At 40.3% G+C, this 144,179-nt stretch overlaps 1 protein-coding gene across 4 annotated transcripts; it reads left to right on the top strand.

Moving 5' to 3' along the window:
• Positions 1–51,003: 51,003 nt before the first annotated feature.
• Akap200 (A kinase anchor protein 200) lies at positions 51,004–143,721 on the top strand. 4 transcript variants are annotated; one of them, XR_010949541.1, is made up of 5 exons: positions 51,004–51,426; positions 125,990–126,161; positions 130,461–130,829; positions 130,899–132,965; positions 143,486–143,721. XR_010949541.1 is itself a non-coding variant. In XM_067765711.1 (4 exons), the coding sequence occupies exons 2-4, from the start codon at positions 126,006–126,008 to the stop codon at positions 132,837–132,839; spliced, it is 2,466 nt and encodes an 821-aa protein (XP_067621812.1). In that variant the 5' UTR covers positions 51,004–51,426; positions 125,990–126,005; the 3' UTR covers positions 132,840–133,353. The 4 variants fall into 4 exon arrangements, 1 of the variants encoding a protein (XP_067621812.1); XR_010949543.1 differs by lacking the exon at positions 51,004–51,426 and adding an exon at positions 54,429–54,591; XR_010949542.1 differs by lacking the exon at positions 51,004–51,426 and adding an exon at positions 125,801–125,936.
• The last annotated feature ends 458 nt before the right edge of the window (positions 143,722–144,179 follow it).

The following is a 144,179-nucleotide window of genomic DNA, read 5'->3' as shown; positions in this document are numbered from 1 at the left end:
CAATTGGGTTTTGGTTTACCGTCGTAACGATAAATAGCTGATTACGTTAGGGATACGGATACAGCGATACGACATACGGCACCAATGACTCCCGCTTAACGTGTTTCCTACGACAAACGTCCGTACCTACGGCACACGTCGGTGGGTAATTTCCGCTTTAGATTGCCCCAGGCGTGGCATATTGCGCCAATGTTCTTCCCTCTTTTCCCTTTCTTCTACTAGTAGATTCCTTCTGATTTCCTGCGGGCCTACTGGCAGGAACCACTCAGGACCAATAGGTCTTGTCGTTGCTACCTCTCTTGCCAGGCTGTCCGCCTGCTCATTACCCTCAACTCCCCTGCGGCCAGAATCCCAGGCCAATAGCAATTCGTTGTGTGCTCCTAGTTGATTTAGATTTTCAAAGCACTCAAGGACTAGTGCTGATTTCATTTCAGATGCCGAGATCGCCTTGAGGGCGGCCTGACTGTCACTGAGTATGGCAATTGTTTCATTGGAGTATTCGCGCTGAAGGTTCAGGTCAGCACACTGGCTTATAGCGAATACTTCCGCTTGAAAAATGCTCGGGTATGCTCCCAGAGGCATTGATATCTTGGCTCTGGGTCCAACGACTCCAGATCCAATCCTCTCTGGCGTCTTGGAGCCATCGGTATATCATACTATTCTATTTAGCTGATGAATGTATTCAATTCTGTTTTCCTCCCACGTACCCTTGTCTTCCAGTTCTACTTTATAGCTTTTCTCATAGACTATCTGTCTGAGGATATCATCCCTGGGGAGTTGAGAGATTGGAATCTTCTCTCTCAATTCCTCCATGTTTCGGGACTATATGCCTTTACCTATGCCCGAGCCCTCCTTACCGAAATTCAGGAGGGTTCGCTTGGCTGCCTGCTCTATTGATATATGCAGCGGGGTCAGATCGAGGATAGCCTCCAGCGCTGCTGTGGGGCATGTGCGCATAGCTCCCGTGATGCGTACACATGCCAGTCGCTGAAGTTTTGACAGTGCTTGCCTCGTCGTCGCCCGAGTTGTTCTCGATACCCAGGCTATCGAGCCGTATGCTATCATAGGTTTTACTATCATGGTATACATCCATCTTAGGACATGCGGCCTACAGCCCCATGATTTGCCTGCTAAATATTTGCATACCATGATGGACCTTGTGGCCCTAGCTCTCATGGAGTCGAAGTGCTGTTTCCATAGGAGCTTGGTGTCAAAAATTACCTCCAAGTATTTCACCGCGGTTCCATATTCTAGTGCCCGCCATCTATTGTTATTTCTCTCAGGGCTGGTAGAGCCCTTCTTCTGGTAAAAGGGATGATGGTCGCTTTATATGGGTTGATATACTCTCGAATTTGTCCCTTGCAATTATGACGATATCATCAGCCTGTCAGATAGCTTTTGCAGGAGTTCATCCACTACTAGGCTCCACAGAAGGGGTGATAGAACACCTCCTTGAGGGCACCCCCTCGTGGTATTAACTTTAACTGCGCTTTTGCCTACATGGACTTCATCGATTCTTGTGCGGAGTCGATTGTCAATCCATCTGTGGATAGTCATCTGAATTTCTCTTCTCTGCAGTGCTATGTTTACGCTTTCGTGAGATGTGTTGTCAAAGGCACCCTCGATGTCAAGGAAAACGCAAATCACTGTTTCCTCTGTTTCGAACGCCCTCTGTATTTCAGATGTTAATTGGTACAGAGCTGTGTCCGTGGACCTACCTGCTCTGTACGCATGCTGGCTATGATGTAGGGGCCAGCTCTTGAGGGCGTTCGACCTAATTTCTTGGTCTATTATCTTTTTCATTGCCTTCAAGACAAAAGAAGTTAGACTTATTGTCTGAAGGACTTTGCTTGTGAATAGTACTTTTTACCTACTTTTGGTATGAAAACCACTTTTGCTCTTCTCCACATCATGGGTATGTATCCCAATGCCAGGCTATCTCTCATGATCCTGGCCAGATGTTGGATAATCTGTGTCTCTTGCTGCATTAGCGCCGGGTAGTGCCATCCACCCCCGCATATTTGTATTTCTCAAAGGATTCCACTGCCCATCTGATTCTGGCCTCACTGAAAAGGGAGTTGTCCAATTGCCAGTCTGATGGTGTTGGTTTAACTCTGGGGAATACAGGTTCTGGTACTTGCTAGGCTGAGCTCAGGCTAAGGGGGTCACTGCTGGCGGACAGTGAACGGCCTATTAATTAGGTTAGCTGTGAATAACAAATAAGCAGCCCTCGACCAAGAGCGGCTGGTGAGGAGGGTTTGGCTTAAAAGGCCTAAAGCACCCTGAGAACCTCCAGTGGCAGGGCGAGTAGATGCCGCCCTGAATTCAGCATCCACAGCCTAGTACGGGGTTGCTTCGAGGGAATACCTACCCAAGATAGGTAGGCAACTATACGACGTGGGATACACACTCAGGGAGGTAAAGAGGTAAATTATTTGTAAATTTAATGTGATTGTCACATTAACACTGAGCCCAGTAAGGTCTTAATTAAGGTATACTGGAATCAATGACTCGGATATGTTTGTTAAGGGCTGGCGAATGTGGCATTCGGAAATCTCAGTACACGGCTTGATACACTGTCGAAATGACTTTCCGGTTAATGTCCCATTCGTCTCCGTCCCGTTAAAACATTGGCAGGCCTTGGGGTACGTTCAAAGTCCGTCATCATTTAGCTGTTGGTGCAGGTTCGGTTGAGATCCTCCCGATTAATACTGATCTGGCTCTGAACGCCGTCTTCATGAGGGACTGCGTCAACCTTCACATGGCCTCCCTGCCTTCGCATAGACAACCACGGGATCTATATAGGTAACTGCACACTCGGACCAAGATAGCGGCCTCAAGTGGGGACCAAATTAAATAAATGATGAGCAACAACAATACAAAAATAAAAAACCAAACACAGGAGAATGAAATGGCGTTCAATCCATTCGTAGGAAGGAAGCTAGCTCGCTCTCCAGAAGGGCGTGGCCCATCGGCTGGGGGCCTTAACAATTCGTCGCAAGTGGTAACGAAACCCAAAGGAGCGGAGGCCGAAAGCAAGCAAGGAGCGTTGTCGCCGGGTGCTACACCGAAGCTTTGCAAAAAGAACTCCGACAGCAAGGCTCAAACGGGCACACCATTTTTAAGTGAGCTAATTAAGCAGGCGTCAGCTGCGTTAAATCAGCAAAACCCCCCTGGAGAAAAAAAGATGACCAAGCTAGGAAAGGCGATTGAGGACTTTATGCAGTTCTTCATAGGGCGTAATAATATACACGCGGAAATCAAGCGCTTGGCCTCCGTAATAAAAGTGCTGTACATCGAGTCGGCCCTAGAGGTAAAGAATTTAGAACATAAATTGCGAGCAAGTGAATGTGCCAAGGATAGAAGTCCATCACCCCCAGGAAAGCGACCGAGGAATAATTCGTACTCGACCAAGGAGAACAACGTGGTAAAATTCACTACTACACTAAAAGACGTCTTGCCAGGGCACGTGGGTGGTCATAAACGACGGCAAGAAACGCAAGAGAAGACGGAGCGGAAAGAGGAAACTGCAGCCCAAAAGACGGGAGAGTGGCAGTTAGCTAAAAAAAATAGCAAGAAAAAAGCACTTAAGGCTAGGCCGGATGCAATCATCATTTCCAAGGCGGGGGATGCGACGTACGCCGACATATTGCGTAAAGTGAGAAGATGCGACGAATTAAAATCCCTGGGTGATGACGTCAAAACGATTAGAAGAACGGCGAAAGGAGAGCTGTTACTAGAGCTGAAAAAATCGCAAGATGGGAAAACAAGCGCGTACCAAGCAGAAATTGAAGCGGTACTAAAGGACTCGGCTAAAGTTATAACAAAGTCCCAAATGGTCACACTGCAGTGCAGAGGTCTCGATGAGATTACTACGCCCGGGGAGATTTGCAACGCCCTCCACCAGCAATGCAACATCAAACTTCCAGATGTGGCTGCCATAAAAAGCATACGCACAGGGTACAGTGGCACGAAGTCGGCACTTATAAGACTTACAGCGGATGATGAAAAATCGGTTATTAATACGCAAAGAATCCGGGTAGGATGGGTTTCCTGCCGAATTAAAGAGCTCAAGCAAGAGAAACGCTGTTATAGGTGCTGGTGCTACGGGCATATAGCTCAGAAATGTAAGGAGACTGTAGATAGGTCTAGCCTATGCAGGAAATGGGGCCAGGAAGGTCATAAGGCTGAAAGTTGCGAAAACGCACTGAAATGCGCGCTATGTGGGGGACAACATTCAGCAGGCAGTTTTAAATACCCACAACAAGAGGGCAGCAAAATGGCTGTCTCATGAGGGTATTGCAGCTCAATTTAAACCATTGCGAGGCAGCCCAAGAGCTATTATCCCAAACAGTGTATGAAGGAGGATATGACATAGTGGTACTCTCTGAACAATACAAAAATCGCCAGGAGCAGGGTTGGCACTCAGATTCAGCAGGGAAAGCCTCAATTTGGGCACCAGGGAAATTTCTCTCACAGGAAAATATGACGCCAACGGTAGCAGGATTCACGTGGGCAAAAATCAATGGTATATACGTCTTCAGTTGCTATGCCCCTCCGAGCATGACCATCGCCGAGTTCACCATTGAAGCACGAGGTAAACACTCGCTTTTAGTGTGTGGAGACTTCAATGCATGGTCATCTGTGTGGGGAAGTAGACGACCCAACGAAAGAGGGAGAGTTCTTCTCGAAAGCCTTACTTCTTTCAGGCTAGGACTTAGAACTCCTAAATGAACCAGGGATATATACCTTCGATACAGGTACCAGACAATCCATTATAGATCTCACCTTCACCTGCAGCGAAATATCAAGACGAGCAAAATGGTCCATAAGCAACGTCTACACACACAGCGACTATAAAGCTATTAGCGTAGAGCTGCTCGAAACTCCACGAACGGTAGCAGCAAGATATCGACAAAGTAGGAAATAGAAACAGCACCTTTTCGACCCACAAATATTTGACATTATCTGGAAGGACGCCATAGTACGAGAATCGCATGCGGAAGACCAGTCGGTTCAAATCACTAAGTTGCTATGTATGGCATGTGATGCTGCCATGCCCAGAAGTCGCGGAAAAGCACAGCGCACTCCGGTATATTGGTGGAATGACGAAATTGCGGAAGAGCGTAGAAAATGTCACAAAGCACGAAGAATAGCGCAGAGGGCACGCTCATCACCACGATATGCGGAGTTACACAGCACCTATGTCGCACAAAGAAAGGCACTTAAAAATGCCATAAAAAAGGGCAAGAAGTGTTGCTTTAGGGAACTGCTGGATAATGTCGACCTAGATCCTAGGGGATCAGCCTACAGAACTTTGATGGCCAAAGTTAAAGGACCGATATCACAGCAACCTGCGTTCCCGATACTGATGAATATTATTGTTGTTGGGGGTAGTTATTCGCCTACCCTCCAAGGAGGAGCGCGATAAAGTCCTCGCTAATAAGAAGTTTTCCGAGGTGGGTTTAGAAGTGTGCGAAAACCGAAAGCAAGGCACTAGTGTGGTCATTCGGGGGGTTTACGCGCAAATCTCCCCTGATGAATTCATGGAGGAGGTCTTTCGTCTGAACCTCACGAAGGTTGACCCTGAGTGTCAGAAGTCAGAGGTTAGGCTGATCAGTCGACCTTGGAAGGCAGACGTCGAGGGAGCAACGGTGACCGTCACCCTGGAGGGACCGGACAAGTTAATGTCCCCCCTCTTGGATGCGGGCCGTTGCTATGTCAAATGGGTTTCCTTCCCGGTTCGGCCGGAGAGTCAAACCTATAGCTGCTTCCGTTGCCTGAGTTTTGACCACCAGGTGAGGGACTGTGGGTTGAAGGCTGCCGTCTGTCGGAGGTGCGGACAGGAAGGGCATATTGAGGCAAAGTGCCCTAATGGGGTTCATTGCCGAAATTGTGCATTCAGGGGCAGACCTGCCGCACATCTTATGATGTCGGCGGAATGCCCGACATATGCTGCCGTTGTTGCCCGTGCACTCGCCAGACATTAATGGGGTTGGTCCTTCAACTCAATTGTCAGGGAGCGTACTCCGTTGTGTGTGACTTGGGGCGCGTATGGCTGAGGAGGGTTGCAGTATTGCCCTGCTCCAGGAACCCTACACTACCAATGGTGTGGTGAGAGGGCTTCCTGGAGGGTTTAGGTCCTTTTGTGACCTTCGGGGCAATGCTGCGGTTGTGGTGAATGAGCCAAATTATGAATGCTTGTTGTTGAATGCGTCTGAATGGGGAATATTTGTGAGCATTGAGGGCTCCTTCGGGAGAGCCGTCTTTGCAAGCATATATTGTAAGTTTGGGGAACCCATGGAACCATATATCCGATACCTCGATACGGTGCTACTACTGGGGAGTAGCACGCCAGTTATCATTGGTGTGGATGCCAATGCCGTATCCCCTATATGGCATAGCAAAATATCCAGGACTTCTCCTGGATATGCTAGTCATGGACGGGGCGAGGCGTTGGGCGAGTGGGTACTCACCTCTCAAGCAATCAATACAAGAGAATGATTGTAGAGATTAAAGAAGAACAATGGCGCAACTTCGTGTCAGAAAACTCGAACGACCCCTGGGGACAGGTCTATAAGATCTGTAGGGGTCGCCGCCAGACCGAGGTTAATTCCCTCCGTGTAGGCGAGAGAACAATATCAACATGGAGGGAATGTTCAGAGCTGCTTATTGAAGGGTTCTTTCCTAGGGCGGATGTTCAGGTAGCTCCCCTTGCACAGGATGTGCTTGTGCCTCCACTAGAAGTTGAAGAGTTGGATTATGCATTTGGCCTGGTTAGGTCTAAACGGTCTCCGGGTTTGGATGGAATAAACGGAGAAATGTGCAAGTGTTTGTGGAAGTTTATTCCGGAATACTTGGAAGCCGTTTATGATAAATGCATGTGGGAGGGTTACTTCCCACGTGAGTGGAAAGCTGCTAGGGTTGTCGTCTCTTGAAGTCGCCTGACAAAATAATATCTGATCCTCGGTCTTACCGAGGTATCAGCCTTCTTCCAGTGCTTGGTAAAGTGCTGGAGAGGGTTATGGTTATGCGGCTTCAGGAGCTAGTTGGGGGTAACCAGTCGGATAGACAGTTTGGGTTCAGGAAAGGACGTAGCATTGAAGACGCCTGGATGCATGTCCAAGACTGTGTAGAGAGAAGCTCCAATAAATATGCCCTTGGCATATTTATTGACTTCAAGGGGGCGTTTGACTTCCTGCGCTGGGACAGGGTTATCGAGCGGTTAGTGGAGCTCGGCTGCCCGGAAATTGCTTTGTGGCAGAGCTATTTCTCGGACAGACGAGCTACTATCGTTGGTGCCTGCGAGAGTGTGGAAAGGGAGGTGGCTCGTGGCTGTCCGCAGGAATCCATCTGTGGTCCATATATATGGAACATGATGATGGACTCCTTGTTAAGGCAACTCGAGCATCTTTGCAAATTCAGCGCCTATGCGGATGACCTCCGCCTATGCGGATGACCTCAGTGCGAGTTTAAACTCCAGTTAAAGTTTACTAGAATTTAAGGGCCCATTACTGATACTATAGACTTGACTTGACTTGGCGTAAACTTGGCAACTTAACCCCGATTATACTCCACTTAGATCAATTAATCTGGCATCATAATCAATACATGTCAATTTGTATGACAAAATGTCAAAATGAAATGGAAACAAACAAATGGCATCTAAACGTCACTTAGAACTTACGAAGAAAATCAAAATTCAATAGACTTCTAAGTTGCTAATAGACTTAAAAGTTGCTAAGTTTTGAGTAATTAGTAACATGCAATGTTCATTTAACAGAACTGTAAGTGGCAGTTCTCAAGTCAAGTCAAGTCTATACTAAGTATCAGTAATGGGCCCCTAACCTTGCCATTTTATTCGATAACAACAAATTTTGCTGCTCATCTCAGCTAAAGCAACCGAAGTGGTAGGGTTAAACTCTAGTTAACTAAAACTGGAGTTTAAACTCGCCTTAAAAAAACTAGCGTTAATCTTACTATACTTCACAATTATACTTCACAACCAATAGTGTGTTTAAATCAAAACTGCTTCCTTATTACTCAGCTTGCGCTGCTTTTATACTCTCGGTTTCCTCGTTCACCCATTTCTCTTAAGGTCTAGTAATTTCGCGAACAGTTGTAGCTCATGCTTGGTTAGTTACCAGCTTTATACATACGTGTATATCTCTACTCCACGCCTCTCCTATAGCCATGCGCGTGTGTATGCGTGAGTAACTACTTCGGCTGATGACCACATATGTGTGCGTGAGATATCTCTTCGTTGCCTTGTATGTATGTGTGCAAATGATGACTGATGTCTTCATGTACACAAGTGTGGCTACTTCATGTTTTTGTTGTTGGGTGTTTAGTTACTAACAGCCTAGTGATGTCAACATTCGCCACAATATTGAAAAAATTATAAAGTGGGACTACATCATACATGTTAAATTCCAATTAGAATTAGCAATTGATGCAATTGGTTTATATTCTCTAATTCATTAAACAATTAGAAATAGTTCAACTTATTCCCATTAGATAATTGAAATTTTTTTTCTAATGGTAAATCTAGCAAAAAAATTGGTTTACCTTTACAATTAGATATGTAATTGACTTCTGCTAATGCAATTAGATATTCAATTAGCTAGAATTAGAATCAATTATTTATATTTATTTGCCACTAAAAATTAAAAATTTTTAATTTCCAGAAATTAATATTTTATGCCTAAGGCCCAAAACATACACATATGGACAAAGTGGTTATCTTTAAAAATACGCCACACCAATAAGTTTATTGAAATATTTTTAATTCAAATCTTATTCGTTATTACAATGTATTAGCTTTGTTATAGTCCTCAAAAGCTTTTAATCAACGCTTCACTGTTTTAAATAAATACGATTAATATAAAATAGGTACTAAACTATGTGGACAAAAGTGTTCGTCACATCGAATGTATTTAATTATTTATATAAATACTAGCCTTTACCCGCGGCCCCGTCCGCAAGGAGAAAATGAGATATATGGGCTATTCACGTTAGCCTGCTTATCAAGTTATCTGCTTAAAAATTTTTTTCTGTCTAATGCATTTTATTTTTGTAATTGAGTAAAAAAAAGAACTAAATGAGCTGATAACCTGATATGTTCCCCAAATGATCCCGAAATTATCCAGAAAAAGCTTCGAAATGATCCCGACGCTATCGCGGACAGATCCCGAAAACCATCCAGAAACGCCCCGGAAGGGTCTCCAAAAGTTCCCGTAATAGTCCCAAAAAAACCCGAAATGACAACGACACGATTCCAGACTTAACCAGAGAACCACACAGAAATTATCCCTGAAGGGTAGCAAAGTGATCCCGAAAAAGTTCCGAAATTACCTTGACGGGCTTCCGGAAGGATCTCAAAAACCATCCAGGAAGGGTTCCTAAATTATCCAAAAAAAGTTCCGAAATGACCCCGACGGATCCAGCTGTAATCCCGGAAGGGTTCCATAACTATCCCGAAACAGTAACAAAAAAAAAATCTCAAAATGACTCCTACGGCATTCTGTACGGATCCAGAAATGACCTCGGAAGAGTCCCCAAATGATCCCAACATGGTCCCGAAATGAACCTGACGGATCCGGAAAACGATCAAGAATTAATGCCGGAAGGGCCCCCAAATGATCCCGAAATAATACAGAAAAAGTCATGGAATGATCCCTAAAGGGTCCCCAAATGATCCCGAAATAGTCCCGAAAAAGTCCCGAAATGACCGTGATGGGTTCCCGTACAGATCCCAAAATCCATCCAGAAGTGATAAAGAAGTGAAAAAGTCCCGAAATGACCCCGACGGGATCCCGGACGGTACCCGAAAACCATCCAGAAATGATCCCGAAATAGTCCCTAAGAATTCCCGAAATGTCCCTGACGGGACCTAAAACGGATCCCTAACTGACCCCACAGGATCCCGGATAGATCCCGAAATCCATCCAGGAATGATCTTGGCCCAAAATGATCCCGAAATAGTTTCGGAAAAGTCCACAAATTACCCTGACGGGATCCCGAACGAATCCTGAAAACCATGCTTAAATGATCCCGATAAAGTCCCGAAATGATGAAGGAAGGTACCCAAAATGATTCCGAAAAAGCTCTGAAATGACCCCGACGGGATTCCGGACGGATCCCGAAAACCATCCAGAAATGATGCCGAAAGGGTCCCCAAATGATTCCGTATCAGCTGAGAAAAAGTCCCGAAATGACCCCGAAGGGATTCCGGACGGATCCCGGAAATCATCTAGAAATGATGCCGGAAGGTACACCAAATGATCCCGAAATAGTCACGAAATTACACCGACGGGATCCCTTACGGATCCCGAAAACCATGCAGAAATGATGCCGAAAGGGACCCAAATAATCCCGAAAGAGTTCTGAAATGACCCTGACGGGATGCCGTACGAATCCCGAAAATCATCCAGAAATTATGCCGATAGGTACCCCAAATTATCCCGAAATGACCCCGTCGCGATCTCGGACGGATCCCGAAAACTATTCAGAAATGATCCCGGAAGGGTCCCAAAACGATCCCGAAATAGTCCCGAAAAAGTCCCGAAATGACCCTGACGGGATCCCGGACGGACCCCGAGAACCATCCAGAAATGATGCCGAAAAGGTCTTCAAATGATCTCATATTAGTCGAGAAAAAGTCCCGAAATGGCCCTGACGGGATCACGGACGGACCCCGAAAACCATCCAGAAATGATGCCGAAAGGGTCTCCAAATGATCCCGTATTAGTCGAGAAAAAGTCCCGAAATGACTTCGACGGGATCCCGGACGGATCCCGAAAACCATCCAGAAATGATAACGGAACGGACTCAAAATGACCCCGAAAGGTTCCGTAGTGATCCCGGAAACCATCAAGAATTTATATCTCTAAGGTACGCAAATGATCGCGAATTAGTCCCGTAATTATCCCGAAATAGTCCCGAAAATGTCCCAAAATAACCCGACGGGATCCCGGACGGATCCCGAAAACTATACAGAAATGATCCCATACAGAAATTATGCCGAAAGGGTCTCCAAATGATCTCATATTAGTCGAGAAAAAGTTCCGAAATGACCACGACGGGATCCCGAAAACCATCCAGAAATGATTACGGGACGGACCCAAAATGACCCCGAAAGGTCCCGTAGTGATCCCGGAAACCATCAAGAATTTATATCTCTAAGGTACGGAAATGATCCCGAAAATACCCCGACGGGATTCCGGACGGATCCCGAAACCCATCCAGAAATGATGCCGGAAGGGTCCCCAAATGATCGCGAATTAGTCCCGTAATTATCCCGGAATAGTCCCGAAAATGTCCCAAAATAACCCGACGGGATCCCGGACGGATCCCGAAAACTATACAGAAATGATCCCGGAAGGGTCCCAAAACGATCCCGAAATAGTCCCGAAAAAGTCCCGTAATGACCCTGACGGGATCCCGGACGGACCCCGAGAACCATCCAGAAATGATGCCGAAAAGGTCTTCAAATGATCTCATATTAGTCGAGAAAAAGTCCCGAAATGGCCCTGACGGGATCACGGACGGACCCCGAAAACCATCCAGAAATGATGCCGAAAGGGTCTCCAAATGATCCCGTATTAGTCGAGAAAAAGTCCCGAAATGACTTCGACGGGATCCCGGACGGATCCCGAAAACCATCCAGAAATGATTACGGAAGGGACTAAAAATGATCCCCGAAAGGTCCCTTAGTGATCCCGGAAACCATCAAGAATTTATATCTCTAAGGTACGCAAATGATCTCGAAATAACCACGACGGGATGCCGGACGGATCCCGAAACCCATCCAGAAATGATGCCGGAAGCGTCCCCAAATGATCGCGAATTGGTCCCGTAATTATCCCGGAATAGTCCCGAAAATGTCCAAAATAACCCGACGGGATCCCGGACGGATCCCGAAAACTATACAGAAATGATCCCGGAAGGGTCCCAAAACGATCCCGAAATAGCCTCGAAATAGTCCTAAAAAAAGTCCCGAAATGACCCCGGCGGGATCCCGAAAAGCATCCAGAAATTATCCCGGAAGGGTTTCGATATGACCCTAACCATGTTAATAAGGCAGCAGGCGCGTTGGAGCGAATGGAGAGTTACATAGAAACATACAGGTAAAGCTAATAAAAACGTGCTAATAAAAACAATTAAAGGACGGCGGATGGCGGGAGGAGAAGGAGAGGACCACTGATCGTTTTTCCAAAATTGTTTAGATCTCGATCTGTTTGTGCCAGATACCAAAAACTATTGATTTTGGAGAAAATTTATATTGAGTTATAACAATTTATAGATTTTACACCAGAGGTGGAGAGAATTGGTGGAGGGGAGGGGTAGGACGGATGGTGTCACTGCTCATTTTGTAATCCCTCGACCTATTTCACCTATTGAGTTGTAATATTGGTTAAGGTCAGTAAAGGTAAAATTATAATATGTAAAAATTATTAAAAAGTAATTGTACGAAGGGGTCGTGGGATCCCCACCCTCCTTTCTATGCTCGAAAAAAATTTCGCTAGTAGACTATTGTCTGTGTCCCAAATTTCATCAAAATCCGTGTAGCAGTTTTGGCGTGATTCAGTCACAAAGACGAAAAAATACAATAATTAAATTATAACTGTTCCTAGGGGGCGGGGACCTCCCCCTTTTCAAAAAAATATAGCTAGTAGATCCTTCTAGACTATTGGCTATATGTGTGCAAAATTTCATCCAAATCGGTCCAGCCGTTCTTGCGTGATTGAGTCACAAAGACAAACGTCTGGACAAACATCCAAACATCCAAACTTTCCCATTTATAATATATACTAGCCTTTACCCGCGGCCCCGTCCGCAAGGAGAAATTTAAATATATGGGCTATTCGCGTCAGCCTGCTTATCAAGTTATCTGTTTAAAATTTTGTTTTCTGTCTAATGCTTTTTATTTTTGTAATTGAGTAAAAAAAAGAACTAAATGAGCTGATAACCTGATAGGATCCCAAATGATCCCGAAATTATCCAGAAAAAGCTACGAAATGACCCCCACGCTATCGCGGATGGATCCCGAAAACCATCAAGAAATGCCCCGGAAGGGTCTCCAAAAGTTCCCAGAATACTCCCAAAAAAACCCGAAATGACAACGACACGATTCTAGACGTATCCAGAGAACCACACAGAAATGATCCCTGAAGGTGTTCCAAAATGATCCCGAAAAGTTCCGAAATGACTCTGACGGGCTCCCGGGCGGATCTCAAAAAACATCCAGAAAATATCCAGGAAGGGTCCCTAAATTATCCCGACATACTCCAGAAAAAGTTCCGAAATGGCTCCGAGGAGATCCACGACGGATCGCGAAAACCATACAGAAATGATTCCGGAAGGATGCCAAAATGATCCCGAAATAGTCCGGAAATGACCCAGACGGGATCCCGCACAGATCCAGAAATGATCCCGGAAGGGTCCAAAAACTATCCCGGAAAAGTAACGAAAAATCCCGAAATGGCTCCTACGGCATCCCGGACGGATACAGAAATGATCTCGGAAGGGTCCCCAAATGATCCCAAAATGGTCCCGAAATGACCCTGATGGATCCGGCAAACCATCAAGAAATTATGCCGGAAGGGTCCCCAAATGATCCAAAAATAATACAGAAAAAGTTACGAAATGACCCCTAGAGGATCCTCAAATGATCCCGTATTAGTCAAGAAAAAGTCCCGAAATGACCCCGACGGGATGCCGGACGAATCCCAAAAACCATTCAGAAATGATGCCGGAAGGAACCCCAAATGATCCCGAAAAAGTCCCGCAATTATTCCGACGGGATCCTGAACGGATACCGAAAACCATCCAGAAGTGATGCCGGAAAGGTCCTCAAATGATCACCTAATTGGCCCAAAATGAACCTGACGACAGGATTCCGAAAACTATCCAGAAATGATGCCGGAAAGGTCCTCAAATGATCCCCTAATAGTCCCGAAATGACCGTGACGGGATCCCGAACGGATCCCGACAACTATCCAGAAATTATGCCGAAAGGGTCCGCAAATGATCCCGTATTAGTCGAGAAAAAGTCCCGAAATGACCCCGACGGGATCCCGGACGAATCCCAAAAACCATCCAGAAATGATGCCGGTAGGTATCCCAAATGCTCCCGAAATAGTCCCGAAATGACCTCGTCGGCATCCCGGACGGATTCCGAAAATTATCCAGAAATGATGCCGGAAAGGTCCGCTAATAGTCCCGAAATTACCCTGATGGGATCCCGGACGGATCCCGAAAACCATCCAGAAATGATGCCGAAAGGGTTCCCAAATGATCCCGTATTAGTCGCGAGAAAGTCCCGAAATGACCCCGACGGGGTCCCGGACGGATCCGAAAAACCATCCAGAAATGATGCCAGAAGAGCCCCCAAATAATCCCGAAAAGGTCCCCAAATGACGCCGACGAGATCCCGGACGGATACCGAAAACCATCCAGAAATGATGCCGGTAGGTACCCCAAATGATCCCGAAATAGTCCCGAAATGACCCCGGACGGATCCGGAAAACCATCCAGAAATGATGCCGGAAGAGCCCCCAAATAATCCCGAAAAGGTCCCCAAATGACCCCGACGAGATCCCGGACGAATCCCAAAAACCATCCAGAAATGATGCCGGTAGGTATCCCAAATGATCCCGAAATAGTCCCGAAATAACCTCGTCGGCATCCCGGACGGATCCCGAAAATTATCCAGAAATGATGCCGGAAAGGTCCCCAGATGATCCCCTAATAGTCCCGAAATTACCCTGATGGGATCCCGAACGAATCCCGAAAACCATCCAGAAATGATGCCGAAAGGGTTCCCAAATGATCCCGTATTAGTGGCGAAAAAGTCCCGAAATGACCCCGACGGGATCCCGGACGGATCCCGAAAACCATCCAGAAATGATGCCGAAAGGGTTCCCAAATGATCTCGTATTAGTCGCGAAAAAGTCCCGAAATGACCCCGACGGGATCCCGAAAACCATCCAGAAATTATGCCGGAAGAGCCCCCAAATGATCCCGAAAAAGTCCCCAAATGACCCCGACGAAATCCCGGACGGATCCCGAAAACCATCCAGAAATGATGGCGAAAGGGTTCCCAAATGATCCCGTATTAGTCGCGAAAAAGTCCCGAAATGACCCCGACGGGATCCCAGACGGATCCCGAAAACCATCCAGAAATGATGCCGGAAGAGCCCCCAAATGATCCCGAAAAAGTCCCCAAATGACCCCGACGAGATCCCGGACGGATCCCGAAAACCATCCAGAAATGATGCCGGAAGAGCCCCCAAATGCTCCCGAAAAAGTCTCCAAATTACCCCGACGAGATCCCGGACGGATCCTGAAAACCATCCAGAAATGATGCCGAAAGGGTACCCAAATGGTCCCGTATTAGTCGCGAAAAGTCCCGAAATGACCCCGACGGGATGCCGGACGAATCCCGAAGACCATCCAGAAATGATGCCTAAAGAGACCCAAAATAACCCCGAACAAGTCCCGTAATGATCCCGGAAACCATCAAGAATTTATCTCTCGAAGGTACGCAAATGATCCCGAAAAAGTTCCCAAATTACCCCGACGAGATCCCGGACGGATCCCGAAAACCATACAGAAATGATGCCGGAAGGGTCCCCAAATGATCGCGAAATAGTCCCGAAATGATTCCGGAATAGTCCCGAAAAAGTTCCGAAATTACCCCGACGAGATCCCGAAAACTATACAGAAATGATCCCGGAAGGATCCCAAAATGATCCCGAAATAGTCCCGAAAAAGTCCCGAAATTACACCGGCGGGATCCCGGACCGATCCCGAAAACCATCCAGAAAGGATCCCGGAAGGGTCTCGATATGACCCTTACGGGATTACAAATAAGGTGAAGCTAATTATAAAACCATGTTAATAAGGCAGTAGGCGCGTTGGAGCGAATGAAGAGTTACATTGAAACATACAGGTAAAGCTAATAAAAGCGTGCTAATAAAAACAACTGAAGGAGGGTGGATGGCGGGAGGAGAAGGAGAGGACCACTGATCGTTTTTCCAAAATTGTTTAGATCTCGATCTGTATGTGCCAAATACCAAAAACTCTTGATTTTGGACAAAATTTATTTTGAGTTATAACAATTTATAGATTTTACACCAGAGGTGGAGAGAAGGGGGGAGGGAGACGGAGGGTGTCACTGCTCACTTTGTAAGCCCTCGACTTATTTGACCCCTTGAGTCTGTGATATTGGTGAAGACCAGTATACGTAAAGTTGTAATGTGTAAAAATTATTAAAAAGTAATTGCTCGAAGGGGTCGTGGGACCCCCACCCCTCTTTCATGTTCGAAAAAAATTTCGCTAGTAGACTGCTGTCTGTGTCCCAAATTTCATCAAAATCCGTGTAGCCGTTCTGGCGTGATTCAGTCGCAAAGACTAAAAAATATAATAATTAAATTATAACTGTTCCTAGGGGGCGGAGACCTCCCCCCTTTTGAAAAATATATAGCTAGTAGATCCTTCTAGACTATTGGCTATATGTGTGCAAAATTTCATACAAATCGGTACAGCCGTTCTTGCGTGATTGAGTCACAAAGACAAACGTCTGGACAAACATCTTCACATCCAAACTTTGCCATTTGTAATATATATTAGACTAGCCTTTACCCGCGGCCCCGTCCGCAAGGAGAAAATGAAATATGTGGGCTATTCACGTTAGCCTGCTTATAAAGTTATCTGTTTAAAATTTTTTTTCTGTCTAATGCATTTTATTTTTGTAATTGAGTAAAAAAAAGAACTTTATGAGCTGATAACCTGATAGGATCCCAAAATGATAACGAAATTATCCAGAAAAAGCCACGAAATGACCCCGACGCTATCGCGGACGGATCCCGAAAACCATCCAGAAACGCCCCGGGAGTGTCTCCAAAAGTTCCCGAAGTAGTCCCAAAAAAATCCGAAATGACAACGACACGATTCTAGACTTATACAGAGAACCACACAGAAATGATCCCTGAAGGGTACCAAATTGATCCCGAAATAGTCCCGAAAAAGTTCCGAAATTACCCTGACGGGCTCCCGGACGGATCTCAAAAACCATCCAAGAAGGGTTCCTAAATTATCCCGACATAGTTCAGAAAAAGCTCCGAAAAAGTTGCGAAATTACCCCGAGGGATCCACAACGGATAGCGAAAACCATAAAGAAATGATTCCGGAAGGGTCCCAAATGATTCCGAAATAGGCCGAAAATTGCCCCGATGGAATCCCGCACGGATCCAAATGTGATTCCGCAAGGGTTTCAAAACTATCCCGAAAAAGTAACAAAAAAATCTCAAAATTAATCTTACGGCATCCTGGACGGATCCAGAAATGATCCCAACATGGTCCCGAAATGACCCTGATGGATCCGGCAAACGATCAAGAATTGATGCCGGCATGGTCCTAAAATGATCCCGAAATAATACAGACAAAGTCATGGAATGACCCCTAAATGGTCCCCAAATGATCCCGAAATAGTCCCGAAAAAGTCCCGAAATTACCCTGATGGGTTCCCGTACAGATCCCGAAATCCATCCAGAAGTGATGCCGGAAGGGTCCAAAAATGATCCCGTATTGTCCCCGAAAAAGTTCCTAAATGACCCCGAAATCCATCCAGAAGTGATGCCGGAAGGGTCCAAAAATGATCCCGTATTGTCCCCGAAAAAGTCCCTAAATGACCCCGACGGGATCCCGGACGGATCCCCAAAACTATCTAGAAATGATGAAGGAAGGTACCCAAAATGATTCCGAAAAAGTCGTGAAATAACCCCGACGGAATTCCGGACGGACGAAAACCATCCAAAAATGATCCCGAAATAGTCCGGAAGAAGTCCCGAAATGTCCCTGACGGGGTCCCTTACGGATCCCAAAAACCATCCAGAAATGATGCCGAAAGGTACACCAAATGATCCCGAAATGACCCCGACGGGATGCCGGATTGATCCCGAAAATTATCCAGAAATTATGCCAGAAAGGTCCTCAAATGATCCCTTAATAGTTCCGAAATCACCCTGAAGGGATCCCCGACGGATCCGGGAAATTATCCAGAAATGACGCCGGAAAGGTTCCCAAATGATCCCCAAATAGTGCCGAAATTACCCTGACGGGATCCCGGACGGATCCCGAAAACCATCCAGAAATGAAGGCGAAAGGGTCCCCAAATTATCCCGTATTAGTGGCGAAAAAGTCTCGAAATGACCTCGACGGGATCCCGGACTGATACAGAAAACCATCTAGAAATGATGCCGGAAGGTACCCCAAATGATCCCGAAAAAGTCCTGAAATGAATCCGAGGGGATCCCGGACGGATCCCGAAAACCATCCAGAAATGATGCCGAAAAGTCCCCAAATCATCCCGTATTAGTCGAGAAAAAGTCCCGAAATGACCCCGACCGGATCCCGGACGGATCCCAAAAACCATCTAGAAATGATCCCGGAAAGTTCCTCAAATGATCCCGTATTGGTCGAGAAAAAGTCCCGGAATGACCCCGACGGGATCCCGGACTGATCCCGAAAGCTATCCAGAAATGATGCCGGAAAGTTCCTCAAATGATCTCTTAATAGTCCCGAAATGACCCTGAAGGGATCCCCGACGGATCCCGGAAACTATCCAGAAATTATGCCGGAAAGGTTCCCAAATGATCCCCAAATAGTGCCGAAATGACCATGACGGGATCCCGGACGGATCCCGAAAACCATCCAGAAATGATGCCGAAAAGTCCCCAAATCATCCCGTATTAGTCGAGAAAAAGTCCCGAAATGACCCCGACCGGATCCCGGACGGATCCCAAAAACCATCTAGAAATGATCCCGGAAAGTTCCTCAAATGATCCCGTATTGGTCGAGAAAAAGTCCCGGAATGACCCCGACGGGATCCCGGACTGATCCCGAAAGCTATCCAGAAATGATGCCGGAAAGTTCCTCAAATGATCCCCAAATAGTGCCGAAATGACCATGACGAGATCCCGGACGGATCCCGAAAACCATCCAGAAATGATGGCGAAGGGCCCCCAAATGATCCCGTATTAGTGGCGAAAAAGTCCTGAAATGACCCCGACGGGATCCCGGACGAATCTCGAAAACCGTCCAGAAATGATGCCGGAAGGGAACCCAAATTATCCCGAAAAAGTCCCGAAATGACGCCGACGGGATCCCGAACGGATCCCGAAAACCATCCAGAAATGATGCCGGAAGGGTTCCCAAATGATCCCGTATTAGTCCAGAAAAAGTCCCGAAATGACCCCGACCGGATCCCGGACGGATTCCGAAAACCATCCAGAAATGATGCCGAAAGGGTCCCCAAATGATCCCGTATTAGTCGAGAAAAAGTCCCGAAATGACCCCGACCGGATCCCGGACTGATCCAGAAAACCATCTAGAAATGATGCCGGAGGGTACCCTAAATGATCCCGAAAAAGTTCTGAAATGACCCCGACGGGATCCCGGACGAATCCCGAAAACCATCCACCAATGATGCCGGTAGGTACCCCAAATGATCCCGAAATAGTCCCGAAATGACCCCGTCCGGATCCTGGACGTATCCCGAAAACTATCCAGAAATGATGCCGAAAGGGTCCCCAAATTATCCTATTAGTCGAGAAAAAGTCCCGGAATGACCCCGACGGGATCCCGGACGGATCCCGAAAACCATCCAGAAATTATGCCGGAAGAGCCCCCAAATGATCCCGTATTAGTAGAGAAAAAGTCCCGAAATGACCCCGACGTGATCCCGGACGAATCCCAAAAACCATCCAGAAATGATGCCGGTGGGTACCCCAAATGATCCCGAAATAGTCCCGAAATGTCCTCGTCGGCATCCCGGACGGATCCCGAAAATTATCCAGAAATGATGCCGGAAAGGTCCCCAAATGATCCCCTAATTGTCCCGCAATTACCCTGATGGGATCCCGGACGGATCCCGAAAACCATCCGGAAATGATGCCGAGAAGATTCCCAAATGATCCCGTATTAGTCCCGAAAAAGTCCCGAAATTACTCCGACGGGATCCCGGACGAATCCCGAAAACCATCCAGAAATGATGCCGGTGGGTACCCCAAATGATCCCGAAATAGTCCCGAAATAACCCCGTCCGGATCCCGGACGGATCTCGAAAATTATCCAGAAAGGGTCCCCAAATGATCCCGTATTAGTCGAGAAAAAGTCCCGGAATGACCCCGACGGGATCCTGGACGGATCCCGAAAACCATCCAGAAATTATGCCGGAAGAGCCCCCAAATGATCCCGAAAAAGTCCCCAAATGACCCCGACATACTCCAGGAAAGTTCCGAAATTGCTCCGAGGGGATCCACGACGGATCGCGAAAACCATACAGAAATGATTCCGGAATGATCCCAAAATGATCCCGAAAAAGTCCGGAAATTACCCAGATGGGTTCCAGCACAGATCCAGAAATGATCCCGGAAGGGTCCAAAAACTATCCCGGAAAAGTAACAAAAAATCCCGAAATGGCTTCTACGGCATCCCGGACGGATCCAGAAATGATCTCGGAAGGGTCCCCAAATGATTCCGAAAAAGTCCCGAAATGACCCTGACGGAACCCCGAAAGGATCCAGAAAACTATCCAGAAATGATGCCGGAAAGGTCCTCAAATGATCTCCAAATAGTTCCGAAAAGGCCCTGACGGGATCTCGAACGGATCCCGACAATTATCTAGAAATGGTGCCGAAAGGGCCCGCAAATGATCCCGTATTAGTCGAGAAAAAGTCCCGAAATGACCCCGACGGGAAGCCGGACGAATCCCAAAAACCATCCAGAAATGATGCCGGTGGGTACCCCAAATGATCCCGAAATAGTCCCGAAATGTCCTCGTCGGCATCCCGGACGGATCCCGAAAATTATCCAGAAATGATGCCGGAAAGTTCCTCAAATGATCACGTAATAGTCCCAAAATTACCCTGACGGCATCCCGGACAGATCCCGAAATCCATCCAGAAATGAGCTTGGGAAGGTCCTAAAATGATCCCGAAATAGTCTCGGAAAAGTCCAGAAATTACCCTGACGGGTTCCCGGACGAATCCTGGAAGCCATCCTTAAATGATCCCGAAGAAGTCCCGAAGTGACCCTGACGGGATCCCGAAAGGATTCCGAAAACTATCCAGAAATGATGCCGGAAAGGTCCTCAAATAATCCCCTAATAGTCCAGAAATGACCGTGACGGAATCCCGAACGGATCCCAACAACTATGCAGAAATGATGCCGAAAGGGTCCGCAAATGATCCCGTATTAGTCGAGAAAAAGTCCCGAAATGACCCCGACGGGATCTCGGACGAATCCCAAAAACCATCCAGAAATGATGCCGGTAGGTATCCAAAATGATCCCGAAATTGTCCCGAAATGACCTCGTTGGCATCCCGGACGGATCCCGAAAATTATCCAGAAATGATGCCTGAAAGCTCCACAAATGATCCCGAAAAAGTCCCCAAAATTACCCTGACGAGATCCCGGACGGATCCCGAAAACCATCCAGAAATGATGCCGAAAGGGCCCCCAAATAATCCCGTATTAGTCGCGAAAAAGTCCCGAAATGACCCCGACGGGATGCCGGACGAATCCCGAAGACCATCCAGAAATGATGCCGGAAGAGCCCCCAAATGATTCCGGAAAAGTCCCCAAATTACTCCGACGAGATCCGGGACGGATCCCGAAAACCATTCAGAAATGATGCCGGAAGAGCCCCCAAATGATCCCGAAAAAGTCCCCAAATGACCCCGACGGGATGCCGGACGAATCCCAAAGACCATCCAGAAATGATGCCTGAAGGGACTCAAAATAACCCCGAGAAAGTCCCGTAATGATCCCGGAAACCATCAAGAATTTATCTCTCGAAGGTACGCAAATGATCCCGAAAGTACCCCGACGGGATCCCGGACGGATCCCGAAAACTATACAGAAATGATCCCGGAAGGGTCCCAAAATGATCCCGAAATAGTCCCGAAAAGTCCCGAAATTACCCCGGCGTAATCCCGGACCGATCCCGAAAACCATCCAGAAATGATCCCGGAGGGTCTCGATATGACCCTTACGGGATTACAAATAAGGTGAAGCTAATTATAAAACCATGTTAATAAGGCAGCAGGCGCATTGGAGCGAATAAAAAGTTACATAGAAACATACAGGTAAAGCTAACAAAAGCGTGCTAATAAAAACAATTGATGGAGGGCGGATGGCGGGAGTAGAGGAGAGGACCACTGATCGTTCCTCCAAAATTGTCTAGATCTCGTTCTGTATGTACCAGATACCAAAAACTATAGATTTAGGAGAAAATTTATATTGAGTTATAACAATTTATAGATTTTACACCAGAGGGTGGATAAAGGGGGTGGGAGGGCGGAGGGTGTCACTGCTTACTTTGTAAGCCCTCGACTTATCTGACCCCTTGAGTCTGTGATATTGGTGAAGGCCAGTATACGTAAAGTTATAATGTGTAAAAATTATTGAAAAATAATTTCTCGAAGGGGTCGTGGGACCCCCACCCCTCTTTCCATGTTCGAAAAAAATTTCGCTAGTAGACTACTGTCTGTGTCCCAAATTTCATCAAAATCCGTGTAGCCATTCTGGCGTGATTCAGTCGCAAAGACGGAAAAATATAATAATTAAATTATAACTGTTCCTAGGGGGCGGGGACCACGCCCCTTTTCAAAAATATATAGTTAGTAGATCCTTCTAGACTATTGGCTATATGTGTGCAAAATTTCATCCAAATCGGTCCAGCCGTTCTTGCGTGATTGAGTCACAAAGACAAACGTCTGGACAAACATCCAAACATCCAAACATCTTCACATCCAAACTTTGCCATTTATAATATACTAGCCTTTACCCGCGGCCCCGTCCGCAAGGAAAATTTTAAATATATGGGCTATTCGCGTTAGCCTGCTTATTATCTGTTTAAAATTTTGTTTTCTGTCTAATGCATTTTATTTTTGTAATTGAGTAAAAAAAAGAACTAAATGAGCTGATAACCTGATAGGATCCCAAATGATCCCGAAATTATCCAGAAAAAGCTACGAAATGACGCCAACGCTATCGCGGACGGATCCCGAAAACCATCCAGAAATGCCCCGAAAGGGTCTCCAAAAGTTCCCCGAATAGTCCCAAAAAACCCGAAATGAGAGCGACACGATTCTAGACGTATCCAGAGAACCACACAGAAAGGATCCCTGAAGGTGTTCCAAAATGATCCCGAAAAGGTTCCGAAATGACCCTGACGGGCTCGGGCGGATCTCAAAAACCATCCAGAAAATATCCAGGAAGAGTCCCTAAATTATCCCGACTAACTCCAGAAAAAGTTCCGAAATGGCTCCAAGGGGATCCACGATGGATCGCGAAAACCATACAGAAATGATTCCGGAAGGATTCCAAAATGATCCCGAGATAGTCCGGAATTGATCCAGATGGGATCCCGCACAGATCCAGAAATGATCCCGGAAGGGTGCAAAAACTATCCCGGAAAAGTAACAAAAAATACCGAAATGGCTCCTACGGCATCCCGGACGGATCCAGAAATGATCTCGGAAGGGTCCCCAAATGATCCCAAAATGGTCCCGAAATGACCCTGATGGATCCGGCAAACCATCAAGAAATTATGCCGAAAGGGTCCCAAAATGATCCCGAAATAATACAGAAAAAGTCACGAAACGACCCCTAGAGGATCCCCAAATTATCCCGTATTAGCCCCTAAAAGGTCCCGAAATAACCCCGACGGGATCCCGGACAAATCCCGGAAACCATCCAGAAATGATGCCGGAAGGAGTCCCAAATGATTCCGTAAAAGTCCCGCATTGATTCCGACGGGATCCCGAACGGATACCGAAAATCATCCAGAAGTGATGCCGGAAAGGTCCTCAAATGATCACCTAATAGTCCCGAAATGACCCTTAAGGGGTCATGGACGGATCCCATAAACCATCCAGAAATGATCCCGATATAGTCCCGAAGAAGTCCCGAAATGACCCTGACGGGATCTCGAACGCACCCCTAAATGACCCTGACGGGATCCCGGACAGATCCCGAAATCCATCCAGAAATGATCTTGGGAGGGACCCCAAATGATCCCGAAAAAGTCCCGCAATGATTCCGAGGGGATCCTGATCGGATACCGAAAACCATCCAGAAGTGATGCCGGAAAGGTCCTCAAATGATCACCTAATAGCAAAATGACCCTGACGGCATCCCGGACTGATCCCAAAATCCATCCAGAAATGATCTTGGGAAGGTCCCAAAATTATCCCGAAATAGTCTCGGAAAAGTTCAGAAATTACCCTGACGGGTTCCCGGACGAATCCTGAAAGCCATCTCTAAATGATGCCGAAAAAGTCCCGAAATGACCCTGACTGGACACCGAAAGGATCCCGAAAACTATCCAGAAATGATGCCGGAAATGTCCTCAAATGATCACCTAATAGTTCCGAAAAGGCCCTGACGGGATCCCGAACGGATCCCGACAACTATCTAGAAATGATGCCGAAAGGGCCCGCAAATGATCCCGTATTAGTCGAGAAAAAGTCCCGAAATGAACCCGACGGGATGCCGGACGAATCCCAAAAACCATCCAGAAATGATGCCGGAAGGGACACCAAATGATCCCGAAAAAGTCCCGCAATAATTCCGACGGGATCCTGAGCGGATACCGAAAACCATCCAGAAGTGATGCCGAAAAGGTCCTCAAATGATCACCTAATAGTCCCAAAATGACCCTGACGGCATCCCGGACAGATCCCGAAATCCATCCAGAATTGATCTTGGGAGGGTCCCAAAATTATTCCGAAATAGTCTGGGAAAAGTCCAGAAATTACCCTGACGGATCCCGGACGAATCCTGAAAACCAATCTTAAATGATGCCGAAAGTCCCGAAATGACCCTGATGGGACCCGGAAAGGATCCCGAAAACTAACCAGAAATGATGCCGGAAAGGTCCTCAAATGATCTCCCAATAGTTCCGAAAAGACCCTGACGGGATCCCGAACGGATCCCGACAACTATCCAGAAATGATACCGAAAGGGCCCGCAAATGATCCCGTATTAGTTGAGAAAAAGTCCCGAAATGACCCCGAAGGGATGCCGGACGAATCCCAAAAACCATCCAGAAATGATGTCGGAAGGGACCCCAATGATCCCGAAAAAGTCCCGCAATTATTCCGACGGGAATCTGAATGGATACCGAAAACCATCCAGAAGTGATGCCGGAACGGTCCTCAAATGCTCAACTAATAGTCCCAAAATGACCCTGAGGGCATCCCGGACAAATCCCGAAATCCATCCAGAAATGATCTTGGGAAGGTCCCAAAATGATCCCGAAATAGTCTCGGAAAAGTCCAGAAATTACCCTGACGGGTTCCCGGACGAATCCTGAAAGCCATCCTTAAATGATACCGAAAAAGCCCCGAAATGACCCTGACGGGATCCCGAAAGGATTCCAAAAACAATCCAGAAATGATGCCGGAAAGGTCCTCAAATGATCCCCTAATAGTTCCGAAATGACCGTGACGGGATCCCGAACGGATCCCGACAACTATCCAGAAATTATGCCGGAAGGGTCCGCAAATGATCCCGTATTAGTCGAGAAAAAGTCCCGAAATGACCCCGACGGGATCCCGGACGAATCCCAAAAACCATCCCGAAATGATGCCGGTAGGTATCCCAAATGATCCCGAAATAATCCCGAAATGACCTCGTCGGCATCCCGGACGGATACCGAAAATTATCCAGAAATGATGCCGAAAAGGTCCACAAATGATCCCCTAATAGTCCCGAAATTACCCTGATGGGATCCCGGACGGATCCCGAAAACCATCCAGAAATGATGCCGGAAGAGCCCCCAAATGATCCCGAAAAAGTCCCCAAATGACCCCGACGATATCCCGGACGGATCCCGAAAACCATCCAGAAATGATGCCGGAAGAGCCCCTAAATGATCCCGAAAAAGTCCCCAAATGACCCCGACGAGATCCCGCACGCCGGTATCCCAAATGATCCCGAAATAATCCCGAAATGACCTCGTCGGCATCCCGGACGGATACCGAAAATTATCCAGAAATGATGCCGAAAAGGTCCACAAATGATCCCCTAATAGTTCCGAAATTACCCTGATGGGATCCCGGACGGATCCCGAAAACCATCCAGAAATGATGCCGGAAGAGCCCCCAAATGATCCCGAAAAAGTCCCCAAATGACCCCGACGATATCCCGGACGGATCCCGAAAACCATCCAGAAATGATGCCGGAAGAGCCCCCAAATGATCCCGAAAAAGTCCCCAAATGACCCCGACGATATCCCGGACGGATCCCGAAAACCATCCAGAAATGATGCCGGAAGAGCCCCAAATGATCCCGAAAAAGTCCCCAAATGACCCCGACATACTCCAGAAAAGGTTCCGAAATGGCTCCGAGGGAATCAACGACGGATCGCGAAAACCATACAGAAATGATTCCGGAAGGATCCCAAAATGATCCCGAAATAGTCCGGAAATTACCCAGATGGGATCCCGCACAGATCCAGAAATGATCCCGGAAAAGTAACAAAAAATCCCGAAATGGCTCCTACGGCATCCCGGACGGATCCAGAAATGATCTCGGAAGGGTCCCCAAATGATCCCAAAATGGTCCCGAAATGACCCTGATGGATCCGGCAAACCATCAAGAAATTATGCCGGAAGGGTCCCCAAATGATCCCGAAATAAAACAGAAAAAGTCACGAAACGACCCCTGGCGGATCCCCAAATGATCCCATATTAGCCCCGAAAAAGTCCCAAAATGACCCTGACGGGATCCCGAAAGGATTCCGAAAACAATACAGAAATATGCCGGAAAGGTCCTCAAATGATCCGCTAATAGTCCCGAAATGGCCGTGACGGGAGCCCGACAGAAATGATGCCGAAAGGGTCCGCAAATGATCCCGTATTAGTCGAAAAAAAAGTCCCGAAAGGACCACGACGGGATCCCGGACGAATCCCAAAAACCATCCAGAAATGATGCCGGTAGGTATCCCAAATGATCCCGAAATAGTCCCGGAATGACCTCGTCGGCATCCCGGACGGATCCCGAAAATTATCCAGAAATGATGCCGGAAAGGTTCCCAAATGATCCCCTAATAGTCCCGAAATTATCCTAATGGGATCCCGGACGGATCCCGAAAACCATCCAGAAATGATGCCGAAAGGGTTGCCAAATGATCCCGTATTAGTCGCGAAAAAGTCCCGAAATGACCCCGACGGGATCCCGGACGGATCCCGAAAACCATCCAGAAATGATGCCGAAAGGGTTCCCAAATGATCCCGTATTAGTCGCGAAAAAGTCCCGAAATGACCCCGACGGGATCCCGGACGGATCCCGAAAACCATCCAGAAATGATGCCGGATGAGCCCCAAAATGATCCCGAAAAAGTCCCCAAATGACCCCGACGAGATCCCGGACGGATCCCGAAAACCATCCAGAAATGATGCCGGAAGAGCCCCCAAATGATCCCGAAAAAGTCCCCAAATGACCCCGACGATATCCCGGACGGATCCCGAAAACCATCCAGAAATGATGCCGGAAGAGCCCCCAAATGATCCCGTAAAAGTCCCCATATGACCCCGACGAGATCCCGCACGGATCCCCAAAACCATCCAGAAATGATGCCGGAAGGGTCCCCAAATGATCGCGAAATAGTCCCGAAATGATTCCGGAATAGTCCCGAAAATGTTCCAAAATAACCCCGACGGGATCCCGGACGGATCCCGTAAACTATACAGAAATGATCCCGGAAGGGTCCCAAAATGATCCCGAAATAGTCCCGAAAAAGTGCCGAAATTACCCCGGCGTAATCCCGGACCGATCCCGAAAACCATCCAGAAATGATACCGGAAGGGTCTCGATATGACCCTTACGGGATTACAAATAAGGTGAAGCTAATTATAAAACCATGTTAATAAGGCAGCAGGCGCATTGGAGCGAATAAAAAGTTAGATAGAAACATACAGGTAAAGCTAATAAAAGCGTGCTAATAAAAACCATTGATGGAGGGCGGATGGCGGAAGTAGAGGAGAGGACCACTGATCGTTCCTCCAAAATTGTCTAGATCTCGTTCTGTATGTACCAGATACCAAAAACTATTGATTTAGGAGAAAATTTAGATTGAGTTATAACAATTTATGAATTTTACACCAGAGGGGGAGATAAAGGGGGGCGGGCGGAAGGTGTCACTGCTTACTTTGTAAGCCCTCGACTTATTTGACACCTTGAGTCTGTAATATTGGTGAAGGCCAGTATACGTAAAGTTATAATGTGTAAAAATTATGAAAAATAATTTCTAGAAGGGGTCGTGGGACCCCCACCCCTCTTTCCATGTTCGAAAAAAATTTCGCTAGTAGACTATTGTCTGTGTCCCAAATTTCATCAAAATCCGTGTAGCCATTCTGGCGTGATTCAGTCGCAAAGACGAAAAAATATAATAATTAAATTATAACTGTTCCTGGGGGGCGGGGACCACGCCCCTTTTGAAAAATATATAGCTAGTAGATCCTTCTAGACTATTGGCTATATGTGTGCAAAATTTCATCCAAATCGGTCCAGCCGTTCTTGCGTTATTGAGTCACAAAGACAAACGTCTGGACAAACATCCAAACATCCAAACATCCAAACATCCAAACATCTTAACATCCAAACTTTCCCATTTATAATATACTAGCCTTTACCCGCGGCCCCGTCCGCAAGGAAAATTTTAAATATATGGGCTATTCGCGTTAGCCTGCACTTAAATTATCTGTTTAAAATTTTGTTTTCTGTCTAATGCATTTTATTTTTGTAATTGAGTAAAAAAAAGAACTAAATGAGCTGATAACCTGATAGGATCCCAAATGATCCCGAAATTATCCAGAAAAAGCTACGAAATGACGCCAACGCTATCGCGGACGGATCCCGAAAACCATCCAGAAATGCCCCGAAAGGGTCTCCAAAAGTTCCCCGAATAGTCCCAAAAAACCCGAAATGAGAGCGACACGATTCTAGACGTATCCAGAGAACCACACAGAAATGATCCCTGAAGGTGTTCCAAAATGATCCCGAAAAGGTTCCGAAATGACCCTGACGGGCTCGGGCGGATCTCAAAAACCATCCAGAAAATATCCAGGAAGGGTCCCTAAATTATCCCGACTAACTCCAGAAAAAGTTCCGAAATGGCTCCAAGGGGATCCACGATGGATCGCGAAAACCATACAGAAATGATTCCGGAAGGATTCCAAAATGATCCCGAGATAGTCCGGAATTGACCCAGATGGGATCCCGCACAGATCCAGAAATGATCCCGGAAGGGTGCAAAAACTATCCCGGAAAAGTAACAAAAAATACCGAAATGGCTCCTACGGCATCCCGGACGGATCCAGAAATGATCTCGGAAGGGTCCCCAAATGATCCCAAAATGGTCCCGAAATGACCCTGATGGATCCGGCAAACCATCAAGAAATTATGCCGAAAGGGTCCCAAAATGATCCCGAAATAATACAGAAAAAGTCACGAAACGACCCCTAGAGGATCCCCAAATTATCCCGTATTAGCCCCTAAAAGGTCCCGAAATAACCCCGACGGGATCCCGGACAAATCCCGAAAACCATCCAGAAATGATGCCGGAAGGAGTCCCAAATGATTCCGTAAAAGTCCCGCATTGATTCCGACGGGATCCCGAACGGATACCGAAAATCATCCAGAAGTGATGCCGGAAAGGTCCTCAAATGATCACCTAATAGTCCCGAAATGACCCTTAAGGGGTCATGGACGGATCCCATAAACCATCCAGAAATGATCCCGATATAGTCCCGAAGAAGTCCCGAAATGACCCTGACGGGATCTCGAACGCACCCCTAAATGACCCTGACGGGATCCCGGACAGATCCCGAAATCCATCCAGAAATGATCTTGGGAGGGACCCCAAATGATCCCGAAAAAGTCCCGCAATGATTCCGAGGGGATCCTGATCGGATACCGAAAACCATCCAGAAGTGATGCCGGAAAGGTCCTCAAATGATCACCTAATAGCAAAATGACCCTGACGGCATCCCGGACTGATCCCAAAATCCATCCAGAAATGATCTTGGGAAGGTCCCAAAATTATCCCGAAATAGTCTCGGAAAAGTTCAGAAATTACCCTGACGGGTTCCCGGACGAATCCTGAAAGCCATCTCTAAATGATGCCGAAAAAGTCCCGAAATGACCCTGACTGGACACCGAAAGGATCCCGAAAACTATCCAGAAATGATGCCGGAAATGTCCTCAAATGATCACCTAATAGTTCCGAAAAGGCCCTGACGGGATCCCGAAGGGATCCCGACAACTATCTAGAAATGATGCCGAAAGGGCCCGAAAATGATCCCGTATTAGTCGAGAAAAAGTCCCGAAATGAACCCGACGGGATGCCGGACGAATCCCAAAAACCATCCAGAAATGATGCCGGAAGGGACACCAAATGATCCCGAAAAAGTCCCGCAATAATTCCGACGGGATCCTGACCGGATACCGAAAACCATCCAGAAGTGATGCCGAAAAGGTCCTCAAATGATCACCTAATAGTCCCAAAATGACCCTGACGGCATCCCGGACAGATCCCGAAATCCATCCAGAATTGATCTTGGGAGGGTCCCAAAATTATTCCGAAATAGTCTGGGAAAAGTCCAGAAATTACCCTGACGGATCCCGGACGAATCCTGAAAACCAATCTTAAATGATGCCGAAAGTCCCGAAATGACCCTGATGGGACCCGGAAAGGATCCCGAAAACTAACCAGAAATGATGCCGGAAAGGTCCTCAAATGATCTCCCAATAGTTCCGAAAAGACCCTGACGGGATCCCGAACGGATCCCGACAACTATCCAGAAATGATACCGAAAGGGCCCGCAAATGATCCCGTATTAGTTGAGAAAAAGTCCCGAAATGACCCCGAAGGGATGCCGGACGAATCCCAAAAACCATCCAGAAATGATGTCGGAAGGGACCCCAATGATCCCGAAAAGGTCCCGCAATTATTCCGACGGGAATCTGAATGGATACCGAAAACCATCCAGAAGTGATGCCGGAACGGTCCTCAAATGCTCAACTAATAGTCCCAAAATGACCCTGAGGGCATCCCGGACAAATCCCGAAATCCATCCAGAAATGATCTTGGGAAGGTCCCAAAATGATCCCGAAATAGTCTCGGAAAAGTCCAGAAATTACCCTGACGGGTTCCCGGACGAATCCTGAAAGCCATCCTTAAATGATACCGAAAAAGCCCCGAAATGACCCTGACGGGATCCCGAAAGGATTCCAAAAACAATCCAGAAATGATGCCGGAAAGGTCCTCAAATGATCCCCTAATAGTTCCGAAATGACCGTGACGGGATCCCGAACGGATCCCGACAACTATCCAGAAATTATGCCGGAAGGGTCCGCAAATGATCCCGTATTAGTCGAGAAAAAGTCCCGAAATGACCCCGACGGGATCCCGGACGAATCCCAAAAACCATCCAGAAATGATGCCGGTAGGTATCCCAAATGATCCCGAAATAATCCCGAAATGACCTCGTCGGCATCCCGGACGGATACCGAAAATTATCCAGAAATGATGCCGAAAAGGTCCACAAATGATCCCCTAATAGTCCCGAAATTACCCTGATGGGATCCCGGACGGATCCCGAAAACCATCCAGAAATGATGCCGGAAGAGCCCCCAAATGATCCCGAAAAAGTCCCCAAATGACCCCGACGATATCCCGGACGGATCCCGAAAACCATCCAGAAATGATGCCGGAAGAGCCCCTAAATGATCCCGAAAAAGTCCCCAAATAACCCCGACGAGATCCCGCACGCCGGTATCCCAAATGATCCCGAAATAATCCCGAAATGACCTCGTCGGCATCCCGGACGGATACCGAAAATTATCCAGAAATGATGCCGAAAAGGTCCACAAATGATCCCCTAATAGTCCCGAAATTACCCTGATGGGATCCCGGACGGATCCCGAAAACCATCCAGAAATGATGCCGGAAGAGCCCCCAAATGATCCCGAAAAAGTCCCCAAATGACCCCGACGATATCCCGGACGGATCCCGAAAACCATCCAGAAATGATGCCGGAAGAGCCCCCAAATGATCCCGAAAAAGTCCCCAAATGACCCCGACGATATCCCGGACGGATCCCGAAAACCATCCAGAAATGATGCCGGAAGAGCCCCAAATGATCCCGAAAAAGTCCCCAAATGACCCCGACATACTCCAGAAAAGGTTCCGAAATGGCTCCGAGGGAATCAACGACGGATCGCGAAAACCATACAGAAATGATTCCGGAAGGATCCCAAAATGATCCCGAAATAGTCCGGAAATGACCCAGATGGGATCCCGCACAGATCCAGAAATGATCCCGGAAAAGTAACAAAAAATCCCGAAATGGCTCCTACGGCATCCCGGACGGATCCAGAAATGATCTCGGAAGGGTCCCCAAATGATCCCAAAATGGTCCCGAAATGACCCTGATGGATCCGGCAAACCATCAAGAAATTATGCCGGAAGGGTCCCCAAATGATCCCGAAATAAAACAGAAAAAGTCACGAAACGACCCCTGGCGGATCCCCAAATGATCCCATATTAGCCCCGAAAAAGTCCCAAAATGACCCTGACGGGATCCCGAAAGGATTCCGAAAACAATACAGAAATATGCCGGAAAGGTCCTCAAATGATCCGCTAATAGTCCCGAAATGGCCGTGACGGGATCCCGACAGAAATGATGCCGAAAGGGTCCGCAAATGATCCCGTATTAGTCGAAAAAAAAGTCCCGAAAGGACCACGACGGGATCCCGGACGAATCCCAAAAACCATCCAGAAATGATGCCGGTAGGTATCCCAAATGATCCCGAAATAGTCCCGGAATGACCTCGTCGGCATCCCGGACGGATCCCGAAAATTATCCAGAAATGATGCCGGAAAGGTTCCCAAATGATCCCCTAATAGTCCCGAAATTATCCTAATGGGATCCCGGACGGATCCCGAAAACCATCCAGAAATGATGCCGAAAGGGTTGCCAAATGATCCCGTATTAGTCGCGAAAAAGTCCCGAAATGACCCCGACGGGATCCCGGACGGATCCCGAAAACCATCCAGAAATGATGCCGAAAGGGTTCCCAAATGATCCCGTATTAGTCGCGAAAAAGTCCCGAAATGACCCCGACGGGATCCCGGACGGATCCCGAAAACCATCCAGAAATGATGCCGGATGAGCCCCAAAATGATCCCGAAAAAGTCCCCAAATGACCCCGACGAGATCCCGGACGGATCCCGAAAACCATCCAGAAATGATGCCGGAAGAGCCCCCAAATGATCCCGAAAAAGTCCCCAAATGACCCCGACGATATCCCGGACGGATCCCGAAAACCATCCAGAAATGATGCCGGAAGAGCCCCTAAATGATCCCGAAAAAGTCCCCATATGACCCCGACGAGATCCCGCACGGATCCCGAAAACCATCCAGAAATGATGCCGGAAGGGTCCCCAAATGATCGCGAAATAGTCCCGAAATGATTCCGGAATAGTCCCGAAAATGTTCCAAAATAACCCCGACGGGATCCCGGACGGATCCCGTAAACTATACAGAAATGATCCCGGAAGGGTCCCAAAATGATCCCGAAATAGTCCCGAAAAAGTCCCGAAATTACCCCGGCGTAATCCCGGACCGATCCCGAAAACCATCCAGAAATGATACCGGAAGGGTCTCGATATGACCCTTACGGGATTACAAATAAGGTGAAGCTAATTATAAAACCATGTTAATAAGGCAGCAGGCGCATTGGAGCGAATAAAAAGTTAGATAGAAACATACAGGTAAAGCTAATAAAAGCGTGCTAATAAAAACCATTGATGGAGGGCGGATGGCGGAAGTAGAGGAGAGGACCACTGATCGTTCCTCCAAAATTGTCTAGATCTCGTTCTGTATGTACCAGATACCAAAAACTATTGATTTAGGAGAAAATTTAGATTGAGTTATAACAATTTATGAATTTTACACCAGAGGGGGGATAAAGGGGGGCGGGCGGAAGGTGTCACTGCTTACTTTGTAAGCCCTCGACTTATTTGACACCTTGAGTCTGTAATATTGGTGAAGGCCAGTATACGTAAAGTTATAGAAGGGGTCGTGGGACCCCCACCCCTCTTTCCATGTTCGAAAAAAATTTCGCTAGTAGACTATTGTCTGTGTCCCAAATTTCATCAAAATCCGTGTAGCCATTCTGGCGTGATTCAGTCGCAAAGACGAAAAAATATAATAATTAAATTATAACTGTTCCTGGGGGGCGGGGACCACGCCCCTTTTGAAAAATATATAGCTAGTAGATCCTTCTAGACTATTGGCTATATGTGTGCAAAATTTCATCCAAATCGGTCCAGCCGTTCTTGCGTTATTGAGTCACAAAGACAAACGTCTGGACAAACATCCAAACATCCAAACATCTTCACATCCAAACTTTGCCATTTATAATATATATTAGATTAGATTTTTCCTAGCACAACAATTTGGTAAATTATTTTACAGTGCTACTCAGGAATCGTAAATAGTTAAATTCAAGATGAATTAATTTGGCAATAGAATTAACAACAAGTAAATAAAACAATAACACAATAATATTATTAAAAATAGAAATGATACTTATACAAATATGATTGTTAGATTAAGCAAGTAGAAATCAGCATTTAGACAATAGGTGAAAAGGAAACAAGATGAGATAATACAATTTCATTAGCAAGAAATACAAAATAGTTTCGGCTTACAAATCATTATAAAATGTGGTTAACTCATTTTTGAAGTGCCGAGCATTTCTTATTTGTCTAAGTCTTGCGGGAAGAGCATTCCAATGGAGTATGGAAGCAACGAAGAACTGCCCTCCAGAGGTCAGCAAATGGTATTAATTAATTAATAAAAATAAGGAAATATATGAGTTTCTATTATTTGGTTTGTCTACCTTTGGATTCTACGACTTCTTGAAGCCGATTAGGCATTGAGTCTAGCAATTTTTTTGTAACATCAGGACCGATTTTAGTTAAGTGACTTTCACTTTCTCAAGAGCATGTGGACCACATTGTTGTTGCATTTGCATGTTAAATCCCTATCCATATCTGGATATCGCTTCATTGGAACGCTATAATTGATCCACTTGGATCACATTGTTTTTGCATTTGCATTTTAACTTTCTATCGGTGCCATGTAGCACTATGTCACCCTGTACTTTCCACCTTCCAAACTCCCTCATTGCTCCTAAAACCTTAAGGTGTTTACTTTTCCTTAACTTTTTTATTTTATTTTAAAAACGTATTTAAGTTTTACTCTTAGAAAAACAGTACAAGTTGGGTACATTTAAATACTTTTGATAGTTTATTTGGTAACATCCGTTAAAAAATAGTATATTTTGCTGCAAATATGCGGTAAGTTATAGACTAAAATGCAGGTGGGATTCACAGTATACGAGCATATCCATATATATATTTTACGGAACTTTGTAGGTACTATTGGCCTTTCCTGCCGACGAACTCATCAGAAAAATAAGTAGAATAGAAAATGATGTAAAAATTAAGTAAATATGTCTTCTGTTTTGCTATCTATATTTTCAGGACTTTGTATCAACTAGTGGCTTTGATTATACCATCCGTTTTTTTAAGTATGTTTTTATACAATGCAAATAAATATATTTGAATTTGTGACGTAGCCAATTTGGAAGTCCTTCAAGGACGAGAGACAGATAAACCCTGTTGACAGCTCCCCTCAGTGAGTTTTGGCGGGATCATAGGGTTCAGTGTAGACCGTTAAAAGGCAGCTTTAGTGGACTTAACAAACTGCCCTAGGCACTAAACCATTGGGACCTTCCGATGGACGGAAATCGTATACATCCCATCCAATCACATTTGAAAGATGGTCCTTAGTAAACCCTAGTAATATCATTGAGAGGTTGTTATCAACTGTTAACGGGTGGTGGCATCCAAGAGCTAACCAGACCCACCTTTCAAGAAGCACTCTACCTGTTGCGGAATTCGCGCATGCCGACGAAAACCTACGCGTTCTTTTACTCTAACGACCCTCAGCTTGCAGTACTGCAGTCAGCCAGATTCAATCGGCTGAGAGGGAGATTTCCACTTCCAGAGTAGTTCCTGCCTGATCCGCCATTCGGATTTGATAAAGACCTTGCATATGTTCCTGGTTGTCAAGGAAGGGATATCGGATCAAGAGAGGTGACAAAATATGCGTATTGATCTCGATAACAACAATCCGAAGGCTGAAAAGAAAAACTTTTTCTATGTCCGGATATATTTGCAGTTGAAGTTGGCAGTTTCCATGTGGTTGTTGTAATTTTGTTATGCACTGATAAAAATTGTGTGTACAAAAGGACTTTGTATGCATTTAATTTTGATCCCACCCTATTGGTGGACCGGTCAGTGTAATTTTTTATAAGCGCAGCATAAGGCCACCAACGCAGAAAGGTGATCTGCGCAATAATACTATGGATTTTTCGTGGCGAATATTAGCATCACTATGCTGTAGAACGCAACGAAGACTATTTCACACACATAACCAGCAGCTTGAAGCACAGAGAATATATCACATACACATATGTAGTCAGATAAGAACGAAGAAGAAAGAGAAACAATCACACATCACGTTATCACCAGCTAATAGCAGATACTGTTACTCACACATAGACGCATATAGCTAGAAGAAAAACATAAACCGCAGATATATGTACATACATGTATATAGCTAAATAAGCAAGTATGATACACAACTGTCCCAGAAGGCATGTTCGTCAAAAGTCTAGACCTTAAGAGAAATGGGTGAACGAGGCTAACTGAGAGTATAAAAGCAGCACGGTACAGGCTATGATCAATCAGTTAGATTTTATCAAGCTTTAGTAAAGTGCGCGATAATTGTAACTGTAGAGTACTGCTCCCAAAGTAGTTTAAATAAAGACCGTTTTGTTATACTTAATATTTGAGCTATTTATTCGACAGTTCATAGAGTCGAACGTTAACAGAAGCTGCAAAATAATAAGGAAGTTCCCAAAACTCGTTACAATATCTTCTTTTTATTTTCCGGCTTTAGATTATTGTTATCGAGGCGAAAACGCGTCTTTTGAAACGTCTCTCCATGTTTTTGGGCACTTTTTAGCAGTCGACCCCTGCTCTAGACCGAGTATTTAACTTCTGAAATCGATCGGAATAAACATTTTCATCATGTTGTTGTTTTTATTTTTATTTTTGGCCTTTCAAAAGTTATATCAAGAAAAATTTCCGAGCTCTAGGCCACACATATATATTAGTAATAAAAATGCAATTAATTATACCATATATGTTGTATTTATTTATTTTGTCGATATTTCGATTTCAATTAGAAATCATCTTCAGGGCTGTAAAAAATACATTTTTCTATAAAAACCATAAATGCACAAACATAATCTAACACTTACACTTGTGAATGCACCTTGTCGACTAATTTAAAATTTCAGTAAAGAACAGAGAATATCATAAACAGAAAACAAAGATGTATACAAATAATAAACAGTAATACTTAATAAACAAAATATCTGCTAATAACAACGTATATATTAACTTATTGGACACCCTCAGCGTTATTGTTGCTAACTTCTCTTCATTACCAAATGCCTGTATGCGTGAGCGATGTTGTCGGTGTCGCTCTTAAAATTCATGCGTATGTCATTAGGTGTATTGATAATATGTAGCATTTCGAGAGTGTACCGCTTGGAATTTTGTTTTTTTTTTTCTTGCAATATTGTAACATTCTCTAAGTTCGGAGAGTGTCCCGTGGTCTTGTAATGTTGCGATAAAGCCGTTTTGTTGTCGTTAGAATGGTGGCGATTTTTGATGTTCGATTTGTGAGCGGAAATCCTTGTCTTTAGTTTTGATTTTCATCATGGCTCAACTATATGGTTGATTCATCTCTACAGCAACAACATACTTTTGTTCAGATTGTCACAATCTGCGTGTTGGTGTTAGGTGAAAGCATGATACAAAAAGGAAGGCAGTTCCACTCAAAATTTTTTGAAGTATATGGGGATTTTTGAAGTTTTATATTGTTTGTTTTTTTGCCAGAAGCGTTGCCATACCGTTACTGTTTAAGGCGCAATTGTGGTTTTTGGGATGGAAATTTCCTTTAGGATGAAACCGCAATGGTCATCTGAGACAATAATAATATGCTTTAGCACGATTTATGTGCATACATATCGATTGAGAATACAGTAAAACATGTAATTTTATTGAAAAATAGTGGATAATGACTCATACATTGGTTAGTGACTCATATCTTTATGGTAGCCCTCCAAAGTCTGCACATCTATGTCAATGCTAAAAGGGCACAGAATGTGTATAGGCGGGGCTGCCCCAAGGTGACCCCTGGTACAACGGGCAAAATCACTCTCATAACTAGTGGCTAACCTGCAGAACTACAGAGTAATATTATCCCTAAGGTGATCTGCACAAAATAATATTTCACACACATAACCAGCAGCTTGAAGCAAAGAGATTATATCACATACACATATGTAGTCAGATAAGAACGAAGAAGAAAGAGAAACAATCACACAGCACGTTATCACCTGCTAATAGCAGAAACTGTTACTCACACATACACGCATATAGCTAGAAGAAAAACATACACTGCAGATATATGTACATACATATATATAGCTAAATAAGCAAGTATGATACACAACTGTCCCAGAAGGCATGTTCGTCAAAAGTCTAGACCTTAAGAGAAATGTGTGAGCGAGGCTAACTGAGAGTATAAAAGCAGTACGGTACGATCTATAATCAATCAGTAAGATTTTAACGCGCTTTAGTAAAGTGCGCGATAATTGTAACTGTAGAGTACTGCTCCCAAAGTAGTTTAAATAGAGACCGTTTTGTTATACTTAATATTTGAGCTATTTATTATTAACAGAAGCTGCAAAATAATAAGGAAGTTCCCAAATCTCGTTACAATATCTTCTTTTTATTTTCCGGCCTTAGATTATTGTTATCGAGGCGAAAACGCGTCTTTTGAAACGTCTCTCCATGTTTTTGGACACGTTTTAGCAGTCGACCCCTGCTCTAGACCGAGTATTTAACTTCTGAAATCGATCGGAATAAACATTTTCATCATGTTTGTTGTTTTATTTTTATTTTTGGCCTTTTCAAAAGTTATATCAAGAAGAATTTCCGAGCTCTAGGCCACACATATATATGTTTGTATTTATTTATTTTGTCGATATTTCGATTTCAATTAGAAATCATCTTCAGGGCTGTAAAAAATACATTTTTCTATAAAAACCATAAATGCACAAACATAATCTAACACTTACACTTGTGAATGCACCTTGTCGATTAGTTTAAAATTTCAGTAAAGAACAGAGAATATCATAAACAGAAAAACAAAGATGTATACAAATATAAACAGTAATACTTAATAAACAAAATATCTGCTAACAACAACGTATAAATTAACTTATTGGACACACCCAGCATTATTGTTGCTAGCTTCTCTTCATTACCAAATGCTTGTATGCGTGAGCGATGTTGTCGGTGTCGCTCTTAAAATTCATGCGTATGTCACTAGGTGTATTGATAATATGTAGCATTTTCTAGAGTGTACCGCTTGGAACTTTGTTTTTCTTCTTGCAATATTGTAACATTCTCTAAGTTCGGAAAGTGTCCCGTGGTCTTGCAATGTTGCGATAAAGCAGTTCTGTTGTCGTTAGAGGTGGTGGCGATTTTTGATGTTCGATTTGTGAGCGGAAATCCTTGTCTTTAGTTTTGATTTTCATCATGGCTCAACTATATGGTTTATTCATCTCTACAGCAACAACATACTTTTGTTCAGATTGCCACAATCTGCGTGTTGGTGTTAAGTGAAAGCATGATACAAAAAAAGAAGGTAGCTCAACTTAAAACTTTTTGGCGTTGTTATGGATTGCAGTAAGGAAGGCGGTCGGTATGATGTGGTGGTGCACAGTGGCTAGTCATTGTCGGCTGGGCGGGTCCTTGCCAACCTCACTGTTCCTGCGCCACAATCAGAAAAAATGTGATGTGATGCCTTAAAAAACTCAGCTGTCAAATTCAAAAAAACCGACAGAAGCGCAGAGACCGACTCAAAACGCTTATCAATACAAATTAAAACGACATCCGGTCGAACCGGATGCCACGGACAGACCGTTAACATTCGAAAATTTAAAAAAAACTGACGCAAAAATAATTACCGAACCGGACATGGCCGGTTACTCACGCTAAAATCAAAAATCAAAAAAAAACGCTGAAAATTTTAAAGAAAATAAAAAGAGGCCGAATATACATAGGGGCGCCGCGGGTGTTGTTGCGACGCCCGGTGCTGATCCCACCCTCAAAAACCATGGCCACCGACGCACCTATATTTCGGTGGCCCCTTACCTGTATTCCCTACGTGCCTTCTAAATAAATAAGGAAGTCATCATTTCCATTTTAAATACCAATTTATTGGCAATTCACTTCAGTGAAACTTAGACTATATTTATACTAAATCTATCCTAGGTAAACCTCCGAGGTTAAGACTAGCTAACTTTCCTTTTTTCCGATTAGCATAAGTTTTTACGTAGTCATATAAAATGTGTTTAGTTATAAGTGGAAGTTTAGTTATACAAAAACAAAAGAGAAAAACGTGTGCTAGTGGGTTTAATTATAATCCCTTTTTTTTTTGTTGGTTGTTAAACAAGTTATCTGTTACGGATTCAACTTTTATAAAACGAAATTATCTACCAAAAATTTAACAGATGATAAATATGTGTAATACAGATGTAAATGAAACAAAAATAGCTTGCCCCATACCAATACTTATATATAAAAGGGGTTAAAAGCAGAAAAACATGTGCATACTTTTTTTGAAATTGTAGGTGTGAGCTGTACATAACTGAGCTGAAGCTAGAAAATTTCTGGTCTCAACTTTAAGATGGAGTATTTCCATTATTATTAATAATTTGGACTTTTCCTTGAAAAAAAATTTGTCTTTTTCTGTTTTATTTTTGTGTTAATTATTTTAGCTTATCTCATCTTATTTCATTTTATCTTAATTTAGTTTATCTCATTTATTTTATTTTATCTTAAGTTATTTTACTTCATTTTAGTTTATTTTATTTTGCTAAGTTTTACTTCAGATTTTCAGGTCGATTGAAAGAAAAACTAGAAGTTCAAAAAAAGTCTTCCTGGAAGTTTATTCACAACTTCCCTGTTCGATGAATCATATGTGACTCATAATAATGTATTGGAATGAGTTCATGACTCACAAGTGACTCATTTCCTTATACGACGTAAAGACGCTTTCTTGTTACGAACGTGTCGTTATATATTGTTACGAATTTTACTTGCAAATCCCCTTATTTGCAATCCAATGCTAAGATCGAATCACTAAACTGTTGAATAAATAACTCCAATTTGTAATAATGCAAAATTGCCTTTATTAAAGTACTTCACAATAACACTCAAACTGTGCAACGAATAGCTTGCTTAATAACCACACTGATTGATAGCTCAATGAAACTCTACTATTCAAAATAATACTGCTATTGCTCGCTAGATATCGTCTTAATCGAAACTGCTTGACAACTCAAATCAAACTGAATTTTAGCGCCTCTACATCTGTCGCCTTTTATACTCTTTGGTTTCCTCGTTCGCATTTTCTAGAATCCACTAGCATTGTCCATGAGCTCTCAAACTTCTCAGCTGTAACTACAATTGCACAATTTTATAGTTTTTCTCATTGCATACTTATAGGAGTATCTCAGATATATGCATGTGTTTGCGCATTGACTCTCCGCTGCTCGTATACGTACATGGTACATATATGTAGACGCAGTTATTGTTTCGTTTATGTAGATACATAATGATTGAATTATTGATGTGCATTCACGTCACTGCTTAGCATCGGCTTAGAGACGGCAGCACTCCTTAGTTTTGCTAATATTCGTAACACTGCCCTCCACCTAAGTCTGATCGTCCCGATCAGACAAATCTTTCGATCTAAACGCTGCTAGCACCGCCAAATGTACCACTCTTCTACTCCGTGGTTTCTCAATGCTTTGTATGCGGTAGATGGTATCACTGATCTTCTTCACAACCTTGTACGGGCCTTCCAAACTGCACCGAAATTTGGAGGGAACACCTTTCCGCCAGTGAGGGTTGTCTAACAGTACCAAATCCCCCCCCCCCCCCCACCCCCCCCCCGGAAACCTTCCGAATTATTTTCCTTGTCGTACCTGTGTTTCATCTTACTACTCATTATCCTGGATCGTTCCCTCGCACTCTGTTGCTCGGCCAATGAAGAACTACTTCGCAGAGCTTGCGCTGGACGGATTTGCTTCCGTATCGCCTCTCTAGAGCGCTCATCAATGTTTCGTAGTTGTTCCACTCTCCTTGGGAATAGTCTGTAGGATTACAGCAGCAGATCCTTTCAATGCCACGAATAGTGCAGCAACTTTATCTTCCGCACTCCAGTTGTTCACTGCTGCGGTCTTCTCAAACTGAATGTTAAACACCTGGAAAGGAACAGAACCGTCAAAAGTTGGAGTTTTTACCTTCGTATTGCTTGCTGAAACAACTGGGCGAATTAGTTGCAATTCCTGTATACGACCTCTCAAAGCATCCACCTCTGCCTCGAAGTTTTCTTAAAACTGCGTTATTTTCTCGTCCATACGCGCTTCGAGTTTTGATGATATACGTGCCTCTTGCTCTTTCAGTTGTGTTTCCATCTTTGATGTAATCTGTGTCGATATTTCTGAAATACGTGTCTCATGTGATTCCAGCTGGGATGCCATATATGTCTTCTGCTCTTCCAGTTGAGATGACATTTGCGACGACATTTCGGATATACGTGTTTCTTGTGCTTCAATCTTTGATGTTATACGTGTCTCTTGGGATTCCATCTGTGATGACAGTTGAGATGTTATTTCTGTCTTTTGCGATTCCAGTTGGGATGCCAATTGTGACGACATGTTGGTAGATATTTGTGATGACATTTCGAACATTTGTGCCGATATTGCAGCCAACATCCTGTTCAGGTCTGTGTTCGCCATTGTCTGCGGTGTTTCAATTTTCTCTTCAATTTTTGCTGTTGTCTCGTCCTCATCAGGATAAAAGACATACTCGTCCACATCAATTCCTTCTGCTTCCATTGCCTCTCGTAGCCTTGCCTGAAGTTCGAGTTTAATACCGCTTGTATTCAATCCACGGCTCCCCAACTCCTTATTTAGTTTCTGGATCTTCAATTCCCTGAACTTTGCCACGTCCTTGTTGTCCTCTGGAATTTATTCAACAATTCCTCTTCTGACACCAATTGTTACGAATTTTACTTGCAAATCCCCTTATTTGCAATCCAATGCTAAGTTCGAATCAGTAAACTGTTGAATAAATAACTCCAATTTGTAATAATGCAAAATGGCCTTTATTAAAGTGCTTCACAATAACACTCAAATTGTGCAACGAATAGCTTGCTTAATAACCACGCTGATTGATAGCTCAATGAAACTCTACTATTCAAAATAATACTGCTATTGCTCGCTAGATATCGTCTTTATCGAAACTGCTTGACAACTCAAATCAAACTGAATTTTAGCGCCTCTACATCTGTCCCTTTTATACTGTTTGTTTTCCTCGTTCGCATTTTCTAGAATCCACTAGCATTGTCCATGAGCTCTCAAACTTCTCAGCTGTAACTACAATTGCACAATTTTATAGTTTTTCTCATTGCATACTTATAGGAGTATCTCAGATATATGCATGTGTTTGCGCATTGACTCTCCGCTGCTCGTATACGTACATGGTACATATATGTAGACGCAGTTATTGTTTCGTTTATGTAGATACATAATGATTGAATTATTGATGTGCATTCACGTCACTGCTTAGCATTGGCTTAGAGACGGCAGCACTCCTTAGTTTTGCTAATATTCGTAACACTGCCCTCCACCTAAGTCTGATTGTCCCGATCAGACAAATCTTTCGATCTAAACGCTGCTAGCATCGCCAAATGTACCACTCTTCTACTCCGTGGTTTCTCAATGCTTTGTATGCGGTAGATGGTATCACTGATCTTCTTCACAACCTTGTACGGGCCTTCCAAACTGCACCGAAATTTGGAGGGAACACCTTTCCGCCAGTGAGGGTTGTCTAACAGTACCAAATCGTGACTCTCCGCTGCTCGTATACGTACATGGTACATATATGTAGACGAAGTTATTGTTTCGTTTATGTAGATACATAATGATTGAATTATTGATGTGCATTCACGTCACTGCTTAGCATCGGCTTAGAGACGGCAGCACTCCTTAGTTTTGCTAATAATCGTAACAATATGTTTGTGAATTCTGTATGAGCGTAAATCAAAAGACCCGAACTTTAGGGAAGGGAAAGAAAGTTTCGAAAAAATTTTTCCTTTTTTTTTTATACCCTTTTCTCATTTTTTCCAATTATTGATTATACTTCCAACTTCACTTAAACAAAGGGGCGTACTTATACACGCTTTTGACATTTATGTATCAATTTACTGTTATTTTGATTCGTAAACTTAAATGTTTTTCTTCTATATGTTCACCTGGGACTCATTGAACGTGGTAACAAGATTGGTTTTGCTACGTTCCTGAGTCACATTTGAATCACCCAGAATAGAATAGCCAAAATAAGGTAAATATATGCCAAATCATTTACAAAAATAGTATTCTATAATATTGTCACGGATATTAGCATCACTAAGCTATACCATCACTAAGGCGATGCTAAGGCCATGCCAAGCAGTATTTACGTCAATAATCAAATCAAGTATACACATATATAAGGCAGCCCAGAGAGATGTCACACACAAATGCATTTACTTATACGCCTATGTGTACTCGAGAGACTGTAAACTACAAACATTCACATCAATAATTCAATCATTATGTTTCTACATAAACGAATAAATAATTGCGTCTACACATATGTACGTATACGAGCAGTGGAGCGGCAATGCACAAACACATGCATATAACTTATCTGAGTTGTCACAAGAGAGAGCAATAATTTGTGCACGTAGTTGGGGCTGGCGATTTTGTAGCCGAAACTAACTATTAAGTTCTGGAAATCGAAGAGCCTAGAAGTATGCAGCGTAAACTATAAAAGTGGGGCAGGCGAGTAAGAAGTAATTCAGTTTGATTTGAGTTGTCAAGCAGTTACGATTAAGACGATATCTAGCGAGCAATAGCAGTATTATTTTGAATATTAGAGTTTCATTGAGCTCCCAATCAGTGTGGTTATTAAGCAAGCTATTCGTTGCACAGTTTGAGTGTTATTGTGAAGTATTTTAATAAAGGCCATTTTTCCATTATTACATATTGGAGTTATTTATTCAACAGTTTAGCGATACGAACCTAGCAAAAGGGCAAATAAGAAGATTTGCAAGTAAATTCGTTACAATATGTATTCCTATTATTCAATTAAGCAATACAAAAATTAATGGGCGTACGCATTCTCAAGCGCTTTGTCTAAAGCAGCGCATTCCTAATGCTAGTGAAATGAATTCAATGTATTTTTAAATGGTTATGCTTATGGAAATATGCAAATGTATGTGTGTAAATTACTTTAATCTAGTTATTATACTACTTTTTATAATTTTAAATACTAAATATTCTTTTAAGTGGTTTCCAAATTGTCCTACGATCAAATTCGGTTTTGGAATCTCTCAATTTAGCAGGTTATAGTGGTCCGTAGTACGGAACGAACTCACCCATTGTTTTAAACATTGTGGTTATTGTATGTGGCGTTGCAGCAGGCCTATAGTTGGCGGCCCGGCTGTTATTGGCGTTGTATCATATGCTACTGCGTATGGAGTTTGTGGTGGTTTTGGTGTACCTTCATGCATACACGAATGCACTTTAGGGTATTTCCCAATTTCGGTTCGCTTAATCCCTAATTGTCAAATCCAGGACTCTGCAATTGTCCGTCTTCAATGTGTGACATCAAGTGGTATCGTGAAGACAATAAGAAAGGAAAATCAACATGCAGTCAGCACAGACAACGTCACGATAATATGTTGCCGTTGTATGTTGCCATAACGAAAAAGTGAAATTGCGTCTAGTAGTAAAGCAGTCAGAATGGCAAATGTAAGTAAATTAACCATTTTGAAAAGGAGGTAAGATTTTGTGCACGATGAACAAATGTTGTTTATTAGTGGAGAATTATTTACACTGCCTTTGGTAAGTCTTTTGATTATATGGTGCTTTTAACTCGTTTCATTTGTAACTGCTGAGCTGATTGTCGCTGCATTTCTTCCAGACGCGTCAACGATTGCGATTTTAATTATATCAAATGTGGCTTGCAGAAAATTAATTCAGTTTTATGTTCGAAAAACTGGTTGGTTTTCCAGTTGTTGGTCCAATCAGTTCGATTTTCCCTACATCTATTTCTTCAGGTGGCATAGTAAGTTTAAGGCGATACTCCCTACATCCACTGCGATGCTTATTTTTCCATTTAGATATGTTCATACATACTGTGGTCGATAGTCAATGTAGCGGTAGTATAAGATTGTTTTCTTCATGTGCGCAATCCTTATCGGTTTTAAAATTCAATTTAAAGTACGCTTAGCCCTTAATTATTATTTGTCATAATTTATTTAATAAAATATGTTGGAAAATTTAAGAGAACAAATCACTACAGTTAACCAACTCAGCTCAATCTTTTTCCGGAAACAGCGTGTTTCCTCCTAGAGATCGCCGATTTTTTTCTTGTTTCTTTCGATACTTTTCCATCGCAACTTTTTGGTCCCATCACCAGTCACTAGGTGTGTTCGCACGAAAACGCTCCCAAGTGGATCGTAACCGTAGACCATAACAGCAGACCGTAACAACGTATTCGGGAATTTTTGAAGTTTCATAATGTTTGTTTTTTTGCCAGAAGCGTTGCCATACCGTTACTGTATAAGGCGCAATTGTGGTTTTGGGATGGAAATTTCCTTTAGGATGAAACCGCAATGGTCATCTGAGACAATAATAATATGCTTTAGAACGATTTATGTGCATACGTATCGATTGAGAATACAGTAAAACATGTAATTTTATTGAAAAATAGTGGATAATGACTCATACATTGGTTAATGACTCATATCTTTATGGTAGCTTGACCCCTCCAAAGTCTGCACATCTATGTCAATACTAAAAGGGCATAGAATGTGTATAGGCGGGGCTGCCCCAAGGTGACCCCTGGTACAACGGGCAAAAACACTCTCATAACTAGTAGCTAACCTGCAGAGCTACAGAGTAATATTATCCCTAAAAATTGTTTAACAATTCCTTCCTAAAGCGCAACGCTTGAATTATACAATAAATAAAAAAATAAAAAATGTAGACCTATAGCCAATTTATCAAGAAATTGCGGCGTCGGTTTATAAGGACCTCCTTTGAGCAAGCAATTGACAAACGTATATCTTTTGTCAAAAGGTTCTGAGCAAACGTACCGGCTATATTCCCTTGCTTTTCATACTTCTATCCATGCTTCTTCCACCAAAACAATTTTCGGGAGCTCGAAAAACTTATTAAAAACCTTCTTTTCTAGGCTGATATTTCGTATTAAAATATGTCCACGGTGCTCGTTATTTTTTCTTTTTTATTTAAAATAACTATGAAAGTAATTTAGTTGTTGTTGTTGGAGCGATAAGGTTACTCTCCGAAGGCTTTGGGGAGTGTTATCGATGTGATGGTCCTTTGCCCGATACAGATCCGGTACGCTCCGGTAATACAGCACCATTAAGGTGCTGGCCCGACCATCTCGGGAACGATTTATATGGCCACTGTAAAAAGATTGAATCAATTGAGCGTGCATTCCCTCAGCATTATTTTAAAAAATTATGATTTTTTGGTTGCATATTATAAATCTCCATTCCTGAATGGCTCAAAATACTTTAACTCAAAGCTAAAGTGCGTGTGGTATTAAATGGTAAAATATAATTCAATATAGAGTGGGAATGTAGGAACCATGATTTTTTGGTTGCATATTATAAATCTCCATTCCTGAATGGCTCAAAATACTTTAATTCAAAGCTAAAGTGCATGTGGTATTGAATGGTAAAATATAATTCAGTATAGAGTGGGAATGTAGGAACCATTCCCAATCTTTAATGAATGTAAACTTGAAATGAATGCACTTTTTTTTTCATTCAGTACTATATACTTTTTCCCCAGGGTTATTTTTTGGTATACTTTTATTGCCATCAGATATGTTAAATCAATTTAGGAGTTGGCTGCAAAAAAGGCATACAATTTATCAATAGAAATAATAGACCCTTCTAATATTCAAGTAGTTTAATATTTAAAAATTCATGATCTTAACACCGGCTTATAATAATTGAATATTCAATCATTATTTTTTAAAAGAAACATTTACTGGCATACTGCGATTTTAACATTTCGAAAACCGCCCCATAATCATCATCAGTCAATTTCGAATGTTATGAAAGGTTTTACCTAGATTCGAACCGCGAATCACACGGTGAAGCTGCAGTTGCTTTAAATCATTGCAATATGCTAGTAAATGTTTCTTTCCTTTCAGTTTCTCTTAAACTTCGCAAAGACAATCTATTGCTTTCTTGCTATATGTCAAAATGGTTCTATATGTCCTACTTATTTTGCTATTGTAGTAAAATGGATTTTGTAAATGAACACATTGTGCATTGACCAAAAAGAGTAAATTGTGGATATTTTTTGTCGATAATATAACAAAAACAGATATTTGAGTTTAAGTCATTTAAATTTAAATATATCAAAGTACATAGGTCTATCGCCGATTTCGTTGGAGCTTCCTAATTCCGAGAATTTCGATAAATATATGTCTAATTCCATGGCATTGTCCTACAGCGATTTAGGCTTTTTCTATTCACCTGAGTCACCTTCCCAGTAAACTTCACCAAGTAGCGCAACTAACAGCTGATCGCTCAAAATTAGCGCACACACACAAACATCACTAATGGCCATATTACGGAAATCTTTAGGGAAATTCCAGTTTAATTTTTAAACAGATATAAAATGTTATAATTGTGGAATATATAGCATCTAGGACACCCTAATTGCAGTAATTGAAAGAACATGTTTGCTTATACTCAAGTATTTAATTATTTTTTCAAAATTTATCTTTAATATTGATACAATGATTGAAGATATGTTATTCAAATGCAACTCTGCTCTTTCTACTTTCTTCATTCCACTCCATTCGAGTGCCTTCTTTCACTGAATTCGAGTGCCTTCCACTCTATTCGCAACATAACCTCAATTAAAGCTGCCAAACTATATAGTAAACAATGTTCCCAGTTTTCCTTCATATGTGCCGAAAAAAAGGTTTCATTGGAGAAACTCTTCAGAGGTTATTAATTTCCCTTCACACAAAGAGATTGACTGGCTCCATCGTACTACAGTTTTTTACAGCTGCTGTTTTGACAGTGTTTGATGGAATATAAATATAGGACCCGAGTGATTCAGGACCATTAGTCTCTCTGCTCTTTGCATTACTTGGGCAGATTTGTATTCAAAGTTAATTTTCTTTGGTATCAAAAAAGCTACAACTACCTATAGAACCTACTTTAAATGACTGTAATTACAAACTATTGTGTTTAGAAGAATATTTTTCTTAGAAAATAGAGAAAAATAGTATATTGCTATTGCAATTTGCAAACTCACAAACCAGTATAGATACAGTATTTGACCATAAACCGCTAGGAAGAATATATGAAGGAACTTGAGAGCTTTTATAATATATAACTTTCCATTGTTTAACCAACAACAGGACGTTCAAATGTAGATTAGTACTTTTTCATGCAAGCCTTTTATATACCACATTGGCAACACTTATTTAGAACGATGACAATTTTCTTTTTCAATGTTGAATTCTTTGTCATTTGCTTTTTTTATTATTAAATTAATAGGAAAATTTCAATAAGAATACTTTTCCAGTTAACTTCTTTGTGCTTTATTACCATTTAAATATGGAAAAAACTGATCATTACGGACAATAATTAAATTTTTTGGTAGATATTTTGAAGTGGCTTTAATTAAATGCAACCATGTGATATTTGAGCGAGTTTTGTGCATGTATGTGCACACCCAGCAAAGGCTGCATTCATTTGAGTGATTATTCTGTGTTGAAAAATGTTTGTGTTTCATTCAATTACTTCATTCTTTCTTCGAATGAGTACAGGAGTGCATTTTTTTTCCACTACTGAATGAAGAATGGGTTAACTTTTAAGCCACATTCCTTAACAAGGAATGAATTAAGAGCAAGCATTCTTAAATCAATGATTTAAAATTTCAAATGATTGCACAGTTTTACAGCTTTGACCCCTCCCTCCCCACCACCAAGTTCCATAAGGAACTTGGGGTCGCTAGAGCCTCGTCTGTTAGTAAAACGGGACTCGCTGCTCGAAGGTGAGGTTAAAAATTGGGTTGGAGAAGCTATATATTGTGCTACACAACCCCTTGAATCCCAAAGTAATTTAGTCGTATCCGTTAATATGAAATATATCAAAACTAGAAAAATTCGTAACATTTTTCAATCTGGTAGCTTTCTTTTGGTGAAATTGTCATTGTCCCGGCAAAAGTCAAGAGCCTAACGTCACACTAAATGGAACTACCTCCATTTTTTGTATCATGGGTGAAAGGAATAGAATGAAAACAAAAAAAAAGTTTTTGTGGGTTGTAAAAAAATGTTGTCAATGCGTTGGTTTCATTTTGAGTTTGCCATGCCCTGTGAAATTAAAAAAAAATCAGCTGATGAGATGAGCCAACCATATAGTTGAGCCATGTCTTTCATCAACTGCGACATATGTTGAGTAAAACATACCAAAGCCTTGGCAACCATATAAAAAATGCGACACTGTTGGGGAGGAGAATCGAATTCGAATTAGACTTTCGAAGTTAAGACTGTGTCGCTTTGTCGCTTCGGAAAGGAATTGCCATCTGATTACAAACTTGATTATTTTTCCATCATCCAAAATCATCAATAAATATTTATGAATGCCGGGTTATGTTCAAATTTTTCATAAGCAAAGCGAATTCATCATAAATTTTAAAGACAAATTCAGTATAAATATATTAGCAGATTTGTTAAATAACGCAACAATTTCTTCATAAATTGTATATAAATATTTATTTACTGTCCGGCAACGCTCATTGACGTCTTTGCCGTACCATTGTACATATGCACCGCCTTGGTACAAGCGCTTTGCTTCAATTCTTCAGTTACGGTCGAAATAACCAGACATTTTTGTTTGAAACACATAGAAAAGAAAGTTTTTGGAAGTTGTTTCGAAATTCGGGTGAAAAAGTGATATTATTACAAAGACGCCGCATAGAATTAAGTTTAATATAATCTTAAAGAAGCAGGTAATTGTTAACACTGAATATGAAGTTGGAAAATTTGCTTGATTAAAGAATGAAATGGTAAAGTGAAGTTTGTGAAAAAAGGAGAAGCTGTGTGAGTTGGGGGAAAATTCTGTATAACGATATCGTGCTAAAACATTAATAAGTATCGCTGACGCATATATATAGTGCTGCACCTATTAAATAAAAGCATTTTGTTTTGTTTAAAGTTGGGTAAATTAATATTCGTAATTGGATTTGTATATTGCAATTATCAGAAATCGCACGATGTACTAGAAATACTACACGGCAAAGCTGATTGTCGACGGTCGGCTGTGCAAAAAAAGACATTCAAAGTATTCACCCCTCCTTTATTCCTGTCGTTCGTTGTCGTTTTAAGAGCTGTGAAATGTGTTCAATTTGGGTGTGCCTTCCGCAGCGCTGCCAATATTGCAGTCGCGTCGTCGCCAAAGGCGAAGTCACAGGCGCCGGTATAATAGCCAGTTGGATTGTAGTATATTATACATCTTTGTGTTGTTGGGTGATTGCATTCGAGCTGTAGTCGACCATTGCAGTTGCCTTCGCCTTGAAACACTTCGTGCTCAATACCATTCGCATATGGACGAAATGCGAAACTTATTTATTCACTTCGTTCTTTAATCCAATATTCGTTCAATTGTTTATTCCTTTTTTGTACATTTCATTTTGTTTGTGTTTTATTTCTATTTAGACAGTTCTTGTTCATATATTAATGTATACACATACATACGTATATATCTGTAAAACCCATTTGTATATATCCAAACAGAGTATTGTGTTGAAATAGGAATATTTCTTGAAGTAATTCAATGCTTTATTACCTAGTTTAATAATTTTTTTACATTCAAATATGTATACATATTGCATATTCAAATATACTGTAGCAAAAAGATATTGAAAAAGCTTGAAATATCTGTAAAATGAAACCAATCCTCAAATGTCCGTCACAATTTTTTCATTGTTGTATGTGAAATGGCTAAATGGCTGGTGCGTTACAAAATGTTATTATTATAACCTGTTTTTCTGTAAGAAAAAGGCAAATAACCCCAAATAAACTAATATTTGAATCGAATTACATACATACATATGTGGTACATAGCTCTTTACCCTTGCGCACAGCTCTATTACACGTCAAAATATCCGAAATTAGAAATGTTTGTTTGAAATGACTCAACACCGCTCCAAAACCGGCGGTGGGATTCATAGTATTGGCGAGCAAACCACCTTTCTGCACCGAAGGGGCTTAAAAAATAACCCTGTGTTGTTGGTGTAGCGATAAGGAAATATCCCGAAGGTCTTGGGGTGTGTTATCGATGTTGATGGTCCTTTGCCGGATGCAGATACGGTACGTTCCGGTACCAAGTCCGACCAAATCGGGAACGATTTTTTATGACCACAAGCGACCTTCTAGGCCATCCCGCCCTCCCACCTCCTAGATCCATGAGGAGTCGTGGCCGGGGCAGTCGGGGTCGCCAGAGCCTCGGCTGTTAATGAAACAGGATTCGCCACGGATAGGTGAGGTTGACAATTGGGTTTGGAGAAGCTATATAATGCGCTGGCAACCTGAAAGGCTTGCGCTACACAACCCTTTGAATCTGGTATTTTAGTCGCCTCTTACGACAGGCATACCTACCGCGGGTATAATTTGTCCCCCTAACCCGCTGGGGGTTAAAAAATAACCCTGGGTGGCTCCCACAGTGGTTATGGATCAAATTTTTTCAGGGCCGAACACCTTTTTGTATTGATCGTGTACGACGAAACCATCCAAATTACAACTACAACGTGCAAATTTTCAACTTTTGTAAATATCTCAACAAAATTAAATTTTTTATTTTCCCTACCAAGTCTTGCAGTAACGTGCAATGGTTGACTGTATTAAAAGCTTTTGATAAGTCTAGCCCTACGATTACTGTTCTGTGGCAGGGAAGGGGGTTTGATTCATACCGCACTTTATCTTTGTGTTGATGGCGTTTTGCGATGACTGGCTAGACGCAGATTTACCGGTTCTATATACCGGAGCGGCTTGGGATTTTTCCTGGCCAGGGCTGTTATTTCAGTGTAACCCCACCATCAAACCAATCTTTTCCACTTCTTTTTGTAGTTTGGAGTACGAAGAACCTATAGCCTTAATTACTGCATGGCTGTCAATGTAAAATTTTAAACGGCTGCAGTTTTTATTTTTCACCGATGCTTCTGTTGCTTTAGTCCCTATTAGCTTGAAAAACACTGCAGTGATCTGCTAGCTTGTAGGATTTGTTTATTTCCGGATCTGCCCAGTCAACAGCAGACCCTACTCCTTCATCACTTTAGAACTATCGGAGTACACATGTTTCGCTTCGTCTGCCATTTCAGCGCCCTTGCGCCAAATTTCCACGGCTATCGTTGCTCTAAGAGACCCATCGAAACGAAGGTGGGGACGCTTTACTACTATATGACCTGCGCTCAAGATGCCCCGAGCTATTGAGTCTCGTTGCAGTTGTTAACGCTATGTTCTTCACCACCAGGTTTACAGGAGAAATGTGCAGAATGGCAAGCATATATAGCCTGCATATCCCCTCCAATTGTTTGAGGTGCGTTCATTTTTGAGTGGCCCTCTGCTAATCAAGGACTCGGTAGTATAGGATGGGCTTCACAATCGCTGTAAATACTCAATGAGGGAGAGAGGGCGATACACCCCACGTACACGCCAGCATTATTTTACGTGCATAAAGTACTGTCGATGCCTTTTCACTCTCTCATCCACGTTGTGCTTCCACGACAACTTACTATCTAGAAAGATTCCTAGATATTTGATAAGAGTTTCTGGACTTCTCATCAAATTATAACGACGTCTTTTACATAAGTAAATGAGGTATTAATAATAAATAAAAAAACTACGCTTTAATGTATCTTTAAGGGCAACATGCATATATGTATGAATGAAATTTAGTAATTTTTTTTAATTAAGGAACTATTTAAAGAAATTTCATCATTAAAAAAGGAAAACAGTGTATTTTAAACCACACAAAGGAATGCAAAATATTACGGAAAGCATTCCTCTTAGTACAGCAATGCAATGAATGCAATCAATGGAATAAAAAAGGAATAATTAGTCCGGAATAACAACAAAAGCACGGCTCTGGGGCAGCAATCAACCCACTCAGCATTTAGGTGAATAAATTTTGAATTTCCCTACGTATCAATGCAATTTGATTACTCTTTCTGACTAAATAATGATTTATCATACAATTGAACAAAAGAAATAATCAAAAATGAACACTTTGATGATGAAAAACTGAAAATCATTTTTCGATCACTTTTTGGAATCATTTTTGAAGTCCTTTGATGATTAAATTTTAATATTTCATAAAAATCAATAAAAAGAATATTCAAATATGCCTACCAACAAAAACTGAATATAGTTTTTCAATCACGTTTTGAAATCATATTTGAATCAAATGTGTTTGCTTTAGGTGATCAAAAATTTATAATCATTTTTAATTCAGCTTTTTGAATCTTATGAATATATTTGTTGGCTGAACAATGAATTTTATACTTGTTTATATTTTACTTAATCTTGTTTTTTTTTACTTGCACATATTTTTTCAATCATGAAACTAAGAAAAAATATATAAAAATTTTATTATTTTTACAAAAGATATTCTTCAAGATGTAAATAATGTAAATGTGACCGAAGATTTCCCCAACCATTTCTCCACCTTCGGCTTCCCAGAAAATACATAATGGTTGGACAATACAAAGGTTGTGAGCTATCTGAACCCCAGGTAAGTGCAACTATCTTGACATACCTGGATACGGCTTCAACATCCAGTGTCGTATCCGTATTTTAAGATGCAGACGATAATGCTGTTGTTGGATGTTATAGTCGCAAGGTGTATATCGGTCAAGCTTGTTTTCGAGTTAGCTGTGGTTCAAATAGCTCAGTTTCGCATGCTTTCTTCCCCTGATGAAATAAGATTATTATGTAGTATCCTATTTTGAATGAGATATGAAGAATAAATGCATTATAATGGCATTCAAAAATGATTCAAAAATCTCAACCAAAGCGATTGAAATATATTCACGAATATGATCAGAAAATGACTGTGAAAAGCAGTCAAATATTACTCTAAAATTATTAAAGCTCAATTTTACAATGACATCAAATATGAATAAAAGCGTTTAGAAATAGGAATCATATATGATTATTCAAGAATAATCACATTTATGGTACATTTTTCTCCTGACGATACGTTAATTTTCGAACAGAACTTGCTTTTAAATCTGAACGTTTTTAATCATCTTGGAGTATGATATTTAAATAAAATTTTCAAAAAATGCTGGCTGGGAAGTGTGTGTATATCCGCCTGACGGGATGTTCAGTTTTACTTTTTTAGCGTTATGGCACCCTTTTGACAGGATGTTCAATATCGCGACGCACACGGTCGGCTATCTTCAGCGGGTGATAGAGATACAGGATAATATCACGATAGTCACTTTAAATATCAGGTGATCCATTCTGTTTGTAATTTTGATGTCTATGTGGAAGTTATCACACTTGTCTTATCCGCAATGGTGAATTTCGTTTTTAAGTAGTAAAAGTTTTTTTTTTGTATTTATTTATGTTCAATTTTATTATAATATATGTTTTGAATCGAGTCACAAAATAAGACCCCTTATGATCTCTCATCTGATACCCATATTGATCGTCTCTATTCTGATGCCCATTTGTACTAAAACCTTTTAACTTCTTGTCACGATAAGATTTTTCAGCAGGACAATGCTCCAATTCATGTGGCGCGGTCACAATATTCCATTGGTGCAAAGGCCAGAATTTAGTCCAGATCTTAACCCAGTTAGGACCTTTGGGATATTTTTCTGCCAAAATTTTTGCTGTAACAGGGCTATATGAAACCTTGAAAGAGCTAAAAAATCGCCATAATAACTGAATCTGAAAGAATTCCTTTGACCGTCTTAAAAATCTTGGTTAGTACAATGTTGCGTGGGCTTGAACTAATAAAGGAAAATAGAGGTAATAAATAAAAATAAATGAACGGCGCGATAACCTCCGAAGAGATTTTAAGCCGAGCTTCGCTTCCAATTTGCGTCGTGCTCATTTTAATTTTTCCTACAAATTGGCGGGACAGGACCTACTTGTTTTAAGCCGACTCCGAACGGCATCTGCAAGGCAGATGAGTTTTCACTGAGAGCTTTTCATAGAAGAATACACTCGGAGTGCTTGCCAAACACTGCCGAGGGGCGACCCTGCTTAGAAAAATTTTCTTCTAATTGAAAAAACTTTTTTATAAAATTTAGATGGTGCGGTTCCCGGGGCGTGAACCCAGGATCTTCGGTGTGGATAGCGGAGCACGCTACCATCACACCACGGCGGTAATACAATTTCGTATAAATTTAATATATTTTTTTTGAATAATATTCTTTTTTGGCGACCTTATATTTAAAGCAATTGGTTTTATGTGTACCGGCTCGAGGTCAATATTTTGGTAATAAAAACACCAGTTTTTATTGTTTATTCCGATATATTTCGGTTACACATCGGTAACCGTCTTCAAGGGACTATACAAAACAATGTAAAAACAAATTTTCATACATGTAATATGTCATATATTATAAACATACATACATTTTTGAGTTAAACGTCCGTTCGCGTTGGCGTGGAGTTTTGTACTGTAATGCACTAACGATCCTGATCAAACGTCACACGCAAGATTTTGGGGTGTAGGACAGTCGGTAGCGTAGTGCCATCGACGTGGATCTTTAAAATGGGACGTCCATGTTGTAAATAAGGTCGCGGAAGATTTAGTCGGTGATAATGCCAGGTTTCGCGAGGCGAAAAAACTGGAGAGATCAGGGAGGTAGCCGTTTATTTTATTGCATAGCTCATCGATCTCTGGGCCTGGGCCTGTGGCCATTATTGTGCAGTCATCGGCGTAGGAAACGATTGTGACTCCTTCCGGTGGTGAAGGTAGCTTAGATATGTAGAAATTAAACAAAAGTGGGGATAGGACACCACCCTGTGGCCCCCGTTGTTTAATTCTCCTTTGTTTTGATGTTTCGTTTCTAAATTGCACCGATGCCTGCCGACCACCCAGATAATTTGCCGTCCACCTTTTAAGACATGGGGGAAGGGTAGACCCTTCCAGGTCTTGCAGTAACGAGCCATGGATGACCGTATCAAAAGCTTTTGATAGGTCTAGCGCTACGAGTACTGTTCTTTGGTGGGGGTATTGATTTAAACCGCAATTTATCTGGGTGCCAATGGCATTTAGCGCGGTGGTAGTGCTATGGAGTTGTCTGAAGCCATGCTGATGAGGGGATAGCTGCAAATTTGCTTGGAAATAAGGGAGCAAAATGGCTTCAAGCGTCTTTGCCACTGGCGATAGGAGAGATATCGGACGATACGACTCACCAATGTTAGCTGGTTTCCCAGGCTTTAGTAGCGGGACCACCTTGGCCATTTTCCATTTCTCGGGTATGCCAAAGGTGGAAAGAGACAGGTTGAAGACATGCGCTAAATATTTAAAACCCTCTTTCCCTATGCTTTTAAGCATCGGCATGGCTATGCCGTCTGGGCCCACTGCTTTGGATGGTTTAGCACGACCAATGGCGTCCTCAACCTCTTTAGCGGTGATGGTGATTGGTGACCCGCTGAATTTGTGTTTATGTGTCTATTGGCTCTCCGTCTATCTTTGTCGACTGTAGGATGCATTATATATTGGCGGCAGAAAGCGCTCGCGCATTTTTTCGCATCCGACAGCACGAAACTTTGTCTTTGTGCTTAGTCGGATTCGATAGGGACTTTACGGTGGACCAAAGTTTACCCACACCGGTAGAGAGGTTACAACCTCTTAGGTGCTCCTCCCATTTCGCCCGCTTGTGTTCATCCACAAGCAATCTGATGCGTTGGGTTATATCCCTTATTTGGGGGTCGCCTGGATCAAGCTGTCTTATAAGGTCACGTTCTCGCTAAGTTTGCGGCCTCCGCCGGGAAGTGGGGCTGGATTTCGGGAATTCTCCCGGCGGGAATGAAACATGCCGAGGCGGATTCAATGACCTTACGGAAGGCGCGCTCCCCTTGGCGGGCATCAGTCGGGATAGGGAGGGTAGCAAAGCGGTTGTCTGTAAAGGATTTATATTATTCCCACTTTCCTTTTTTAAAGTTTATGAAAGGGCGTTTTTCAGTGACGATGAAGTCGGCGGTACGCTCGACCGAAATAAGTATGGGCAGGTGGTCGGATGCCAATGTTACCATCGGTTGCCAGTTGACGCAGTTTACGAGTTCTGCGCTCACGATTGAGATATCTGGCGAGCTGTGACAGCATTATTGTGCAGAACGTCGTTTCTTCTATTTGATCCGCCAACATCTCACCCCTACTGTCCGCCCGCAAGTTTGAATGCCATATATCATGATGGGCATTGAAATCGCCTAAGATAATGCGATTGTTGCCAGTGAGTAAGGCCCTGATATTACGGCGGTATCCACTGGGGCAACAGGTGGCCGGAGGGATGTAGATGTTGATGATTTCTAGGTTTGCATCGCCTGACCGGACAGATAGGCTTTGACGTTCTAAGACATTGTCTCTGCGGTCGATGCCAGGATCAAATATATAATATTGCACAGAGTGGTGTATGATAAACGCGAGGCCGCCTCCATTTCCGCTCTTGGGGTTGTTCCTGTGGAAATTATACCCAGAGCAGGTCTGCAATGCAGATCTTGCTGTGAGTTTAGTCTCTTGAATCGCAGCAATGCGGATGTTGTGCCGCTTCATGAAATCGACTATCTCCGTAATCTTCCCAGTTAGTCCATTACAGTTTTACTGCAGAATTCTGAAGTGCATAAGGGGAGACGCCGCCACTCTGGGGGTAAGTGACGGGTGACTACACCTGGGTTGTGGAAGGCCAGGACGCAATTGCTGTTGTGGCCCTGGGACTGGGCGTCCTTGGGCAAGCATTGGGGTACCCGGATGATTTGGGTTTGCGACCTGGCAACATGGCGCGATGAAACCCGTCGGGGGGTTGTCGTCGCGGAGACCAGAACATCTAGGAAAGTGGCAACACCCAAGGCAGGAGCTGCATTGGGCGGATGTCGCAAACCTATATATTTTGTGCTGGCAGACGGTGCAAACGGAGGTATGGACTAAGAGTCTGTTTCCCTGACCTGCACGAGAACAACCTGTCCGATGCAACCATCCCTTGCACGAGACACACTGAACACAGTATGACCGTCCTAAAAAGATTCTTTTCCGGCAGATGCAGCAAAACCATTTCTCAGGACCGGGGTCAGGAGACGGACCCGGATTGGATTCGATGCCTTCCCGGAGTAAGAGAGTATGGAGCAGTCCTGCTGCAAGGAGCTGCTGGGAGGATGACAATTTGTGGGGGGACGAAAAAAATTAAATGGGGTCACACTGAAATGACAATCCTTGGTCGGGAAAAATCCCGAGTCGCTCCGGTACATAGAACCGACTGCCTTGGGAAGCGTTGATCGTTCCCTCGCACTCTGTTTTTTGGCCAATGAACTACTTTGTAGAGCTTGCTCTTGACGGATTGGCTTCACATACTCAGTATCGTTCCGACGTTTCCCAACAGAAGTGCGCGCTGGCTTGAAACCACCCTTGCATTCTTTCTGGAAAATTCTTTCAGTCGTTTTAGTGCGTCCATTGGGGTTTGTCAATGCCAGTTTTTCTCTCGTAGGTACTTTTGATTTCGCTTTATTTGGCCCATTCCATCCATCAACCTTTGTCCGATCTACTTGGCTTGACTTTCGTGGTATCTGTCGAATCTCCTCCACCAGCACTCGCTTACTGCTGAACCCTTTTTCCAAACTGAAGTTAAGTGGCACATCTTGGTTCTCATAACGCATCACCCTTTTGCATATCGATCTTGATGTCATTGTCAACCAAGAAGTCCACTCCCAATATGACTTCATCAACAATCTCCGCCACAATGAATTTGTGTAGAACCATGACCTTTCCAATTAATACCTCACATACCACTTCTCCTTGGACTTGATGTTGTTGTTGTTGTTGTAGCGATAAGGTTTCTCCCCGAAGACTTTGGGGAGTGTTATCGATGTGATGGTCCTTTGCCGGATACAAATCCGGTACGCTCCGGTACCACAGCACCATTAAGGTGCTAGCCCGACCATCTCGGGAACGATTTATGTGGCCACATTAAACCTTCAGGCCATTCCCTCCGTCCCTACCCCCAAGTTCCATGAGGAGCTTTGGGTCGCCAGAGCCTCGTCTGTTAGTGAAACAGGATTCGCCGCGGATAGGTGAGGTTGACAATTGGGTTTGGAGAAGCTATATATTGCGCTGGCAACCTAAAAGGTTGCGCTACACAGCCCTTTGAATCTGGTATTTTAGTCGCCTCTTACGACAGGCATACCTACCGCGGGTATATTCTGATCCCCTAACCCGCTGGGGTCCTTGGACTTGATTATACTCGCCAGTGACCGTACGCAACCTTGCCCCAGGTAACGGTTTTACTCTCTTGTTGACCAAGTCAGATCGGATTAAGGAATGAGATGCGCCCGTATCTACACTCAGTACACGCTCCTTGCATCCAGCTTTCCTTCGACGGCAAGACTGCTCGATTTTCTTCCAATTTGCGACACAGATATCACAGGACATTCAATAGCTGGGGCAAGTTTTCGTTCTTTAAATCTGACACGTTCTTGCTCATCTCCTCCAGCTTTGCGTTTAAGGCCACCCACATTGTTGGAACTATTAGGACCGAGATCGCAATGACGTGCAATGTGACCGGGCTTCCCGCATTTGAAGCATTTGATAACTCTTCCACTCCGCTTTTGCGATCCTTTCAGCACCTGCAATATTGCGTCTACCCACTCTGGCCTTTCTACTTCCACACAGCGTGCTTTAAAACTGGCTTACACAGAAGCGACGCTGTTTCCTGAATCAGAGCTTGTGACACCGTTTCTGCGAATGTTCGCTTTGGGTTTGCGTATGTAGCTCGCTTTGTTTCGACGTCCCGTATTTCATTTATAAAGCTTTGAATCTTTACCCTTTCAGTGTATTCCACGGGGGCGTCCGCATTCGCTAGATTTGCCAGCCTTTCAACATCCGACGCAAACTCTTGCAATGTTTCACCAGGCCTCTGGAAGCGGTTCAGTAACTCCATTTGGTATATCTGTCTCCTATGCTCAGTTCCGTATAGTCTCTCTAGAGCGCCCATCAATGCTTTATAACAGTTCCGTTCGCTCTCTGGAATGGTTTGTAAAATTTCAGTAGCAGATCCTTTCAATGCCACGAATAGTGCAGCAACTTTATCTTCTCAAACTGAATCTTAAACACCTGGAAAGGAACAGAGCCGTCAAAAGATGGAGTTTTTACCTTCGTATTGCTTGCTGAAACAGCTGGGCGATTTAGTTGTATACGACCTCTCAAAGCATCCACCTCGGCCTCGATTTTTTCCTCAAACTACGTTATTTTCTAGTCCATGCGCGCTTCGAGTTTTGATGATATACGCGCCTCTTGCGCTTCGAGTTGTACTGTTATGCGTGTCTCTTGTTCTTTCAGTTGTGCTTTCCATCTTTGATGTAATCTGTGTCGAAATTTCTGAAATACGCGTTTCTTGTGCTTCAATCTTCGCTGTTATGCGTGTCTCCTGCGATTCCAGTTGAGATGCCATATATGTTTTCTGTTCTTCCAGTTGAGTTTCCATCTTGGATGTTATGCATGTCTCCTGTGATTTCAATTTGGATGTTAAACGTGTCTCCTGCGATTCCAGCTGAGATGCCACTGTCGATGTTTGAGCAGTTATTGCAGCCAATATCATGTTCAAGTCTGTGCTCGTAACTGTCTGCGATGTTTCGTTTTTCTCTTCAATTTTTGGTTGACAAAAGACATACTCTTCCACGATAATTCCTTCTGCTTCCATTGTCTCTCGTATTCGTGCCTGAAGTTTGAGTTTAATGCCGGTTGTATTCAATCCACGGCTCTCCAACTCCTTCAGTTGCTGGATCTTCAATTCACTGAACTTTGCCTTGTCCTTGTTGTATTCCCAATCTTCGGAATTTATTCAACAATTCCTCTTCTGACACCAATTGTAACGAATTTACTGCAAATCCTCTTATTTGCAACCTTCTGCTAAGTTCGAATCACCAAACTGTTGAATAAATAACTCCAATATTTAATAATGCAAAATGGCCTTTATTCAAGTACTTCACAATAAATAACTCTACTATTGCCCGACAGATAGCGTGCTTAATCGAAACTGATTTCAGCGCCTCTACTGTTCATGCCTTTTATAAATAATAAATAAAAAATAAATGTAAGGCGCGATAACATCCGAAGAGATCTAAGGCCGAGCTTCTCTTCCAATTTGCGTCGTGCTCTTGATTTTCCCTACAAATTGGCCGGACGGGACCTACATGTTTTATGCCGACTCCGAACGGCATTTGAGTTTTCACTGAGAGCTTTTCATAGCAGAAATACACTCGGAGCGCTTGCCAAACACTGCCGAGGGGCGACCCCGCTTAGAAAAATTTTCTTCTAATTGAAAAACCTTATTTCTAAAATTTTTATAATTGCATATCTCAGATAAGATGTCTGCATGTGTTTATACGTTGCTTCTCTGCTGCGTGTACGTACATATGTGTAGTCATAATGATTGAATTATTGATGTGATTTGAATCACGGCTTAGCATCGGCTTAGAGATGGCAGTACCCCTTAGTGTTGCTAATATTCTTAACAATACGATTAATGTAAAATAGGTACTAAACTATGTGGACAAAAGTGTTCGTCACATTGAATTAATTAATAAAAATAATGAAATATATTAGTTTCTAATATTTGGCTTGTCCTCCTTTGGACCTTACGACTTATCCAAGCCGATTCGGCATTCAGTCGTAACAATTTTTTTTTGTAACATAAGGACCGATTTTTCCCCATTCTTCCTTTATAAACTCCTTTGGTAATTTTTTGATGTTATATGGCGTTCTCAGATCTTTCTGTCAAAATGATCCCATAGATGTGGCGATTGTGGTGGTGTTTTTAAGGCATGGGGGGGGGGGGGGGGGGGGGGGGGGGAGTGAAGTGTTATATAAGATCCACAAACGAACAATTTCGGCAGTATGCTTGGGAACATTGTCGTGCTGAAAATGATAATCGGATTCTATACCTAGCTTTCGCGCGATCTTTGCAAAATTTTCTTTAGTATATTCAAGTAGGCATTCTTATCCATTGTATTTCCTATAAATACGAGTTCTCCTACCCCAGCAGACGAAATACAACCCCATACCATGACTCCACCGCCACAGTGTTTAACCGTAGTTAGAATATTCTTTGGCTTTAATGCGGTATTCTGCCTTCTTCAAACCAAATTGCGCCCATCTGATCGGAAAACACAGAACTTACTCTCATCGGAAAATATCACCTTGTCCCAAAACCCAACTTTTTTGCATATACGCTTTTGAGGAAAATGAAAGTCACTTATTTTCACATTTTTTATTTTTTCTGTTTGAGATATACATACACACATAGACAAAATGCTTTCGTCATTATGGTATGTGCCTCGCCACAAAATAATGCAAATATTTTTATCTTGCTTTTAATAATTACAATAATGTACTAGCGTTGTTGTTGTTGCTGTAGAAGTATTTCGCCCCATCGAATAGGTGCGACCGATCACAAATTGTCATCAGTGTCCTCTAACAGGAGTCCAAGGAAACTTGCAGTTTCAACAGGGTTGGACCATAGTGAGAGGGGTGTTAGAGGCCTTGGTTCCACATTACAATGAACAGATGGTTGGTGTCATGTGGGGACGCATCACAAACAGTACATATGTTTTGTATGTGGGGGTTGATTCTTGATAGGTAAGAGTTTAACCTGTTACAGTACCCAGATCGAAGTTGAGCTAGTGACGCGCGTTTCCCTAGGGAGAGTGCGTTCCTCTTCTGCAAGTTCTGGGTATTTTTCTTTAAGAACTGAATTCGCCGGGCAGTTCCCAATATAGATGTCCGACGCCTGTTTGTGGATATCACTGAGGGCCTGCTTGGGCTATTTTGCTTTTGTGTTCTCGATGCCGTATTTCCTTATAATGCTTACGGAGATGACCCCTTAAGCCCCAGGGAGGTGTACCCTTAGAACTACAGGGTAGTGATACGTTGCAACATATTTCGGTTAGCTGTGAAATGGAAAGTGGTGTGTTAGCCAACACCCAAATGAAACAACAAAGTTAAATTTAAACTAAAATCAGTTCTGAAATTATTTTTCACATTTTACTATAATATTGTAGCGAATTTTAGGAAATTCTTGATCGTTCTGCATCTTCTGTTGTCGTAGCAATCGCTGAACTGTCGAATAAATAACTCAGATATTCAGTATATCAGAATGTTCTTTATTTTCAACACTACTATGGTAGTATTAATTCATAATTAAACCACTCGCGTACTTCGTTTATAGCGTGTTGAAATCAATCTGATTGATTATTCATCAGGTTGGTTGGGCTGATTTTATACTCTCAGTTGTCTCGTTCGACTATTTCTCACAGGATCCAGATTTTTCGTGAATAGCCTTCTCGAATAGTTGCTTATTTATTTTCATTTTTTGTATCATATTCACTGTTGTCTTCTCGGTATATGTGTGTATTTGGCTGAGTAATATGCGCTGTTTATTGCTGCGTTAATATTCGCCACAATATTAAAACCAAAACTTTGACAACACTCCGAAATGTCAAAGAACTGCCAAATATCCGATCAATACCCGTTTTTGAGCCAAAGAAAATGATATACATACATACATATATGGCCATTGATAGTAATAAAAAAAATCGTCTAAACAAAACTTAAATTTTTGGTCTTCGTTGAAAATGTCTGGGAACCGCCTGTCTACTAAGTACATAACCAGCAAAAAAGGGCATTTTCGAAGCAAGCCATGTTTTTCGTGTTCTCTGAATGCTGATTGGTAAATCACCATCTCGTTACATGTCTATTGAATCTAATTTATTAACTCCTGTCGTAAGAGGTAACTAAAATACCAGTCACGGGGTAGTGTAGTGCAACCCTTTCAGGTTGCCAGCGCAATATATAGCTTCTCCAAACCCAATTGCCAACCTCAGCTATCCGTGACGAATCCTGTTTCATTAACAGCCGAGATGGTCGAGCTTGGTACCGTAACGTACCGGATCTGCATCCGGCAAAGGACCATCAACATGGATAACATTCCCCAAGACCTTCAGGGAGTGTCCTTATCGCTACAACAACAACGTCGATCGGGATCTACAACTGATGTTGTGTTAACTGATAGTCCTTACCAGTGTTGCCTTTTTAGCTTTTGTTTCTTCCTTATTTAGTTTGGTATTTTGCGGTTTAGCTGTAAGCTTTTGCCGAAATTGATTCAAGGTTCGATTCGAACTCAAGGCCAGAACAATAATTTTTTTCTAATGATAATTATTGTTATTTTTTAATTTTTCTTAACTTGAAAAATTGTATTTTGTTTTTGGAATAGTAAGTAGAAAATTGTTCAGACAACCTGCCATAGCTGCGCAGATAGATCCATTTCAAAGGGTGCTAAGCCTTCATCATCAGTGCGCTTCAGCGGTGGTTTGTTTGACTGGCAAATTTGCTACTTCTATTCCTTTTTACCAACTATATTTATTTAGTGTTGCGCCATCTGGTGCAAATCACTGATAATGCTGGATTTTTGTTTATTGTCAATTACTTTGTTTGAGATTCCCAAGTGCTCATGGTTTATTAACAATTGGTTTTGTTTTTATCGGCCTATTGATAAATGATTCAAGGTTCGATTCGAGCTCAAGGCCAGAACAATAATTTTTTTCTAATGATAATTATTGTTATTTTTTAATTTTTTTAAATTTGAAAAATTGTATTTTGTTTTTGCAATAGTAAGTAGACAATTTTTCAGATAACCTGCAATAGCTGCGCAGATAGATCCATTTCATCATCAGAACGCTTTAGGCATGCTGCGCTAACCATTTAGCTATCCAGCGGTGGTTTGTTTGAATGGCAAATTTGCTACTTCTATTCCTTTTTACCAACTATATTTATTTAGTGTTGCGCTATCTGGTGGAGATCACTGATAATGCTGAATTTTTGTTTATTGTCAATTACTTTGTTTGAGATTCCCAAGTGCTCATGGTTTATTAACAATTGGTTTTGTTTTTATCGGCCTATTGATAAATGATTCAAGGTTCGATTCGAGCTAAAGGCCAGAACAATAATTTTTTTCTAATGATAATTATTGTTATTTTTTAATTTTTCTAAATTTGAAAAATTGTATTTTGTTTTTGGAATAGTAAGTACAAAATTTTTCAGACAACCTGCCATAGCTGCGCAGATAGATCCATTTCGAAGGGTGCTAAGCCTTCATCATCAGTACGCTTTAGGCATGCTGCGCTAACAATTAAGCTATACAGCGGTGATTTGTTTGAATGGCAAATTTGCTACTTCTATTCCTTTTTACCAACTATATTTATTTAGTGTTGCGCCATCTGGTGGAAATCACTGATAATGCTGAATTTTCGTTTATTGTCAATTACTTTGTTTGACATTCCCAAGGTCTCATGGTTTATTAACAATTGTTTTTGTTTTTATCGGCCTATTGATAAATGATTCAAGGTTCGATTCGAGCTCAAGGCCAGAACAATTATTTTTTTCTAATGATAATTCAACTTACTATTCCAAAAACAAAATACAATTTTTCAAATTTATAAAAATTAAAAAATAATAATTATCATTAGAAAAAAATTATTGTTCTGGCCTTCAGCTCGAATCGAACCTTGAATCATTTATCAATAGGCCGATAAAAACAAAAACAATTTTTTTTCCGAAATTGTTTAGCTCTCTTAGCTTTTTTCAAAATCTTAGAAAATATAGACAGTTTGGTATAGATTTTTTTAAGCATTGAATTCGGGCTAGATGGTAAAATTTTGAGAATTTTGAGAAATCGAGGAGTAGTAACTATTAAAGCAACATCAACCTAATATAAGGTGACCTTGTGAATTGCCTGATGGTTTCTTATCCTTATAAATTGGTATTTAGCATTTTTCTAGCTTTTTTTTTTCCTTCTAGCCTTTTTAAGTTCTGGCAACACTGCTCCTTATAGACCCTTTGCCAACTAAGATAAACCTTTGTCAGGAGACCTCTTGAGTTCCAACGAAATAATTTCAATAAATATTTAACGTTTAATAAAAGGTTTATTTGTACAGAGTTTTTGTATAAATTTCATAAATTCAACGCTGGCTCTGCAGTTCGGACGCTTTCTATTTTAGTTCTCGCAATCGACTGACTGACAGCCATCTTGTTCATTGCCTTTCGTGAGTAGGGTTACCAGCTTGCTGACAGTCGGCCTTTCCTGATATGGAATCGACCCCGATTTCGTTGTCTTCTAGGTCGATATAGCTTGTTTCGTTCTCATCGAGTTCGGGACAGTTTCTACACCAAGGTTTCAGTTTGCTAGATTCGAAAACAGAAGAGTAGTTTCGCGACTTTATTGACATACCCGGAATGTCTTCGATTAAATACCGGTCATTGTTTAAAACTTTGGCTATACGATACGGACCACGATATTTTGACTCTAGTTTTCTCGATTCACCGGTAGCGGCGGCTTCATTCTCAATGACAACTAAATCATCTTCGCGATAAACTCTAGGGATTGTATGTTTTTCGTCGAACCGTTTTTTTCATTTTTGTCGTTCGCGTTCGATATTCTCCGTAGCTTGTATACGTTTTTCGTCTATCGGAATCTTCTCTACGGTTTGGTCGACGTCATCATGCACGGCGGCAACTAACAAATTGTGTACGATATCGCGCAAGTTAAAGTCGAATATTAGCTCGTTTGGGCTATATCCGGTCGTTTTATTCGGTTGCGAGTTGACTGTAAATTGCAAATTTCGCAACAACAAGTCCCATTCCTTAGGGTTATCAACCGAGGTTCGTAAGTAATTTAAAATCATCTGGTTTGCCCGCTCGACTTGCCCGTTTGCTCGCGGAGTACGTACAGCTGTTTTTACGTGCTTTATACCGTTCAGCTCGCAATACGTGGTAAATGCCTTTGACGTGTAAGCGGTTCCACGGTCCGTAATAATTTTAAGAGGCAGCCCGAAATAGCTCGTTACATCATTTAACAAATTTATTACGTGCGTCGTTTTTGTATCACGAACCGGTCTAACAATGAGATATTTGGAAAACGAGTCTGAAATCGCTATGACGTACGAATTCCCTTTCTTACTACGAATAAACGGCCCGAGATGATCGATATGAATCACGCGGAACGGAATCGGGTCTACCGGATCGAAATGCAAAGTACCTTCAGCCTTACCGAATTGGGCCTTACGATAACAGCACTCCGTGCACGCGGCGATATAATTTTTAATGTATTTCCGCATTTGCGCGAACCAGAACGTTTTGCGAATTCGATAAATGGTGTTCTCCAAAGCATGGTGACCCATCTTGTCGTGGCAAAGTTAAGCAATGCGCCAACGTACGGAGTTAGGGACGACAAATTTCAGTCCATCTTCTTCTTGACGATAAAGGCGATAATTTTGGATACGAAAATATTTCTTGATCTCTGGAGCTCGCTGAGATTTTACGTGGCCTTGCAAAATGGCGATGATTTCACGAAGTTTCGGGTCTTGTATTTGCATCGTATAAAGCCAATCATTAACGTCGGAGTTTATTTCAAAGATAAATCCAGCCGGCTCTACGTTTTCAGGGGGCTGGTCAGGCGCTCGGCTCATTGCGTCTACGTGCGCAAGTCTGCTTCCTGAACGATGTACTGCTTCAAAGTCGAACTCCGATATCTTCAACCACCAACGCGCGATTTTAGGCTTTAGTTCCTTGTTATCTCGTACCTTGGCCACGGCTGAGCAATCAGTCACCAAACGAAACTTTTTGCCCAACAAGTAAATGCGGAATCGTTCTAGTACCTCAACAACGGCGAGGGCTTCCAATTCATATGAATGGCAACGACTTTCCGGATCTGTGCAGTGTCGACTGAAGTACATTGTAGGCTGCCACGTCTTGTTATCGTGTGACTGCATCAGCACACCAGCTATACCAACACTGCTGGCATCAGTATGTACCTCGTGCAGCGCGGTTTGATCGTATAGGGCCAGTACCGGAGTGGTTGTCAAAAGTTCGATGATTCGTTTAAACGAGGTCTGTTGAAGATCAGTCCAGCAGAACGAGTTTTGTTCAGATTTGCGTAGAAGCGTGGTCAAGGGCTTAGTTATTAGCGAGTAATCAGGAACGAACTTCCTGAAGAAGCCCGTGAGACCCAAGAACCGTCTTAATTCGGTGACATTCGTAGGCACTTGGAAATTTTTAATAGCTGATACTTTGCGATTTCCAGGGGTTATACCGTTCTCGGTAATCACGTGACCGAGGTAATCGATTCGTGTTTCTAAAAATTTACATTTGTCTATACGCAATGTCAACCCACTATCGCCCAAGATACATAAGAACTTTTTAAGACGTTGTAATCCTTCATCAATGGTGCGGCTTGGTATTATGACATCATCCAAATATGCCAAAACTTCCCCAGGTTTCATCTTGGATACTAACCTATTCATTACCGTTTGGAACACGGCCGGAGCGTTGACTAACCCAAACGGCATTCTATTGAATTCGTAATGCCCTTCGTTGGTAACAAATGCTGTGAACTGTTTTGATTGTTCTTCGAGCTCTATTTGATAATACCCCATTCTTAGGTCTAATATTGAAAAATATTTATTACCTGCTAGCTGAGCGAAATGTTCATCCATAACTGGCATCGGATATGACGTTTTGTTCGTGATTCTGTTTAGGCACCTGTAATCCACACAGAGGCGATGCTCACCATTTTGCTTCTCGACCAGTACAATTGGTGAGGCATATGAGGATTCTGATAAACGTATGATTTCATTGTCGAGTAAGTCTTTGATTATGTCTGCCACAATCGGCCGCTTTGAGAATGGCAGACGATACGGCTTCATATTTACCGGTATATTCGAGTTTAATTCGATTTTCATTTTCATGATGTTACATCTACCGAGTTCTGAAACCTTTTCCGAGAAAACACCGCGGAATGAGGAGAGTAATTGCTCGAGTTTGTCAAAATCTTTATTAACGAGAGTAGTACGTTCACGAATGTTTAAAATATTTTCAATACGACAACCTTCATTATCGATAACCAGCCGACTTCCGTTTCTGCACAAACTATCAGTCCCAAGCAAAACATTTTCACTTATCAAATTATCTTCTACTATCAACCCGTCACTTTCAATTTTCTCACAGTCAATTTCTATTATCAAGTTTATTTTCTCATTACATACGAATTTACCGCCACCAAACCCATTCAATGTTATTAAACACGGTGTACAGCTGCCAAGTTTCCTGGCAAAGCTGCCTCTTACAAAAGTACGACTACTGCCAGGATCTACGAAAGAATTTGTCAAAAGTCCGTTCACTTTAATCTCCTTGATGTTTACGTCAACAATTTCTTTTGTTGGTTGAACGGATTGATTAATTAGTCTTCCCGTATTATTTGATTTTTCCGGACAAGTTTCGATTGTGTGATTAGTGCGTTGACATTTTTCACAACGGGTTTTTTTCTGCGGTTCTGGACATTTTATTGAATAATGCCCAAACTTCAAACAGTTGTAGCACTTTACATTTTCTTTGGATATTGTAGCAATATCTCGCGACCCGGACGTAGCATTTGTTAGGACCATTGGTTTTGGCCTTGCTTGTGAATTTGTCTTAACCTCGTTAAATATATTGTAGTTATTGATATCACGTAACAAATCAATACATCGCGAGTAATCATTAGATATTTTTCGTTTAAGGTCCGCATCATTTATACCGTTCACAATATGTATAGTGATATCGTTTTCTGGAATGCGTCTTTTCATACCATACGCAACCATCCGATAATAAAATTCTTGTGGTGATTCATTCGTATTTCTTTTCATTTGGGACATTTTTATGTGCACATCCGCGACACTTTGTAGACATGGGAAGTCGCACACTAATCGATTAGAAAATTCTGACCACGACGTATATACGACTTGCAGGGAGTCGATCCATTGTTTAGCGGGTCCCTGCATTTTCTGTTGCACCGCACACAGTAAAATACTATCATCGATGCCGTATGCATTTCGTACCATTTCGACGCGGTGTATGAATTGGGTTGCATTTAAAGATACACTTGAAAGTGGGTCAAATGTTGGCAATAGCTCTATTATTTCACGGACATTATACATAGGGCGCGATTGCCAAACCGGATGTTGGGGAATGTACGGAATATTGGCTTGGGCGGGTCGTGCAGTGTAACTTGGAAGGTACGTGTAGTTAATACTAGGTTGAAAAATCGGCTGAGCATAACCGCCGGAAACCGGTATTGAGTACGATACGGGTGCACCCTGCGCACTTGGGAAGGCACTACTAACAGAAATTGGAAATGTTTGTGTTGAAGGTGGTGGACACGGATGCGGGATCGCCGTCTGCAATGGTGGCACAACCGATTGCACTGTATGTACGTTTGTAGACAACGGCATTGCTTGTGTATCTAGTGGTGAAGAGATACACTGCGGTTCGAAATTGCTAGACATTACAACATCACTTTGCCGTATTTCCATTTCACGAATAGTTTTTTCTAAATCTGCCACACGCTGTGACAATATCGAACTTGCACTTAAATAATGTTCTTCAGTACGGATTTGTGTTTCTAGACGTTTTATTAAAGTGTTTTTGTTACCACTAGTTGGAAGTCCTGCATCTTTACACATTTGTCTTAGCTCAACGACGTTTGCGGAACGAACGTTTTCCATTTTTCACGTTTTGTTTTGCTAATGATATTCAACGAGTGGAGTTGAGTTAAAATATAAATACGAATGGTAAAACGAATACCAAACACAACTGAACGATTTTATAGCGAGTACTGCGAGTACAAATGAACGTAACAGACAATTTGATTGTTATTGTCGCTTTGGTTGCATTACTATTGCTACCAATACCTATAAACCTTGCGTGTGCGTTCAATGATCATCAGATTGTTTACCATGTATGCAAATGAAACAAAATAAACATAACATAAAACGAGATGATATACCAGAATACGAAGCGAATGACGTTTTATTTTGGTTAATTCTTTTCAGGCTATTCGTGCTGAAAGAAGAATACGTTCCACGATACGAAGCGAATGACGTTTTATTTTCTTGGTGAATTCTTTTCAGGCTAGGCGTGCTGAAAGAAGAATGCGTTCCACGAGAAAATAATGAACAGTGTTTTGACGAGTTTCTTTCAGCTTTTCGTACTGAGAGAAAAATATTAAAGTTGAAACGAATGACGTTGCTGGTGAATTCTCTTCAGACTGGTCGTGCTGAGAGAGAATATGTTTCACAAGCAAGTAAAGACGAAGAGCGTTGTTGCCGAATTTCACTCTAACTTTTGTGTTGAGAAAATTCTTTTTCGTTTGGACTTGCAAATTTTAAATTAACGACGAATACAATACTAAAACGTAATTGCAGAGGAGCCCCGTTTACCACGAATTGATTCAGCGGAGTCTCAACTTCTTTTATGCGTTAGATAAACGATATGTTCATTTAATTTAATGGCGAACACCTTTTTTTTAAAGTCGATAATATATATTTTTACTCGTTTAAACACATATTTTCACAATTGAATGTTTTTGCACACACACTTGCACTTATTCAATTATATGCTGTATTTCGAGTTTTACGTTTTTAAGGGTGGATTTCATCCAACTTCTGAGGCTGTCAGGAGACCTCTTGAGTTCCAACGAAATAATTTCAATAAATATTTAACGTTTAATAAAAGGTTTATTTGTACAGAGTTTTTGTATAAATTTCATAAATTCAACGCTGGCTCTGCAGTTCGGACGCTTTCTATTTTAGTTCTCGCAATCGACTGACTGACAGCCATCTTGTTGTTCATTGCCTTTCGTGAGTAGGGTTACCAGCTTGCTGACACCTTATATAAAGAGCACAATTTTCGGTGGGCATGTTACACACATAGTACATATATATAAATCCGTATACTCGAATGCGTTCTGTGTTACTAACATGTCTGAAAACGGTAAAAAAAACGGAAACAATCAACCAGATGTCGTATTGAATAGTTATGAATTATTGTTGGACATTTTCTATTTTAATGGTCAAAATATATGTACAGTAGGGCGGGTCAAATTGTATGGGGAAAAATGGGGGAAAAAACTTCAGGTGCACATCCAGTTTCTGAATCTATGGGTCATACTGAGTAATATTGTCCATGGGACCAGGTTTGAAATGAATTTTGAGCCTCCCTAATTTTGTTACAAAATTTTATATTCCAATCCGAATCCGAATTTGACATTTATTTTCATGTATTTTATTTGTGAGAGCCGCTATTCGTATTGGGATATAAAATATTCTAACAAAATTAGGGAGGCTCGAAATTCATTTCAGACCTATGGTCCCATGGACAATATTACTCAGTATGGCCCATAAATTTAGAAACTGGATGTGCCTTTTCAACAATAAATTTTACCCCCCCTAATGTACAGTGCTGTTTGCCACTAAAACATGTTTTTATTTTATTTGCAAAACCAAAATAATAGATATTTATGTATATATTGCGAAAACATCGGATGGAATGTTGGGTAGGCGTGTCTCATATTTTGTTCTTCTTCTTGAAAGCTGTGATTCGCCCCATCTAATAGGCACGATCACTGACAATTTAAATTTAATATTTAAAATAAAAATTACAGAAATTGAACGAGTTCCAAAAAATTTTACATCAAAACTTTAAACTTTTTAAGAGTTTCTAGAATTTTTTCGTCTGCGCAGTTTTGAAGCTCATTAAATTTGGCCTGAAACGATGTGGAAGTTTTAAAAAGCAAATGACTACCGTTTATTTTTGAGGGTGCTTCTAATCTTGCATATAAAAACATATTTTATTTGCTTAGTTATGGTGTGAAAGAATATTAGCAACACCCCCGAAAAAAAATTTTTGAGAATTAAACGTTAATCGCTAGCGTTTTAAAACTTGCTTCTCTTTAAGGTCAAATTAAATGAGCTAAATAGTTGAAAAAAGGTTAAAATTTTCGTTTTGTTTTGTTGGTTTTCCAACAGAGTGGATAATTTTTGTATGTATATTGAAATGATTTTCCGTCATCTCTTGTCAAATTAGGTTTGGAGGCAAACCGGCTTCGGCGTTCAGCAGTGTCATTTTTCGTTCGCCGAACGATGATGATGGCGCAACGCCGAAGACAAGGGATGGCGGAAAATCGTTTCAATATACATGAATTATCCACTTTGTCGGAAATGGAACAAAACAAAACGAATATTTTCTTTTTTCAACTATTTAGCTGATTTAAAATTTTGATGTCCACTTTTTGGCATTCGTGGGATATCCGTGGTCTGGTGGTAGCGTGCTCCGCCTACCACACTGAAGGTGTTGGGTTCAAGTCCGGCGCAAAGCAACTTCGAAAATTTAGAATAACATTTTTTCGGAGCCGGTGTAAAACGGGAAGGTTGCGTCCCGCCAATTTGTCGAAAAATTAAAAGGAGGACGCCGCGAATTGGAAGAGAAGCTCGGAAAGATCCTCGGAGGTAAATCGCGCCAAGTATTTATTTATTGATTCTTGGTAAATCAGAAAATTTTGATTGAAATTTGATAAAACAAACAAAGATAAAAACACTTGTTAAAACTTTATAAAAATAAAAGGTTTCTATTTACGTGGCCACCACTGTACAAAAGTGTGTGTATGGATAGAGGAGGGAAAAGAATAAGAAAAACAATTTTATAATAAATTGTGGATAAACAAAAATAACTGAACTATAATAATAAGAATGTGCTCTTTTTATTTAATTTTGATTTGGAATTCCTCAAATATTCTTTAGAACGGTTTTGCAATTACTTTCGTTTGGTAATACAAAAGGGATACTTTATGCGTGACAACTCGATTATCTGAGCTAATCATGCGAAAACGACTTCACAGCTCAAAAGGTCAATAAAACTAAATATGTAGCTTTTCGAGACCAAAATAATGACGTATTGATTCTAAAAATCGGTTGTCAAATATGTAACCAAATTACAGTAGAAATAAAAAACAATATAAATATAGTTTAAAAAAAACTAAAAAACACGCAAATATGGTGCCGTTTTAGTATCTACAATCCACTTAGATATTTGATGTTGATAGCACTCTAGCACAGAGGTTCGTGTCTCCGCTATTAAGCACAACTCGTTTTGTAGCGAGTTATTTAACCACTTCAATAATGCCCCTAGATGGTAGAGATATACACCGCCGATAAACGCCGCCTCCGCCGCCGCCGCCAATTTTTGTCGTTTTTCGCACTCCGCCGCCGATTGTCAAAAATATCGGAGCGGCGGTGGCGTCCGGCGCGTTACTATATTTGCTAATCGTTTAAGACTGTTTAGGCCATTTATTGTTCATGTCGAAAATTGGTCGCATATGGTCGAAAGTGATATCAACGGATGCGCATCACTGTCAGTTATAAGAAACTAGTTGCGAAATTTAACTCTTTCTAACTGTTCAAAGGTTATTTAACCCTCCGATTAGCGGTGAATAAATTCAACATATCTTAGCGTTGTCGTCTGGCCAGACGAAATTTTACACTTTGAACTTTATCCACAAACATTTGCATTTTTATTTAAATTTTGAAGAAAACTCGTCGCACACTGTGATAAGTCTGAATTTTTATTGATAAATTTTGAAATGAATTCGATCTGTGAGGTTTTATAGGCTTACAAATATGTTAGTCTAGCCACACGACAACGCTAAAATTTGACATAATCAACTTTGGTACAAAAAAAACAAAATAAAAAGAAAAAAATATCGATTTTGGAATTATTATAAATACCGCCTCTAAACTCAAAAAGTCGTAGCAGTAAAGTTATTCACGAAAATAAAGCCTTCACGTCTGGCCAGACGCCACAATCTATCGGAGGGTTACAAAAACAGGCGCTTTCGATGTCAGCTTAACACTCCTTTCGAATGTTTCTTACCTCATACTTAAGTTGAGGATATATGTACTTATCAGAAGGGTTTGAAAAATAACTTGGTCTTACATTCAAACATCTGTTGTTTATTTGCGAAACTATACAAAAACGACTGAAATGTTAATTTTGATTTTCACACTTCATCCTTCAACATCCAAGTCACCCGGTTTGACATTTTCTAAAGTTGGCGGCCCTATCCAAAACTAGTCCCTTGGAGTGAATCACATTGGTTATAGCCTATCAACCAAGTTAAATATCACCTACACGTTACGGCTCCTTTTACAAATGTGAATACGTAGGCACATATATTTACCAGGTGAGGCTTTGTCCTTCGCAAGAACACTCAAAGTGGTGAAGCAAAAGCTTTCCTAAGACAGTCGAACTAATGGCCGTGTGTGCTACTACCCTAATGTAGTGGATAGTCGAACTAGTCTGAAAACTGAAGCTGTCATTCATAATGAGCTCGTATAGCATAAGGCCGGAAAACAGCAGTTGACATCTTTCAACATAAAATCGGTCGACTTTCATTCTAAAATATCGTTTTGATTTAACGAAGACTATTGAAATCAATGTTTGTGAACACAAACGTCTGAAAACTTTCGTCTAAATTTTAAAAATTTTATCCAGGGTCCTTGTGAACTTTTAATTATGTAGATGCAACTGCATATAAGTACATGCGGAACGAACTTTGAAATGCATGACCCACTTCGTGGTATTTGTCATGATTTCAATAATCACTGCAAAAATTTAGATACATGCGAGCCGATTTTCGGGATTAAAAAGTACCTACTTACTACCTTAAATATGTAAGGTGAAACCCCCTATACCTCTATGTGTCTTTGCATTCGAATGATTTAATACATAAGTATGCAGTATATTTTTGTAATTATCATATAATTTAAGTTGCCAAGCCTTTTGTTTGTTTTTTATACTATACTTTCTTTAGTCTGATTAATTGTTAAATTTGTAGACTAATAAATAAATAAATAAATGCGCCGAGGATTATACGATTTTCACCCATGAGTTACGCAATGACACCCACTTAGACTGCTTATGATTTCGAGGGCGGCATCCTTGGCCGAATAGTCACACCCTAACGTTTCAAGGTGTTTCTCTGGTATAGCGCGACAAAAACATCCGTTAGAAAATCTTCGGAGCTACACCTAGAACTTCTAGGAAAGTGACGTCGACGAGTTCGAAGTCGCAGTCCTATAGCTTCTGTGCTGGCATATGGTGTGAGGGTCAGGAGGCGTGGTAGCGACTGGTGGTCGGGATTGCTACTGTTCGCACATCGGGAATTGTAGCTTTTAAAAACAGCCAAAAAAATAAGGCGCCCTGTGCCACGAGAGTCGAGTATTATTAGACCATTAATAGCAACCGCAAGTCGCCTTTGTGCGTGACCGCCAAGGAGCCACAAATGATTTAAGGAATTATGTTCGCGACGATTATTAGGAGTTAACCCCAGGTGAAACTACGCTTTGCACGAGATATACAGACAAAAGTGTGACCATTTTATGTATCTCCAATTCCAAAGACCGGGGTTAGGTTCGAAGTCTCTCTGGAGTAAGTAAATGAGCGGCAATCCCTCCTGAAAATTGTTGAACGAACTGCGAGATGTTGATGCAAAAACCCGAATCTTTCCGGAATGGCCAAAACTTTGATTTCCTTAAATACATACAAACAAAATTGTTCCTAAATATTATTATTTTTAAATAAAAAGATCGATCTTTTTAAAGTAAGAACACCGGCGTACGCCGTCGCGCCGCCTACGCCGATGAGTTGTCGTTAACAAGTACATAACAAACTGGTAACACTCCGATAAGAAATTGATAACTTTTCGTTAACAAATCGACACATCTTTTATAATGAAATCGATAACTTTTCCATAACACGCCGATAACCAATTGGTAACACTCTAATAACAAATCTATAAGTTTCCTAAAACAAATTCATATCGTTTTTATAATATATCTATACCTTTTCAGTAAGTAATCGATAACTTTTTGATAACAAATAGATAACTTTTTGATTGCACTTGGATAAGAAATTTGTAACACTCGGATAACTAATCGATAGCATGTTGATAACATAACGACAATTTTTCGATAGTGAATCCAAAACTTCTCGATAACAATCGAATAACTCATCGATTAAAAACCGATTTAATTTAAATCGACGACGTATTATAAACATTGACAATTTTCCGATATTGAATCCAAAACTTCAATAACTAAACGGATAACTCGTCGATTAATTAATTTATTTATTTTAATTTAAGATAAATTATTTTCATTATTTTATTTAACTTAATTAAATTTTTTAATGTTTTTAATTAGCGAGACATGCTCATATAGCTTTATACAATTGTTTTTGTTATTGATATTGAATGGTGAATAAAGGAATAGCAACAAAATGGCAATACTTAGAGACCAAATGCAAAGCGAGCAGCGGGGCATTCATATGGCTGAGTGGTTAAAGGATCCTCTCATCCTAGTAACCATCGCCGTTTGTATACTTTGCAATTTTCTCTAATATCGTAAATTTAGTTTAGTTTGATTTAATTTAATTTGATTTAATTTAATTTAGTTTAATTAAAATTTATTTTAATAATTTTTTTTTTAATTAAGTAGATTTCATTTCATATAATTTATTTTTTCGTAATTTTATATATTATTTTAGTTTATTTTATTTTATTTTTATAATTTTTTTTATTATTTAATTTGTTCTAATTTTATTTTTATTATTTTATTTCTTTCGTTTGTTTGCTCATTTATATTTCATTTATACCTAACTTAGTAATGGACAAAGATGTTACAACAACAAAATTCGAAAAAGGAACAAATTCCAATTCAAACTTGAATACCCAACCGAATGCTTTGTATTTGCAAACATTCTCTGGCTCTTTATTTCCAAAAAAAAAAAAACAATTTATACATCTCTGCCTGCACTTGCATGCATACAAATTTTTTATATGCTCGGATACTTTAATTTATGCGTAGGTGACGTGTTTGCTTGATTTGCTGTGTGATTTCGCTCATATCAACACTACCACATTCATTATTCCCCCATTATGCTACAGTGTAGTAGTGACCATTACTCTTAAATTCTCTTTTACTCCATACAGCATACCAATAGCACACACTACGCCTGCAATTACTTCTACAGCTGTATATACCCCTTATAATGACTACGCTTACTAAGATTATATTCAATATTCTCCCATACTGTGAGCAAAAATGTTTACAAATTCGGTTGTAAAATATCCAAATTGTAGTAAAAAAAAAACGATTTCGACTGTGTTTCGAAGGATCAAAAATACAAATAAACATTTTTTTGCGAAACCCTCTCAAAATAAGCTTCATATTTAGGGATGAACTTTAACAACTTTTTTTATCCGGCCCATTTCCCCCTATTGCGGTTATTTGCCGATTCCATCTTCCATATAAATTTGTTTCTATGCAAGGTAATGACCGAATCTTTGGACCATTATAAACAGTTATCTTATACGAAATAGATTATATAGATTATTATTTTTTAATATTTTGATGTACTCTTAAAGATAATCGATTACTCAGTGGTCGACTATCTACTGCGATCGACGCTCGCAATAGTATGGGTTTATCTGTACATATAAAGAAAGATGTTTGTTTGTGTACAGCTTATGGGCTAGAAGAGAGGGGAAGGAGAGTTAGAGGTAAAAACTTCTTAAAATTTATGCAAAGAGACCGAAGTTGGGGCAGAACGTCTCTGCCGGGTCTGCTAATTTAAATTTCAAATAATTGAAAGTGATTGAAAAAAAAAATATTGAAAATGCCTATCAAGTACCAACAAAATATACTGTAATGAATTTACTTGCAAATCCTCTTATTTGCAACCCTCTGCTAAGCTCGAATCACTAAACTGTTGAATAAATAACTCCAATATGTAATAATGCAAAATGGCCTTTATTAAAGTACTTCACAATAACACTCAAACTGTGCAACGAATAGCTTGCTTAATAACCAAACTGATTGATAGCTCAAATGAAACTCTACTATTGCCCGTCAGATTTCGTGCTTAATCAATAACTGCTTGATAGCTCAACTCAAACTGAATTCCAGCGCCTCTACATTTGCTGCCTTATATACTCTCTGATTTCAACGTTGTATCTTCTAGGCGCTTCCAGAATCTACTAGTTGCCATTAGCTCTCAAACTTCTCAGCTGTAACTACAATTGCACAATTTTATAGCTTTTCTCATTGCATACTTTCAGGAGTATGTCAGATATATGCATGGGTTTGTGCATTGACTCTCCGCTGCTCGTATACGTACATGGTACATATGTGTAGACACAATTATTGTTTCGTTTATGTAGATACATAATGATTGAATTATTGATGTGAATTCGCGTCACTGCTTAGCATCGGCTTAGAGATAGCAGCACCCCTTATACTGTTTTCACACAGAAACTTAATGATCTCATTTCACCTGCTAATGAAATCGTAAATTTTTTGCTTTCACACAGAAGTAACTGCTCGATTAGTATGAAGGATGAGACAGACAATCATGGCGGAACGATACAAGGTGGGAGCATGGTGACATACCTACAAACAAAAAAAATCCATGTACATGTAAATTCGATGGACAAATGTCAAAATCGTACTGCGCCGGTAGTTGATGTATACAATCAAATAAAAAAGGTTATAATCAGCTGTTCGATGCGGCCACCTTGTATAGTTCGCCATGCAGACAATGACATTTGCTTTGACAAATGACATTTTTAAGCACTGAACACACCAACACTAAGAAGCGGAAACGGAAGAGGAACGCTGCCAACAGAGTTGCATTGTGCTTTTGACTTCATTAGGCATTCGATTAGCTACTAATGAAATAATAATAGATTCGAATTTTGTAGGGAAGATTGAGCTCAATAAGCGTCTTAATGTAGAAAATTGCCTTTATTATTCAGTAAGCCGTCTGTGTGAAATTAGTATTAGCTTTGCTAATATTCGTAACACTGCCCTCCACCTAAGTCTGATCGTCCCGATTAGACAAATCTCCCGATCTAAACGCCGCTAGAATCTCCAAATGTACCACTCTTCTACTCCGTGGCTTCCCAGTGGTTTGTATGCGGTAGATGGTATCACTGATCTTCTTCACAACTTTGTACGGGCCTTCCCAACTGCCCCGAATCTTGGATGGAACACCTTTCCGCCGGTGTGGGTTGTATAAAAGTACCAAATCTCCCTCCAAGAAACCTTCCGAATTTTTGTTCTCATTGTACCTGCGTTTCATCTTACTACTCATTCTTGATCGTTCCCTCGCACTCTGTTGCTTGGCCAATGAAGAACTACTTTATAGAGCTTGTTCTTGACGGATTGGCTTCACATACTCAGTATCGTTCCGACGTTTCCCAACAGAAGTGCGCGCTGGCTTGAAACCATCCTTGCATTCTTTCTGGAAATTTCTTTTAGTCATTTTAGTGCGTCCATCAGGTTTTGTCAATGCCAGTGTTTCTCTCGGAGGTATTTTTGGTTTTGCTTCATTTGGCCCATTCGACCTATTAACCTTTGCCTTTGACTTCCGTGGTTTTTGTCGAGTCTTCTCCACCAGTACTCGATTACTACTGAATCCTTTCCGCAAACTGAAGTTAAGTGGTATATCCTGGTTCTCATAACGCATCACCCTTCTCTGCATATCGATCTTGATGTCATGGTAAACCAAGAAGTCCACTCCCAATATTACTTCTTCAACGATCTTCGCCACAACGAATTTGTGTAGAACCGTGTCCTTTCCAATTAAGACTTCACATATCACTTCTCCCTGAAGTTGGTTATACTCGCCAGTGACCGTACGCAACTTTGCTCCAGGTAACGGTTTTATTCTCTTGTTGATCAAGTCAGATCGGATCAAGGAATAAGATGCGCCCGTATCTACAGTCAGTACACGTTCTTTACCATCCACATTCCCTCTGACGGTAAGACTGCTTGATTTCCTTCCAATTTGCGACACAGGACATTCAATAGCCGGAGCAAATTTCCGTTCTTTACATCCGACACGCTCTTGCTCATTTCCGCCAGCTTTGCGTTTACGGCCACCCACAATGTTGGAACTATTAGGACCAAGATCGCAATGACGTGCAATGTGACCTGGGTTGCCGCACTTGAAACATTTAATAACTCCGGCATTCTTCTGTTGAGATCCCTTCAGTGCTTCCAAAATTGTGTCTACCCACTCTGGCCTTTCTACTTCCACACGGCGTGCTTTGAAAACTGGCTTACACAGAAGCGACGCTGTTTCCTGAATCAGAGCTTGTGACACCGTTTCTGCGAATGTTGGCTTTGGGTTTGCGTATGTAGCTCGCTTCGTTTCTACGTCCCGTATGCCATTTATAAAACTCTGGATTTTTACCCTCTCGGTGTACTCCACGGGTGCGTGCGCATTTGCCAAATGTGCCAACCTTTCAACATCCGAGGCAAACTCCTGCAAAGTCTCATTCGCTCTTTGGTGACGGTTTTGCAACTCAATTTGGAATATCTGTTTTCTATGCTCGCTTCCATAACGTCTCTCGACAGCGACCATCAATGCTTCATAGCTGTTACGTTCGTACTCTGGAATAGTCTGTAAGATTTCAGCAGCTGGTCCTTTCAATGCTACGAAGAGTGCAGCAACTTTATCTTCAGCATTCCAGTTGTTCACTGTTGCGGTTGTTGTTGTAGCAATGCTCGCCCCACCTAATAGCCGCGACCGATCACAAATTGTCATCAATATCCTCTAACGGGAGTCCAAGGAAACTTGCCGTGTCAACAGGGGTGGACCATAAGGAAAGGGGTGTTAGAGGCGTTGGTTCCACATTACAATTAAAGAGATGGTTGGTGTCATGTGGGGACACATTGCAAGCGGGGCATACATTTTGTATGTTGGGGTTGATTCTGGATAGGTAAGAGTTTAACCTGTTACAGTATCCAGAACGAAGTTGAGCAAGAGTGACACGCGTTTCCCTGGGGAGTATGCGTTCCTCTTCCGCGAGTTCTGGATATTTTTCTTCAAGTACTGGATTCACCGGGCAATTCCCGACATAAAGGTCCGACGCCTGTCTATGGAGTTCACCAAGGACCTGCTTGTGTTTTTTCGCTTCATACGGCTGGGTTCTCAGGTGCCGTATTTCCTCAAAATGCTTACGGAGATGACTCCTTAGGCCCCTAGGCGGTGCTGGTTCGTCAATCAGATGTCTGTTGGGATGCCCATGTTTCTGGGTATTCAACAGAAACTGTTTGGTCAGCATCTCATTTCTCTCCCTGATGGGGAGTATTCTCGCCTCATTATGCAGATGGTGTTCTGGGGACATAAGAAGACAGCCCGTGGCGATTCTGAGAGCAGTATTTTGGCAGGCCTGTAGTTTCTTCCAGTGGGTGGTTTTTAGGCTTGGCGACCATATGGGTGACGCGTAGCACGTAATCGGCTGGCTAATTGCTTTGTATGTGGTCAAGAGCGTTTCTTTATCTTTTCCCCAGGTACTGCCAGCAAGGGATTTGAGGATTTTATTACGGCTCTGAATTCTTGGAACAATTGCGGTTGCGTGCGCACCAAAATGTAGATCCTGATCAAACGTCACACCCAAGATTTTGGGGTGTAGGACAGTCGGTAGCGTAGTGCCATCGACGTGGATGTTCAATATGGTCGACATTTGGGGCGTCCATGTTGTAAATAAGGTCGCGGAAGATTTAGTCGGTGACAATGCCAGGTTTCGCGAGGCGAAAAAACTGGAGAGATCAGGGAGATAGCCGTTTATTTTATTGCATAGCTCATCGATCTCTGGGCCTGGGCCTGTGGCCATTATTGTGCAGTCATCGGCGTAGGAAACGATTGTGACTCCTTCCGGTGGTGAAGGTAGCTTAGATATGTAGAAATTAAACAAAAGTGGGGATAGGACACCACCCTGTGGCCCCCGTTGTTTAATTCTCCTTTGTTTTGATGTTTCGTTTCTGAATTGCACCGATGCCTGCCGACCACCCAGATAATTTGCGGTCCACCTTTTAAGACATGGGGGAAGGGTAAACCCTTCCAGGTCTTGCAGTAACGAGCCATGGTTGACCGTATCAAAAGCTTTTGATAGGTCTAGCGCTACGAATACTGTTCTATGGTGGTGGTATTGATTCAAACCGCAATTTATCTGGGTGCTAATGACATTTAGCGCGGAGGTAGTGCTATGGAGTTTTCTGAAGCCATGCTGATGAGGGGCTAGCTGCAAATGTGCTTGGAAATAAGGGAGCAAAATGGCTTCAAGCGTCTTTGCCACTGGCGATAGGAGAGATATCGGACGATATGACTCACCTACGTTATCTGGTTTCCCAGGCTTTAGTAGCGGGACCACCTTGGCCATTTTCCATTTCTCGGGTATGACAAAGGTGGAAAGAGACAGGTTGAAGACATGCGCTAAATATTTGAAACCCTCTTTCCCTAGGTTTTTAAGCATCGGCATGGCTATGCCGTCTGGTCCCACTGCTTTGCATGGTTTAGCGCGACCAATGGCGTCCTCAACCTCTCTAGCGGTGATGGTAATTGGTGACGCGCTGAATTTGTGTTTATGTGCGTGTCTATTGGCTCTCCGTCTATCTTTGTCGACCGTAGGATGCATTATATATTGTCGGCAGAAAGCGCTCGCGCATTTTTTCGCATCCGACAGCACCTTATCGCCAAAGGCGATGGAAACTTTGTCTTTGTGCTTAGTCGGATTCGATAGGGACTTTACGGTGGACCAAAGTTTACCTACACCGGTAGAGAGGTTACAACCTCTTAGGTGCTCTTCCCATTTCGCCCGCTTGTGTTCGTCCACAAGCAACCTGATGCGTTGGTTCATATCCCTTATTTGGGGGTCGCCTGGATCAAGCTGTCTTATAAGGTCGCGTTCCCTCGCTAAGCTCGCGGCCTCCGCCGGGAAGTGGGGCCGGATTTCGGGAATTCTCCCGGCGGGAATGAAATGTGCCGAGGCGGATTCAATGACCTTACGGAAGGCACGCTCCCCTTGGCGGGCATCAGTCGGGACAGGGAGGGCAGCAAAGCTGCTGTCTGTTGCAGATTTATATTCTTCCCACTTTCCTTTTTTGAAGTTTATGAAAATGCGTTTTTCGGTGACGATGAAGTCGGCGGTACGCTCGAACGAAATAAGTATGGGCAGGTGGTCGGATGCCAATGTTACCATCGGCTGCCAGTTGACCCAGTTTACGAGTTCTGCGCTCACGATTGAGATATCTGGCGAGCTATGACAGCTTCCTACCATACGTGTGGGGGCGTCTCCGTTTATTGTGCAGAACGTCGTTTCGTCTATTTGATCCGCCAACATCTCACCCCTACTGTCCGCCCGCAAGTTTGAATGCCATAGGTCGTGATGGGCATTGAAATCGCCTAAGATAATGCGATTGTTGCCAGTGAGTAAGGCCTCGATATTAGGGCGGTATCCACTGGGGCAACAGGTGACAGGAGGGATGTAGATGTTGATGATTTCTAAATTTGAATCGCCTGACCGGACAGATAGGCCTTGACGTTCTAAGACATTGTCCCTGCGGTCGATGCCAGGATCAAATATATAATATTGCACAGAGTGGTGTATAATAAACGCGAGGCCGCCTCCATTTCCGCTCTCGCGGTCTTTCCTGTGGACATTATAACCAGAGCAGGTCTGCAATGCAGATCTTGCTGTGAGTTTAGTCTCTTGAATCGCAGCAATGCGGATGTTGTGCCGCTTCATGAAATCGACTATCTCCGTAATCTTCCCAGTTAGTCCATTACAGTTTAACTGCAGAATTCTGAAGTGCATGAGGGGTGACGCCGCCACTCTAGGGGTAAGTGACGGGTGACTACGCCTAGGTTGTGGAAGGCCAGGACGCAATTGCTGTTGTGGCCTTGGGACTGGGTGCCCTTGGGCAAGCATTGGGGTACCCGGATGATTTGGGTTTGCGACCTGGCAACATGCGCGATGAAACCCGTCGAGGGGTTGCCGTCGCGGAGACCAGAACATCTAGGAAAGTGGCACCACCCAAGGCAGGAGCTGCATTGAGCGGATGTCGCAAACCTATATATTCTGTGCTGGCAGACGGTGCAAACGGAGGTAGGGACTAAGAGTCTGTTTCCCTGACCTGCACGATTGCTGCCAGAAAAGAGGGGGGGAGAAGAAGACGGGGGCAGGGGCTGATGCTCAGCATTGCTACCAGCTCTACTACGAAGGTAGTAGTTATGAGTGGTATCAGCTGTTTGAGTTGTTGGCGCCGTGGGGCGCGAGCAGCAGCGGGTACTTGTTGTGGCTTGCTGAGCAGCGAGGCTGCTGGAAGGTAGTGGAGGGGCGCTTAGGCGTAGACTACGGGACGCCCTTGGGCGTGAGCAGCAAGGAGCCACAAAAGATTTATAAAAGTTACGTGGACGTCGGGTTTTGGGATCAAGCCCAGAACAACCTGTCCGATGCAACCATCCCTTGCACGAGACACACTGAACAGAGTATGACCGTCCTAAAAAGATTCTTTTCTGGCAAATGCAGCAAAACCATTTCTCAGGACCGGGGTCCGGAGACGGACCCGGATTGGGTTCGATACCTTCCCGGAGTAAGAGAATATGTAGCAGTCCTGCTGCAAGGAGCTGCTGGGAGGATGACAATTTGTGGGAGGGACGAAACAAATTAAATGGGGTCACACTGAAATGACAGTCCTTGGTCGGGAAAAATCCCGAGTCGCTCCGGTACATAGAACCGACTGCCTTGGGAAGGGTTGCGGTCTTCTCAAACTGTAGCTTAAAGACCTGGAAAGGAACAGACCCGTCAAAGGATGGTGTTTTTACCTTTGGATTGCTTGCTGACACAGCTGGCCGATTTAGTTGTAACTGCTCGATACGTCCTCTCAAAGCATCCACCTCGTCCTCGATTTTATCCTGTCGACCACTGATGCCTTCATGAAACTGGGTTAGTTTTTCTTCCATAGATGATATACGGACTTCCTGCTCTTCTAGTTGTGTGGAGATCTGAGATGATATATGTGCTGAAATTTGTGCTGACATTTCCGAAATACGCGTTTCTTGTGCTTCAATCTTTGATGTTACACGTGTCTCTTGGGATTCCATCTGTGATGCCAGTTGAGATGTTATTTCTGTTTTTTGCGATTCCAGTTGGGATACCAATTGTGACGACATGTTGGTAGATATTTGTGATGACATTTCGGACATTTGTGCCGATATTGCAGCCAATATCATGTTCAGGTCTGTGTTCGCCATTGTCTGCGGTGTTTAATTTTTCTCTTCAGTTTTTGCTGTTGTCTCGTCCCCATCAGGATAAAAGACATACTCGTCCACATCAATTCCTTCTGCTTCCATTGCCTCTCGTAGCCGTGCCTGAAGTTCGAGTTTAACGCCGCTTGTATTCAATCCACGGCTCTCCAACTCCTTTATTTGCTCGAATTTATTCAACAATTCCTCTTCTGACACCAATTGTAACGAATTTACTTGCAAATCCTCTTATTTGCAACCCTCTGCTAAGTTCGAATCACTAAACTGTTGAATAAATAACTCCAAAATGTAATAATGCAAAATGGCCTTTATTAAAGTACTTCACAATAACACTCAAACTGTGCAACGAATAGCTTGCTTAATAACCAAACTGATTGATAGCTCAAATGAAACTACTATTGCCCGCCAGATTTCGTGCTTAAACAATAACTGCTTGATAGTTCAACTCAAACTGAATTCCAGCGCCTCTACATTTGCTGCCTTATATACTCTCTGATTTCAACGTTGCATCTTCTAGGCGCTTCCAGAATCTACTAGTTGCCATTAGCTCTCAAACTTCTCAGCTGTAACTACAATTGCACAATTTTATAGCTTTTCTCATTGCATACTTTCAGGAGTATCTCAGATATATGCATGTGTTTGTGCATTGACTCTCCGCTGCTCGTATACGTACATGGTACATATGTGTAGACGCAATTATTGTTTCGTTTATGTAGATACATAATGAGTGAATTATTGATGTGAATTCGCGTCAGTGCTTAGCATCGGCTTAGAGATAGCACCACCCCTTAGCTTTGCTAATATTCGTAACAATACTTATACTTTTCAGTTACTAAGTATTTGTAAATGTAATGGTAATTGTACTTGCTTCTACCAGCTCTGCTAAATACATATAAATAAAATAATATACATATTAGACTGGGCCGATTTATTAACAAATATGGCGCCATCGATTTTTCGATAGGATTTGGGCTCAGGAAAAAAGGTTCCACTACACATACCCAAAGAAATCATTTTTGAGCCTGCGAAATTTAATTTTTTATACTCAGTTGAGAAGAGCTAACACAGTATATTAACTTTGATTGGATAACGATTGGTTGTACGGGTATAAAGGCATCGAGATAGATATAGACTTCCATATATCAAAATCATCAGGACCGAAGAAAAATTTGATTGAGCCATGTCCGTCAGCCCGTCCGTCCGTTCACACGATAAATTGAGTAAATTTTGAGGTATCTTGATGAAATTTGGTATGTAGGTTCCTGAGCACTCATCTCAGATCGCTATTTAAAATGAACAATATCGGACTATAACCACGCCCACTTTTTCGATATCGAAAATTTCGAAAAACCTAAAGTACGATAATTCATTACCAAAGCCGAATAAAGCGATGAAACTTGGTAGGTGAGTTGAACTTGTGGTATTTAATATCTAAATCACTATTTAATAATAAGCACTATTTATTTTTATAAAATATTTTTATTTAACCGCTCCTAAAAGTATGTTACAAAACGTTTTTAAATATTTCAACTGAATGAAAATTTTTGAAAGACAATCTTTTACAATTGAAAAATAAAAATTAACAAGAACAAAAAAATTCAATTTATTTAAAGTAGGTACATTTAAAGTTGAATATAAATATAACCCTACAAATGTAGTATTTAATTATAAATCACTATTTAATAATAAGCACTATTTATTTTTATAAAATATTTTTATTTAACCGCTCCTAAAAATATGTTACAAAACGTTTTTAAATATTTCAACCGAATGACGCAGAATAGAAAATTACTAAAATTTTGGACAATGGGCGTGGCACCGCCCACTTTTAAAAGAAGGTAATTTAAAACTTTTGCAAGCTGTAATTTGGCAGTCGTTGAAGATATCATGATGAAATTTGGCAGGAACGTTACTCCTATTACTATAAGTCAAATTTTAACAAAAAATTTAATATCATTACAGTATATAAGTAAATTATGTCAACATTCAACTCCAGTAATATTATGGTGCAACAAAATGCAAAAATAAAAGAAAATTTCGAAATGGGCGCGACTCCGCCCTTTTTCATTTAATTTGTCTAGGATACTTTTAATGCCATAAGTCGAACAAAAATTTACCAATCCTTGTGAAATTTGGTAGGGGCTTAGATTCTGGGACGATAACTTATTTCTGTGAAAAAGGGCGAAATCGGTTGAAGCCACGCCCAATTTTTATACACAGTCGACCGTCTGTCCTTCCGCTCGGCCGTTAACACGATAACTTGAGCAAAAATCGATATATCTTTATTAAACTCAGTTCACGTACTTATCTGAACTCACTTTGTATTCGTATAAAAAATGGCCGAAATCGGACTATGACCACGCCCACTTTATCGATATCGAAAATTACGAAAAACAAAAAAAAAATGCCATAATTCTATACCAAATACGAAAAAAGGGATGAAACATCGTATTTGGATTAGTTTATTGACGCAAAATATAACTTTAGAAAAAAACTTTGTAAAATGGGTGTGACACCTACCATATTAAGTAGAATGAAATGAAAAAGTTCTGCATGGCGAAATAAAAAACCCTTGAAATCTTGGCAGGAATACTGTTCGTGGTATTATATATGTATATAAATAAATTAGCGGTATCCAACAGATGATGATCTGGGTCACTATGGTACACATTTTGGTCGATATCTGGAAAACGCCTTCACATATACAACTACCACCACTCCCTTTTAAAAGCCTCATTAATACCTTTAATTTGATACCCATATCGTACAAACACATTCTAGAGTCACCCCTGGTCCACCTTTATGGCGATATCTCGAAAAGGCGGCCACCTATAGAACTAAGCCCCACGGCCTTTTAAAATACTCATTAACACATTTCGTTTGATACCCATATCGTACAAACATATTCTATAGTCACCCCTGGTCCACCTTTATGGCTATATCTCGAGAAGGCGTCCACCTATAGAACTAAGGCCACTCCCTTTTAAAATACTCATTAATACCTTTCGTTTGATATCCATATTGTACAAACGCATTCTAGAATCACCCCTGGTCCACCTTTATGCCGATATCTCGAAAAGGCAACCACCTATACAACTACCACCACTCCCTTTTAAAACCCTCAATACCTTTATTTTAATACCGATATCGTACAAACACATTCTAGAGTCACCCCTGGTCCACCTTTATGGCGATATCTCGAAAAGGCGTCCGCCTATAGAACTAAGCCCCACGCCCTTTTGAAATACTCATTAACACCTTTCGTTTGATACCCATATTGTACAAACACATTCTAGAGTCACCCCTGGTCCACCTTTATGGCGATATTTCGAAAAGGCCTTCACCTAAGGGCCACTCCCTTTTAAAATGCTCATTAACCCCTTTCATTGGATACCCATATCGTACAAACAAATTCTAGGGTCACCCCTGGTCCACCTTTATGGCGATATCTCGAAACCGCGTCCACCTATGGAACTAAGGAGCACTCCATTTTAAAATACTCATTAACACCTTTCATTTGATACCCATATCGTACAAACAAATTCTAGAGTCACCCCTAGTCCACCCTTATGCCGATATCTCGAAAAGGCGACCACCTATATAGCTACCACCACTCCCTTTTAAAACCCTCATTAATACCTTTAATTTGGTACCCATATCGTACAAACACATTCTAGAGTCACCCCTGGTCCACCTTTATCGCGATATCTCGAAAAGGCGTCCACCTATAGAACTAAGGCCCACTCCCTTTTAAAATATTCATTAACACCTTTCGTTTCATACCCATATTGTACAAACGCATTCTAGAGTCACCCCTGGTCCACCTTTATGCCAATATCTCGAAAAGGCGACCACCTATACAACTACCACCACTCCCTTTTAAAACCCTCATTAATACCTTTAATTTGATACCCATATCGTACAAACACATTCTAGAGTCAACCCTGGTCCACCTTTATAGCGATATCTAGAAAAGGCGTCCACCTATAGAACTACGCCCCACGCCCTTTTAAAATACTCATTAACACCTTTCGTTTAATAGCCATATTGTACAAACACATTCTAGAGTCACCCCTGGTCCACCTTTATGGCGATATCTCGAAAAGGCGTCCACCTATAGAACTAAGCCCCACGCCCTTTTAAAATACTCATTAACACCTTTCGTTTGATACCCATATTGTACAAACGCATTCTAGAGTCACCCCTGGTCCACCTTTATGGCGATATCTCGCAAAGGCGACCACCTATAGAACTAAGCCCCACGCCCTTTTAAAATACTCATTAACACCTTTCGTTTGATACCCATATTGTACAAACACATTCTAGAGTCACCCCTGGTCCACCTTTATGGCGATATTTCGAAAAGGCGTCCACCTATAGAACTAAGGCCCACTCCCTTTTAAAATGCTCATTAACCCCTTTCATTTTATACCCATATCGTACAAACAAATTCTAGGGTCACCCCTGGTCCACCTTTATGGCGATATCTCGAAACGGCGTCCACCTATGGAACTAAGCCCCACGCCCTTTTAAAATACTCATTAACACCTTTCGTTTGATACCCATATTGTACAAAAGCATTCTAGAGTCACCCCTGGTCCACCTTTATGCCGATATCTCGAAAAGGCGACCACCTATAGAACTAAGCCCCACGCCCTTTTAAAATACTCATTAACACCTTTCGTTTGATACCCATATTGTACAAACGCATTCTAGAGTCACCCCTGGTCCACCTTTATGGCGATATCTCGAAAAGGCGACCACCTATACAACTACCACCACTCCCTTTTAAAACCTTCATTAATACCTTTAATTTGATATCCATATCGTACAAACACATTCTAGAGTCACCCCTGGTCCACCTTTATGGCGATATTTCGAAAAGGCGTCCACCTATAGAACTAAGGCCCACTCCCTTTTAAAATGCTCATTAACCCCTTTCATTTTATACCCATATCGTACAAACAAATTCTAGGGTCACCCCTGGTCCACCTTTATGGCGATATCTCGAAACGGCGTCCACCTATGGAACTAAGGATCACTCCCTTTTAAAATACTCATTAACACCTTTCATTTGATACCCATATCGTACAAACAAATTCTAGAGTCAACCCTGATCCACCCCTATGGCGATATCCCTAAATGGCGTCCACCTATAGAACTATGGCCCACTCCCTCATAAAATACTCTTGAATACCTTTCATTTGATACACATGTCATACAAACACATTCCAGGGTTACCCTCGGTTCATTTTCCTACATGGTTATTTTCCCTTATGTTGTCACCATAGCTCTCAACTGAGTATGTAATGTTCGGCTACACCCGAACCTAACCTTCCTTACTTGTTTTACTTTTTTTCGACTTTGATTTTTAAGGTTTTTTTTATGACTTACTAAAAAAATTTTAGTTTGATTGTAAAATGTTCATGTATACCCTGCCCGACCCAAAAATGTCCGCTAAAAACGTTGGCGATAATAGTTAAAAAAAAATATTTTAGTAGGTCATGAAAAAAACCTTAAAAATCAAAGTCGACAAAAAAATGAAACTTCGCAGGCTAGAAAATTATTTTTTTGGGTATGCGTTTAGAACTTTTTTTTCCTGAGGCCAAATCCTATCGAAAAATCGATTGCGCGATATGGGTTAACTTTCGCCCATACAAATCGACCCACCCTAATACACATACTAAATACCCGCCAGAAAAAAAAAATATTGCAGATGTGGACTTATGACTTCAAAAAATCAGTTTACTTATCAGTGCATTAGTAGTTTTGTATTTTCATAAAATGACTTGGGGATAATTTAGCGAACTTGTTTGGCTTTCATGGGAGTTTAAATTATATTAAATAGCACTATAAATAAATAGTAGAATTTATAATGGGGACAAATTGACAAGTATTAAGTGTGTGAAATTGAAATTCAAAAGAGGAACCAGTGCATCTTTTTATCACCAGAAATATACAATGGTCATTGTTATCTACAATGATGATATTGTGTTGGCACTGGCATGGAGTGAAATAATTTATGGAATTTTATCCAAGATCTTTTATATCTCAATTAGTGGCATTTTTATTGTAAAAAGTCTTTGTATGACGAAAAGTGGCTGATGCATTCGGAAAATCTTGATCCACTGATATGGAAAATGGGCGTTGTAGCGTTCGTTCTGTATCTTTTCATGTGTACACCCTTGACCTGTCAATGTTAATAGCACCACTACACCAAAGAGGATAAATATAATAAGCTAGAGCTGGATTCGATTCAATTTTTTTAAGAATCGATTTTTTTGATTCGATTCTAGAAAAAAATCGATTTAATCGATTAAATCAAACCAAACAAAGTTTAGTTACATTTTGCTTATTCCTTGTAACAATGTATTTGCTTACGTACTTAACCATTTTACACGATTTTTCCCGACAAATAAAGCTGGACAGTTTCTCTCGTTTCGTTGCCTGCCGAAAAAATTGGAAGCATCAAAAGACTGCCACATGGGTCTTCACTTGATCCTTTCATCGGAGTGAGATAATTAGTATAGTCTTTACCGAAATGTCATACTTCTTGCGTTTCTTTGAATCTTTTAGTTCAAAATGTAAGGAACCCAACTTTGGGAACATTAACCAATACACTTTCTTTAATACTTATTATTACAATATGTATAATGTTCTCGCTTTGTTTACGGCATTAAAATCGATCTATGTTCAGCGTCATATAAAACGAAGCATTTATTACATACGTAAGTTAAAATGTTCTCAATATACGTTTGCAGCTTTTTAACCAATGAGGTATTCGGAACTTTCAATTGACAATATACGGAAATTTGTGTCATGGTTTGCGTAGTTTCAGTTAAAAACTTTATGGAAGTATTTTCTTAGCTTATTAAAAATAAAGAGGAATAAGGAATTTAATTGACGAAATTTCATAAAAATTGCCACTTCTGTTTTCGTGTTTGTCATAAAAAGTATTGATTTTATATATTTGTTAAAAGTGTGTTTTTTAATGTTACTCGTTAAGGCAAAACGTACCGAGGAACCAAGCATTGTGTAAAAGATCTGTATCCGTTATCCTCGTGAATCCTGAAGGTTTGCATATCTGTGGCAATCATTCTAATCAAAGCACAATCCAGTTGTTTTTTCGCTCATCTACAGACTGAGACTTCCTTATGTTGTTGTTATTAGGTTCAAAAAAGGATTCTATAAGAGCTGTTGATGAAGACATTTCTATCATCGTTGGATGTGGCCGCTTCAAGTGATTTAAAAAATTGGTTGTATTTCCACCTGTTTTGCATTTTTTTCCGTACGAGTTGCATTTCGCAGAATGGTCCTGCACTTGACTAAAATACTTCCAGACAACAGATCTGCGAATCTTTGGATTACTTATAAGATTGAATTCCCATTCAGTCACTTTCAATTGGCTTACTAGAATCTAAAACTGTGGTATTAATTTCGTACTGAACACAATATCATACCACAAAATAGATAAACACGTGCTCAATATATTGCTTACCAGAAGTGCGAAGAAATTTCTTCATCTTTCTCCTTTCTCTCGAAGACACCAACACAGTAAGGCTAAATTTATAAAAACAAAAATTACAGAAAATGTATTTCCTCAAGCGTCCGTAAAGTAGATAGTGATGAAAACTTCGATGCCTAAAGAATCGAACGATTTTTATAAAAAAATCGATTCTACATTTCTAAAAAAAGATCGATTAAATCGTTTAAGAATCGAATCGAAATCCAGCTCAAATAAGAGCCACCAGTCTGCTACGAGTGGCGAGTAAACTGCTGGAAATTAAAAATATTGATGCCTAATGTTTTCCAAGAGGGACATTTTCAATTGTCTCGCATTTATCCATGCCGTGTAGGCACCTTATTGGAATGCGAATTAATTAATTAAATACAGTCGGAAAAATAAACATAAATACCCCACGAAAATGTATAGAAGACATTTATGCACACCTCGCCCAAAAAAAAAACCTACGACTACCATAACTAAAACATTACATAAAGTAACGAGTGACTTCTCTTATTATATTGTAACGAATTTACTGAAATTCGAATCACTAAACTGTTGAATAAATAACTCCAATATTGAGTAATGCAAAAATGGTCTTTATTAGACTACTTGACAATAACATTTATACTTCGTAATTGATAGCTTGCTTAAATCAAACTGATTGTCGTGCCTCTACTGTTGCCGCTTTTATACTATTCGATTGCCTCGTTCCATACTTCTAGGCGTTTCCAGAATTAACATAGTTACTGCTATAAAATTATAACTACAGATGCACTTATATAGCTTCTCATATGCGCGTGTATATGTGAGTGACACTTCCACAGATAATTGCCTACTTTTGGGAGCATCTCAGATAAGATATATACATGTGTTTGTGCGTCTCTTCTCCGCTGTGTGTACGCACATATGTGTAGACATAATGATAATTCGTTTATGTAGATACAAGTGACTGCCTGCTTTATTGTTGTTGTGGCTTCATTTACCTAGCATCAGACTAGTGATGTGAGTATCACTTAGGTTCACTAATATTCGTCACACTGCCCTCCACCTAAGTCTGATCGTCCCGATCAGACAAATCTCTCGATCTAACCGCTGTTAGCCTCTCCAAATGAACCACCCTTCTGTTTCGTGGTTTCCCAATTGTTTGTATGCGGTAGATGACATCACTAATCCTCTTCACAACTCTGTACGGGCCTTCCCAACTGCACCAAAATTTGGATGGAACACCTTTTCGCCGGTGAGGGTTGTATAGCAGTACCAAATCTCACTCCCGGAAACCTTCCGAATTATTGTTCTTGTCGTACCTGTGTTTCATCCTACCACTCTGTTGTTTGACCAATGAACTACTTCGTAGAGCTTGCGCTTGACGGATTGGCTTCGCATAATCAGTATCGTTCCGACGTTTCACAACAGTAGTGCACCCTGGCTTGAAACTACCCTCGCATTCATTCTGGGAAATTCTTTCCTTCGTTTTTGTGTGTCCATTTGGTTTTGTCAATGCCGATGTTTCTCTCGCAGGTACTTTTGATTTCGCTTTATTTGGCCCATTCGATCCATCAACCTTTACCTTTGACTTTCGTGGTATTTTTCGAGTCTTCTCCACCAGCACTCGCTTACTGCTGAACACTTGCTCAAAACTGAAGTTAAGTGCCACGTCCTTGTTCTTATACTGCATAATCGTTCTCTGCATATTGATCCTGATGTCATAGTCAACTAAGAAATCCACTCCCAATATGACTTCATCAACGATCTCTGCCACAAGGAACTTGTGTAGAACCATGACCTCTCCAATTAAGACTTCACATACCACTTCTCCCTGGACTTGGTTATACTCGCCAGTAATAGTACGCAATCTTGCTCCAGGTAATTGCTTTACTCTCCCGTTGACCAAAACAGATCGGATCAAGGAATGAGATGCGCCCGTATCGACAGTCAGTACACGTTCTTTGCTATCCTCTGACGTTAAGACTACTCGATTTTCTTCCAATTTGCGAGACAGATATCACAGGACATTCAACAGCTGGAGCTAGCTCTCGATTTTTACATCTGGCACGCTCTTGCTCATCTCCTCCCGCTTTGCGCTTACGGCCACGCAAGTTGGAACTACCAGGACCGGTGTTGCAATGACGTGCAATGTGACTTGGGTTACCGCACTTGAAACACTTCATAACTCCGGCATTTTTCTGCAGTAACTCCTTCAGTGCTTCCAAAATTGTGTCTACCCAGTCTGGCCTTTCCACTTCCACGCGATGAGCTTTGTACGCTGGCTTACTCAAAAGTGAAGCTGTTTCCTGAGTCAGTGCATGCGATACCGTTTCAGCAAATGTTAGTTTTGGATTCGCATATGTAGCTCGTTTCGTTTCCACATCTCGTATGCCTTTTATGAAGCTCTGGATTTTTACCCTCGGTGTATTCCACGGGTGCGTCCGCATTTGCTAGATGGGCCAGTCTTTCGACATCCGACGCAAACTCCTGCAAAGTCTCATTCGCTTTTTGGTAGCGATTTTGCAACTCAATTTGATATATATGTTTCCTATGTTCGCTTCCGTAACGTCTCTCGACAGCGGCCATCAATGCTTCATAACTGTTCCTTTCGTACTCTGGAATAGTCTGTAAGATTTCAGCTGCAGGCCCTTTCAATGCCACGAACTGTGCAGCAACTTTATCTTCCGCATTCCAGTTGTTCACTGCAGCGGTCTTCCCAAACTGTAGCTGTGAGTAATCGATTGCCGAACAGTGCACACGTGCTTACTGCGCTCTTTCTTTAATTTTTCGTCCGCTATATAAAGTTGTGCTTTTGTTAGTGCCCCTTTTCCATTTCGTGTTTTCGTACTACCGCCGCGTAATTTCATTTAAATTTATTAAAATATTTAACGTGTGTAGTACAGATCTATAAAAATCTGATCCGAAATGGCTTCCGACCCGGGAGGTGGAGACCAAAACTATTTTGCCATACTTGGTGACCAACCCCCTGCAAAACGTAGAACAGTGAACATTAATAATACTCGCGATTATCCCCCTTTAAAAAAAACCACTCAACACGCAATTTCAAAGACAGCTTCTTGTCCTAAATATTTGATAATAAAAAGCAATGGTGATAAGAAACTAAGAGACTTTAATATCTTCCTGATACAAAAAGCCCTGGAATCTATTACCACTGAACAACCGCTATCAATTTCATTTAACAGAGAAGGAGATCTGCTTATTCTCTCAAAAAACAACCAACAAACAGCGAAATTCCTCAAGGCCTCTAAGCTATCTAACCTGTGTGACATAACGGTATCCCTTCACCCAACACTCAACATTGTTAAAGGTGTTATTTACTCCAGTTTTCTGGTTAACCTTAGTGAAGACGAAATTGTAAATGGTTTACGCGAGCAATATGTCACCGAATGCAAAAAGATCACCAAAGAAAAAGATGGCAAAACAGTAAACACACCTTTGCACATTATATCATTTAATTGTTATGAGCTTCCTAAAGAGGTGAATGTGGCATGGCTAAAAATTAAAGTGGAACCATACATCCCCAACCCAATGCAATGTAAAAATTGTTTCCTTATAGGCCACACTTCTAAACATTGCAAATCCGAGTCCAAATGCAACGTTTGCTCATCCGGTACCCACGAACCAACTCCGTGCTCAAAGGTCGAATGCATAAACTGCAAACAACAACACCGCTCGGATAACAAAAACTGCCCCACATACTTAAAAAGAAAAGACATTTTAGTATACAAGACCTTAAACAAATGTTCTTTTCGTGAAGCAACAGAAACAATAAATAATGCGCAAAAAGAGTACAGTCCACTTGCTGAGAAACTAGAAGAAGCAATACAAAAAGAAAACAACCCCAAGAATAAAAAACACAATCCATTAGCAAAGACAACAATAGCTCGAGCAATTCTCTCAATTCTACTCATAGTCAACATACCATTGATAGTGCCGTCACTGAGCATGACTCCACTGAATATAACAAATCTCTAACTTCTAAAACACTCTCCAACAACAACCCAACAACTAATTTCTCTATAGATAACTCTTTAACAAACAATAAACATTCTTTCTCGCCTTTCCAAACAAATTTACTAAATCAATTTATCAATAAATCTGTTAATCATTATTCTGTAAATGAAATAACACTCTCAAAATCCGCAACTGCTGATACTGAGAGTTCTGACAATCAACACTCAATGGACATATAGGAAATTCTTACAATCGAATTTCTTTAATTTCGATTGTTGAGCTTCCTATATATATACCCATTTGCCCAAAATGGTACTTAACGTTCTGCAATGGAACCTTAATGGCTACCACAATAATTACAATGAGCTCACTCTACTAATAAAAGGCAACAACAACCAGCTAATCGCTCTCCAAGAAACCCATCTTACTTCAAATCCTCACCCAAATTTTATACCTAAACACCTTCAAATCTACACCGAAAATGATATTGCCTTAGATTCTGTCTCTAAAAGAGGGGTCGCAATTCTAGTTCATGATACTATAGAACACACTGAAGTGAACTGCAATACAAATATCCTAGCCATGGCTGTCAAAGTTAAATCGCACTTGACCTTCATAGTTGTAAGCCTTTACATAGCCCCAAGAGATACAATTTCTGAGCAAGATCTGCATCAACTCGTTAGCAACATTAACGATCTGGTGCTACTTCTGGGAGACTTCAATGCCTGGAGCCCATTATGGGGTTCCCCAAGCTTCAACAAAACCGGTAGAAGTACCACGAAGTTCGTTCAAAACAGTAACTTCATAATCTTGAATGACAATTCACCCACACATTTTTCAACACGCCAGACCACCTCTAACATAGATCTCAGCATACGTACCCCTCCTTTGAGCATAGCTTCCGTTTGGAATATCGCCAAGGATTCACATGGTAGTGACCACCTGCCCATTTCAATTAAACTCTTTTATTACCCCCACACTCCAAATTTAGGGAAACCCCTTATATACAAACTGGACTCAGCTAACTGGGAAAAATATCAAACATCGATTTCTCGCCACTTCGAAAATCTAACCCTTCAACCTGAAAACATTAATAAATCAGCTGCCTTACTTCTCAAGAAAATACACTTAAGCGCAAAATCTTCTATACCAATCGTCAATACAAGGCCTGGCATTCGCAAAACATATTGGTGGAATGAAAACCTAACTACTCTCAGGAGAAGAAAAGGTCACCTCTGGAAAGTAGCCAAGAGAAATCCGACCAAAGAAAATATAATTGAATATAAAAAAGCAAATGCACTTTTCAAAAGGGAGGTAAAAATATCTAAAAGAAATAGCTTCATAGAGTTCACTAAGGAAATTAGCCCTAAAACTCCTACCAAATTACTCTGGGATAAAGTTAACTCTCTATATGGAAATAGAACCGCAAAATATATACATGTTATACACTCCGCGGAAGGGGACACATTCTCTGCACCCATTAGCATATCAAACTATTTAGCCAAAGCCTGGTCCGACTCCTCCAGAGACACAAATTTCCCCAGGGAATTTATACAATCCAAATCCCACCACCTAAGTCCAGTCCCTATAAGCTACGTACCCAGTAAGCAAGCACAACAAATTGAGCTTCCATTTTCCCTAATGGAACTTAATTCATGTCTCTCAACACTGAAAGGTAAAACCCCAGGAATCGACAAAATTCCCTACCCTCCTCTCAAAAACCTACCTCCAGAAGGTAAACTCAAACTATGTAAACTCTACAACCTAATATTATCAAACAGTTTGATCCCACAACTATGGAAAACTTCTATAATTATTCCTATTCCAAAATCCAATAAACCTAAAGACCGCATAGAAGGATATCGTCCGATATCCCTTATATCATGCATATCGAAAGTAATGGAAACAATGATATCGAGAAGACTCATGTGGTACTTAAACAACAAAAAGCTTCTATTAGACAGCCAAACAGGCTTTAAAAGAGGTTGCGGAACTACCAACGCCCTTCTAGCATTGGATGAACACATAACAAACTCTATATCGACGAGAAACCACTTCTCATTGCTAGCCTTGGACATGGAGAAAGCTTTAGACAGAGTTGGGATACATTCGATAATCGAACAATTAATAGAATGGAAGATTGGCCCTAATATTATCAACTACATCAGAAATTACCTCACAAATAGGAAGATGCGAGTTAAAGCAAATGGCACTATATCTGACCTTTACCCGCTCGAAAATGGAATTCCCCAGGGATCTCCATTATCCGTCACTCTTTTCCTAATAACATACAATAAACTTAATGTCATTATCCGTAACAATAAATATTTCAATCATGTTGCTTATGCCGATGATTTTTATGTATTTGCAAAAGTCCGAAACACTCAAACGTTTTATAACGAGCTCCGCAAACTAACTGATGTAATTTACAACTGGTGTAAAACTAGCGGAACGAAAATATCTTTTGAAAAATCAAAACATTTACATATTTGCAATAAACACTCCTGTAACAATCTAGATATAAGTATCAATAATCAAACTATATCAAATGTCAAAACCTTAAACATCCTTGGCCTAGTTTTTAATAACAAATACACATGGAACGATCATATAAAACATTTATGTAAGCAGTTTCAAAGTAGATTAAACATAATTAAGTCTCTTAGCAACCCTATATTAAAATGTAATACCAACTCCCTTACCCTAATAGTCAGATCAATAATACTCTCAAAAATAGACTACTGCCGCCCAATCTACGGAAATACCACACAAAACAATATCGCAAAAGTTTCATCAGTATATCACTCAGCAGCTAGATTAGCAATCGGGGCCTTTCGGACGACTCCAGTCATAAATATTCTCACTGAGGCTGGACTCCCACAAATACAAGATCGAATTAAATACAAAACTAGAAATCTAACATCCAAACTTTTAAGCCTAGAAGGAACCCCCATAAAAAACCTTATAAAAAATCGTCTCAAACGTAAACGGCTAAATAGAAAACCATCAGCTCTGCAAGCTATCACAAGTTTTGCAAAAAATTTCGGTCTTAGCATCAACATGGGCACATGCGCTGGCTCTCAAAGCCCTCCGTGGTTGCTACAGTCAAACTCAGTTATTTTAATACTGGCAAAATACAAAGAAGACAACACTCCGAATATCGTCTTTATGCAGGAGTTCCTAAACATCCGCAGAAATTATTCCCACTGGAAATTTCTCTACACAGATGCCTCAAAAGACCAAGGTGCTACTGGATGCAGCATCGTTGACGAGAACTCAACAATTCAGACAAACATTTTACCATCATTTGCTTCAGTATTTACAGCCGAAGCAACAGCCATACTTAACGCCTGTCTACTAGGAAAAGTAAGAAATGCAAAATACATGATTTGCTCAGACTCACTATCGTCACTTCAAGCAGTTCTAAACATCAACCACAGCAATCCAACAATAAGCCAAATACGCAATCTACTAATCCGTTACCCCCAAAAGATTAGGCTACTTTGGGTACCAAGCCACATTGGAATTCCCGGCAACACGCTCGCTGATAACACTGCTAAGCTGGCAACAGTATCACCACTTAAACTAATCAACGCCGCAAGTAAAGCAGACATCAAAAATGCAGTACGCAGTATTCATCTAAAATCCGCTAACGACCTATGGACAACCTATTCACACAGCTACAAGTCAATAAACCCCATGCGCTATCGTCCCATCTTTCCAAATGAAATACCGAGAAAACAGCTAATCATCTATACACGCTTCCGATTGGGCCATACTCGTCTGACACACAAACACTTATTGGAGAAGGCACAAACACCAACCTGCAATTTTTGCAACACCGAACTCCTTACCCCCACCCACATCCTATATTCCTGTCCCCAACTAGAATATCTAAGGCAAGAGATTTTTGAACAAGACCCAAGACAGATATTAGAAAATATAACCACAGAAAATATAAAAAAATGTATTAAGTTTATTTGTAAGTTGAAAATCTATTTTGAAATATAATAATTTATACAATAACATTCAATTAACCAATATGTACAACTTAAGACTTATACTCTACAATATAAGGAAGCCGATGGCCTATGTCGCTAGTGCTTTTTTAAACATTGTTTAGGTTAATTTATTATCCTAAGTCAATAAATAAATAATAATAATAATCGAACTGTAGCTTAAAGACCTGGAAAGGAACAGAACCGTCAAAGGATGGTGTTTTTACCTTTGGATTGCTTGCTGAAACAGCTGGGCGATTTAATTGCAACTCCTGTATACGACCTCTCAAAGCATCCACCTCGGCTTCGATTTTTTCCTCAAACTGCGTTATTTTCTCGTTCATACGCGCTTCGAGTTTTGATGATATACGCGCCTCTTGCGCTTCGAGTTGTACTGCTATGCGTGCCTCTTGTTCTTTCAGTTTTGTTTCCATCTTTGATGTTATACGTGTCTCCTGTGATTCCAGTTGGGATGCTATACTTGTCTTTTGTTCTTCCAGTTGAGTTTCCATCTTGGATGTTATCTGTGTCGACATTTCTGAAATACGTGTTTCTTGTGCTTCAATCTTCGATGTTACTGTCGACGTTTGTGCAGATATTGCAGCCAATATCACGTTCAAGTCTGTGCGGGTAACTGCATGCGATGTTTCGTTTTTCTCTTCAATTTTTGTTGTTGTCTCGTCCCCATTAGGATGAAAGACATCATCGTTCACATTAATTCCTTCCGACTCGATACACTCAGAGAAAAAATCGTTCTAAAACGAACGAAACAAGTTCAAAATTAAGAACATTCGTTGACAAAAGTCTGTTAAGTACGTTTTTTCTTACCTTGTGACCGATGGGCTTGTTTTAAGAACAGTTTTTCCAAGCACACCGTTCGTATTTTATGACCAGTTTGGTATTGATGTGTGAAACTTCTGTGCTCATTTCAGGCACTATTTGGGCTTGATTTAAGATTTTTCGTTCTCACGCTTCGAGAACGATTTGGGGTCCATTTAATATTTTTCGGTCTCAATTCAAGAACGGTTCGTGCTTGATCTTTGGTGGGAAGGGAAAGGTTTTTTTTAAATATATTTATTTATTTTTTATTATTAATAATTTGTTTGTCATAAATAAAAAATATTTATAACAAAACAATTGTTATTAAAATTCAAAAGTTTAAGAAAAAATGCATAATAAGCATTTTCTCATACATTTCTCATATTGAGAAATTATTCTTATTTGAAGATGTAATCTGCATATATACTTAAACATTTCATAACAAGTTTGAGAATTACCTGTGCATATGTGAATGGAACTGAACGAAAAATAAGAGTTAAAAAAATAGAACATAAAAAAATTGTTTTAAAAAAATTCAGAGTTTGACGGTGATCGAACTCGCGCCACACGATCGCAAGCGCAACATCATAGCCGCTGGGCCACTACAACTGCTTGATAGCTGGTGCCAAATGTTGTATTTAACATTGCAGTGCACACGAATTTTACCGTTTTTTTTTTCTTGGGCTTAATTTAAGAACATCGTTCTCATTAATAGAGCTTTTGTTCATATTGTAACGAATTTACTGCAAATCCTCTTATTTGCAACCTTCTGCTAAGTTCGAATCACTAAACTGTTGAATAAATAACTCCAATATTTAATAATGCAAAATGGCCTTTATTAAAGTACTTCGCAATAACACTGAAACTGATTTTCAAAATAATACTGCTATTGCTCGCTAGATAGCGCCTTAAATCCAACTGATTATCACGCCTCTACCGTTGCTGCCTTTTATACTCTCTGATTTCCTCGTTCGCATCTTCTAAGCGCTTCCATTTCCCGAATCTACTACTTGGCCATCAGCTATCAAATTTCTCAGCTGTAACTACAGATGCACGATTTTATAGCTTCTCTCATTGCATGCTTTCGGGAGTATCTCAGATATATGCATGTGGTTGTGCGTTGCTTCTCCGCTGCGTGTACGTACATATGTGTAGACATAATGATTGATTCGTTTATATAGATACAAGTGACTGTCTGCTTTATTGTTATGACTTCGTTTACTTAGCATCAGACTAGGGATGTGAGTATCACTTAGTGTCACTAATATTCGTCCCGATCAGACAAATCTCTCGATCTAAACGCTGCTAGCATCTCCAAATGAACCACCCTTCTATTTCGTGGTTTCCCAATTGTTTGTATGCGGTAGATAACATCACTGATCCTCTTCAAAACTCTGTACGGGCCCTCCCAACTGCACCGATATTTGGATGGAACACCTTTCCGCCGGTGAGGGTTGTATACCAGTACCAAATCGCCCTTCCGGAAACCTTCCGAATTATTTTCCTTGTTGTACCTATGTTTCATCTTACTACTTATTACCCTGGGCCGTTACTTCACACTATTGTTTGGCCAATGAACTACTTCGTAGAGCTTGCGCTTGACGGACTGGCTTCGCATAATCAGTATCGTTTCCACGTTTCACAACAGTAGTGTTCCCCGGCTTGAAACTACCCTCGCATTCTTTCTGGAAAATTCTTTCCTTCGTTTTGGTGCGTCCGTTCGGGTTTGTCAATGCCAGTGTTTCTCTCGCAGATATCTTTGATTTTGTTTTGTTTGGCCCATTCGTTCCATCAACTTTTACCTTTGACTTTTGTGGTTTTTGTCGAATCTCTTTCACCAGCACTCGCTTACTGCTGAACCCTTGCTCAAAACTGAAGTTAAGTGGCACATCCTTGTTCTTATACTGCATAATCCTTCTCTGCATATCGATCCTGATGTCATAGTCAACTAAGAAATCCACTAATATGACTTCATCAACGATCTCTGCCACAACGAATTTGTGTAGAACCATGACCTCCCCAATTAAGACTTCACATACCACTTCTCCCTGGATTTGGTTATACTCACCAGTAATCGTACGCAATCTTGCTCCAGGTAATGGATTTACTCTCCTGTTGACCAAATCGGATCAGATTAAAGAATGAGATGCGCCCGTATCTACAGTCCGTACACGCTCCTTGCCATCCACATTTCGTTTGACGGTAAGACTGCTCGATTTCCTTCCAGTTTGCGAGATAGGTATTACACGACATTCAATAGCTGGGGCAAGTTTTCGATCTTTACATTTGACTCGCTCTTGCTTATCTCCTCCAGCTTTGCGTTTACGACCAGCCAAGTTGGAACTACCATGACCGGTGCTGCAATGGCGTGCAATGTGACTTGGGTTACCGCACTCAAAGCACTTCATAACTCCGGCATTTTTTGTTGTAATCCCTTCAGTGCTTCCAAAATTGTGTCTACCCAATCTGGCCTTTCCACTTCCACGCGACGAGATTTGTAGTCAAAAGTGACGCTGTTTCTTGAGTCAGTGCATGGGATACCGTTTCAGCAAATGTTGGCTTTGGGTTCGCATATGTAGCTCGTTTCGTTTCGGCATCCCGTATTCCATTTATAAAGCTCTGGATTTTAACCCTCTCGGTGTATTCCACGGGTGCGTCTGCATTTGCGAGATGGGCCAATCTTTCAACATCCGACGCAAACTCCTGCAAAGTCTCATTCGCCTTTTGGTAACGATTTTGCAACTCAATTTGATATGTCTGTTTCCTATGCTCGCTTTCGTAACGTCTCTCTAGAGCGCTCATCAATGTTTCATAGTTGTTCCGTTCGTACTCTGGAATTGTCTGTAAGATTTCAGATGCAGGCCCTTTCAATGCCACGAACAGTCCAGCAAATTTATATTCAGCATTCCAGTTGTTCACTGCTGACGTCTTCTCAAATTGAAGCTTGAATACCTCGAAAGGAACAGAGCCGTCAAAAGATGCGAGTTTTTACCTTCGGATTGCTCGCTGGAACGGCTGGGCGATTTAGTTGTAACTGTTGCATAAGACCTTTCAACGCTTCTATCTCGGCATCAATTTTGTCCTCGAGTTGTAAAATTTTTGCATCCTGCTCTTCCAGTTTCGCAAAGAGCTGCGATGATACCTGTTCCGAAATTTTTGTCGACATTCCAGATATACGTGCCTCTTGCGCTTCCAGTTGAGATGACATATATGTCTTCTGTTCTTCCAATTGAGATGACATTTGCGACACCATTTCTGAAGTGCGTACCTCCTGTGACTCCAGCTGAGATGCCATTGTCGATGTTTGTGCAGATATTGTGCTCGCACTGTCTGCGGTGTTTCTTTTTTTTCTTCCATTTTTGTTGTTGTTTTGGTGCTACCATAATGAAAGACATACTCCTCAGCATTGATTCCTTCAAATACCATAGCTACACTTAGTCGTCTTTGTAGCTGGGATTTATCGCCAAAAGTAGCCAATCTACGGACTTTCAACTCCTCCTTCAGTTGCTGGATCGTCAATTCACTCAACTTTGCCATGCCCGAGTTGTATTCGAAATCTCCAGAATTTATTCAACAATTCCTCTTCTGACACCAATTGTAACGAATTTACTGCAAATCCTCTTATTTGCAACCTTCTGCTAAGTTCGAATCACTAAACTGTTGAATAAATAACTCCAATATTTAGTAATGCAAAATGGTCTTTATTAAAGTACTTCACAATAACACTAAAACTGATTTTCAAAATAATACTGCTATTGCTCGCTAGATAGCGTCTTAAATCCAACTGATTATCGCGCCTCTACCGTTGATGCCTTTTATACTCTCTGATTTCCTCGTTCGCATCTTCTAGGCGCTTCCATTTCCAGAATCTACTAGTTGGCTATTAGCTATAAAATTTCTCAGCTGTAACTACAGATGCACGATTTTATAGCTTCTCTCATTGCATACTTTCGGGAGTATCTCAGATATATGCATGTGGTTGTGTGTTGCTTCTCCGCTGCGTGTACGTACATATGTGTAGAAATAATGATTGATTCGTTGATCTAGATACAAGTGACTGTCTGCTTTATTGTTGTTGTGACTTCATTTACTTAGCATCAGACTAGGGATGTGAGTATCACTTAGTGTCACTAATATTCCTCACAATATTTTAAGACCAGCCGTTCTATTTTCAAGAAAATGGTGTCAGTTCAAGAACAAGGTTGTTTTAAGAACAGGTCGTTCGTTTTTCAGGAACAAAAAAGTAAGAACATGAAAAGCTTGAATTGAGTCCGGTGGTGCTGGATTTCAGAACGGCGTTTTTCTCTGAGTGTAGCGTATCGTAGCCGTGATTGAAGTTCTATCTTATTGCCTGTTGTATTCAATCCACGGGCTTCCAACTCCTTTTTCAGTTGCTGGATCCTGAATTCACTTAACTTCGCCATGTCCTTGTTGTGCTCTGCAACTCTGGAATTTATTCAACAATTCCTCTTCTGACACCAATTGTAATGAATTTACTGAAATTCCGCTTATTCCAAATCTTCTGCTAACGTTCGAATCACTAAACTGTTGAATAAATAACTCCAATATTGAATAATGTAAAAATGGTCTTTATTAGACTACTTGACAATAACACTTATACTTTGCAACTGATAGCTTGCTTAAATCAAACTGATTGTCGTGCCTCTACTGTTGCCGCTTTTATAGTCTTCGATTGCCTCGTTCCATTCTTCTAGGCGTTTCCAGAATTAACTTAGTTACTGCTATAAAATTATAACTACAGATGCACGTGTATAGCTTCTCATATGCGCGTGTATATGTGAGTGACACATCCACAGATAATTGGCTACTTTTGGGATCATCTCAGATAAGATATATGCATGTGTTTGTGCGTCTCTTCTCCGCTGCGTGTACGTACACATGTGTAGACATAATAATTCGTTTATGTAGATACAAGTGACTGCCTGCTTTATTGTTGTTGTGGCTTCATTTAATTAGCATCAGACTAATGATGTGAGTTTCACTTAGTGTCACTAATATTCGTCACAATATTTATCCTCTTTGACAACATCATTTCCAATTGTAAATGAGAAAACGTCAGTTGGAAATAAGATTTTTTAATTGTAAATTAGATTAGTCAATTGTAGGATAGAAAGCGTCAAATGCACATATATGCGAAAATGTCATATGAAAATGAGAATAGTCAATTGTAAATGCAAACGCGTCACTTCGATATAAAAAGAGACATTTGTAAATGAGAGAGCGTGAAATGAAAATGCGAAAGCGTCATTTGTATTTGAGAAAAGTTAGTTGGAAAGGAGAAAGAGTCAGATGTAAATGTGAAAGCGTCACATGGAAATGAGAATAGTCAATTGTAAACGCCATGGCGTCATTTGGAAATGGAAATAGTGAATCGTAAATGCGAAAACGTCATGAAAATGAGAATAGTCAGGTGTAAATGTGAAAGCATAAACTGAATAAGCGAAAGCGTTACTTGTAATGGAAAGAGGCTCGTACAATCATTTATTCTGCGCGATATCAGTGTCTGAAGTGTCGTAAGTCGAGTAAGACAGATTTTCAACGATGGATAGAGCAGGCGACGATTTAAGTGACTCAGTTTTTTTTTGCAAGAATGGACCATGCCCTTCGAGAATCGAGTCAGCGTAAGTTTTATGTAGAGCAACACCTGTAATATACATACATAAATATTAAGATTAACCAGGGAATAGAGCGAAAAAATCGGCAACTGCAGGAAACTGCGCGAGAGCATTTCAGCATGCAACGTCGTTCAATGGAAATGCTCTCTCACTCCACGATATGTCAGTCAGAACGTAGGCAATTTCCCATCAAGTGTTATTATCCTTAGAGGATATGCCCTTTGCCACATGCATAGCTTGTCTTTATTTCAATTTTTATATTCTTCATTACAAATTACGTTTACGTCATTTACAACTGAAAATGGTGTAGTGTCCATAGACCGGACAAGAATCTGTATAGAAAACTATTAGGGGACAAAAAGTTTACAGCGGTCCACTTAAAACAATTTTTAATGAACAATATTTTCCCTATTTACTTCGTTTTTAAAAAATTCCATACCTTGCGAAAAATTGCGAATTTCTTCTTTGAACGGGTAAATGTATTTTAATCATTTTTATTGTGAATAAATCATAGAACTCTATACTTCAAACACAAGCTTCGAAATTGTTGGTGGAGCTATTATTTCTAGTATTTAGCACTGCTTTCTGCAGATTTGCGAAAAAATATTCATGGCCCCTGCCTTTCCCAAAACTTTATGCCAAAACCTTTACACCGATCGAAAATTTAAACAAATGTGAACAATTTCATATATACATATTTTCGTAAAAAATTGCTTCGAAAAATTTGTTCGAAATGCTCCACATGTTCTGAAAAAAAAAAAAAAAACAAAAAACAAAAACGAAGGAAAAAGCCACACTGAAAACTCATCTTCCTGCAGCTGCCGTTCGAAGCCGACATAAGAAATGTAGGCCCCGTCTCCTTCGAATTTGTAGGGAAAAAGTGAAGGCGCACGACGCAAATTGGAAGAGAAACTTGGCCTAAATCTCCATGGAGGTAAATCGCGCCAATTTTTTTAAATTTTTTTTGTTTTTATGAAACCATCTTTGATTTAGAGATTCATTCGTTCTAGTGGTTGTATGTGTGAATGTAAAAACATAAAACTTGAAGTAAACTACTTTCAATTTCTGCATTGTTTTAAGGACCATATAGGAACTATTCTGGGATCCCCTCGGAACTCTTTCCGACTTAATTTCGACAAAAAAGTAGAAATTAAATATAAATCGTGTTTTTATGTATACAGTGGCGTACCCGGCAGACTTTGTTCTGCCCGAACACTTAAAGAGAGAGCCTCGATTCACTGTTTTTGTTGTTGTTGTTGTTGTTGTTGTATTAACGATAAAGACACTCCCCTGGGGAGTGTTATCGATGTTGATGTTCTTTTGCCGGATATATGTAGATGCCGTACGTTCCGTTAAGAAAACACTATTAAGGTACTAGCCCGACCATCTCGGTAACGAACAGAGGTCTGCTTTCAGTACTAATAAAATGAGTGCACTTAGTCATGAGCCAAAAAATTTTGTCTAAATGTGTACTTAGTCAAGTACAGAAAAATACTATAAAATAGAAAATACATACGAGTGCCCCGCAACACATATGTCCCATACATATATGACATTGTTGAGTATAAACTGAAATCATAGTCGCTTTAACTCAGTAGCATGTTGGTTTCGTGTGTAATACACTGTATACTTCGTTTACTATCGGCTTTTCTTTAGCGCTGTATTCAGTTTAGTTTCTTGTACATCGTTGTGTTGCTAGCGTCAGAAGACTGATATGACTATATTCATTTTATTAGACTATTAGTCTTACTGATTTCAATTAGTGTTTTCTTATAACACAGTTGACTTTCTTGCTCAATAAGACAATTGAGTACTGAACTGCTTCGTGGCTTATGAGCGGTTATTCATTTTACGAAGCATGACTACGTAAATGTGTGTTAGTGGATATAAGTGCTTGATATTCTTTGTTTGTGTACGCACTAATACTCATTTTTGTTGTTTTTGCGGTCAGTTTTAATTAAATATTAGTAAGGATCGTAGGCTAGTTAGACCTAATTATGTTTGGTGCAAATAAACGATTTATTTCACCTTCTTGCCCAACGTTTCGCTGAATATTCCAGCATCAGGGGCTACACTATTATTTTTTTCATAAAAAATATTTATTTTTCATAAAAGATAACAAACATTATTGTATATGTATAAAAATTCATGACATTTAACATGTAGAACAACCAATTTGATTTACAATAACAATAAACAGTATGAACACTTAAAGATTAATCATCCGTACCACCTTGCGTGGTAGTTTTGTCATTACTAAAATTATTACTTAAACATAACATGTATGCAGCGCCTATGCAGTCGTAGTCTTCTTTTTTGTTGATCGTCTTTTCTCTATTTCTCAATATGTGCAAGCTTTCCAATCTGTATCTGGTCAATTCTCTTTTTTCCTTATCAATAATTTTGGTGTTGTTAAAATCAGCTGTATGGCCACTGCTTATTATGTGTTGGGAGAGCGCAGTGCTTGGCTTTTGTTTTTCCACGTCTGCTTTGTGTTCGGCTATTCGTATACCAAGCTCTCGTTTTGTAGTTCCGATATAAATCTTATCACAGTTTTCGTTCTCTTTTCCATTGCATTCTATTTTGTATATCACATTGTTTTGTTGTAGCTTGTCTATTGGATCTTTTGTTCTTGTGTAAATTTTGGATAATGTGTTGTTGGATTTGTAAGCTAAGGTGATGTTTTGTTCTTTTAGTATGTTGTGGTCTATTGTACTAAGCTTTGGTATATATGTGACGCTGTAATATTTCTTTACTTCTGTTGTTGCATTTTGTGGTTTATTGTGGGGGTTGCTATTTTTTATGATTTCCTGGTTTATTAGTTCATTGATCAAGTGGTCGGGGTAATTATTATTTTTAAGATTGTGTGTATTTTTTCTATATTAGTTTCAGGGAATTTTTCGTGGCTAATCGTCATTATTTTTCGTATCAGATTATTTGCTGTATTCATTTTATACTTTCTTGGTTTGATTAATTTTTTATCCTCCCAACCAAGAAAGTATAAAATCAATACAGCGAAAAATCTGATAATCTGAAATAATGACGATTAGCCACGAAAAATTCCATGAAACTAATATAGAAAAAATACACACAATCTTAAAAAATAATAATTACCCCGACCACTTGATACATGAACTAATAAACCAGGAAATCATAAAAAATAGCAACCCCCACAATAAACCACAAAATGCAAAACAGAAGTAAAGAAATATTACAGCGTCACATATAAACCAAAGCTTAGTACAATAGACCACAACATACTAAAAGAACAAAACATCACCTTAGCTTACAAAGCCAACAACACATTATCCAAAATTTACACAAGAACAAAAGATCCAATAGACAAGCTACAACAAAACAATGTGATATACAAAATAGAATGCAATGGAAAAGAGAACGAAAACTGTGATAAGATTTATATCGGAACGAATAGCCGAACACAAAGCAGAGGTGGAAAAACAAAAGCCAAGCACTGCGCTCTCCCAACACATAATAAGCAGTGGCCATACAGCTGATTTTAACAACACCAAAATTATTGATAAGGAAAAAAGAGAATTGACCAGATACAGATTGGAAAGCTTGCACATATTGAGAAATAGAGAAAAGACGATCAACAAAAAAGAAGAATACGACTGCATAGGCGCTGCATACATGTTATGTTTAAGTAATAATTTTAGTAATGACAAAACTACCACGCTACGGATGATTAATCTTTAAGTGTTCATACTGTTTATTGTTATTGTAAGTCAAATTGGTTGTTCTACATGTTAAATGTCATGAATGTTTATACATATACAATAATGTTTGTTATCTTTTATGAAAAATAAATAGTGTAGCCCCTGATGATGCTGGAATATTCAGCGAAACGTTGGGCAAGAAGGTGAAATAAATCGTTTATTTGCACCAAACATAATTAGGTCTAACTAGCCTACGATCCTTACTAATACTCATTTTTTGGTTAGTCCACTAATAACCTTAAAAGATGAATAATTGCAGCTTACTGGTAACGAATAATATGACCACATTAAACCTTCTATGCCATACTGCCCTCCCCACCCGCTAGTTCCATGAGGAACTTGGGGTCGCCAGAGCCTCGCCTGCTAAATATGTATATGATGCACTAATATTTGTAAGAGCATTCCCCTCGCGTAGATGAGGTTGACAATTGGGTTGCGGAAGCTTTTAAACTATAAACTTTGTATCGCGCTTATCAACCTCTTGAAACCCTCTGCGATTCACTCTCTTTGCCATTCGCTTCTACTTTAACTTCCATTTTTTTGTGCTAGAGTGACGCGCGTCTCCTAGGGAAATCGGCATTTCTCCACTAAGATTTGGACTCTGAGAAGGGGCATTTATTGGCATAAGACTTTACCAACTCTTTTTATGGATGAGGCCGTAGTGTTTACGGAGATGTCCCCTTATATCCCTGGTAGGTGAGGCCTTATGAGTCAGTTGTTTGTTAGTTTGCATAGCGTTCTGAGTATTTACCCGGAACTGTTTGTTCAGCATTACGTTTCTTTTCCTCATGGGGAGTATTCCCGATTCATTGTGTAGATGAGGTTTTAGCGACATACAAATCATCCCGTGGAAGTTCTGAGCGCGGTGTTTTGACAGGCTTGCAGCGTCTATCAGTGTGTTTCTTTTAAACTCGGCTACTATAACAGTAGCTACATACGAGTGTTTCTTTGTATTTTCCCCAAGGGCTGGGTACATGAAGATTTTGTTACGGCTCTGATGGTAGCGTAGTGCCATCGACGTAGATGTCTAATGTTGCAGACATTTGCGATGCCCTCGTCATAAACAAGGTTGCCGAAGCCTTGGTCGGTGATGGCGCCAAGTATGAGAGACAAAAAACTGGAAATACTAGGAATATAGTTGTAAATTATACCGCAAATTAAACGGGAGCCTGTCATTATTCTGTATTACAAAATTCTGTAAATTGCAAAAAAATTCTGCTTGAACAAAATTCTGCTTTTTTAAAATTCTGCTTTTTCAAATTTCTGCATGTTTAATTGTGGAAGTCAAAATTCCGGAATCATGGCATGGCGTAGACGGTGTTGGATCGGCTAAGGGTTATTTTCTTAAAGTGCAGCCGAAGGCCGCCTACGCAGAAGGGTATACTACGCAGAAGGACATCACCGTGGCGGTAGCCACGGTTATACCACACACCCGGACTTGGCATGGCGTAGCCAAGGTTTATTTTTTATAAGCGCGGCCGAAGGCCACCTATGCAGAAAGGTGTTCTACGCAGAATTATTGTGCATGGCGCACTTTTTCAAAATAATTACATGACCTCTTTAACATTGTTAACATTATATTTTAATACAGAATTTGTAATACGGAATTTTGAAAGCAGAATTTTATACATATAGAATTTCGACACCAACCCAAATTAAACATATTGTTACGAATATTAGCAACACTAAGGGGTACTGCCATCTCTAAGCCGATGCTAAACAGTGACTTGCATGCACATCCATAAATCAATCATTATGTACGTACACGCATGGAGAAACATTGCACAAACACATGCATATATCTTATCTGAGATGCTTCCAAAAGCATGCAATTGTAATTGTGGAAGTGTCGCTCACAAATACACGCATATGAGAAGCTATATATGTACGTGCATCTGTAGTTATAATTATATGGCGGTAACTAAGTAAACTCTGGAAGCGCCTAGAAGATGCCACGGAGAAGTCACAGAGTATTAAAGCACCAGCGGTAGAGGCGCTACAAGCAGTTTCGATTAAGACGCTATCTAGCGAGCAATAGCAGTATTATTTGAAAATAGTAGAGTTATTTATTGTGAAGTACTGTAATAAAGGCCATTTTGCATTATTAAATATAGGAGTTATTTATTCAACAGTTTAGTGATCGAACTTAGCAAAAGGGCAAATAAGAGGATTTGCAGTAAATTCGTTACAATTGGTGTCAGAAGAGGAATTGTTGAATAAATTCCGAAGATTGGGAATACAACTTGGACACGGCAAAGTTGAGTGAATTGAGGACCCAGCAACTGAAAAAGGAGTTGGAGAACCGTGGATTGAATACAACCGGCAATAAGATCGAACTTCAAGCACGGCTACGAGAGGTAATGGAGTCGCAAGGAATTGATGTGGACGAGTATGTCTTTTATCCTGATGGGGACGAGACAACAACAAAAATTGAAGAGAAGAACGGAAGTCTCAAGTCCAGTCGCAAGCGGCGAGAATAATGCGATATTGGCTTTGTTATCACAGATATCGGCAAAAATGCAAACCCAGGAAACACGCATAACAGAAATGTCATCACAGATATCCACAAATATGGCATCCCAACTGGAATCGCAAGAGACACGAATAACATCGAAGATTGAAGCACAAGAAACGCGTCTGTCAGAAATGTCGACACAGATAACATCCAAGATGAAAACACAGCTCGAAGAACAGACGACATATATGGCATCCCAACTGGAAGAGCAGAAGACATATATGGCATCCCAACTGGAAGACCAAAAGACATATATGGCATCTCAATTGGAAGCGCAAGAGGCACGTATATCTGAAATGTCGGCAGAAATTTTGGAACAGGTATCAAAACTGGAAGCGCAGGATGCAAAAATGGCTCAATTACAGGCAGAAGTAGATGATTTAAAAGGTCGTATGGAGCAGTTACAACTAAACCGCCCAGCTGTTTCAGCAAGCAATCCAAAGGTAAAAACACCATCCTTTGACGGTTCTGTTCCTTTCCAGGTGTTTAAGATTCAGTTTGGGAAGACCGCAGCAGTGAACAACTGGAGTGCTGAAGATAAAGTTGCTGTACTATTCGTGGCATTGAAAGGATCTGCTGCTGAAATCCTACAGAGTATTCCCGAGGGAGACCGAAACAACTACGAAACATTGATGAGCGCTCTAGAGAGGCGATACGGAAGCGAACACAGGAAGCAGATACGCCAAATAGAGTTGCAAAACCGCTACCAAAAAACTAATGAGACTTTGCAGGAGTGTGCGTCAGATGTCGAAAGGCTTGCACATTTGGCGAATGCCGACGCACCCGTGGAATACACCGAAAAGGTAAAACTTCAGAGCTTTTTAAATGCCATACGGGACGTCGAAACGAAGCGAGCCACATACGCAAACTCAAAGCCAACATTTGCAGAAACGGTATCACATGTATTGACTCAGGAAACTGCCTCACTATTGAGTAAACCAGCATACAAAGCTCATCGTGTAGAAGTGGAAAGACCAGATTGGGTAGACACAATTTTGGAAGCACTGTAGGGATCACAACAGAAGAATGCCGGAGTTATTAAATGTTTCAAGTGCGGCAACCCAGGTCATATTGCACGACATTGCAGCACCGGTCCCAATAGCTCCAACAATGTGGGTGGCCGTAAATGCAGAGCTGAAGGAGATGAGCAAATCTCCAAGTCCACTCAATCGTTAAACTAAAGCGAGTCAGCCGCAAGGGGCGACAGCTGGCTTCCTCAATTGAATGCCCCATAATCTCGTATCTCACAAATTGGAAGAAGGTCAAACAATCTTACTGTCGGAAGATATGTGGATGGAAGGGAACGTTTACTGACTGTAGATACGGGGGCATCTCATTCCATCATTCGAGCGGATTTAGTCAACAAGATAATAAGACCATTGCATGGAGCAAGATTGCGTACAGCCACTGGAGAAGACACCACCGTTCTAGGAGAAGTATCATGTGAAGTCGCAATTGGGAACGTCACGGTAGTACACAATTTTATAGTGGCAGAGATTGTTGATGAAATCATAATTGGAGTGGACTTCTTAATCGACCAAGGCATCAAGATCGACATGCAAAGCAAGACGATGAGATATAAGAACATGGATGTGCCACTTAATTTCGGCTACGAGAGAGGCTACAGCAGTAAACGAGTGCTGGTGGAAGAGAGTCAGCAAATGCCACCAAAATCAGAAGCAGTCATCTGGGCAAAGGTTGATGGAGATTGTGGGACAAAAAAATTGTGGGTTGTCGAAGCAGCAAACAAATCAACACCGAACATACTTGTAGGAAAAACCCTGGCTATGACAAAACAAGATGGGCGTATTCCGGTAAGAGTACTCAATGAGTTCAAGTCACCACTCAAACTGAAAAAAGGAGCTATATTGGGAAGATGCCAAGAGGCTGAAGTAGTTATTAACTGTGAACAGCTCCAGGAACACGTTTCAACTAGCAAGACTGATCTTTCAAATGACATCACGGCATGGACGGAGGGGCTAGATCAAGATTATCAGAGAAAGGCGAAGCAACTGCTACTAAAGTACGCAAACATATTTGACCAGGATGGTTCCAAACCAGGCCGCACCAACGTTGTGAAACATCAAATTAACACTGGAGACGCGAGGCCGATACTTCAAGCTCCACCTAGTGTTCCACTGGCGAAGCGGGAAGTTCTGAGTCAAATCGTACAAGAAATAAGCGACAGCGGCGTCATCGAACCATCAGCTAGTCCATGGAGCTCACCGGTGGTACTTGTGAAGAAGAATGATGAGAAATGAGATTTTGCGTGGACTACCGCAAGTTAAACGACGTCACGAAAAAGGATAGCTACCCATTGCCAAGAATTGACGACACTCTGGACTCGCTCTCTGGTACGAAATGGTTTTTCACACTGGACTTGAGAAGTGGCTACTGGCAAGTGGAGGTGAAGGAGGAAGACAAAGAAAAAACAGCCTTTAGCGTCGGAGATGGTCTTTGGCAATTTACAGTAATGCTTTTGGACGTAATGCACCAGCTACTTTTGAGAGACTCATAGATCAAGGACTGCATTGGAAAACAAGCTTGGTATACCTGGACGACATCATCGTATTGGGCAAGAACTTCGATGAACATCTTAAAAACTTGGAGGAAGTTTTCCAGAGAATAGCTGGCGCTGGTCTGAAACTAAGTCCCAAAAAGTGTGCGCTGTTTAAAAAGGAAGTAAATTATTTGGGTCACAAGGTAACGACAGAAGGTATCCGTACAGCGAATGAATAGATAGAGGTAGTAAAGGATTGGCCAAGACCACAGAACCTGCGTGAATTGAGAAGTTTCCTTGGGCTGTGCACATATTACCGCCGATTTGAACCAAATTTTGCCAGCGTAGCCCATAGTCTCCACGAGCTAAAAAGAAAAAAAAAAAAGCTTTTGAATGGAAGAAGGAGCAAGAAGTAGCTTTCCAAACATTGAAAGAGCGTTTTTGCACTGCCCCAATGTTGGCATATCCGATTCCAGGAGCAACGTTTATTCTAGATACCGATGCGAGCGGATATGTTATAGCAGGCGTTTTATCACAACTGGTCGATGACCAGGAGAAGGTAGTTGCATATTACAGCCGTTCAATTGGAAAACCAGAGAGGAACTATTGCGTTACACGGAGAGAGCTCTTGGCATTGGTAGAGTGCATTAAACATTTCCACATATACCTCTACGGCCAGCGATTCCGCGTCAGGACAGATCACGCAGCGTTGAAATGGCTTCTGCAGTTCCGTAATCCGGAAGGACAATTGGCACAGTGGATCGAGCGAGTACAAAGCTATGACTTTTCCATTGAGCATCGAAAAGGTAGTACCCATGGGAATGCTGATGCAATGTCACGAATACCATGTAGTTTGGAATGCAAGCACTGCCCAAAGGGCCCAAAACCCGAAGTAATTGCCAGATGAAGCAATATAACTCAGGTGCGCCATTTGAAAGGCTCGCTATGGATATCGCAGGTCCATTTCCTACTAGCAACTGCGGAAAGAAATATGTACTGGTGGTTATGGATTATTTCAGCAAATGGCCAGAGGTATACCCAATCCCAAATCAAGAAGCGGAAACTGTAGCAGAAGTGGTTACAAACGAAAACGATAAAGCAATTAATTCGGAAGGTTTTCAGGAAGAAGATTTGGTGCTGTTATACAACCCACAACGAAAAAAAGGTTTGTCCCCGAAATTGCAGTGTAATTGGGAAGGCCCATACAAAGTTGTAAAACGGATCAACGATGTAGTGTACCTCATACAAACCATCGGTAAACCACGAACCAAAATGAAAGTGGTTCATTTTGAAAGGCTTGCAGCGTTTAGATCGAGATATTTGTCTGATCGGGACGATCAGACTTAGGTGGAGGGCAGTGTTACGAATATTAGCAACACTAAGGGGTACTGCCATCTCTAAGCCGATGCTAAACAGTGACTTGCATGCACATCCATAAATCAATCATTATGTATCTACACAAACGAATCAATAAATTATGTCTACACAAATGTACGTACACGCAGGGAGAAACAGTGCACAAAAACATGCATATATCTTATCTGAGATGCTCCCAAAAGTATGCAATTGTAATTGTGGAAGTGTCGCTCACAAATACACGCATATGAGAATCTATACACGTGCATCTGTAGTTATAATTATATGGCGGTAACTAAGTAAATTCTGGAGGCGCCTAGAAGATGCCACGAGGAAATCACATAGTATAAAAGCACCAGCGGTAGAGGCGCTACAAGCAGTTTCGATTAAGACGCTATCTAGCGAGCAATAGCAGTATTATTTGAAAATAGTAGAGTTATTTATTGTGAAGTACTTTAATAAAGGCCATTTTGCATTATTAAATATTGGAGTTATTTATTCAAAAGTTTAGTGATCGAACTTAGCAAAAGGGAAAATAAGCGGATTCGCAGTAAATTCGTTACAGTATTTTGTGGAAGCGTCAGCAATATGGTCGTAATGTTTAACACGACTTTACTTATAAAAGCCAACACTGAAAATCCCAAAACGATAAATCTCTGTAATTAAATTCAGTAATGATGCATCGACATTCAGCTAATATGTTTATGTGAAAAAGAACAAAAGTTGTATTTTTTACTCCTGCAAAAAACAACACATTTTTGGGGACAACATTCTTGAAAATTTGTATACCTTTCATGAAAATGAAATGGTTTATTAATTTCGTCACGAATCCCAAAATTGTAAGTCCTCAAAGGAAAATAGATAGACCCACCAGCTGCGTTGATTTAGCCATGTCCGTCTGTCTATTTGTATGCAAACTAGTCCCTCAATTTTTGAAATATCGTGATAAAATTTGGTGAGCGGGTGTATTTAGGTGTCCGATTAGACATTTGTCGGAACCGGCCGGATCGGACCACTATAGCATATATCCTCCATACAACTTCAAACTTCACCATATGCTTCCGTATATTGCACATATTGTTGTCTGAAAAAATGAGATCGGTCGTATATATTAGAGGTTTACGCTGATCACTTTATCGGCGGCGGCGGCGTAGGCTCTATTATATACCGGCGGCGGCGGCGCGCCGGTGTACGCCGGTGTTCTTACTTTAAAAGGCTTGATTTTTCTATTTAAAAAAAGAATATTTAGGAAAGGTTTTGTTTGTATGTATTTAAGGAAATTAACGTGTTGGCCATTTCAGAAAGATCCGGGGTTTTTGACTCAAGATATCGCAGATCGTTCAAAAATTTTCAGGAGTAGCTCCTTGCTGAGGGATTGTCCCTCGTTCGCTTAATCCAGAGAGGCTTCGAATCTAACCCCGGTCTTTGGAATTGATACTGCTGCGTCTGCTGAAAAAAAATAGAGATACATAAAATAGTCACACTTTTGTCTGTATATCTCGTGCAAAGCGTAGTTTCACCTAGGCTTAACTCCTAATAATCGTCGCGAACACAATTCCTTTAAATCATCTGTGGCTCTTTGGCGGCCACGGACAAAGGCGACTTACGGTTGCTATTAATGGTCTTTTAATACTCATGACTCTCGTGGCACAGGGCGCCTCCAGTTGTTTCGGCTGTTTTTAAGAGCTATTCCCGATGTGCGAACAGTAGCAATCCCGACCACCAGTCTCTCACGCCTCCTGACCCTCACACCATATGCCAGCACAGAAGCTATAGGACTGCGACTTCGAACTCATATCTTCGTTGACGTCACTTTCCTAGAAGCTCTAGGTGTAGCTCCGAAGACTTTCCAACGGATGCTTTTGTCGCGCTATGCTGCCGAGCTACACCAGAGAAACACCTTGAAACGTTGGGGAGTGACTATTCGGCTAAAGATGCCGCCCTAGAAATCATAAGCAGTCTAAGTGGATGTCATTGCGTAATGGGTGAAAATCGTATAATCTTCGGCGCATCTATATAATTAAAAATTTACAAGGACCCTGGATACAATTTTTAAAATGTAGGCCAAAGTTTGCAGACGTTTGTGTTCACAACATTGAGTTCAATAGTCTTCGTTAAATAAAAACGATATTTTAGAATGAAAGTTGACCGATTTTAAGTTGAAAGATTTTAACTTCTGTTTTCCGGCCTTATGATAAAGAGCTCAGTATGGATGACCGCGTAGCTTCAGTTTTTAGACTAGTTCGACTGTCCACTACGTAGTAGCACACACGGTCCTTAGTTCGATTGTCTTGGTAAAGCTTTTGCTTCACCACTTTAAGTGTTCTTGCGAAGGAAAAAGCCTCACCTGGTAAATATATGTGCCTACGTGTTAACATTTGTAAAAGGAGCCGTAACGTGCAGGTGATATATAAACTTGGTTGATAGACTATAATCAATGTGATTCACTCCAAGGGACTAGTTTTGGATAGGGCCGCCAACTTTAGGAAATGTCAAACCGGGAGACTTGGGTGTTGAAGCATGAAGTGTGAAAATCAAAATTTACATTAACACAACAGATGTTTGAATGTAAGCCCACGTGATTTTTCAAACCCTTCTCGTACGTATGTACATATATCCTCAACTTAAGTATGAGGAACATTTTCGCCTTGGGTCATTTTATTTGAATTCATTATTCATTATTAACTTTTTGAAAAAAAATGCAAAGTGAGCATATAAATTTATTATATAACCTTTCTTTTAGTATTTTGTTTTAATAACTTGGTGAATTGGGTGATGCAAAGTCCGTGTTAAGCTTACATCGAAAACGCCTGTTTTTTAAATAACTTTTGAACAGTTAGAGCTAAATTTCGCAATTAGTTTCTTATAACTGGCAGTGATGCGCATCCGTTGATACCACTTTCGACCATATCCGACCAATTTTCGACATGAACAATAAATGACCTAAACAGTCTTAAACGAGTAGAAAATATAGTAACGCGCCGGACGCCGCCGCCGCCGCGCCGATATTTTTGACATTCGGCGGCGGCGTGCGAAACGCGACCCTAGTCGGCGGCGGCGTATATCTCTAGTATATATAGCATATATCCCCCACAACCGATTGTTCAGATAAGAAACTTCGAATTTCTGCCCCAATTTAAGAGCTAGAGCCTTCAAATTTCAACGAAAGCTTACGTATATAGCATATATTGTTGTTTGAAAAAATCATAGAGATCGGTGATATATATATTATATACCCCATATAAACTGTTATTTTTGCCCCTTTTTTACGGCTAGAAGCTTAAAATTTCATCAAATTTCATCAAATACTTACGTTTACGTCATATATTGTTGAAATACTCGATTCGTAGTCATAGTTTTTACATGCAGACCACAAAAAACGTGAAACTTTGCATCCTCACACAAAGTACATACCTATTTTTTTATTTTATATTTATCTAAAAATCGCTTAGGTATGTATGTACATCTATTCAATATATATTTCTTATCTTATACAGCCGATTATTTGGAGATTACGAATGGGATAAGATTATTGTTCAGCCCCATTCATGAAAGGTATGAAGTTTTCGACACAGCCGAAGACAGTCCCGTCCTTACTTGTTCAGATAGCCGAATTACAGAACAAAGAAGAATTTACTTCAACTGGTTATTCAACCATGGGCCAGCTATTTCTATATTTACATATGACAAAGAAGTCGGTTGACATAAGTTTCGAAAGCTCTCACATAAATTTATATTTGAAAAAAAAATGGCGCAGAAAAGTTATTGAACGAAGTATCAAACTAGTCCCGTTAAACGATTTAGTTACTTGGTTCTTACATAAGTTTATTAGCCAACAAAGCCTATAAATTTAATTTATTAAAAACCGATGCAAAACACCTCAAGCTTGATGCTGGTGTTTACTTATTTAATTACAAATACTACTTCGGACAAATTTGAGGCCTTACTAATTAATTATATAAGACGCAAAATCAAAATAAGCGTCAAGTAAACACATTGTGGATTGGTGTAAAGACTAAAAAATGCATTTCTCGGGATACGACTGAAACAAAGAATCATTTACTCGTATTGCAATTCGTAATCAATTAGGCAAGCCACCAACAGGCGCGGTTTTATGTAATTTATTTACATACATCCGCTTGTTTTATTCTTAAGATACTTTAGCCTTAAGAATGACCGATGCATCTTTTGTATTCTTGTTACTATTACACTTATACATATATGTTCGTACAGCGGTGGCCACAAAAATATAAACCTTTTTAAAATACAATTGCATTTTTTGATGTGTAAATATCCTTCTTCATGGTATGGTAAACGTAAGATGTAAATGTAAGCGTAGTCTTTGTAAGAGGTATGATGTATGGGGAATACATGTTGAATGTAAATGTAGGCGTAGTGTGGAATATTGGTATGTATATGTACATACATATGTACTGGCGTCCTGATAAAGAATGTGGGTATCTACATTTCAACTTTTCTATTCAGGCAAAAAAAAGATAAAACTTTGATTCCTTATACGCAGAACTGTGAATACTGCTCCCGCTTAACGCGAAACTTGTTACAAAACCTATTCAGCAGATGTATCTACAATTTTGTATGTAGATTTTTGCAGATACACCCGTGGTCGTAAAAAACCTAAGAATACTTTAAAAAAAGCCGTATTTGCGTAGATACGGTATTTTTTCATTAGGAAATATGTAATTTTACTTGATTTCCTACAAAAAGTGTAGATACTGCTGTTATTTTGTAGATACCCACATTTTTCATTAGGTTTGTGAAAAATATGTGTTCGCCTATGTAAATAACACATTATCGAAAAAAATTTAGATACCCACATTCATCACTAGAACGGCAGTATACTGTATGTAGTACCAGAGAATGTATGTTTGCTTCTGTTCTATTTATAGAACTACAAAGAATTAACCAACGTTATCTATTTGTATGAATTAAGTGGGGATTGCCCTCATTGCTTTTTAAATGTATGAGCACATTTATTTGAAGCAATTTTCAATTTATAATTTATTTAATAAAATAAAAATTAAAATCAGTTAAACTAAATCGGTGAGCTATCCGTTTGTTATCGAAAAGCTTTGGATTTATCATCGACAAGCTATTGATATATTATAAATTAACAATATTTTATCGAATTATTACCGGAGTGTTATAGAAAAGTTATCGATTTGTTATCAAAAAGCTATCGATTATTTACGGAAAAGTTATCGATATATTATAAAAGGATGTCAATTTGTTTTAGGAAACATAGATTTGTTGTCGGCGTGTTATGAAAAAGCTATCGGTTTGGTTATCAAAAATATATCGATTTTTTATCGAAGAGCTATCGATTTCTTATCGTTTGTGATCGGACTCATTGGCTTGTTATGTAACAAATACCTATAAACCTTTAATATAAAATCGATGACAAACGTATAACCCTTCTATAACAAGCCGATAAGAAACCAGTAAAAAGCCGATTACAAAGCAGACAATAATTATTCGTTATGAATATAATAAGCCGATAATAAAGCCATATTTGTTGTTACCAATAACAAGCCGACGAAGCTCTTGTCAAAAAGCCTGGAAGTATTTCCAGACGTACATCTTTATGTTTACACATCGAATTTCACGTGTGCTCGGCAGTCACTCATTTTCTTTTAACTGTTTTGTTAGTTTTAATATCAACTAAAATATGTATAACGTTTTCAACGATGTGAAAGTTTCAAAATACTATCGATAACCAATGGACGTCCTTAATATCATGAGGTACAAATCTACGTACTCGGAAAATCTACAATTCCTTATAAAAAATTAAAAATTTGGATGGAGAATTTTTTGGATATCGTTGAATTGCTGTGAATTTTAAGTACAAAACTTAAATTCTTAAGAAAACGGAGAGAGAAAGCATTGTATTTGAATAGCAAATTAACAAAACTGTAAAAAATGAAAGCAGTTGTGAATACTGTTTAAAAATAAGTGGTTTCTATTTATGTAGCTTCCACTGTACATTTATATGTAATTGTGTATATACGTATGTATGTAAATGTACTTGGATGTCGTTCACATTTTCATACTATTCTCTTACAATTACATTTAGTGCACTGATAAGAAACCTACGAGTCCAAATTGATTGTATTTTAAACGCACTGTGAAAACAATTTTTTTCTGTTTTGTGTTTTTTTGAAGATATTTTTGTTTATCGAATTTTACTTTAAATAAATTTGCCTCATTAAAAAGGTTAAAACGATCTCATTGTATTTAATGTGTTTTATTATGCATTTATTTTTTAGGCGGCCGAAAGACAACATGGGTAAAACTCAAAGCAAACGTTCAGTTGATATAACCACCGAATCCAAGAAGAGCCCGGAGGAAGAGGTCCCAGGAAAATTAGAAAAAATTGAAGATCTCGATCAGAAGCAAGTGAATGGTGATGCTAGTTCCCAGGAGAATGCCGAAACGGAGGTATATCTATAAATTGATATTTTAAAATATTTATACATAGTAATGTAATACCATGTGTGTTTCCGTAAATGTGTCACCCAAGTGCAGAAAAATTAACTTTTTTCTGGGAAAATTTTATAGATGTCAATCGGCAGCCTCATTTGTTGTACGACACGAAATATTGGTCAAATTGTTTGGATAAAATAGAAGTTATTAATGGCCCAATTTACCTTCGATGAGATTTAGGCTTGGGGAAAATTCCGTGGTCCCAAGCAATAATCGCCTAAGTCCTATACTTTTACATGGGACTTAGGCGATTATTGCTTGTGACCACAGAATTTTAATTTACCGCCTTTACCTCTTGTGGCGCGTAGGTAAGGTTGACACTTTGTCAGATGTGCTTTCATCACTTAATTTCCCAAGAATTAAAACTTGCTGGCCTCAATCAATGGCAATAATTATAACACAATTTCATTTTTTATTCAATGTTTCTATTTAGAGGTTTAATAAATATTTAGGCCTCTGAATACAAGACAGTTCCTTTTCTGTTTAATATTTCGGAGTAGCCTACAAGTGGCTTACGGGGGTAGCGATTAGTTCTGAGCATGATATATCAGGGTTTGAACGGAAGATTTTTTACAGACCGTCCTTCTCAGACCATGTGCATATAAGCTTCTGCGTCTTCTTAAAGATGGTAGAGAAGCGGAAGACCTTTATAAATAAAAAACAAGTAAAGAAGTCGTAAGTTCGGGTGATACCGAACATTACATACCCAGCTGTACACTTGAAATGCTGCTGTTGTTTGTTTTGTGTGCTTAATAGTGTTTTCTTCGAGTTATGGCTCCCGAAACATGGAAAATTGCTTAGTCATAAAAGGGACGGTGCCACGCCCATTTTTTTTAATTTGAAGTTTTTCCTATTTATAAATCCACTTGGGAAATGAAATAACATTGATATAAAGCTCTTTTTTGCAAAGATATAGCTTATTTTATTCGTCCACGACCCTTTTAAAAATCTTGTATATAAAAGGGGGCTTGGTCCTTAACCGATTTCGTTAATTTTTCTTCAAATTATTCCTTATAGTAAAGGCAACCTCTGCCGAATTTTGTTACGATAGGTTTAATGATTTTTGATTTATAATTAATAATATTTGTAATATTAATTTTATCACAAGTGGGCGGTGCCACGCCCATTTAAATTTTTTTTTTCAAATTTCAACATTCTAGGTGTATCATTTACTAAATAATCAGGTTTTTTGTGCTTTACAAAATGTTATATATATAAAAACTGGGCGTGGTTATCATCCGATTTCGCTCATTTTCAATACCAATCTATTCTGGGTCTAGATAAGCTCGTGTACCAAATTTGGTGAAGATATCTCAATATTTACTCAAGTTATCGTGTTAACGGACGGTGGGACATACGGGCGGACTTGCATGGCTCAACCAAATTTTTTTTCGATACTGATGATTTTGATATATGGAAGTCTATATCTATCTCGATTCCTTTATACCTGTACAACCAACCGTTATCTAATCAAAGTTATAATACCCTGTGTACAAGTACAGCTGGGTATAATAAATACAAGGCGTCATAACCGAAGACCAAAATCTCTTCGAGCTTCTTTTCCAATTTGCGTCGTGTTCTCCATTTAGGTTTTCTTACAAATTGGCAGGACAAAGATGTACATGTTTTACGCCAACTCCGAGCGGCATCTGCAAGGCAGAAGAGTTTTCACTGAGAAGCTTTTCAATGCAAAAATACACTTTGAGTGTTTGCCAAATCACTGCCGAAGCGCGACCCCGGTTAGACATACTTTTTTTCTAATTGAAAAAAAAACTTTAATAAATTTTTTATGTTGCTTTGTCCGGGGTATGAACCAAGGTTTTTTGGTGTGGTAGGCGGGCACGCTACCACCACCGCCTTTAGAAACCCTAAAATAACGGACTAGTACAAATTACAGAAATGTATAGCATAACAAAGCTTGTCCTCTAATAAGATTCAAGGGAAAAGCAAAGCCACCATGTTGGGCTAAGAAGCTGAGTCCCAGATTGCAGGTAAGGGAGATTTTTAAAATGGCAAAAGTCGCGTAGAGAGGGGAGCTGGGACGAATATAGGGATCTGTTGAGGCTATAAACGTGAAATCAACAAGTCGGATAAGCGTTTCTCCAGAATGCTTCAGCGAAACGGTGAGACTGAAGAAAGCCCTATCCAAGGGAGAAATAGTCCAGGTATTTAAAAAAAAAAGACCAAAAGGGAATGATCACGTAGTAGTGAAGAATTGTGTAACGACGTCTACACTCCAAATACGCGGTGAGTGACAAATACCAAAATTCAATGGGCGATAAAAACATTTACCAAGCCAAGATCGCTATGTTCAGATGGGATATTTCTTCCCATGTTGCAGATAGCAGTCGGAACGATGTTAGAGAGATTAATTTTTGAGGGTTGCATGAATCTGAACCACGTCCAGCATTCTTAAGGAAAGACTTAGTAATCTTCAAACCGGGTTAAGAGGCTTAGATTATTCACGCATGACTGCCGTAAGAGGCAGGTAAAAGTCACAGATTCGAAGGTTCGAGGAGTCAACAACATCGTTCCTACGACAGTTGGGCTAGTATCAACTGGCTTCTGTACCGGAGCGTACCGTATTAATATCCGACAAAAAACAACCCACATCCGTAAAGCTGCCATAAACAGCAAAAGCATGCCGAGCTTCACCTCCAATTTTCGCTGTGCTTATATGTGCTAGCCTAGAAGGGCCAATATGGTCATATTAAATCGTTACCGAGATGGTCGGGCTAATGGTGCTTGTTTGTTATCGGAATATACAGGATCTACGGTTATGGAAAAAATAGTAGGGACAACTTATTAACAAATATTAAATTATGTCAACAGTACTTCAATATCTTCTTGGAAATGGTGCATCCTTAAAAATAACAGTTAAAGGTTGTTTGCTTACAAAAATATTGTATTTCAGCAATTTGCTTGTTTGCATTTTATGTGCGAAAAACTGTACGAGTCCAAGTTGGCTTATACACTATCCTATCCTTGCAGAAGAAGAAAGCTCACTACCAAGGGAGACACGAGGCCCAGGCCCACAGATCGATGAGCTTTGAAGCAACATAAACGGCTACCTATCTGATCTCTCCACCGACTAAATCATCGGCGACCTTATTTACAACATGGACGTCCCAAATGTCGACCATTTTGAACATCCACGTCAATGGCACTACGCTACCGACTGTCTTACACCCCAAAATCTTGGGTGTGACGTTTGATCAGGATCTACATTTTGGTGAGCACGCAACCGCAATTGGACCAAAAATCCAGAGCCGCAATAAAATCATCAAATCTCATGCTGGCAGTACTTGGGGAAAAGATAAAGAAACACTCATTACCACTTACAAAGCAATTGGCCAGCCGATTGCATGCTACGCGTCCCCGATATGGTCGCCAAGCCTAAAGACTACTCACTGGAAGAAGCTACAGGCCTGCCAAAATACTGCCCTCAGAACCGCCACGGGTTGTCTTCTTATGTCCCCAGAAAACCATCTACATAATGTGGCGAGAATACTCCCCATCAGGGAGAGAAATGAGATGCTAACCAAACAGTTTCTGTTGAACACCCAGACACCTGGGCATCCCAACAGACATCTGATTGATGAGCCAACACCGCCCAGGGGCTTAAGGAGTCATCTCCGTAAGCAGTATGAGAAAATACGGCACCTGAGAACACAGCCGTATGAAGCCAAAAAACACAAGCAGGTCCTCACTGAATTCCACAAACAGGCGTCGAACCTCTATGCCAGGAATTGCTCCATGAATCCTGTACTCAAAGAGCAATACCCAAAACTTGCAGAAAAGGAACGCATACTCCCTAGGGAAACGCGAGTCACTCTAGCTCAACTTCGATCTGGATACTTTAACAGGTTAAACTCTTACCTATCCATGCTTGCAATGTATCCCCACATGACACCAGCCATCTCTTCAACTGTATTGTGGAACCAACGCCCCTAACACCCCTCTCATTATGGTCCACCCCTGTTGAAACAGCAAGTTTCCTTGGACTCCCGTTAGAGGATATTGATGACAATTTGGGATCGGTCGCACCTATTGGATGGAGCGAAGCACCGCTACAACAACAACAACAACAACTGGTGAAATATGTCTTTGCAACCGAACAGTGATGATGATGCGAGACATGCATTCAAAATATTTTATTTTGCGGTTGAGAGTTGAGGCTATATGGGATTTATATTATGTATGTTATTAAAAAATTCAATTTCATAATATCTGCATATTTTTAATATGTTTCAGAAAAAAGAAGGCGATGAACCAGAAAATGATAAAGATTTGACTACTGAAAAAAGTGGTGGCGAGAGTGGTGCACAGGATGGTGGCGGCGATTCTAATACAGGACAATGTAGTGCAAGTACTGTAGAGTCTGTTTCAAAGGACGATGACTCAGCTGCTTCAAAAGACGGTACTAAAACATCTGAAGAAATTTCACCACTTGCCGACGAGACCAACAAAAAACCCAAAAAGGAAAAAGTTAAAAAGAAATGGTCATTCCGCAGCATCTCATTTGGAAAAAAGGATAAACAAAAACCAGCAAAATCCGAAGATGCCGCAACCGAAAATGCGACGACTACAAATGGTGATGGCTCAGCTCACGGCGGCGAAGAGGTTAATTTTATTTTAAACAGATTAGTTAAGGTTTTTCAGTAGCTAATTATCATTATTTTTATTTCATAGACATCTGACAAAAATCAACAAAATGAAACTGCTGCAGACTCCGAAGCAAAGTCATCTAGCGAGAAGCCTGCAGAAAACGGCGATGCCTCCGAGAAGGAAATGAATGGCGACAAAACGTCTACAGCAACTACACCAATCGAAGAACAACCAACTAAGGAAATCGCTTCCAACGAAAATACTACCAACATCACGAATAATACCACCGAAACAACAAGCTCAGCTTTAGCTGAGAATAATACAACTACTGCCACTGAAAATAATCAGACTGAAAAGCAAACTACTACCACTGCCACTAAATTAGCCGTTGAGACTACTGAAAGTTTAACTACTACTATGACTACTGCGAGTAACGGTGCTGCAATTGAAAAGAACGGTACCGAAACGTTAACGGCTGATGAACAGAATGATCATCAAGTAACAGCAAAAGCTGCAAACTTGATAGGTGAAGCGTCAGAAGTTACCGCCGAAAAAATTAAAAGCATTCCAAATATTGCAAACGATATTATTGCCGATAAGAATGGTGTTCATCAAAATGGCATGAGCGCAGATGGTGAAGAACTCGAAAACGAGAACGAGTCCAAATCACAAGTTGAGGTAATATTCCAAACAGATCAAAGTGCCCACTCAGATGATTTATTTACTTTGACCGCTACCGCTACTGCTTCCTCCTCACCCAAAACTACCCCTATTCTAATCCCTGACCCTAACAACACTGATTCGACCAAGATTGAAAATAGCAGCAAATGTGTGATTAGAGATTCAAATGATACAGACAAATTTGAAGAAGCAACTACTGTTGCAGCTGAAAATGCTGCAATTAATGTAGAAGATGTGGCTCTAAAGGCAATCGAACCTGTATCAACATCTATATTCTCCTCAGACACACAAACAATTGAAGTTGTTAATGTTGACACAGGGAACGAAGAACCAACTGAGCCTCAATCTTGTCTAATTGAAAAGAATGCTGATCAAAGACTACCCGAAAAACAATGTGAAGAAGTAAACGAGGATTTAAGTAGAGCAGTAAATGAAATCATAACAGCTCAAGATGAATCCCCGAACCCTCCTCCGCTACCCGTATCGCCTCCACCATCACAGGTGTCGGTTTTTGCATTCAATGACAACAACCAAGCCGTAGAAGAAGAGGAAGAAAGAATTAGTAATACTACTCACACAGATATTATAGCCGAGAGTGTAACATCACAATCAACATCCGAAGTTTTACTAACTGATGCTCACAATGTACCCGATTATTCACAATCTTGCACTGATGGAAAGCTCGTTGATAAAGAAGATGCAACATGTGAGCTTTCCTCCCCCGAATATGATACTAAAACAGGCAACCCTGCGCAAGTTATTCAACAAGAACGTAACATAGATAACATATCTACTGAATCCCTTGAAAATTGTATAACTCCACAAATGGAAGTAGAAAATAATTTCAATGTTGTGACGGCGACCAATCTCACGGTCTTAACACCGTCTGATTCCATTGATGAAAACACTGAAAATGAGCTTATAAAAACGGCCACAGCGGTGGTAAATGAAATTTCAGAAAAGGCTGTAGAACTAATTCAGCAACAAACAGATCTTCAGTTACAGCAGATAGAAGTTGAAGAATCAAATGATGACCTTAAGACTGATAATACAACTATCGAAATTAATTATCATGTGAATGATATTGAAAATAATGAAATTTCTATGCGTTCAAAATGTGATTCTACAGAGGAAGTAATAAACGTAATGGAATCGTTAAATATTAATTGTGAAGATACAAATTTGTTGAAAAATGAAAAATCTTTGGATGAACTAGAATCAAACTTGATTGATTGTATAAAAGCGACTGATAAACATATACTAGTGGAGGAGGAGAAGGAAATTACTACAGATATATGTAGTGAAAGTGTGGTCAGTGTTAATGACGGTAACAATCAAAATTAGTGCGGCGACAGAAAAATAAAAATAAAACATAAAAATTGCAATTAAACAATAAATAAAGCACTTTAAATGATATAAAACAATACGCAAAAGACGAGACAGGAAACATTTGCCGTTTGAGCATCCAAGGTGAATACCAAAATTCCAAACTACAATAAAATAGACTAATCGCATTGTAAAAGGTTTAGAAAAAAATAATGAAAAATAATGTCATTGATTGCTAGAAATATATATACATACATAATAATACATGCATATAAACAAAATTTCGTATGCCAATATGTTGTACGTACTTGCTTCTTCTCTTCGATAAATGATTGCATGTTTCATAGTGCTGGTATTCGTCTAAGTCAAATTGAGTGGCCGATTGATTTCATATGAAAGCGCAATAAATGTTTTAACTTTTGGCCAACAACTTCGTAATGATTTGTCCTCTTTTTTCTCTTCTAAACTGTGCAAAATTGTTTTAAAGTTAAAATAAAGCTATTTCAAGTTGTTTTTATACAAGAAATACTAATTTTCCTGTTTTTTTTTTTATTAAATATGGTTTAAATTACGTGCTTATTATATGCTTTTATTACCAAACCGCAAATAAGTGCTTGAAAATGTTTGAATTACTATGATTTTTAATTCTTGCCAAAAACCATATATATTTACAAGAAAGTTGTTTCGTTGTTATGGAAATTGTCTTCATATTCAGCCCAATTCCAAATATTCTCTCAGAATTTCAGTTCTTTTCTCGTAGTTAGAACAATACTTGGAGGAATAGGACAACAGCATCAAATGGAATTTCGCATTAACGAAGTCTGCTGTTTTGCCAAACGACATTTTATTGCTTGTTGTTGTTGTTGTAGCGATAAAGACACTCCCCAAAGGTATTGGAGTACATATTTTTTGCTCATTTCAACTTTTGTTTAAGAAATTGAAAAGTTAATTTATTGTGGCAAATTGGTTTAAAATATATCATAATTGAACATAAACTATGCCCAGTATTACATATACATATTGTATTGGGACGAAATGAGTAATGAATTGGTTCCGCAGCAACATCAAAGGAAGAGCATAAGAAGAAGGTTACGCGATAATATAAATCCGCTGGAGTTGCCTTCTTCCATTCAACAAAGCATTTTTCTGGCAGACATACCGAATTCAATTCTTCTTTAGCCAGCCGCCAAAACCTGCTGAAAAAATCCTTGCGCAATTCCTGGACGGCATTGCATCAAATTAACTAAGAGCTCTTTCTGTTGCTTATTTATTGACTTGTCAACTTAAAATAAAGAACATCAAGGTATAATATTAGATATGTACTGTGTTTTAGTATCCCTTCAATCACATTCATAATACCTACTTTTCTCTCCCTTAACCGGGTTTGCCTCTTTTCGAGCATTGCTCAAAATATGAGCAAAGAGTGAAGTAAAAAAACTCCCAACGATTTTTTTGTTTAGAATACGAGGAATGGGAGAAGCGAAAAAACTCGCAAGTAATTTTTGTTTAGAATTGGGCTGATTAAGTAACGCAGACATTTAGACAACTTTATTCATGATAGACAAGCTTGTTAATTTTAATCAACAATGTAATGTAACATTTGGCGCTTTCAGCTGACACAAATTTTATTATAAGTATGTTGAAATGATCAGGATGACGAGCTTAGTTCGCCGAACCAGACCAGCCGGTCCATTTTGGAGTATCTAATGGAATTCTGTGAGCTGATGTATTTGGATGACCCATTAATCGTTTGCCGGAACCGACCGCATATATCCCCCATAAAACCGGTTTTTCGCATAAGAGGGTTTTCGTAACTTCTTCCTCATTTTGTTATCTATAAGCTTTCTTACGTAAGACATACATTGTTATCTGAAAAATGTCAAGATCGGTCATGTAGTATGTGATATATAACCTATGCATCTCGACCGTTCAAATTAGAGGTCTAATACCATTTTTTACGCATATCAACAGTTAGAAGCTTGAAAATATTTCAGATGCCTACATAAATGGCATACGCACAACTGAGTTAACGTCTTTTCTTGTTTTAGCTATGGAAGGCTCAAAAAAATCTCAGAGCAATGATTTTTTTGAGGGCGTGAAAACATTAGAAAAAAGATTGTATAATATGTCAGAAAAAGTGTTGAAATAAAGGAATTGCACCATAAGAAAATGGTTGGACTTTAAGATTTTGTTGCGCCTTCCATGGCTACAGAGCTATGAAAAAGTACTAGTTTAGTTGATTAAACATGTCAAGGTTTGTCTATCACCAATAAAATATCACTTTCTAGGAAGTGAGTTGTACCAAAATTCGCGGTACTTAGATATGTATATACATACATTTATATGTTGATTTAGTTTATTTATGAGAAGAGTTCCAACATTTGGTGCAATTTTTTTTTCAAATCGGTCGGTCAACTCATTCATCTCAAAATTGTTACTAACAATGGTTTTAGAAGATTTAGAACGCAACAAATAGCAGCTCCTCAACAGCCGGTTTAACGGAAGCAAATTAAGCGAAAACTTTTGTTCCTTAGTTTGGTTTTTTTTATACAAAATTCAATTATAAAATTGTTTTTTATTAAAATTTCCCTTGTAAAGCTCGTCTTAAAATGTTTAAAATTTTTTTAATTACAACCAAAATGTGACGGACAAGAGACCACATCACCCCCATTTCCGCTGGATTAAAAGACCAATAACCTAACTGAAAATGTGTCTATACAGTTTTACTTTAAACGTTTTTCTAATCAAATCATATATAAAATAAAGGATACAGAAAGCAAGGATAAGCATTATGGTTTGAGGTAAAATAGGGAAAAGAGCTTAACAGGAAGAGTAAGAATTACAAAAGATAAGAGCAGTTGTGAAAGTTCGACTTAGATAAAGGATAGAGCAGGAAAAGTAAGAGTAAAAGGGTGAAGATTAACGGAAGAATAAAAGGAAAAGTGAAGTTGAGTAAGGCGATTAAGGTAAAGTCGAGAAACGCAGAACGGAGAGAAAATAGAGGGGAGAGAAGAGGGTGTGGCAAAAGTGAGGCAGGTGGATAGATATAAAAAAATTAGAAAACGTCGGATTTTATCATAAGGCTAGAAGTATATCTTCACCTTTTAAACGTTTCCCGGTTATCCAGGACATACTTATTTATTTTTTTTTTTATTTTCCGACAGGGTGGAAAAATTATGTATATTGGAACGATTTTCCGTCATCCTTTGTCAAATTTGGTTTCGGCGTTGTGCCATCATCAGTGTCGATTTTCGTTCTGATCTGTTGTGTTCGTAGGTACATGAACAGGTATTGTCAAAATTGATGCTTGTGTATATTTGGGTATGTGTATGTGCTGTGTGCTCATTCAGAACCGAGGGTGGGTTTTACTGATCGATTTGTGTGGCTGACTGTGGCAGGTAAAAGTCCGTGACTTTAGTCGTTTGACCTTCTTTGTGGGTTTGTTGTTTTGATGCGTTAATTGTTTTGTATTTATTTGTTGTGTGTTTGTCTGTTGTACCTGTGTGATTACTTTGTTCCTTGTAAACAAGTTTTAAAGGCTCGAATATTGTGTAAGAAATTGTGCTTATCTGTTGTTGTTGTTATACTTTGAAAGCAAAGAATCGAACGCATACGCATATAAGCAAACGCAATCGCAAACACAATTGTGTTTATCTGTTCGTTTATTATTCTACCGTCGAATGTTTTCTGTTTGTAGATTTCGGGCTTCTTTTTCAGTTCTTTGTTTTTGGAAGCATCGGTGATGCAAACCCTCTGCTGCTATAAATTTGTACACCATTCACCTCTTAACGCTTTGTTTGTGTATGTAGGTTGGGTCCTGGGACCATATGCCGTCAATCTCGAGTTTTTGTATTACAAGCCTCCTAGATGATACTCCTCACCTTCATGATGTCGATCATCTCATTCAAGTCAATGCTCTAACTCGCTCTATTCATTTCAATTGACTACAACTTTTTCATATTGTAACGATTTTAGAGAAATTCCGCTTATTTCTAACCTTCTGCAAACGTTCGAATCGCTAAATTGTCGAATAAATAACTCCAATATTCAATAATGCAAAATGTTCTTTATTAGACTACTTTAAGGTACTTCACAATAACACTTATACTTCACAACTAATCGCGGGTTTAAATCAAACTGATTACTTACTCAGCTTGTGCTGCTTTTATACTCTCTGTTGCCTTATCCACATACTTCTCCAAATGTCTCCTTTTAGAATCTACTACTTGGTTACCAGCTATATGCATGTGTATTTGTAGTTTATAGCCTCTCGCGTAACCATATGCGAGTGTATAAGTGAGTACTACTTCGGCTGATGATTACATGTGTTTGTATCTCTCCGTTGCCTTGTATGTATGTGTGTAGATGATAATTGGTTTGTTTACGTACATACCGGTTGCTGCTTAGTGATGGTAGTATCGCTTAGTGATACTAATATTCGTCACAATATCCTCTCACCACCTCGTTCTGGCGCAATTAAATAATGGCCACTGAATTAACGCCTGGTAAATGCAAGTAATGATCCATTAATCCACCACGCTTCACAGCTGATACCAAACCACGGATCGAGTGTATTATTTGATTCATCGGTAAACAAAACTACTAACTACTCTAAGCGAAGTTTGCGGTTTATCATAGCGTATATAGACAATGGTTGAAAGCCTCAAAGCTCTTTGAACTGTTCTTGTATGTGCACACTTGCCGAATGAGGTTGCTACATATATCTTTGTCTAATTTTTGAGCAGAAACTTTTAGATTTTGGTTACTTCTTTCAAAATTAAGCAGACGTCTTTGGAATATAGTTTGTGCTCGCACAGCCACTACACCGCTTCTTATTTTCGGTCGAACCACTATTTTCAAAACTTTTTACAATCGTCTGTACTGTTGCTCGACTTAAGTTAACAATTTTTGAAGTTTCGTCATATGAATTTTTTCTTTTCTGTGCTGTAAAACCAAATTTGTTACTTCGATCATTTTTTCTTTTCTAGGAGACGTTGTTGGTGTTGAAGTGTTCAAATCAAACAAATAATCAATATAAACATACAAAGCAGCAAACATAATAAATGGTATCAACTGCCACAGCATATTAGAATGCAAGCTAGGAAACTGGTTCTGTATATAAACTTTTTTCAATAATAAAATTACTTTTTCTCGCCTTAACTTGGATTTGTTTTAGGTAATATATCCAGTAGTGTCCAATGGACACGACCGCATTTTAGAATAAAAAATAATAATTTTGACACATGTCAAAAGCAAGCCGGAGAGTATTCCTGTGAAGAGTTTTTCGGGAAAAGCACCTGGGAAAGAAAAGAGGGAAGGAGAAAGAGACTGATAAAGAGATAGAGTTAGACGAAGATAGAGATGGATGAAGCGGAAAAGCTGGGGGGGAAAAAGCGAAGCAGAAAAGAGAAAAGCAGAGAGAGGAGAGAAGAAAAGGGGCAGAGAGGGTTAGTGAGAGTAAGAGGTAAAAACTTCTTTAAAATTATGCTGATAGACCAAAAATAGGACAGATCAACGTCTGCCGCGTCTTCAATTATTATTATACATAAATAGATTTCGGAATTTCTGTTGATAATGATCATGTGAAACTTTACGTTCGTAACTCAAACAACGTTTTCAAATCTCACAATCCGGTTTTGTTGTCCTTGCACATTGATAAAGCATAAGCGAGTCACAAATATAATTCTCTTCGGCAAAGCAAAAAATTACGTATTTTGAAAACATCTCAAACTTCAACCCGTACATTTTTATGCAGTCTTTTTTTTTTAGTTTGACGGGAACATATTGTGGGCTTAATAAATTACAAATAATCTTAATAATTCACTAACTATATTTCAAATGTAATGGAAGATTGATTGACGCCTGTCGAAAAAAAGAAATTCAAGGAACTTAGTATGCTGGATTAACCTTTAATATCTTCTATATGAGCCAAAGAATTGGATCAATATTTAGTGTAGTAGATGACTGTATGTGCTGCTTTCGATTGACATCCATACAATTATCATAGGTAAAAGTTTTCTTATTTGCTCTTGATTGACACATCTGCGGAAAGACCCATAAACTGTTTTTATTGCTTACATATATGCACCGTTCACGCTAAATCTGTACACTCTTAATGGGTGGAATTAGTACCCATGGCTTTAGAATTGATCAAAAATTATGTGTTGGAGTTTTCAGTTTGATGGCTCAACCGGCGAGCGAATACCAAAATCGTAAATTAATTCTAAACAATTTTATATCGAATCCTACTTGGTCGGGTTCAAAAATCGCAGAAACATTGAAATTTTCAGAACAACAGTATGTAGTGTAATAAATCCACGCGAAAGAACAATTTGCCCCCCAGCGGGTTAGAGGGTCAGCATATACCCGCGGTAGGTATGCCTGTCGTAAGAGGCGACTAAAATGCCAGATTCAAGGGGCTGTGTAGCGCAACCCTTCAGGTTGCCAGCGCAATATATAGCTTCTCCAAACCCAATTGTCAACCTCACCTATCCGCGGCGAATCCTGTTTCACTAACAGACGAGGCTCTGGCGACCCCAAGCTCCTCAAGGAACTTGGGGTGGGGAGGGAGGGATGACCTGAAGGTTTAACGTGGCCACATAAATCGTTCCCAAGATGGTTGGGCTAGCACTTTAATGATGCTGTGTTACCGGAGCGTACCGGATCTGTATCCGGCAAAGGACCATCACATCGATAACACTCCCCAAAGCCTTCGGGGAGCAACCTTATCGCTACAACAACAACAACAAAGAACAATTTGCATAGAAAAATATAAAAATTATATGTAAAAGGAAGAACTCGGGACCGAGTACTAGTGAAGAAGATACTCATCTCAATTAAGAAAAATGCAGGATTGTTAGACAACGCTCGGGCGAAAAAAGTGGTACTGTAAGTACAGCCAGACGTTTACGATACGATGCAGGCGTCAAAACCTATCGCGTAATAGAATACCCAAGTAGAACGAAAAAAACAGAATAATGGAACGAAATGCGTGTGCGAAAGTTATATGATCTGGTTTTGACAAAGTTGTTTGACAAAGGCTGTATTATTATGGATGATGAAACTTATGTGAAACGCGACTGCAATCAACTGCCTGGTCAAAAGTTTTAGTGGCAAATAAGCGAGGGAATGTAATTTCCAAATACAATTATAAAAAGGTATAATTCGTAAAAAACAGTACTGATTTGTGATGTCAATGATATGATTTAATCATTTTGAATTGTGAAAAAATTATCTATTTGTAATATTGGATTTTTGTTATTGATTAATTTTAGATTTATATTTTTTTTTTATTTATTTAATTATATTTATTTTTTGGAGTGAGAAATTATTAAATTAAATTCTTTCTAGAATTGTTATAACTTCTTTATTTGATTGAATAAGATTATTATTATGTTCCTGTGGTTTAAAAGTCGTGCCTTTGTGACATCGTCGACAATGACCTCGCATATTTATATCAAAGAATGGCTTTTATAAGACATCACAAGTCTTTTTATTATATCATGGCCAGACTTAGCCATCATTCATTACTCTACCGCTGCTATGAATTGGTACCGAAGCAATGGCATGAAACTTCTACCAAACCATAAGTTCACCTAATTGCCCCCAGCTTCGCCCAATTAAAAAGTTTTAGGTAATGACCAAATACAGTTTTAGAAGAAGCGACAAGACTAAAAAAATTTGAATTATTGTCACCTTTTTGGAACCGACATGCGGCTAATGTGGAAAGAAAAACTGTTCAGAAACTCTTGTCTTCTATTAAGAAGAATGATCGTAGATTTCTACAAATTGAAGATGTTTAATATAATCATTAATGAAAATAATAGTTTAATAAATAGTATTAAGATCCGGGTTCGAATCGGGCTCAAGGCCTAACAATAATTAGTTTATCATTATTATTTGGCAGTTGTTTGAATTTTTTTTTCTTCTATTCTAAATTTAAAAATTTTGTCATTTAAGAAAAAATTTAACATAACAATAATAATAATAAAATAATTATTGTTAGGCCTTGAGCTTGATTCGAACTCGCGATCTTACAAAAAATTGTCAATAGTATTGTGACGAATATTAGTATCACTAAACGATACTACCATCACTAAGCCGATACTAAGCAGTATGTACGTAAACAAATCAATCATCATCTACACACATACATACATGGCAACGGAGAGAAACTAATAAACACAAGTAATCATCAGCCGAAGTAGTACTCTCATATACACACGCATATGCCTATGCGAGAGGCTATAAACTACAAATACAAACGCATATAGCTGGTAACCAAGTAGAAGATTCTAGAAGAAGAAACGTCTAGACATTTGGACAAGGCAACAGTCAGTTTGATTTAAGCACGCCATTGGTTGTGAAGTACTCTCAAAGTAGTCTAATAAAGACCATTTTGCATTATTGAATATTGGAGTTATTTATTCAACAGTTTAGCGATTCGAACGTTAGCAGAAGGTGTAAAATAAGCGAAGTTTCACTAAATTCGGTACAGTATTAAATAAAACATATGTACAACACTTTTTGTGTTTAATAAGGTATTACGGAATTATGGCGTAGTTTCTGTGTATAGATTTAGAGTGAACGATGCATTATAAGTATTTATAAGAACGATAACAAACAAACAAAAATGTACAGAACTATAAAAAATTAAATAATTTATTCATGTCTCAGGAGCTAATTCCCCGCTCTGTTAGTTTCATACAAATAAGATCTTTTCTTTGGGATGCTTCACGCACAACAAGAATCCGTGGTCAGAAATGTATCACGGATACAATTTTAATCCCACAACGGTATATTGGAGCCACCCTGTCAATGCAGAAAGGTGCTTTTTGCAAAAATACAATGGATTCGCACTTCCGTTTTCCGAGAGGTCCGGGTCATTTTTTTGTCCCTTCTCCGCCTTCGAACTTTTGATACAAAAGTCCATACGCGTCTTTTGACAAATATGCCGTTATTTTTATACGCGTATTATAGCAGTCGATCGCTGTTATAGACTTTTATCGTAATTGCGCCATGGGTATTTTGTGTTATTAAAAAAATGTGAAAATGTTTTGCTTCTTTGTTTATTATTTAAGCAATTTAATGGATAAATATATGTTGTTGCTTTCTCACTTTTTTGTTTAACCATATTTTTATACTTACATACATACATACCTACATAAACTTTTATTGGACACAATTATGATAAATCATTATTTGGAAGTCACAAATCGTTTGCCACACCCACCTGTACGCCTTAAAACAAAGCTTTGCACCAATGCAATTACACGAAACATAAAGTGAGGAATATCTAAATTGTGCTGTTATTCGCTCATTTGCTCTCTACTATTTCATCGTCTTATATTAATTTTAATACATAAAATAATCTTGTGCTAACTATTGATTAGTTCAAAGCTCCTCAGAGTCGCCCTTTACCTTTACATTTTTAACTTTTGTAGGCCTAACAATTCAAAATTCATTCATATATATTATTCATCTAATCGAATTGCTATTATGCTTTTTTTATATTAATGGCGAAATTGATAACAAAAAAATGTATGTGTACAATAGAGGAATTCTCTTTCAAATGGACCACCCGCTTCCTAATTTCCTTTTATGATAAAAAATGGTTGATCGAATACTCGCTCGGTAGTCCTAAAAATTTCGAAAATACTGATTTGGACAAAGTTCTTAAATATAGAATTTTTTTTTATTATATTTTACGAAAAAAAAAAACATTTTTTGTGGAAACACATTTACATTAACGTTATTCAGACCTGGGCCCGTATCGTGTTATACCAAGGCGAATTCAGTACCAGGTGTTGTTATCCCAACAGCTGATTGTTTCTTCTTGATTATTTTCCATGCAACGCTTTACGCAACAATATGTCAGTTAATCGAAATCAATTAAAATTTTCTTTTAACTTGACATTCTTTTGGGCGAATTGGTTGAAATCGCTTTGCCACCACCTGGTATGGATTCGCCTTATGTTATACGATACCGGATGAAAAACCATTTTCACTCAAATGATAAATACGAAACTGTCAAACTATTTAGAAAACTTATAGCAAATTATGCATCTAATTTGTAAGCTAAAAAATGTGAATTGTACGATTCACCAGTTAAGAGCTATTGGGATTTAAAAAATAGGTTTCGATCACGTATCGTAAAACACCATACGGGCCAAGACGAATCTATACCAAGTGGTGGCAAACCGATTTCAACCAATTCGCCGTGCAGAAGAATGTCAAATCAAAAGAAACATTTCATTGATTTCAATTAACTGACATATTGTTGTACAAGGCGTTGTTTGGAAAAGAATCAAGAAGAAGCAATCAGCTGTTGGGATAACAACACCTGGTACTGAATTCGCATTGATACGGGCCCTGGCTTGTTAACTCGTTAGTCGGCAATTGGTAGATTTTTTTTGTTTTTATAAATTTTAAAAGCATGACTAACGAACGTTGTGGAATGCCACAATTGTTGCTTTTATTTTAGATTTTTGTGTACCGCAAAATAAACTGGGCGCGGGTGCGATCAATTTGGCAAAGAATTTCCGTTGTACCTATAGTTTTGTATACACATATATGTATACATAATTATACATACATATGCACACTATGGTTTTTAGTATACAATTTGCATTTTGTTTTGTTTCTTTTTTAATATAATTCTGCAGGATATTACTAACGCTAAGGATCTAAAGGAGAGTGCTGCGGTGGATGTCACAACACAGGATCTTCCCGTTATATGCGAATAATCCTACTCATAATTATATTATATAAAGAAAAAAAAGAAAAAACAAGAAAATACATTTTTAACATTTACATATTTTAATCATTTTGTACAACTTCATATCCCTAATCCAAGATTATATGCAAAATAAAGTATACACAAAATTTCTAAAAAGAAAAACATTATCTATATGTATTTATATTTATTAGGGATGTAACGGCGCTTCCCAAGGCAGCCGGTTCTACGTACCGGAGCGACTCGGGATTTTTCCCGACTAAGTGCTGTCATTTCAGTGTAACCCCATTTAATTCGTTGCGTCTCTCCCGTCAGCCTCCCAGTAGATCTTTGCAGCGGGACTGCATCATATTCTCCTGCTCCGGGAAGGTATCGAACCCAATCCGGGACCCCTATTCTTGACCCCGACCAGGGAAATGGTTTTGCTGCGTTTGACGGAAAGACTCTTGTCAGTTTTAAGGGATGGTTGTATCGGGCGGGATGTTCTGGGCTAAGCCCAAAACCCGACGCGTAACTTTTACAAATCTTTTGTGGCTCCTTGCTGTTCAAGGGCGTCCCGTGGTCTGCGCCTTAGCGCTCCTCCACTACCCTCTAGCAGCTCAGCAAGCCACAACAACTACCCG

This window comes from Eurosta solidaginis, chromosome 2 (assembly GCF_040869045.1).
Source record: "Eurosta solidaginis isolate ZX-2024a chromosome 2, ASM4086904v1, whole genome shotgun sequence".
NCBI classification, from domain to species: Eukaryota; Metazoa; Arthropoda; class Insecta; order Diptera; family Tephritidae; genus Eurosta; species Eurosta solidaginis.
Note: the sequence above shows the minus strand (reverse complement) of the source record. Positions and strands in the feature narration are given on the sequence as shown.

What these genes read in the sequence shown, in the direction of transcription:
- Akap200 (XM_067765711.1), top strand. Translation starts at nt 126,006, where the DNA reads ATGGGTAAAACTCAAAGCAAACGTTCAGTTGATATAACCACCGAATCC. An exon ending in AGGAGAATGCCGAAACGGAG is followed by an intron (nt 126,162 to 130,460) that starts GTATATCTATAA and finishes AATATGTTTCAG; the next exon opens with AAAAAAGAAGGCGATGAACC. An exon ending in CAGCTCACGGCGGCGAAGAG is followed by an intron (nt 130,830 to 130,898) that starts GTTAATTTTATT and finishes TTTATTTCATAG; the next exon opens with ACATCTGACAAAAATCAACA.